The following is a 121896-nucleotide window of genomic DNA, read 5'->3' as shown; positions in this document are numbered from 1 at the left end:
GAGGGCTCCCACGTGCCTTCTCCGACTTTAGGGGTCCGGGTCTTCTCTCTCTCTCTTGATTCCCAAACAAGACACGCCTGGGGAGTGGGATCTGGGGACTTCCTCTCACTCCTAGACCTGCCTGGGTCTCAACTTTCCGGCTCCTACCTGCAGCGGTGGGAAAAGCCCAAACCAACCGCTCCAAGGCTCAATTTCGCTGGGTGGAGAGTGGGTGTGGGTCACGGTCAGTGAGTGTGTGTGTGTGTGTGTGGCTAAGTCTGCTCATTTCCTGAAGTGAGATCTTCGAGGGGGGGGGGGGCAGAGGAAGGATGGAGAGGATGTTGGAGACAGACTTGGGGGCGAGGGGTGGCGGCGTTTCCCGGCGCTTTGACGTAGACCTGGAGAGGCGCGGGGCACTCCCACTGCTTAAGAGGAGGCAGGAGCCGCAGCTGGGGACCTGCACTCGCTCGGGAGCAGCCAGAGCCTCTTCTCTCCACTCGCTTCCGGGAATCCAGACGGGCTGGGCAGGTAAGTGCTGAGGGGCGCCCTTCTGTCCCCTGACAGTAAAGGCGTGGAGTAAGGAGGCTAGTGGGGCGCAAAGGACACACAGAGGTTCCCTGGCAGCTTTGCTCTCGGGAGGGTGAGGCTGTGGGACCAGGTGCGGGGCAAGACGCAGCACCGGGCTCAGCGCGGGACTGTTAGGTGGGCGCACGGAGGACCCCGGGGTTGAGGAACTTCCAAGCTGGAGGAGGGCTCTCCTAAAGGAGCCCAAATGAGAGCTCTGTGGCTCAAGCTGCCAGGGACCAGGGAGACGCGGAGAGCGCCAACTTCAGCACGCTGGACAGCGCCTCGCCCTCTGTCTTAAACTTAGCGTTGGCATTATGGACCAGTCCGCTCAACTTTGGCGCCCCTCCGCTCTGATAGTTTAGTCCAGAGGAGGACAACTGGAATGGAATTTGGTTCAGGTAGAGATCTGGTGTAAATGATCTGAAATGCAGGGTGAACAATTTTTGAATAATCTAACATGCCTCCTCAAACACAGGAACATACTTGTTCAAAGACGGTTGGTGAGATATCGTTGTGAGGGTGTCTCAATACGATCTGCTGCTGTGCAGGAGGAAAAGATCCCATATTATGGTGTTATCATTAAATGTTTCAATATAGATGTATTTCCACGAGCTGTACCCTGCTTGCCTCCATGAAGCCAACATCTAAAATGTTAGGAACTATAAGGTAAAGCTGAAAGTGACCCCCTCCTGTGCAAATTGGGATGCATTTTGTACAGTCTGTGAAGAGTCAGATATCCTTTCTGTCTGGGGGAAAAAAATAGGTTATTATTATTTCAAGGATATCATTTCCCATTGCACGTGTCTGAAGTGTAGCATAATTTCAAATTGGTATATGGATGCCTTGATTTTATTGCAGCAGTTTTTGATAGCTAGAAAAAAATTAATGCGGCAAATTATTTTTGTTAAAATTTTTGAGATTTATAGCAAGAAAAGAGAAATGAGAAAGCATCATTTTATAAAAGTTATATCAGAATTGGAGAATATTTTAGGTGTTGGTAAAATGTCTATTGAGTCTACTCTAATGGGTTAAATATATGTCCCTTGGTTCACATACTTTATGGCACAGCATCTCCTGTTTATTTTTATTTACAACATTTTACAATTCTTATGAATTTTTTAAAAATTAAAATTGCCTGAACAGGAAAGCATCCAAGGGTGAGATATGTTAAAAATCTTTTTTAAAAAATATATTTTTATTGATTTTGTACAGAGAGGAAGGGAGAGAAATAGAGAGTTAGAAACATCAATGAGAGAGAGTCATCGATCAGCTGCCTCTTGCACACCCCCTACTGGGGATATGCCCGCATCCAAGGTACATGCCCTTGACCGGAATCGAACCCGAGACCCTTCAGTCCCCAAGCCGACGCTCTATCCATTGAGCCAAACCGGTCTCGGCTATGTTAAAATTCTTAATTGCACAGGAGTCCTTGATTAGGATAGCTCAGCTGAATTATGATTTTGTAGAAGAATGAAAGCCATGCAACAAGATTTTAAAATTTCACTTAAGATCTTTTAAATTATATTCCTTTACTAGAAAAAAAAATGTGTTCACTCATTCATCTTAAAGAATGAATGTACATCTTAGGAGTACATATTTATTTCTTAGTCTATATATCCTGATTTTACACCACCCGGCTGAACAATGAATCATTTTAGTTAGAATAGTGCCTGTGATATGGTAAAAAATGGTAAGACTTCCTAGGGGCAATTTTGTGTCTCCTTTGCTGTCATCAAGGTTCTTAAAGGCATAATTATTTTTCTTTACTGAGTGGAGCACAAGCAGGGACTCATGTGAGATATTTCCATCATGTGCATTTTCAGGGCCATGGCTGATCCTGGGAACAGAGGAGGGACCTACTGTCCCTTGAGCCTCACCTGCTCCCTGCTCATTGTGGCAGTGTGCTGTCTGTCTCCTTCATCCTGTCAAAGCCAGACAGACCTGCTGGCTCTTCACCATGCTGATCCCCAGTGCTGGGAATCTTCCTCAGTGCTCCTCCTGGAAATGCGGAAACCTCGGATTTCCAACACCGTGTCAGGTTTCTGGGACTTTATGATCTACCTGAGATCATCTGAGAACCTGAAGCATGGGGCACTGTTTTGGGATCTGGCCCAGCTCTTCTGGGACATCTATGTGGACTGTGTCCTCTCCAGGAACCATGGCTTAGGAAGGAGGCAACTGACTGAAGAGGAAGAGGAGATCTCTGCAGCGCATCCACCGCACTCAGGGAGGAAACAAGGTGGTCAACCCCGGGTCCCGGGTCTGGAAAGGGTCAATCCAGGATAGATGTGCTAAACTGTGAGGAAGAGGGAAGTGACTTTAGACTGACCCATTGCCACATATATTCCTCTCAGGGGTGAACTCTACAAGCACACTGGTGATAAGAAGATAGATAGTATTTCCTCCTGTATTTTATAGTATTATAGCTATTTATATTAGAATATTGTCCTCATCCTTATATACCAAGAAAAAGTCAGAAAGATGAGTAAGGGAAAAGGAAGGGTCTCAAAATGTAACATGAAATTATAAAGGATGCCTCCAAATGAACATTTTTCTTTTTTTACCATTAGCCTGAATTTTGGGTCATAACCTGTGTTTACTTACTATAGATTTGGGAAGATTTTAATATAAACCTGGGGAATGTTCACAAACACGTACGTGTTGCCACTTTTAAATAAAACAAACAGCAAACACATTGCTTTCATGTAATTGGAAGGACTCCTTGAGATGTACTTATTGTAGTTGATGAAGTAAAAGCTAGAAAAAATGGCTGGCTTACAAAGTCACTCCTCATGGCTTTTTAAACAAATCTCAAGTAATTAACTTCCAGCAAGCTGAATGATTAATATTTAATAATTTGGAATTTCCTATCAATTTAGAGATTTTCACATCAGTAAATATTATATTAAAATACAGTCTTCTCTGAAGGTACTAGAAGAAATGTCTGTTAGAGAATTAGGATGATGGGGAATCAGTCTGGAGTAAGTTGAGAGATACCTTCTTAGCCTTATACATATTGCTTTTGCTTCTTTCTTGGTGGTGTTTCAACTAATGAGCTTCCAATGCTTGCAGCAAGGGCGGTTTGAGTGGCAGTGAATTAGTAAATTAGAATTATACACTTTAATAATAAAGTTATTTAATTATAAAATTAGAATTATTTATACGCAAGTGGAACACTAAGGCATAACTAAATTTTGCATGCCTACATTTTATTGTGAGAATTCTTATGTAGTACCATAATTTCTTACAATAGCAATCAACCATAAAGAGTTTCAGATGAATACTTTCCCAAGATATTGTAGAGCCTTTCTATATCTAGTTTGTTTTCACTTTAGTAACTAAAAATCCTCATGATTTGCTGATCCATAAAGCCAGATAATTCACTGATATTATTTATAGATCTATTTATTATTTTAGCCAGTGTTATTATAACTTAAACTAATTTTATTTTTAGAGGAAATATTCTTTCGGCAGCTTAGCTTTAAAGTAGAAACACAAAATGAGTGTCTAAATGTTTGTTATAAATATTTAAAAATATTTTGAACAGAGGCTGCCAAGGCATCAGTCTCAGTAGGGACTGTATATTCTCCTCAACTACCTGAATAGTCTAAGACTATTTTTTTTTAGTATACTTCAACATGGCATTTCCAACCTCTATTAACTTCAGCTTTGGAAGCCACTTACTTCTTGATACAGAGTTGCTATTGACCCAGCTGGTCTGCAAACTTTAACTGCAGTTGCTACCTACGCAAGTAACAAGGGTGAACTTTTCACTTCATTGAAGTTGTTTTAACATCTGACATAAGCAATTGTTTGAAGATCAGGAAACAGATCTTCCACTTGGTTTGTACAATTATAATGAAAGAGTGTCTTGGGTCACGAAGACACTATATCTGAAAGTTAAGTCGTGGAAGGAACATTGAGATTTCATCTCAAGAGGCCTGATTAAATCTCTAGTGGCTCAATTGGTCCTGGATGTACCTGTACAAATTCCGCACTAATTTTTTCTTTTGCTGTCAGGTCAGGATGGGGATGAGGGTGAGGAGGTGTTAGTCTCTGTTGTTCTCAGGAAAATCAAAGAATCAGGGAAATCATCAGAACAGAAGTCAAGAACTGCCTGCATAATATGCAAAAAGTTCTTATTACTTTGATATTTTGGAATAAAATAGTTTAAACATATTTTTAAAATATATTTTATTGATTTTTTACAGATAGGAAGGGAGAGAGAGAGCTAGAAACGTCGATGAGAGAGAAACATCAACCAGCTGCCTCTTGCACACCCCCCACCGGGGATGCGCCCGCAACCAATGTACATGCCCTTGACCGGAATCGAACCCAGGACCTTTCAGTCTGCAGACCGACGCTCTACCACTGAGAAAAACCGGCTTCGGCTGGAATAAAATAGTTTAAATAAATTGAGAGATGTTGCTTTAAATCATGCTTTGTTAAAAACAAAAGTCCTATATACTTGTGCTAATGTTATATTTGTTAATATTGGGCCAACAAGTATAAACAATAGATATCAAATAGCTATGTAATTGGCAAGTTAATTTATTTAGACTTCAGATTCTTCATCTGGAAAAGAGAGGTATAGAAAGAATTAGATGACCCATAAAGTCTCTACAGGCCCTCGGTTCTAATGTTCTGTGTGTCTAAAGAATGAAATGTACAAAAGGCATGTATTTCATTCTGAAAGAAATCTAGACGAGCTTTACCCAAGGACAGCTTATCCACCAGGGTGATGGATGACCTGGACACCGTGGTTGTTTGTAACAATGATGAGCAGGAACAGAGAAAGTCCAAAAATGAAATGAGAGTTCCAAAAAAACTGAGGGATAGAAACATCATTTGAGAAAAATCTCAAAAGATCATTGGTATTTTGTCTGGAAAGATAAGAGCTAATAATTGAATGCTGAAATATCTGGAAGGTGTGAGGATGGTGTACCAAGGCTTAACCACTAAATTATAATGAATTATGATATATTGCTGAAACCGGTTTGGCTCAGTGGTAGAGCATCGGCCTGCGGACTGAAAGGTCCCAGGTTTGATTCCGGTTAAGGGCATGTATGTTGGTTGCGGGCACATCCCCAGTGGGGGTGTGCAAGAGGCAGCCGGTCGATGTTTCTCTCTCATCGACATTTCTAGCTCTCTATCCCTCTCCCTTCCTCTCTGTAAAAAATCAATAAAATACATTAAAATAAATAAATAAATAAATTATAATGAATTATATAAAGGCATAGATGGAGAGAAAAGAAGGGGGGAGGAGAGAGATGGATAAAGTTGAAGATATTAATTAATTTAGGAAAAGAGTAGGCTCATGATAACTCTCAGGTAGAAAATAACAGAGTAGTGGTTAACTCATAGATGAGTTTCCTGGGGCATGCACCTTGATGGGGAATCAAATGGACAACTTCCTGGTGCATGGGACAATGTTCAACCAACTGCTCCACACTGGGCGATACTGCTTATTTTTTAAACATAAAACAGAAGAGAAAACAATGCTTCAGATATACAAATAATTAAATTACAAATGCTTCATTTTCTATTTTATTCCAAGAAATTTCCCAAGGAGCATATTCAGAAATTACCCATATAGAAATCTATTCTAAGGAGACATTCAGAGATGTAATGAAGGATGCAGTACAAGGCTCTTCTCTGCAGTGTTATTTATATTAACAGGAAATTTGAAAGTAGTCTAAATGACCCATAATAGGGTAATGGTAAACTAAAGTATGATATAAAGTATGTATGCATAAAACTATGGCTATTTTTGGAAGATTATGCTATGGATGGCTTGAAGGTTTTTCTTCATATTTTTATACCAAAAATTATATAATGCCCATATTTATTTTTTAAATCATAAACATATCTTAATGCATATTAATAAGGAAATGTATTTATTATAATTAAATTTATATAACTGAACTGCATAGGACACAAAACTGCATAAACACATATTTACGTATCCACCTCTGGAGTAAATTTATACAGAATTTTGATAGTGGAGTGGCAGAAACAGCAAACTTTATTTTAAAACAAATTTATTGATATTTAATTAACCTGAAAAATATTTGGTGACTTAATGATTCATTCCTTTTCTCTACTTTCAGGTGCACATTCTCAGCAACCAAGAATTCCTTCCCTGAAGAAGAAAGAGATTGAAGATTTGCTAAGCCTGTACATACGTAGGAGAAGGTCTAAATTAATTAGAAAAGCAAGCAGTGGCCTTGAAATGAAGAGAAAATAAATCTAACTTCAGAGCTAACTCAAGTCTTGGAATTAATATTTATATTTTTTTTTCTTGACTACTGATCATGTATTCACTCGAAATGGTGGGAATGTCCAGAGATAAATATTAAGCCACAGAGTACTTAGTTTCATTCCTTTAGGCTGCTAGCATGTTCCTTCAAACGTTGACCTTTCTGCTAGCATGTTCCTTTCAAATGTGATGATCTGAAAGACTTAAAAGAGCTTTCAAGGATGAGTAGAGGTTCAAGAATAATCAGATTCTTTGTATTCACTTTGAGCATTTGTTTTGGGATGCATGACATTGTTAATGAACTAGAGTGCCATACATTTAACTTGAATATGTTGCATGACTTCCAAGCCATTAACCACTGGATTGCTTATGTTGAGGCATGTTAATTAGCAGTTATTGATGACCTGTGATACCCGAAGCTTCTTTGAAAGAATATTTTTTAATATTTTAACTGAATGATGCAAAAACAAAAAACACCTGGTGAATAAAAAATTCTTCTAATGGAAACAACATTAATAAAAGCTCTGGACCCTCAGTCAATACTATTGAAGTCTCTTTATTTCAATATTTAATGTTATCTAATGATAATCAAATCACAAATAAAATGAGCATTGTTTGTTATTTCTAAATAAGCGTATTTTTTGTCTGATTAACTATGAAAACTTTATAATTGATTAGACTTTGCATTGAAAAGCAAGCTAAAAGTAAAATGAACAGCTTTATAAGAAAATTACCTGTAAGCATTTTTTCCCCTTAAAATAAGCAGGCCTGAATGATGTTCCTAGCAGAGAAGTCCAATTAGCAAGCTTATATGAGTTCCAGACACAGTGCTTTTTTTTTTTTTTTTTTTAAATATATATTTTTTTGAGTTTTTTGAGTTTTTTACAGAAAGGAAGAGAGAGGGATAGAGAGTTAGAAACATCAATCAGTTGCCTCCTGTACACCCCCTACTGGGGATGTGCCTGCAACCAAGGTACATGCCCTTGACCAGAATCGAACCCGGGACCTTTCAGTCCACAGGCTGATGCTCTATCCACTGAGTCAAACCGGTTCCGGCTGCTCTTTTTATATCATATAATTATTCTATTTTTCCAATCATGCTATGATAACCGATGACTGAGAACCAGTTTGAACTTCAGCTACGTTAGCGATTTACTTGCTTTCTCCAGGTCCAAAGGAAACCTCGGTAAATGTTTTAAGGAAGGTTTAGGCTGGGCCCTCCTTAAGCTAAAACTCTAAATGGTTATTATTAGAAGACTCAGCAGCACCTGAGGCTTAGCCAAGCCCTTCAGTTGGGGAAGCAGGTCTCGGGGAGGGAAAGGAGGGGCGCAGCCAGGCTTCTCTCGTTTAGAACAAGCACATCAGAGGCTGCCAGGCTTCGGCTGCCATTTCTACATGGGTGCATGGTTTTGCTTTCATGCCACTTTCTCTAGTGTCTTTAATCACATTCTTTAAAAACATCATACAAACTCATTACCTCTTATAAATTGTTAAAACGATGCCACTCTTGTGATGCTTACAATACCTGCCCCTCACTCCTATTCACTGTGGTCTACACAACACCCGCTGCCCAAGTTTTCTTAGAGGGTCAGACAGTACATATTCTATGCTTCGAGGGCCATCCAGTCTCTGTTGCAACTCATCAGTTCTGCCTTTGTAGAATGAAAGTGCCAGTAAACAAGACCTAAATAAATGAGAATGCCTGTGTTCCAATGAAACTTTTGTTTATGGACCCTGAAATTGGATTATCAAGTGTCACAAAATAATTATTCTTCATGATTTTTCCCCCATTATTTAAAAATAAAATGTCCTAACCACTCTTGGATCATAGCGTGTGCAAAATCAGCAGCGGCTAAGCTGTGCCCTTGGCTGTAGCTTGCTGCCTGGCATGCTTACAAAACATGCAAAGAACAAGCTGGATGAAGGAAGAAGGAGGCGATACATTGAGCAACAAAACTAAAATAAAAAGTTTGTGATGAGCTGAAAAGCAAATATTAGGATGAGATTGAACAGGGATAACTTAGTCCTAATCCTACCCAATTGGACATTGCTTCACTCTGGAAACAGTACTAAAAATTATAGGTCATATAAATAAAAGTTCAAGCCTTTCTAAACGTAACATGGACTATTCATTAAGGTAATTGGTAAAGCAATGAAATCATAACAATACTTATTGAGAGAAAGTACAGAGCAGTGGGTTAGAGGATAAGCTTAGGAACTGGATTTGAATCTCAACTTCTTTATGCACGGACCAATTAACTTTGGACAAGTTCCCGACCCTCTTTGTGCCTCAGTTTTCCTATAAAATATCCACTTGCTAGGTTTGTTGTGGTGGTTACATGAGTTAGTGCATACAAGGTACTTAGAAACAAAGTGCTGTAATAGTAAAAAGTGTTAGCTATTACTTTGGACATCATTAAATTAAGCATCTACATCCTCATTATACATACAGAGAAAGGAGGCACATAGGTACTTTGGCCAACCTCATTGGAATGGGGTCTTACAGAGAAACAGTCATGTTTTAAAAATAAACGTGAGATCATTGTTGATTTATATACAGTTGTCAGAAATAATACAGAGATATCCTATAGACAGTGCATCCAGTTTCCCCTCAGTGACAACATCTTGCATAACGATAGCATAATAATACAGCCAGGAAATTGGTACAAAACAGTTTATTCAGATTTCACCAGTTCTCAGTGCACTCAATTATATGTGAGTGTATTTAGGGTTTTTTTGGTGTGAGCTTATTTTCCAGCAAGAGCAACCAGATAGAAAATTAGCTCATCAATTCAGTAATTTAAATGTTGTTAAAAAAGGTAGTTACACAACTTCATTTAGATCACAGACTTGAATATTACTTCCGACAATTTTAAAGTAAGAATGGCCCTCTACTGGAAACTCAGCACATCCGGATTGGATTTAGCCTCTTCTTTCCATTTCCCTCAACCACCCCTCACTCCCAAAGGCTTTAACCTTAAGAACTGACACACATGAGTAAGAAAAAACAAAACTTTCTTCATGCTTCACACTAGACTATTGAGAGAGAGGGTGGAGGCTTAATTCTTTCCGTACAGATTTTGAAAATACTTTTCTTCATTACCCCAAGGGACCTTCGAGACTGGACTCCTTTTCATTTCCAGTTGGGCAAGGTGATTTGATCAACAAGAGCAGAGAAGGCCCTGCTCACCTGCTCAGCTCCACGATACAGGTCCGTGTTTATGGAAGACTGAGGATCTGAAATCAATAAACAAGAGAGTCCTTCAGAGAAGGTACCTGTAGGTTCTCAAGCTGATATTTATAAAGCTCCAGGACAGGGAAGAATCAGAATCCACCTCTCCTCAGTTCCTGATGACAATGCACTCTCTCTAAAGTAGCTGGCAAATGAGATAACTATTATTTACCAGGATCAATGACCCATCCAACCAGATTGTGGGTTCTCAAAAGGCATTTCCCGTGACTCCAAGGACAGATCTGAGTAGTCAGAAAGCTCACTCATTCGGGTGTACAATCAGAATCACCTGGGAAGTGTCAGAAAAGACTGCTATTGTAGTTCCTACCCAGAATTCTGACTCAGTATATACGATGGTTAATTTTATGTGTCAACTTGATTGCACTAAGAAGCCCAGATGTTTGGTCAAACACCATTCTGGGTGTGTCTGTGAGGGTGTTTCTCAATGAGGTGAACATTGAATAAGTAGACCAGATAAAGCAGACTGCCCTTCCAATGCGGCTGGATGGCATCCAATCAGTTGAAGGCCTGAAGAGAACAAAATCTGAGTAAGGGAATTTCTTCTGCCTGCCTTCCAGCTGGAATGTCAGTTTTCTTCTGCCTTTGGACTCAAAAGGAAACATCAGCTCTTCCTAGGTCTTGAGCCTGCCAGCTTTCGCACTGGAACTACCATTTGGCTCTGCTGGCTTTGAGGTTGCTGACTACAGATGTTGGACTTGTCAACCTTCATAATCCCTTAGCCAATTCTTTAAAGTAAATTTCTCTCTCTCTCTCTCTCTCTCTCTCTCTCCCTCTCTCTCTCTCTCTCTCTCTCTCTCTCTCTCTCTCTCTCTCTCTCTCTCTCCCCTCTCTCTGAAATATTGTGCCACATTTAAAAAAAATGACATTGCTCAATGTCTAAGATATATTGTCAAGTGAAAAAAAGCAAAGATACATATGGGTGTTCCCCCAAAATGTACACACACATTTGGAATAATTATAAAGGCAGTGTTTAAAATTAAAATATATTTCATTTTCAAAATTGAGCCAACAGCTATTAAAACATGTATACATTTTTGGGGGATACCCTGTATAGGAAGAAAAAAAGGATGAAAGAAAAACTCCCTAAACTGTTAGCGCTAGTTACCTCTGCAAAACAGATAGCAAGGAGTGGAGGGTGTGATGATGAATTCATTTCTTTAAAAAAATCTTTGCTCAGGCATTTTAATTTTACGATCAGCGTGTCATATAATATTGTTTGTGTAATTAATTAAAAAAAAGATCACAGGCAATGAGAACATGGAAAGGTTTGTTTTGTTAGTTACACACTTGAGATAATGTTTTCTGTTGAACATAAGAGGAGAGGTTGTATGCCTTATTTATTCTATCATTTCCTAACATGGCTCCAGAATGATAAGGACTTTGAATAAACAGTATTTTATTGCCTGAATAAAAAACCTTGTCCAGAGGCAAACTTATTGTTTGATATATTCTGTTTCTCAGCCCACAGTGATAAATATTTAAGACATAGCAATAAAGAAATAGGGAAGCAATAATCCATTTTATGCATGGAAGTTTTTTCTCATTGTTTGGTTGTTTTCTTTTTAAGTTCCAGTCTCTTGAAATGTTAACAATAGCCAGAGATGTGCACCTAGCATGTGGTTTGGCATACATTTGGAATTCAGTACGTATAGGGACTGAATATCTATAGCATATAGGTGGAAATGTTAGACATATTTGTGAAATCAATAGTCCAGAAGACATTAAAATGAGAAAATAATTTTACTTAAATGTTAGTAAAAATCTATCTGGTTTCTGAATGAATCAAGGGTGAAGGAGAGGGCTATCAGATTGACAGCTATGGAAGTTTAAAAGTATTAGGTTAGTGAGTCTATGATTACCTTTCTGGGCAACTGAAATACTGAGTCCATGTCTTCCTTTCAACAATAATTAATTGAGCAAACCAATAGAAACTAATATCTACTGTACTCAGGCCTCTCCCTTGAGGTCCAGATGGTACATGTTGATGGCCATTCTGATGCATCCATTTTCATGTCTCTCAGGCAATGCACACTTAATGTGCTCAGAACAGAACTCTTGATTTGCCCATCTCCATCTCAATGTGCCCAGCTTCCCTTATGGTAGGGGTGTCGAACTCAATCAGAGAAGGGGCCAAAATCTAAAATCCAGCCTAAATCGCGGGCCGAATGGTTTACTGAACAGTCATAAACTGTCATTGTGATGGAAACGCAGCGGAGTGCAGTGATGACAGCGCGGTGCGGGCCACATTGCAAGGCCTGGCGGGACGGATTTGGCCCGCGGACCTTGTGTTTGACACATGTGCCTTATGGCAATAGGGTATCACCATCCACCCAGGCCAAGCCACCATCACATCTTGCTTAGACTGCAACAGGCTATTACCTGGTCTCTTTGCTCACCCTCTTGCCCTTCTGCCAGCCACATTCCACACAATGCCAGAGTATTTCAAAAACTCTATCTCAAAATATGTAGATACATCAAGCCTCAAGCAAAGCATGTGGCACATAGTAAATGCTGGATGACCATTTGTTAAATGAATGAATGAGTGAATGCATGAATGCATGCATGCATGATTTCCAGGCAACATTTGAGAAGACTGCCTTCTAAATAAGTGAGACAAATACAGAGTCCAATGTCTATTGCTGGGTTGCTAACATTCTGTTCTTTATTTTATTACAATTTGCTAAAGTTCAAGCTTCATTTTATGATTATTTAAAATAAGAATTTAGATGTTGGTTCCAGAGGAGAAGAAAAGAACAGGAATAGACATCCAGCATTTCCACCCTTAATGCCATCCGTCTACTCCTTTGCCTTCTCATCCTTTAAACCTATAGTGGCAAATAGATGGCAAAAAGGGATGGGAGAGGAACTGGGAAAAGGATTTCAGACATACACAGTATATTTTACTCAAACTAGAAAGAAAATAATTTAATGAGAAAGTAAGACTAGAGTATTATGTCCTTTTCTTTTCTTTTTTTCCCTCTCTCTTTTTTTTATTTTTTATTTTTATCACCACTGACGCAAGTCCTGTTAGATGTTCTTTCAAATCTAATCCCTTTAGTGAAAGTCTGAACAAACTGCTACTGGTTTTTCAATTGAACATTTGAAATTTCTAGAGGCTTGAGAATCCCTTTCTATACTTTCTCTTTTCTATTAAACTTCCATAGGCTTTTAAAATCCTGTTATCCTAAGTATTGAGACTGAATGACTATTCAGTTAATGTTAATAATCACCCCCAAACTGACCATCAGGCTTGCTATTTTAATCTTATTAAGCCTTAAGTGATATAAAGGTCATTTTAATTTCCCAAATGTGTTGACTCCTTAGTAAAGCTCCAATCCAAAAGGTTGATCACTAGGATAATCACAACACTGGGTGGATATGTTAATGCTGTGTGAGTAATCTTAGCATATTACAAATAGTAGCTCTTTCTAATCTTTGTAACAATCCTCAATTTAAAACACACACACACACACACACACACACACACACACACAAGTGGGACAGTAAAATTATCAGAAACTTCCTGCTATGGTCTGATTCATTCATGACAGAGACAAAAATAAAACAAAAGTAACCAATACCTTAATTTAATTTCTTTACCTTTTCACACATCTTCATCAGGATGGTTATCATGCTTCTGTCTCTGATTAAGTTTGAGGTAATTCTAGTGAGCATACATTACATTCCACATTAATTATGGAATGCAATTTTTAATTTTATTTATTTGAATCCTCACCTGAAGATATGTTTTTACTGATTTTAGAGAGAGAGGAAGGGAGAGAGAGACACACACACATCAATGTGTGAGAGAGAAACAACAATTGGTTGCCTCCTCTATACACCTAGACCAGAGATCGAACGCACAACCTTTTGGGTATATAGAACAATGCTCCGACCAACTGAGCCACCTGACCTCTAATTACCAATGGCTAAGTAGAACTTACAAACAGGATCATATTCAATACCAGACTAAATAAGAACATAAAATGTAGGAAATATTTAAGTGAGGGATGGCAGTGTTTAATAATTGCAAATAGTAACCATGAAGGTTAATATAGATCTGATGCCTAAAGCCTCAAAGAAATAAGGCTAATATAAAATAAACTAGAGGCCTGGGGCACTGATTCATACACCAGTGGGGTCCCTCAGCCTGGTCTGTACCCTCTCACAATCTTGGACCCCTTGGGGGATGTCAGACCACCAGGCCAAAACTGGTAGTCAGACATCCCCTGAGGGATGTAGTGGTGTGCTAAGCGACAGGCAGGATGAACCTGAGCCAAGGCTGGATGCCTTGCTGCTCCCACTCATCCTGGCCCTGCTGCACCTGCCACTGACTCTGCTTGGTAAGCTCACTGAGTGGCGCTCCCACTGTGGGAGCACAATGACCACCAATGAACAGCTCCTGCGTTAAGTGCCTGCCCCCTGGTGGTCAGTGCGTGTCATAGCAACCAGTTGACTGGTTGTTCAGTCGCTTAGGCTTTTATATATGTATAATATAGGGGTGTCGAACTCAATCAGAGAATGGGCCAAAATCTAAAATCCAGCCTAAATCGCGGGCCAAATGGTTTACTGAATAGTCATAAACTGTCATTGTGATGGAAACGCAGCGGAGTGCAGTGATGACAGCGCGGTGCGGGCCACATTGCAAGGCCTGGCGGGACGGATTTGGCCTGCGGGCCTTGTGTTTGACACATGTGGTATAATATATTACACTATAAGTTAAAATCTGATCATTAGTATTTGCTGAATAATCATGAAGTATGTAGCACCCTAATAAGAAAAAGGGAAAATGTGCATCCCTTTAATATAATAATGCATAATTTCTGCATAAGTATTTCAGTGTTTCTATTTTGGTTGTAAATGCAAGTAGCAGAAATTTTTTCAGACATATATTTTTATATTTTCTACATTATTTAACATTGCTAATTGCATCTTTATTCATTATTACATCATCTGAATTGAGAAGTAAACTTTACTTTTTCATGATTTTCCTCTAATGGTTGATTTTGATAGATCTTAATAAAGTAATTTAAAATATGCATGTCTTGCCTTAGCCTGTTTGGCTCAGTGGATAGAGTGTCAGCCTCAAAACTGAAGGGTCCCAGGTTCGATTTCAGTCAAGATAAGGGCACCATACCCTGGTTGCAGGTTTCCCAGCCCTGGCCAAGATATGTGCAAGAGGCAACCAATCAATAAGTCTTTCTCACATTCGAGTGTCTCTCTGCTCTCCCTCTCTCTTCCACTCTCTAAAAATCAATGGAAAAATATCCTTGGGTTAGGATTAACAACAACAACAAAGGCACCATAATTCTTTTATCTTTATGAACTGTGTTCAATCTGAACACAGTGTGGGATGTTGTCTTCCAAATATGTATAGATCTAGTCTATGAGGAATCTGAACTGTGCAAAATAGCCGGCTTACATTTGTTATGGCTGACCCAACACAACATTTTAGAAATAATAAAAGGTCAAGTGGATGTTGACTTTGCTTTGAATATTTATCGTGACCCCAGTGATGTTTAGATGGAAATACAGTGGGTGGAATCTTGTGTCAGCCTAAGAATCAAGCACAAGGAGTTCCTATGCCATCCTTGTCTCAGACAGTCTGGGCATACTTCTGGCATCTTTGTGATGCTGTTCCTTTGATACAACAATAATAATTCTCATTCCCTTCACAGTAGAGAATTTGGATTCGCCAAATAATTACTTAATGGACTTGGCTCTACCAAGTTCAATATCCAACTGACACTATGTATTCATTTTACAGTCTACTACCTGTAATGGTCTAAGTTGAAATTTAGAAATTCAGAAATTGAAGCCTTAGCCCCCAGTATCTCAGAATGTGACTATATTTGGAGGTAGAGTCTTTAAAGAGTTAATTACATTAAAATGAAGCTTTAAGGGTTGGTCCTAAACCACTATGTAGTGTCCTTATGAGAAGAGGAAATTTGGATAGAGGCATGCGCAGAGGGAAAAATGGTGTGAAAACACAGTGAGAAGACAGCCATCTACAAGCGAAGGAGAGAGGCCTTAGAAAATATTAATGATGTTGACACCTCAATCTCAGACTTGCAGCCTCCAAGGCCCCTAAGAAAAAAAGTGTGTGTGTGTGTGTGTGTGTGTGTGTGTGTGTGTGTGTATAATGTATCTATCTACTTATCATTTTATTATTACCATTTTTTGTGTGTGCTTAAGTCAACCAGTCTGTGGTACTTTGTTATGACAGCTCTAGCAAACTAACATATCAACTCAGAAATATTTTGAGAAGATCTCCTGTGATGCAAAAACACATGAGGAAGTTATCCTTTGTTTTACCATGAGTCTCTAGAACCTAGATGTCTAGATGAATTGTACTCCAACATAAAAGATCTTAGGTTTTCTTAAAAAGAAATGGATATAGATATCAATATCAATATGCTAGGATAACAAAATGCTCTATAAAAAAGACATCATACCAAAACAGAATAAATAACTACAGGAAAAAAGGATGGAAAAAAGAGCCTTTAAAATTTAGTCATAGTTTATGAAGAATATGATGAATATGATGATGATACCACTTATAACATAGAAACTTTAACCAATTATCCTCTAGAAATAGAGCATAATTTTTACCTATTTTTAAATGGTAACATCAGGCTGACCAGTTATATGTGTTAATACTATTGATAATAGTAATTGCAATAAGAAAGTAATGAACATTTGCTGAATTCTTGGTATGTGCCAGGTGTTAGACTAAAATCTCAGATGGTTTATCACATTTCATGCTCACAACAACTAGAATGAATTAGGCAGGACTAGAAATCATGTTGAAAGATGCTACTGATGTGTAAAAGATTCACTACTCTGGTGACGAATTGTACTTTCTAGATGAATTGTAGCTGTTGGACTAATGTTATAAAATCAAGTTTTTTTTAAATTTCTTTATTGATTAAGGTATTACATATGTGTCCTTATTCCCCGATTACCCCCTACCTACCCACCCCCATTCATGCCCTTACCGTCCTATTGTTTGTGTCCATTGATTAGGCTTATATGCATGCATGCAAGTCCTTTGGTTAACCTCTTCCCCTTACCCCCACCGTCCCTTTCCTTCCCTCAGGTTTGACATTCTGACTGATGTTTCTCTGTAAAACAAGTGTTTTTAAAAAGCCATCACTATCTCTATTGGTTGTGAAAATCTTACCTGCTGGCATTTCTAGAGTGAAGGCATCCATAAGTTTTGATAGCAGTTCTTGCAGCTCCTCTTCCTCCAGCTCATCCTTTTCCTCCTGGATGTTAACTGTCTCTTTCCTTTCCATGGGGTCCAGAGCAGGACTGTTGATTTCTGTAGGAGCAATCTGGGGGGTTTCTTGTAGCAGTTCTTCCTGGGGACTGGTTGGGGAGCTAAAGATTTCCTCTGAGGTCTTTTGTGCTTGGCTTTGTGCCCTGGTGCTTTGCGTTGACCTTGGCTGCAAAATGGCCTCTGGTGATTCTGAATTTGGTAGAGCATGCTCTACTTTTGCTTGACTTTGTTGACTTTTGTCCATCACAGTGGGGTTAAGAAGAGGTTCCCATTCCGGACCATCCACACTGGCATCCCTGTTCTGGGAAGAATCTTCTTTCTTCAAAAACTTTTTACCCTTTTCATAGTCACCCTTGGAAATCATATTTTGATAGGAAGATGGATGGAGTGGCTGAAACTTTGCCTGGAGAAAAAAATGGCTTTATTTATTAAGAAATTAACACTCACCTTGCTTTTTTAATACATGCATTTTATTTTAATATTCCAAAAGGAAATTGTAATGTGCCATTTTTTTCTGCTCTCTTACTACATTAATCTTAATGTATGCTGTTAATTCGATATCAACCTAAAATTGCCTACAAAAGTTAAAACAGCTCATATATTAAAATATCACAGGGAATAATCAGAATGAATTTGAAAAATTTTTAGGTTCTAGAGTCTAGAATCTAGACAGTCAGATCCTAAGATTGTAAGGGATTTTTGAAAACATCAGCCTTTATTGAATTGATAGATTTAAAATAGAGTATAAAATAGATATATTTTCATATTCAATATCCTGTAAGAAACAATTTCTATGTTTTAGTGTAGTATCAAAGAAAATCTTCAATTACCTAAAAAATCTATGAAAATATTCTTTTCAACTGCAAATTTGTCTGAGGCCACACTTATTAATATACTAGAGGCCTGGTGCACAGATTTGTGCACAATGAAAAGAAATTAATTAGAAGGTGGTGGTGGGATGGGACTGGGGGAGATGGGCCAGACATGCCCTGGAGCCAATCTCCCATGGTCCCTCCCCAGCATCTGTGGAGCGAGCGGGATCCCTCGGGCAGGTGGGGTCCCTCAGCCTCACCTGAGGGGATCAGGCCAAAACTGGTAGTCTGACATCCCTTGAGGGGTCCCGGGGTGCAAGAGGGCACACTGCAAAGTTGTGTCGCTGAACAGCTCCTCTGTTGAGTGTCTGCCCCTGGTGGTCAGTGTGAGTCATACCTACTGACCAGTTGGCCGGTCACTTAGCCTTTTATATATATAAATTTCAACCAAAACATCTTCCCACAGATTGAATGCTGAAGCAATCATGAAAATCCAGCTATTTTTTATTAAGCCATATATTAAAGAGGTTTCTAGAAATTGCAAAATGATGCCATACTTCTCAGTCTTAAAAATATGGGATTACTGCTTAAAATTGTTACTTATTTTATTTTTTAAATCCTGATCCAAGGATATGTTTATTATTGATGAGAGAGAGAGAGAGAGAGAGAGAGAGAGAGAGAGAGAGAGAGAGAGAGAGAGGGAGAGAGAGAGAGGGAAAGAGAGATTTGTTTTTCCACTTATTTATGCAATCATTGGTTGCCTGTTATATGTACCCTGACCTGAGATTGAACCCTCAACCTTGGCATATCGGGAGGATGCACTAATTAACTGAGCTACCCAGCCAGGTCCTCCATGGCTCAGTTTTAATTTTGATTATGGCAAATAGTGATAGATATAACCCACAGAAGCTCCTTGGGAATCCTAAAGAGAATTTTTAAAGCAGGTAAAAGGATAATGAGACCAACAGGTTTAAGAATGAACACTATAAAGAACCTCGTTGCCCCAGGTCTATTGTTTCTAAATGGTACTAATTCTGTTCTCTCCCAATGGCACTACCTTCACGAAGCAGGAGGACAGTCTGGAAAAGGAAAGCTGGAGTGGGTCCGGTTATGAAGAGGAGAGGGAAAAGGAAGAGGCTGATCAAGGTGAGATGCGAAGTGTCAGGCTGGAGCCCTCCCTTGACCAGAGGATTGGAGGTCAGACTTTCAGGTGGTCTGGGTGGCCACATTTCATACCTGTGACTCCCGTCCCAGTTGCTGTAGCTTGGCCCACAGACTGTCCTGGTTGGCTGTAAGTTCGTGAATCTTTGTCTCAAATCTGCTACATTTTTCTTCTTGGGAGGTGTATAAGGCTTGCAACTTGTCTTTGTATCGGTTTAACTGTTTTTTAAGGAACCTGGAAAAGAACAGGTCTGAATGGATTGAAAGGGCAAGGGGCCAGCAGACCAAGTAGAGACGTGTGTACCAAGATGCACTCCAGGTCTCCTCCGTAAGACAAGATGCCAGAGAAGTCTGTGCCTTGACTATTATCTATCACTAGAAGCCTGATGCATGAAACTCATGCAAGGGGCTCGGCCCTCGCAGCTCCCTGCAGCCCCAGCTGGCTCTTGCAGCTCCGGCTTCATCCAGAAGGTCCTCCGGACAGTTGTTCGGCTGTTGGGTCTAGTTAGCATATTACCTCTTTATTACACAGGACTGTGCACCATGTGCAGCTGTCCTTCTGGTCAGTTGTATACCTAATTCCACTAAGAATTTCACTGCTTTGAGAGGTTTTAGAAAACTCATCATGCAAACCTTCACCAGGTACTCAAATCTGAATACTGACTTTATTCATTTTCATTTTGTCTAGAAATACTCCAAGTAAAGGATAGTAGACATGCCATGGCTAACCTCCTGACACCTGTACTCCGCTAGGTGCTGTGAAGGCTTCATCCTTGTTTCCCCTGGACCCTCTTTCCCTCGGGTTCTTGCTTGGCTCACTCTCTCCTCCTTCAGTCTTTGCTCACCACCATGTTCTTAGAGAGGTCGTCCCTGACTACCCTACTTGAAATTGCAAATCAGAGTCCCCACAATCCGTTCTAGCACCTCCCACCCCCTCCCCTTCTTTAAGTATCTCCATGGCCTGTTTATCAAATTAACCCCAGTGTGAAGAAATCTTAGATTCTGACTTAGTCTCCAGCCTTACATGACATAAAACCTGTGTGTGTGTGTGTGTGTGTGTGTGTGTATGTGTGTGTTTTAATATATGATTTACTCTATTATTTAATAACTACTTACTGTTTCTTTATTCTGGCAACTTTTTTTTTTCTTTCTGTTTTGCTTGTTGCCATGTCCTCAGACGGAGGCCTGCAATAGTCCCTGTTATAGATATGGGCACAGTTCAAAGTGGCTTACTAAAGCACAATCTCATTCTTTGATCAGTGCTGTTGGCATGTTTATTGAATTTGGAGAAATGTACAATCTCATTCTTTGATCAGTGCGTTGACATGTTTATTGAATTTGGAGAAATGGGCTCTCTGGAGGGAAATGCAACATTTTTCACTGTTAGTCTTTGAAATTCCTATTTGCTCCCAACCTTGGAGAGCTCCTGGAATTTAGTTTGGGCTTCCATCAGAAGCAGGCATTTCTAGAGGCTGGCCTTCACACTACCAGACAGTCTCACTCAGGAGAAACAGGTGCCTGACTCTAAATTCCAGAATCATAACTGAAGTTTCAAGTATATCCTTATTAGAAGCCCAGTGCACAAAATTTGTGCACTGGGTGTGGGGTGTCCCTCAGCCCAGCCTGCACCCTCTCCAATCTGGGACATCTCTCACAATCCAAGACTGCTGGCTCCCAACTGCTTGCCTGCCTGCCTTCCTGATTTCCCCTAATCAGTTCTGCCTGCCAGCCTGATCACCCTAACCACTCCCATGCCAGCCTCATTGGTGTCTAACTGCTCCCTGCCAGCCTGTTTGCCCCAAACTTCCCTCCTCTGCCAGCCTGGCCACCCCTAACTGCCCTCCCCTGAAGGGTTGATTGCCTCCAACTGCCCTCCCTTGCAAACCTGGTCTCTCTCAAATGCCCTCCCCTGCTGGCTTCGTGCCTCCCAACTGCCCTCCCCTGTTGGCCATCTTGTGGTGGCCATCTGGTGTCCACATATGGGCAGGATCTTTGACCACATGGGGCCAGCTATTGTGTGTTGGAATGATGGTCAATCTGCATATTATTCTTTTTTTAATTTTTTTAAAATATATTTTATTGATTTTGTACAGAGAGGAAGGGAGAGAGATAGAGAGTTAGAAACATCGATGAGAGAGAGTCATCGATCAGCTGCCTCTTGCACACCCCCTACTGGGGATATGCCCGCAACCAAGGAACATGCCCTTGACCGGAATCGAACCCGGGACCCTTCAGCCCCCAAGCCGACGCTCTATCCATTGAGCCAAACCAGTCTTGGCTGCATATTACTCTTTTATTAGATAGGATAGAGGCCTGGTGCATGGGTGGGGGCCAGCTCGTTTGCCTTGAAGGGTGTCCAGGATCAGGGTGGAGGTTCCCTTGGGGCATGGGGCAGCCTGGGTGAGGGGCCTGTGGTGGTTTGCAGGATGGCCACGTCCCTCTGCGACCCAAGCAGAGGCCCTGGTTTCTGGAATTTATTTACCTTCTACAATTGAAATTTTGTAGCCTGGAGCGAAGACAAGCCTCCTGCTCCCTCTGTGGCTGCCACCATTTCTGTTTGAATTTGTTTACCTTCTATCATTGAAACTTTGTAGCCTTGAGTGGAGGCCTAGGCCAGCCAGAGCAGGTGGAAAGCTTTGCTTCCTCCATTGCCAGGGAAACCCAAACCTCTCAACTGTTCTCTGTGGCTGCAGCCATCTTGGTTGGGGTTAATTTGCATACCCACTCTGATTGGCTGGTGGGTGTGACTGGTGGGCATGGCTTGAGTGGAGTGCTGGCTAATTTGCATATTACTCTATTAGGTAGTATGGTGGGTTTTCAGAAAGAAGTTGGCCCAGGGATTTGATGTTGCAATTAACCATTCTCAGAAGGCCTTCCTAACAGTCTCACCTGGGCCGAATGTGCTTGTTATGACCACTAGTGATGCCAGTTTCTCTTTCTCCCATGCTGCCCCCCAACTCCTGTCCTCTTTCTCCTCTCTCTCTCGGCCATCTTCCATGCACCTCCTTCCTTCCACAATCCAGGTGAAAGTAGCTACAACTCTATTCAAAGTATAGTTATTTTCTTACTCCATATTTTTTAAAGGAGAAATTCTCCTGCAGAGTTTCTGATGAATATAATTTACCCGATACCAAGATTTATAGCAATTGGGAGCTCAGTACTTTCCAGGCAAATATCCATTGTTCACAAGCAATTCAGATTGTTTGAGAAATAATTCCTTTCAAATGATCTAAAATCTTCTTTTCGACAATTTAAAAAATCTTTTATCTTTAACTTGAATCTCCCTTGTAAATGGGCTTTCAAATAGGATGGGAACACTTCCAGCTCCAGTGACTCACACACACAGCAATTTCGTTCCTCGATCAGCACCTAGTGGAGGACAGAGTAATAAACAGGGAACTAGTGATCGAATGATGCTCTTCCTTTTAGTGTAATCTGAGTTGCCTTTTAAGTAGCCAGTGACAAAATGTTGGCTGATATTGAACTTAGCTAACTATATATATCAGGTCTTTTCCAGACTATTTATTCTGAACATGGGCCTGTAATTGTAGAACTTGCCTGTAATTGTAGAATTTAATTCTTTACAATTTGGTCTTTATTAATTGCCCGAGTGTTCTAGGCTATCACATGTTAGTGAGCCCAGATTGTCATTCAGCTTATTGTCTAGGCCATCTGGTATCAAATCACACACATTTGAGAAGCATACCCTCTACTATTTTACCCAATTCATTGATACAAATAATAATTCAGAGAGAAACAAAGACAAAGCCTTCACATAGATCCATTCATTAATCAGCCTCACACTTTGGTGTACTCTATGTTGATAAATACCTTAACAGGAGACCAATGATGTATATATTTAGTGGGTAGGAATCATATAAAAGGAAATAGCTTATTTTAAAATAATTAGCTTAAAATACTTATTCTAAGAATTAAGCTGTAAGAATCAGAATTGCCTTTCTATTGCCACACTACTTTCCTTAATTTTATTTCTAATTTTCCTTACACCATAAATAAGATTAAAATTGCTCTTAACATTTGAATTATTTAACTTCTTTGAAAGTGTTGTTAAGCATATTTTCATGAATTATCACAGATTTTTTAAATGTCCCTTATCTGTCATACATTTATAGTATGGAACACATCTCTCTCTTTTTTTCTTTCCATATATATTGAGCATCTGCTAAAGAAGAAGCATTGTGCCTGAAAATCAAGGTCTTCCCTTAGGGGAAACTTCTCATTGAGGATCATAAATTCCATCTTCTAAAGAAATGACAACAGGAGACAGGAACTCAAGGAATAATTAATCCCTTGAGACACAATAAGGTGGTCGGCAGTTTCCAACAAACCTAATAAACCTGGTAGAAAGTTGAATGCCGTTGGGGGACCTGTACTGATTTCTTTAGAAGAAGGAAAAACACACACACCAGGCACACACAGAATCAAACTTTGCTGAAAATGCTTAACCAATTTTCCAGGACTGAGATAAAAACTCAAAACATGATTCAATTAGCCGGTTGATCTCTGCTATGTTTAACTATTCACATAGAGATAAAGCCTCTTTTCATCTTCATACTGGAATCATAGGATTTCTCTAAGAAATATCTTCTAGGTTTAAAAAATCATGGTAAAATCATGGCAGAAAAATTTTTTTATAAAAGGAAAAAGAAACGCTATTGATTTGTTTCTGCTGTCAGTATTTGTGCATGCTCCTGGTTCTTACCTTCTTTCCCTGTGGAGTGCATTAATATATGCATGAGTCCTCCACAGTTCATTTCTAATGCTGACTGGGGCCTGAAGAAGCAAGAAACAGAGAAAATAAGTTTTCGGTTTAAATTTAATCCTCATTCCTAAAAATTCACCATAACAAAATAATGTTATTTTTAAAAATTTCATTAGTTACTATTTTTAAATGTGACTAACATTTGGGTTTATGTCATCTAAGTGTTCTTATGCTCAAAGTATTTTTATATATAAAAACCCTAATATTCAAAATAGACCGAATGGCAGAACAACTGAACAACCCGGTCGCTATGACATGTGCTGACCACCCGGGAGTGCATGTGAAACATGGCAGACATTGGCTGAAGCAGGATGGTGGAGCAGGTAAGCAGGGGCACCATACCATGGCAGGGCACCAGTCACTGTCATTGGGGCAAGTCTCTGGTAGTTATTGAAAATTCTTTGCTCCTGAACCCCACTGTCCCGCTGGGCACTCTCACCTACTGCTAGTGGCAGCTCCACTGCTCACACCAGAGCCACTGCTCATACCCACTGCTGGAGCCTGGCACCTGGCGCCAACCCCAATCACTTGGCGCCATGAGTGGGTTTAAGTAGTAGCTGCCACCCTGATTGCCCCTGAGGACTTCTCCACTTCCCCGTGCTCCTGAGGGGCAATCGGGACAGCAGCCGCATGCACCCACTGCTAGTGCTGGCCCCAATTGCTCTGCTCCATCAGTGGTGTGAGTGGGGCCAGCACTGTCAGCACATGGTAGCAGGGCTGCCGGCAGACAGAGAACTGAGGGCCACAACAGGAGGGGCCTGGTGGGGGCTCAGAGGATGGGCTGAGACCCGCCCTTGTGCCCACTGCAGCCTCACGGTCCACAAATCTGTGCACTGGGCCCCTAGTAGTCACATAATATTGTTTTTACAGAAAAATTTCCTTTAAAGAAATTTAAACATAAAAAAAGAGTTTTAGAGGGTTTTTGTTTGTTTGTTTTAATATATTTTTATTTATTTCAGAGAGGAAAGGAGGAGGGAGGGAGAGAGAGAGGGAGAGAGAGAGAGAGAGAGAGAGAGAGAGAGAGAGAGAGAGAGAGAGAGAGAGAGAGAGGAACATTAGTGATGAGCACATTGATCTGTTGCCTCCTGAATGCCCCACACTGGAGATCAAGCTAGCAACCCAGGCAGGTGCCCTGACCAGGAATTAAACTGTAACCTCCTGGTTCATAGGTTGATGCTCAACCACTGAGCCACACCAGCTAGGTGAGTTTTAGGTTTTAAAATTAAATTATAATAGTCTTTTGCTCATGTTAAGTTGCTGCCCAGGACATCTCCTTCTCCAAAGGCATATGCCAAAGCAGTCGGGTCACTTGCTTTCTCTTGGCTCAAGAAATCTTTTACTTCTATCTTCCACCTTCTACTTAAACTTTCTTTCCACTGATGCCTAATTGGATATGTACTTTGCATCATCTCTTCTCTTGGAATTCACCACGTCTCTTTGAGTTAATAACGGTCAGCTCCACTCTCATTTAGAATCCTGCCACAAAGCCTTGTCTCTCACGTCACACTCTGAAACCCAAGTGCAAATCCTGACCTGACCCAGGCTGGCTCTGGCTCCTGGGACACCATGCACCAGCCTTTGGCTCCCACACATCTGGATGGGAGATCAGATTTCATTTCTCTACATTTGTAAGCAGCTGTGGCTACGCTCCCTGAGCTTCTCCCAATGAAATTTTTTCAGCTAATGGATTGGAAATGCTTCTTGGTTTTTTCAAAGTGTACATTCTGCAAATACTTAGTCACGTATGCATTTTTGAAAATGCAAAGAATAAAGTCTGCAAAGGTATAACTCAAACAGATTACCTTTGGGGAACGAGGGACCAGATCTGGGTTGAGAATTGTGGTTCAGAAGGACTTTACCTTTACCTGTGATATTTTAACTTTTTTATAAGACAAACTGATTCAGGTGTTATTTATATTGTTAAAGATGTTTGTTTTCTTAATCAAAGAAAGATAGGCTGCGGCAACTTTAACAATGAAAAAGAGATGCAAGGGATTAAAGGGGAGTAAAACAGAGGAAAACTCAAACAGCAAAACCTCTTTAAAATTTCTTTCTCAGAACAAACACATGTTAAAGTGAAAAGGAAAAAAAAACACCATTCTGTATTGTGAAACGGCTTTTCTTCGTCTTTTCTTGGGAGTAGGAAATAGGGCAGCTTTTCCTCTGTCCTCACACGTGTAATTCAGCTCGCTGCCAAGTGACGCCAGGTGTTCTGAGGGGTGTCTGAGGAGCTAGTGACAAACATGCTCACAGACCTGCAGGAACATCCCAGAGGCAGCCGCACAGGCTGTGCATCAGTGGGTGGTCACAAGACCTTCTGTTCTTCCATATCCATAAAGGTATTTTAAATACCCTTTTTTTTTTAATTTAAAAAAAGTATTTAAAATAAACAAATTTGATGACTTCTGGTTGTGTACCAAAACACTTCTACCCAGAAAAATGTCTTGAAATATCATTAAGGTCCAGTGTCCTGGGGTTTTACTCTTGAATTCTGGTAATTGTTAAGTAAATAGTACTTATGTAAGATGAATTGTTTTAAAGACAACAAAAGATGAAAAATGGCTAGCTGCTTAATGTAACCACCAAAACTCAAATTCTCAAAACTGACGAAGATAGTATTGAGAGAGAGAAGGAGAGAGAGAGAGAGGGAATTATACTATTCTAATTTGCATGTTCCAATTCTAAATTTTTAAAACACAAGCAAATCAAATTTAAAGTGGATTTAAAGCATAATCCACTACAAACAAATATAGCTTTTGGTTCTAGCAATGCCAGGAATGTTTGCTATCAAGGATTCTATTTGCTAATGCAATACTTCCAATAAGGGAAACATGGGATAATTTTGATTGATGCTAAAAAGGTATTTAAAATAAATAAATTCGATGACTTCTGATTGTGTACCAAAACACTTAAAAAAACAGGAAAAGAAAATGATTTCCTCCTCATTGAAAAGAATCTCAAATCAACAACAAGCAGCATATTTAATGGAGAAGTACTAGGGAAATGCCCACATTAAATCTAATCCCAGTGAAGATAAAATATCTACCCCATTGTATTATTCAATTGTTCTGAAAGATTTGGAGTCTTTCAGGAATGGAGACCTGAAACAGAACTGAGAGATGTAAGTACTGTACAGAAAGAGACCAAAACATCTTTTTGTCCCAGACCACTTAGAGATTAAAACTAAACAAATATTTGAAATCATTAAGAGAATTCAGAAAGGTTTCTCTTTAAAAGATAACTATTCAAAAATTATAACTTTGTAATATGCCATCACCAATAATTAAGAAAAAGATACAAATGAGAAAGGGCTTTATTCACAATAGCAGCAACAAACATAAATACCCAGGGTGCTCTAGTGAGAACATAAGATGATAGGAAGTAAGCTTATCTTGGAACACTGGCAGAACCCAGCATGCCGTAGGTGCCAGGAGGCCACTGCAAACAAAGATAGCATTTGAACTAGCACAAAGTTTTGAGAGTTCATTGAGGAAAACATGTGTATGTATACCATATATATATATATATATGTATGTATATATATCCCACACATATATCAATATATACATACTAGAGGCCCTATGCATGAAAATCATGCATGGGTAGAGTCTCTAGGCCTGGCCAGTGATCAGGGCCGATTGGGGCCTTCTGGCTGCCAGCTGCTGACCAGGGCCTTCCTTCATTCTGAGCCGCCCCCTGGTGGTCAACACATGTCATAGCAAGAGATCAAACTCACAGTTGGTAGAATTCCTGAAGGAATACTTTGCATATTAGCCTTTCATATATAGATATCCCACATATCCTATATAATAAAAGGCTAATATGCAAATTGTTTTTTTGACTGGGTGACCAGGGGGCAGGACTGGCTGGCCAACTGCCTGCAACCCCTTCCCCCCAGCTGACCCTACACCTGATAAGCTCTCTCCATCCTGATCTGGGGTGGGGTCAGCGGGCCAATTGCCTACAGCCCCTCGCCCCACTGGTCCCTCCCCCAACTGATATCCCCCCCATTGTGGGTAGGGCAGGCCGGCCAACCATTCACAGCTCCTCCACCTGGCCGGCCCAGCTCTGCCCAATCGGCCCCAATTGGGGCAGGTCAGCCGGACCCCACCGGTGCACATATTTGTGCTTTGGGCTTCTAGTATAAAAATGTATACATATATATCCCATACCTCAATGGCAAAAAATAATAATAATAATAATTAATAATCTGACTTAAAAATCAGCAGACAATATGAATAGACATTTTTCCAAAGAAGACATACAAATGTCCAGCAGGTACATAAGAAGATGCTCAACGTCACTTGGGGAAATGCAAATCAAAACCATAAAGAGTGCACCTCACACCTGCTGGAATGGCTATTATAAAAAAGACAGAAAATAACAAATGTGGTGAGGCTGTAGAGAAAAAGGAACTCTTGCACACTGTTGGTGGGAATGTAAATGGGGCAGCCACTATGGAAAACAGTAGGGAAGTTCCTCAAAAAGTTAAAAATCAAACTGTCATGTGATTCAGCATTCCTGCTTCTGGGCACAAAAACAATATTCTAGAACAAGTTTTCTCTATTATATTTTTTTCTATTCGAACTGCATTTCTATATGATCTTACACACCATCAGTTTAGCTCGTATGGAATTATTTACAAAGGAACCCAATGTTAATAGTTTCCTTTTTTGTTTGTTTTATTTCTATTGAGATAGTAAAATTTTAGAATATAATAAAAAATCAGAAATAACCCAAATACCAAATAACAGAGGTATTCAATAATGTTAAGTTCATTTAAATAAAAATTATACAACCATTCAGATTTTTTTTTTAAGAACTGTAATGGCAATCAAAATTCTCACAACATAACTTCCTACATAATAAAGAGCTAATATGCTCATTAGACCAAACAACAGAGACACCATCCAGACGACCTTCTGGACAACCGTCCGGATGACCTTCTGGATGAAGCCGGGGCCGCAAGGGCCAATCCTCTTGCATGAATTTCGTTCATTAGGCCTCTAGTATGTTGATAAGGAACTATATACCCGATGTGATATAAACTATATTAAAAATGTTAGCAGGAAAAATTATATTAGTCAACAATGGTTATATTAGGGATTGATTGTAATTTTGACTTTAGTCTTTGCTCTTTTATAACTTTTCCAAATTTTCCATAATAAATATGTGGTACTTCATGACTGAAGTTAAAAGGTTTATTTTAAAAGTATGCTCCTAGATTTTTCTTTGGAAATACTCCCCAAACCCAGGAATGATTCACGGAATCTGACTGCATCGTTACGGAATGGCCCACACTAATTGTGCCTTACCACGGCTCCTTTCCCTTTTGGACTCACCTGGGGATGTGGGCCGCTGTCATCAGTTTGTTGAGCCTGAGACATCCTTTGACCTATTCGTTTGGAAGCCTTCGTGGCAGCTGTTTCCACTGGACCAATTGGATATTGGATGGGGAGCCTGTTGTAAAGGAGAGTTTTATGAGAGGTTGTAATAATTTTTAATATCAGGCATGACATTAAGGAGAGTCAAAGAAAATGTTAAATTTGATATCCAAACAATAGTAAAATAAAATAGCCCAACATTTTTTCTCTGTGCTCTTTCCAATTACTCAGTTGATAGTCAATTACCTAATAATAGGAACGGAAATTCCTCCTCCCTTCCCTCCCCTCAGTCCTCCCCAACACACACACACACACACACACACACACACTCACACACACTCACACACACACACACACACACTCACACACTCACACACTCACACACACACACTCACACTCACACACACACACACTCATACACACACACACACACTCACACACACACACTCACACACACTCACACACACACACACTCACACACACACACACACTCACACACACTCACACACACTCACACACACACACACACACTCACACACACACACACTCACACACACTCACACACACACACTCACACACACACACACTCACACACACACACACACACTCACACACTCACACACACACACACACACAGACACACAGTCATACACACACACACTCATACACACACACACACTCTCTCTCACACACACACACACACACACACACACACACACACACACACACACACACACACACACACACTCTCGACCTTCCAGAAATAAGAATGCAAAGACATTCAGGGATGACTAAGGAAATCCCTAGGTCATCTCGTCCAGGTCAGATACTCGGAGCTCTAAGTGCAGCTGTGGGTTTATGATGCCGAATCTGAAAGAACATAGAATAGAGCAGACTATTTTAAGGTCAGGAGTGTTCCATTTTATAGAACTTCATTTCCTTTCACTCCTTTATCCAAAAACTATTTAAAACCTCTTACCATCTTGAGTTATTGCAGATTATATATATATATATATATATATATATATATATATATATATTTTTTTTTTTTTATATATAATTTTTTTTTTTTTAAGGAAGCAGAGAACTCCTTGTTCACGGAGACTTCACAACTAATAACAGACAAATAGACAATCATTTCTTTTTTTACATAATGTGATTCTTTCAACAGAATTCAAGGACAATCAGGAAAAGAAGCAATTATTCTTCTATAGCCCATTTAATTATTTGTTTAAAGGGGTAGGCAATTTGGGGTAGAAAAGCAGGATAGCCCATCACTTCTTTGTCATGCATCTTGTGAGTGACAGGCTCTATTCTTACCCCATCTGAGATCATTTTTATTTTATTTTTTAAAATATATTCTTTGATTTTGATTTTTTTTACAGGGAGAAAGGGAGAGGAATAGAAAGTTAGAATCATCGATGAGAAACAAACATCAAACACCTACACACTCCCTACTGGGTATGTACAATACTCACAACCAAGGTACATGCCCTTGACCGAAATCAAACCTGGCACCCTTGAGTCCCCAGGCCGAGGCTCTATCCACTGAGCAAAACAATTAGGGCTAAGATCATTTTTAATACCTTGGGGGTGTCCAACATCATTTCTTTGTACTCTATTAAAGATATACACCCAAATGATATACAAATTTTATAAGAATGTATTGATACCAACCTGCGAGAAAATGTGATACAGAAATAGTGAATGCCCTCTAATTGAGAAGACAATAAATATGTACTTTTTTATTTAAAGAGCTAAAACATATATTTAATTATACCAAATTGTAAAATGACAAAATAACCACAGAAATATGGCCTGGGGTTAAGATAGAATGTTACTGGTGGATGCCTGAGAAAGATTAGAGAATTACAAAAGAAATCAACAAATTAATACCAATTTAAACTGATCTTTTCTTCTTCTCCCAGTAGGTAAAATGGGAGTAAATAATTCTGTTTCTGCCTCCCAAAAGTTTAATGACCATAAGCTCTAGGAAACACCCTCTGTTCTCTTTACCTTCTCAAATTTTAAATTATGAAGAAGGGGTTATTTCAGAAGTTAAGGTCGCAGAGACCTTGTACAGGCCACCTTTGGCGATGATCAGCTGTGTGATGGTGATCTATACCTCGGGGGCTGCGGGAGTGCTTTGGAACGACCCCCGGGAGCATAATTTGGCATCCTGAATTTTGAGAGTTAAAAACATTCACATTTTTGGCCCAAGATTTTACTTGAATAAATTTATCTTTTAAAAAATGTTATGGGAATATACGTGTATAAAAGTATGGGAACATACATGTATAGGGATGTTGATAACAGAATTTAGGGGGATAAAATTTGAGAATAACTAACATTTTCAATGATATAATGAATTGCTTGTGAATTGTGGCACTTCTTTATAAGTATAAGTGTCAGGCCATTAAAGACGACATTTTGGAAATTAATAAGATGGGAAGAGCTCTTCACTTAATGCAGGCGAAGAGAAGAATGAAAAACTGTACCTACAGCACAATTCCCGTTTTGGAACACTAATGTGTGAAAAGCATTCTGCTGTGAGTGATGGAGTACTGGCTTTCCCTTCCTTTCCTTTTATTTATTTATTTATTTTTAAAAATACTAATTCTGAATTAAGCTTTCAAAGGCAAACCAACTAAAAGTAGGTGTATGAAACAAAGCTATTCCAATACTATAATATTAAAATCTTTAGTGGCTGACACCTTCTGTTGAAATAATTCTAAATAATTGGCTTGAAGGTATTTGCCTCTTTCTATTGTACTTTAAAACGAAAGCTCACTCCCCCGTTCCTCCTGCCTTTCTGAGGGTCGTCAGCATCGTGGGAGCTGCTGCTCCAGCCGGGGCTGCCACTCCGCCCAGCTGACGCTCACAGACACTCACCTGGCCTGGGAGCGGTCGGCCAGGGCCTCTGGCTCCCCCAGGCTCAGCAGCCGCTGCCTTCTCGCAGCTCCTTTCCTCTGCCAGCACTCTTGCAGCAGGTTGCTCCTGAGGGTCCCCAGGAGGAGTTTGGTGTACTCCTTTGCGGACATCTCCTGGAATGGCCAACGTCACAAAGGAGCTTCAGATCCGTCCCAACAGAGTCTCCTTCCCTGACCTGGCCAGACGGCTGCAGTGAAGGTCCCTGGAATTACTTCACCTACCTTTATGTCCTCAGAAGAATCATCTTACTTTCTTACTATCCGCACTTCTTTATGTTCTCTGTGTCTATAGGTACACAGAGCATACCCCCCAACTTCCACAGTAACTCTTCTCCCTTTGAGCCACCCAGGATTGTGGGATGTTAAAGCTAGAAGGGGGGAATGTAAGAGGACTAAGTCCATGGTCGTTAACATTTGGGTTATGGATTCTTTTGAGAATTGGGTGATCACCCATGAGCTTATCTCCAGAAATATGCTCAGACCACCCAAAGTCCACCCATCCACCCCACATTAAGAACCTCTGCCAGAAAGAAAGAAAGAAAGAAAGAAAAGAAAGAAAGAAGAGAGAGAGAGAGAGAGAGAGAGAGAGAGAGAGAGAGAGAGAGAAAGAAAGAAGAAAGAAAGAAAGAAAGAAAGAAAGAAAGAAAGAAGAAAGAAAGAAAGAAAGAAAGAAGGAGAGAGAGAGAGAGGAAAAAGAAGGAAAGTCAAAGAAGGAATGCAATGAACTGTTGAAATTTTCAGCACTTAAAATCTTAGGTCTAATAACAAAGTGGCCACACGGTGTCAGTCTAACACCAATGAGACTATTTCTCTCCAGGCTTTTGCAAACAGATCTCAGGCCATTGAGCCTGAGGATTTGGGTTGATAAAGTTTAGCAAAGCAATGCCCACTGGGAGTTATTTGGCAAGATGCAGACACTTGACTTTTGTGGACCATGTGGGCTAAAGGGGAGAAGGAGAAAAAACTGCTCTGAAAAGCTAGCTAATCAAGACACTTCATTCACTATTGTGGCGTTTGAGGGTGATGTCATCTGCGATGAGAAGAAAGTGTTCTTTCTGGAAAAGTTTAGAAGCTCTTTGATGACAATGTACTATCCCATTTCCCTTTCTTCTTAGAAAGATCTGAATTCTCTTGCTGATGATTGAAACTTTCCTTTAAAAGTCTTAGTTTTATCATCTTCCACTAACAACCGAGACAGTTATCTTTCTCTTTCATTGTTCTCTGAGAAAAAGCACTGGACATTTAGGACTCAGGAGAAGGATGTTAAAAAGGAAAACTCCCCAAATGTCCTAGCAGCTAGAACCTTGTTGCATCACCTTTACCAAGCAGAGCCTTTTCTTTTTAACCCGACCCCGTTTCCAACGCCTCGTTCCTCTGATGCAGCAGACATTTTCTGGCCCACAGTCTGGGATCGATGGCTTCAGACGGGACTCAGTTTGGCCTTTTCCTGTCCCCAAAAGGTTTTATTTAAATTTACAATGCAAAGAAAACACATTTATATTGAGAGCTATTTGAGGTTCAACTTGGCCACCTCCTTAGTCATAAATATTTCTGATGAAAGGAGCAGACTCTGGTTTTTCCGGAGGGAAAGTTTCTAAACTGCTGTAGCTGGTACTGACACGATTCAGGAGTAGATTGGGACGATAGGTTAGGTGTTACCTGGACACAGTGCTCAACCACAGGATGAGACGTCTGGTGGGGCTTGCTGTGGAGACCAGACAGGAAACACATCTGGCAGATGTCAAAGTTGAGGCACTTCAGGCAGCGGTACCTACCAATGTAAATGGAAGAGGGCTGGCATCGCTACTAGTAGGCGAACAAGGAAAATAATGTTCAGGCGAACGAGGAAAATGAATAATACTCTGCCCTGGCTGCTTTATCCAGTATTACATAAGGTTGTGGTTGACTCATTTAGGATGGCACGTTGACCCTAGCCTTGCATTAGTTCCTCCAGGTCAGTGATCGGCAAACACATTAGTCAACAGAGCCAAATATCAACAGTACAAAAATTAAAATTTCGTTTAAAAGTCAAATTTTTTAAAAATATATATTTTATTGATTTTTTTCAGAGAGGTGGAGAGAGGGATAGAGAGCTAGAAACGTTGATGAGAGAGAAACATCGACCAGCTGCCTCTTGCACACCCCCTACCGGGGATGTGCCCGCAACCAATGTACATGCCCTTGGCCGGAATCGAACCTGGGACCTTTCAGTCCGCAGACCGACGCTCTACCACTGAGCCAAACCGGTTTCGGCTAAAAGCCAAATTTTTTAAACTTAAACTTCTTCTAACGCCACTTCTTCAAAATAGACTGGCCCAGGCCGTGGTATTTTGTGGAAAAGCCACCCTCAAGGGGCCAAAAAGCCTCATGTGGCTCACGAGCGCAGTTTGCAGACCACAACTCTAGGTTCTGAAACTGCTTGCAGGTTTGTGAGAAAGAGTGTAATGAAGATAATGAGATTGGCCTGTCGTTGATGCCTTTACCTACAGAGAACCAAGTTTCCCCTCAACCCCATCTCCGCCTTCAATGGCTATTACAGAGCATGAATGGGACACATCCTGCTAGCACATAACACTTGGCTCAGGAACAACCTTGAGTCTTTGTACTTCCTCTAACTTTAGAAGGTCAAGTCTTTGCCCTCTTCCTGCTACCTCCAGATCTGAGAACACTACTCTGAAATGACTTTATTAAGCTCACTGAAATGAAAAGCCTTGAGGCTACGGTTGGGAGTTTACGAGAGCCCAAAACACAGGATTAAGGTCAGGATTGTAATGCACTGAAGCCATTTCTAATAGACTCAGAAGGTTACAGCTAAAAGAGGCCAATGACATCATTTGACCCACCCCTCCCTGTTTTCCTGACAAAGAACTGAGGCTCAGAGAGGATACAGGCCTTGCCCAGATCACCCAGCGGGCTCATAATGTGAGAACTGTCATGGCCTCGAATGTCTAGGAGAGATGGTTCACATAGATGCTCTTCTAAGAACAAGCTGAGCCTCCTGAATAGATAGGGACATAATCCAAAACTTAAAGTGTGGTTCTGCTTGCCCTCTGCCACTGCTAGTTGGGTTGTTTTGTGTGTTTTTTTAAAATATATTTTATTGAGTTTTTACAGGGAGGAAGAGAGAGGGATAGAAAGCTAGAAACATCGATGAGAGAGAAACATCAATCAGCTGCCTCTTGTACACCTCCTATTGGGGGTGTGCCCACAACCGGAATCGAACTTGTGACCTTTCAGTCGGCAGGCGGACGCTCTATCCACTGAGGAGCCAAACTGGTTTTGGCTAGTTTTTTTAATTTTTTAATTTTTATTTATTTATTTATTTATTTATTTATTTATTTATTTCAGAGAAGAAGGGAGAGGGAGAGAGAGATAGAAACATCAATGATGAGAAGAATCATTGATCGGCTGCCTCCTGCATGCCCAACACTGGGGATGGAGCCCGAAACCCAGACATGTGCCATGATCAAGAATTGATTGAATCCTGACCTCCTGGTCCGTAGGTCTATGTTCAATCACTGAGCTACCCAGCCGGGCTACCATTGCTTGCTTTTGAGTGTCTTTAGCAAGTCATTCAAAGTCTTTTATAACATAGGAATAATAATATCTGCTATATGTTAGGCATATGATTTTGGGGAGAAAAATTTTTTTGTAGAAAGTTGTGTTTGATATAATTACAGTGAATTTTATACCTGGCCCAGTGCAGGACATATAGTAACTGCTTAATCTATACTTGTTTATTGGTTAATGATTATACTATATACATAACATGGTAAATAATATTCATGCTCCTGCACTATCCTGTATAATTAAAGGCTAATATGCAAATCAACCAAATGGTGGAACAGCTGTTCATTGCGCACTGACCACCAGGGGGCAGACATCCAATGCAGGAGCCACAAGCCGGGCTCACGGTGGGGAGTGGGCCTAAGCCATCGGTTGGACATTCCCCCTAGGGCTCCCGGGCTGCTAGAGGGCACAGGTTGGTCTGAGGGACTCCCTCCCCACGTCCCCTCACCTCTCCAAGTGCACGAATTTCATGCACTGGACCTCCAGTCAAATATGAAAAGAACATCTTTTTCATTGTGGTGTGGAGATTTCGTTGGCTTGGCTCTCCTGGTTTTCAATAGCCTTGTTCATTTATATGTTTTATTCCTTCAAGTTCAGTTATTTGCAGAATTTTTCATTAGCGGAGTTTCACTGTGTCCTCAGCATTCTTCTCAAACCCAATTTATATTTTCAGCAAAATGAAAACCTGATCTGCATTTTTTGTAGTGGGCCCAGCAGACCCACTTCCTACCTGTGGGGAGCAGGTCTAAGGTCTGGGGCTCATTAAACCTGGGAGCACGGAGGAGACGGGAAACGATGAGCAGGAGCCAGGCCCTGCCCCTTTGACCTGCTTTTAGCGATGGACGTAAGAGTCTAGAAACAGCCTCCTTAGAATGTGCCAACTGGGCCTGCACAGTCTCCTGAGCCGAAAACAACCAAAGCTCAAGAAGAGGGTCTTTTGCTTGCTTTCCGTCCCCTTACCTGCCTCAAGGGTTTCAGGCAGGAAACCTGCTCCGGAAAGGGAACCGTAGCATATTTGAATTAAACATGGCAGGCAGGGAGGATTCAAGCAAGACTGTTTGTTCGGTCCCCCTGTGTCCCCCATTGTTCGTGGGTGGCCAAGCATTCGTTTTCCACGTTTGCTCTTTCTCGTCTGCCTTTCTCTCTTTGGTCCAGCAGGGCATATAAGCCTCGGCTGTCCAGTGTGTCTTTGGATCTCCTATTCTTATGGAATCCCTATAAAAACATAAGTATCGATAATAGATTTGGTCCTTTTGTCCTTTTAAACCTGCCTCCTGATGATTAGATTATTAGTCCAGCCGGAAGAACTTGGAAGCATAGAAGAACAAGAATGTTTTTCCTGCTCCTGTAGCTCCCTGGTTGTCCCAGGTCTTCAGTCCTTCCACATCTGCAGCCTCTACACCTGTGTTCGCTCATCATGATAATAGCACCCCCGTGCCTGGCTCACACCTGTTGGTTTCATTCTCTTCCCCCCACGTCTTTAATAATAATTCCAATTTCCCTTCCCTATTGTTTTATTTATGGCAGCCCTATAACATTCTTCCTCTAAGATGGGATTTTGGCTGTCATTCATAAAGATCTGTCTTTCCTACCTGCAAACCTAGCTTTCAAATACGCCCTTTCCTCCAGTGTAGGCAGAGATCTGAGTGAGCCCAAGGCGTGTTCTCCGTTCTTTCCACAGGGGGGCAGCATAGCATCATGATTGAAAACAAGGGTTCCGGATTCAGACTGCCAGGCTCTGCCCCTTGCTAACCCTGTGAACCAGAGCTAGTTTTTTAGCTTCTCTGCCAATCAGAGATAATAACACCACCTTCTACAGAGAGTTATAAATGAAATAATCCACGTAAACCACATTGATTATTTAAATCTAATAGTTTTTTCAACACTTCATAAAGGCAAAAATTATTATTTATATTATGAATGGCTCCGAAGTATTTAAAATGATTTTTTTAAAAACAAAGGACAAAATATGTTTTCCCTCAGAGAAATAAAAATGTGTTTGGTCAGAGTACATATTAATGGAAAAATTCATATTCCATTAATTACAGAAGATAAAATACTTATTATCAGCCAGGATCCCTCTTGCAGGAAATTTTGACTCCCCCAAATCAACCGAGTTTCAAATGTGTCAGGAGGAACTATAGGACTCTCTTTCACGGACCACGTAGAAAGAGTTCCAATTCAGGGTTCAGGTTCTGGAGAAGGGCCGCACCCGAATGAAAAGAGACTTGAAGAAATTCAATTTGGCGATTTGAGGGGCCAGGCGATAGTCCAACTCTAGTGGGAGAACTACTCCTGCTCTGGCCCTGCCAGCCCTCTTATTGAGGCTTTGGGGAAGACATCTTAGGCAACATAAACAGAAATTTACACGTAGCCCTTAGGCAGGAACTAACAGAAACTTGTAGATTCTGTTTTAGCTAACAATATCTCAACTAAAGGTTAGAGCAATTAAGGTTGTTGACCAGCCTTTCTGGCTTCCTGTCAACATCTCTTTTTTAGTGAAACTGATTTGGTTTCCAGCAAGGAACCACAAGAGAATCTGGAGAGACACAGCCCCGGACTCATTTGGGGAATGACTTGGACCTGACGTTACACGGTCGAGCGATTACGGACGAGCGGCCGTACCTCAGCCCCGTGATGGGGAAGTTCCTGCATATGCCACAGCGAGCGGGGTGCGTGGCCATCTCCGTGGCCGACAGCCGGTAGCAGGTGGGGAGCCACAGGAGGATGGGAGGCTCAGACTGTAACCAAGAGAGGAATCTCTCCTCTTTGATCGCTGGGCTCAGCACCTGAAAAACAGCAGCGCACGTGGATGTGTTTCTAGAAGTGACTTTGGTCTCCAGGATAGATGAGCTGTGCACTCCCATGGTTCCTGGCTCTTTCCGTGAGCTGTGCTGTGAACGTTCATTGCGTGAGAAGCCAAAGGCAAGGCCTACCTCCTCCATCAGGTTGGCTGGCGTGCCCTGTGGAGTGATGGTTCTGTAATGTACCTTGGTGCCCCACTCCCAGGGGCATCTGCCTGGCACTCACCCCCTGGAAGCAGCTGCGTGTAGCACTTTCCACCGAGCACAGAGCGCGGCTCTCACCCACGACAGCTGGGATCTGCAAGAGGCAAGGAGCCCCGTGTCAGCCGTTAGAAGTGGAGAAAACTGTGCACACTGACACCAGCATGCCTGCTGGGTGGTGCTCCAGCCATGGAGTCACAAGAATTGGGTGTCGGAGATTGGACGAACTGTCTCAATCCAAGCAAACAAGAAATGTACGGGGTTTGTGCAATGTGTGAATAGAGACAGCAGATGAACAAGTGGAGAGACGTGGAGCAGGGAGGAGGAAGGAGAGGGAGAGAAAAGCCTGGCAATCGGGGCAATACAGGGCCAGCTTCCATTGTTTCTTAGGATCCCCGTCAAATTACTTTAACACCTCCCCTCTCTTTTTTTGCCCTTGTTTACCTATGAATTACGTATTAAAAGTTCAGAGTAGTTTTCTAAAAAAACATTTTCAAACACTTCGATAACATCTCATTTTAACAAATGCCAAGTACTGGGCTAAGGCACGGATAATTGTTCTTGTTTAAAGCAAGGACTGGTTGAGATTTGTTATTTTGCTCAAGGTTAATCAGAGCAAGGTAGAGCTACGGGACTGAGATCTCGCTCCAAGACTCCTCACTCTGTTGAGGGGTTCTCACCAAGCTTTGCCACACTCCAGCCTCATGTGTATTCCAATGGCTCAGTCTGCACGCCCTTTGTGGTCTCCATCTTTCAATCACTTTCACCATTGGGAGTTTAGCGAAGGGACTAAGAATGCCTTGTGGCTGCCAAGATGGCCAGGGACTTGGATCTGACATTCTCAATATGTGCATTTACATTGACTTGTCACCTCTATTTATGCCTATTTGGTGGGGGGTCCTAATTTTGGGTCTGATGTCTTGGGCAGCACAGGCTGTCAGCAGGCACTGCCTGCAAACTCAGAGGTAATTTCAAAGACACCACCCCCCCCCCCCCCTGCTGAGTCCATCAACCCGAATAAACATTCTTCTAATCAGGAAAGGGGCACTTAGAACCACTTTGCTGACAATTAGCCAGGCAGAAGTCAACAAACATTTGTGTAATCTTGACAAGAAGGCTTGTGCTGCACATTGATAATAACCCCATCCCCAGCTGAACATGAGTAACTACTCCCCATGTTCTTTAGCCTTTGTCTGAAAAAAATAACTCATCACCCAGCCTGTGAATGCTGGTGAACTCACCTGACCACTCGTGTGGACATTGTCCTTGAGCCCTGGGAACGGGAGTTAACCTGATTTGTGAAATAAGGAATGTGTCTTGGATGGGACTGGCCTACCAGCTCTGTGATTCTGACACTAGTCAGAAGAAAATTCACTTCGGCAATGGGTTTTAACCAAGTTTTTGCCTTATGAGTGTACACAAAGATTTTGTGGGTGAATTGCCCATGTGACGAGTTTCCTGCAGGTGTTCTGTGGAAGACTTGAACATGACTCGATGACATGCTGGCACAGGCAGAACACCACTCGGAATGATCATTTGAATTCTTGGGGGCGGGATTGGAATCACAGGGTGGGACCTGGAATTTTATGGGACTCCATCCCAGAGTTCTTAATGGAACTCTATGGGCTGGTAATTTGCTATGCAAATTTCCACCTTCCTCACAGCTTTCTCAGGAACATGATAATGTGTTGGGGGGAGGAGGGGGAAGACAGCTCTGTGGGAGCTGCCATTTCAGCAGCTCACTGACCTTAGTTGAGGCTGAAACAAGGGCAGATGTTTACGGCCGGGTGGACAGGGTGTTAGCCAGAGGTCAGCGACAGTAGTCAGGAGGCAAGCACAGGATGTGTACAGGAGAAGGAAAATGGCTCTTAGTCCATCCTCTCCCCTCACACCCACCTCCACATGCCAGGCTTACAAGTCTAACTCTGTAAATGAGCTGACAGACTTTCCCGCTCCCTCTGGCTCCCCACCAGCTTGAGTCCTGGGATGTGAGGCTTGTTGAAGCGATAGCTCCCTGAGGCTTGCCTGGACGTCAGCAGGAAACTGGCAGTGAGATCCCTGTGCTGCCACAACCGCCAAAACAGCCCTGAAAGAACTACGCCTGATGCTTGAACCTAATTCATGTGTTCAAAGTTATTACTCCTTTAAGAAATAGGAACATCTTGAACACTGTTTGGAATTTTCAGAATAACTTAAACATTATTACAATCAGTAAGACCATGAAACATTAATATTAAGAGGTATTTTGGGGTAAGTAATTTGGATAGTTGTTCCTAACCATAGTCTCTTTTCTAGAATTCAATAACCTTCCTACATACCTACTCCCCACCCCCATCATGACTATCCCCAGTTCAGAATCCCTGGTCCTGATGGGCAGCAGAATATATCACTCAAAATATACCTCTTTGGCATATGAGTTATTTGAGCTAAAGGCTATTAAGAACCAATCAATGCAGGAAAGACTAAAAATAGGGCACACATTTTCCTTTTGTAAATAGAACGTGCATTTATAAAGGGAACTTCCATGGGCCAAAGGTATCATGGAAGAGAACTCTTCACAACACTTATTAATGGGGAAGGAGCACACTAAACCTGAATAACAAACCTTGAACCAGACTTTTCATGGTCACCTTCTCATAACCGGCCTCCCTGACTCAGAAGCTCAGAGCCTCTCTTTGCTGTTTAGCTTAAGGCGGTGTGATGCTAAGGGTAGGCTTTTCCCCATAGACAAGGATGGCCAATGGAGAATATTGGGCATGAAGGTGACATACGCATTTTGGAAGAGTCACTGGCTGTCGTATGGAGGTGGAGTTGGCGAGAGGAGAGGCTTGAGTTGTGGAAACCATTAAAAAGTGATTGCAGGAGGTCAGACCTATGCTCAGACAGTAGCAGTGGCTGTGGAGCGGAGGAGTTGCATGGAGACTTCTATTAAGGTGGACTTGACACTAAAAATCAGATTCTTTAATAATGTGGCTGTCACCTGGAACAAATTTAAAAATTCTTAAAGATTAGAGATTTACCTGCTGTAGATCTGTTAGTAGGTTCCTCAAAGTCCTTCGGGTCATACGTGCCCCGGAATCATAACTTCCCCTCTTGTTTTCTGCATAGAGCTGAAAAAGAGCTAGACACATAAGGGATGAAAGATCTCTACATTAAATGCATGCAATGTACCTTTGAAGGGTATGTGCTTTGAATTCTAAACGGTGTATTTGTGGGTATGAAGGGGGAAAAAATGAAAAGTTCTCTTCTTGATTCTTTGCTTTCTATTTTGAAGGCTTCCCAAGCTAGATAATTTGATAACTACTGAAAACCCAATTCACATTTTAACCCCTTGGTAATTCAGCACATCCATGTTGAAGACCAGGTTGGTAAACAGCAATGCGAGGAGAGTCCCAGCCTTTAGGAATAATAACCACTGGTGTCAATTATCCCCACACAAATGAGTACCCAGGGTAACCAAGGAATGAATTAGTAGAAAGCACGGATCAACATCTTGAAAAATTCCAAGTCGGGCTGAGTGTATGCCACACAAGAACCACGTGGCCGGGACATAGTAGCAGGTGAGGAGAATAATGTGGTTGAGATTTGGAGGCCATTGAATTTCAGACTCTCAAAACTCCTGTGGGTCTTACCTCTGTATTTTGTAAGAGGGCTGTCCCCCGAGAGGGCAATCAGGGCAGCAGCTGCAGGTGTAAGCTTGAGAAAGCCAGTTCCTGTGCTGTATGGCAAGAAATCGCAGAGACAAGAATGGGAAAGGCAGGGTGATTCTTGGTGAAGTGGCTTATAAAAATTGAACTGTTAATGGATGTTTCTGGCATGGTGTTACAAGTTCAAGTCTTCCACTGTCTGCTTTCTGATATCTAGAATTTGACAAGATTAATAATTGAATTAAAATATTTAATCATTCATTCATTCATTCATTCATGTACTCAGCTAATATTTGCTGGGTGCCTCCTCCCTGCTAAGCACTGTGCTAGGCACAGGTGGTCTAGGCTCCTTCCTGTCTCCATAGAGCAGATAGTTTCGCTTCCTAAGGCTTCTCAAAAGAAAAGTGTACATTTTTGCATGCATAGCTTCCAATTGCCACAGCAGAGGGTGTCCATGGTCTCTAGAGCGGAAACCAGTTTGTATGAGAGAAAGTAATGTGGATTTTTTTTCCCCCCCCTCTTTGCAATCCATGGGTCACTTGTGTTGGTAAAGCAGATAAATGTGTCTTCTTCATCGCCCTCCAGAATGTGGTAGTACACGTGTGGAAAACAAAGAAGCCAGCTTATACATCCAACCGCAAGCAAACATTAGACAACACCAAATAGTCGATGGCCAGTGGCAACCGAACACTGCCCCTGAGGCCCGGTGCCCCCCGCGCCCTCACCTGTCATACATGGCCATGAGGAGGCTCAGGGTGAGCTCCGCGGCCCCGGGGTGCACGTGGCCCGGCCCCTCCCTGGCTCTCTGGAACAGCTCCTGGAGCGCCTGGAAGAGATGCTGCATGGAGAGCGGGCTCTCTCGTGCTTCCCAGAAACTCGGGCGTAGCAGGATGTGCTGAATCTGGGAACTGTCAATCAGGTCCACTGTAGAAAGCAAATGGAGAGTCGAGTCTGATTTTCTGATGGGAACGAAAGGCAAATGCCACCTGTGTTTAATTAAGCCTTTTTATTTATTTATTTATTTTTAATGGTAGCCATTTCCTTGAAGGAAAATTAGATATGACCATTATTGGGGTTGCCTGTCTCTTGTGCAAATAATTCAGGCATTACTCTCCGGACAGCTGATCGGACTGTGGAAAAGTGTGTCTGCTAGTAAAGCACAGTTATAACATTACGTCCTATATAACCTCTAGGATGGTACTTTATAAAATGACGTTGGGAGGAGAAAAAGTGACAAACTCGAAAAACAGAATTTCCAAGGAATTTAGAACCCCCCAGGGAAAGGTTGGGGAAAACATTACTGTATTTTTTAGGTTGATTGAGCAAATTAGCTTTTTATGTTCAAATATTGTTCTTCCTTTCTATAGCCTAGCTTTAGAAGAATAGGATGTGAGTCAAAATGCAATTGTCTTAGTTAAAAAAAAACCTAGTGATATTTGTATAAGAGCAGTTGCTGAATGTAAATAATTTTATTGATTGATTAATTGACTGAGAGAGAGAGAGAGAGAAATGACAATTTGTTGTACCACTTATTCATGCATTCATTGGGATTGAACCCGAAACCTTGGCATATCTGGTTGATATTCTAACCAACTGAGCCAGGTTATACTGGGCCAGTAGAGGTTATACTGGGCCAGGGCCGAGCAGTTGTTGAATTTGATATCAGACTCTTGGGTTCCACCCTGCCTCAGTAATATTTATTATATTTTTTATCTTGGTTCCATTAGTATTATTATCTGAGGAAGGCACAAAATAAAACCAAAGTTGCTTATAAAAAATAACGGGTTATTTCCTGTATACTTTTATCACCTCTTAAACATTTTACGAGGCAATGAATATAAGGACGAATGAAATAGAACTAACCCTATGGCTTCTTACAGATGGAGGGTGACAGACAAAATTAATAAACACCCAATTGTATCATCGGAGAGATGCGGATGCTGGTGGCATCAAGAGCTGCTGGCACTTAAACTGCCTCAGCCTGTGAAATGATAAAACCCTGTGCTTTTCTCTGCTTCATAAATCAATCTCGCAGATAAGAAATCTAGCAAGTATAATAAAATATTTTTATTTGTTCTCTGGTGCTGCTTTTAAGGGGAAAGTCTAAAGAAGCGAGGAGTAGGTTCCAGAATGTGACTTTAATAAAAACCTGGCTGCAGGCTGCCAAACCTTTTATCGTTACTCAATCGCAAAGCCTATCGCCTGGGCCCTGCGAGCTGCACACGGGATGAGGGCTCTGTATTACAGGAGCGCAGATAACACCGGTGTCCATTAATCTCACTACCAGATTCATGCAGCGATGTGCCCCAGGTCCTGCTGTCTGGAACTCCCAGCATGCTTTATCGCTGTATATGGGCTTTTTTGCTTTCAAATTTTCATTTGGGTATCTTTCCTGGGGTAGAACTTTCCTACTACTAATTTTGTGTCTTATTAATATTTCCCATGAGTATTATTCATATGTACTGTTTCTGATGCCAGGGATAATAAGAAGTACAAAAAAGAATGCCCTCAAATTACATTCTTGGTGCCCAGGCAGGAAGGATGGAGGCTTATAAAAACATTTGCTGCTGACTTTCTTTAATGGGAGAAATTCTCTAAGAAAATAGCATAACTGAGGATGTATTTTTTAGTGTGCCTATTCTGGCTTTTGTTAATCCCTGGAATAACAAATACTAGTTATAAGTGATTTTATTTGTCTAAATCAGGGATTTTTGTTGGTTTCTTTCTTTCTTTCCTTTCCTTTTTTTTTTTTTTTTTTTTTTTTTTTTTTTTTTTTTATCAAGAATCCCTGCTTCAAAAGACCCTTACACAGAAAGGCAGTATGGGAAACAGAGAAATACAGGTGTTCTGGTGGAGGAGATGGTTTCTGAGTTTTCCTGAGTTGCTTATCCTTCCTTTCCCACCTTGCTAACCCTTTCGTGTCCTACATCATACCCATGCACAAACTGTTGTGAAGCACAATTTGAAATTCATTGGTCTATATAACTTATTAGGCAAAAAGGAAAATACAAAAAAGTTCAACCTTTAGGAAAAACTTCATATATATGTGTGTGTGTGTGTGTGTGTGTATATGTATGTGTATATATATATATATATATATATATATATATATATATATATATATATATATATATATTGGAGGCCTGGTGCATGAAATTTGTGCACAGGGTGGGGGATGTCCCTCAGCCCAGCCTGTACTTCTCCAATCTGGGACCCCACCAGGATTGGATCTAAATGGGCAGTCGGACATCCCTCTCACAATCCAGGACTGCTGGCTCCCAACTGCTCCCCTGCCTGCCTTCCTGATTGCCCCTAACCACTTCTGTCTGCCAATCTGATTAACCCCTAACCACTCCCATGCCAGCCTGATTGATGACTAACTGCTCCCCTGACAGCCTGTTTGCCCCCAACTTCCCTCCTCTGCCGACCCCTAACTGCCCTCCCCTACAGGGTTGATTGCCCCAAAATGCCTTCCTTTGCAGGCCTGGTCCCTCCCAACTGCCCTCCCCTGCTGGCCATCTTGTGGTGGCCATCTTATGTCCACATGGGGGTAGCTATCTTTGACCACATAGGGGCAGCCATCTTGTGTGTTGGAGTGATGATCAATCTGCATATTACTCTTTTATTAGATAGGATATTTATATTTATATTTATATTTATATTTATATTTATATTTATAACATAGCTTGTTTTATGTCTGATATAATAATGTCATAAATAAATTTACATAAAGTAATTTTTTAAAATGTAATACACGATTTATTAGAAATCAGTAAGTTTAGGTATGGTGAATGCCTATTGCTTTTCACACCCAATTTACTTCATGTTGGAGAATTTTTTTATTATAGGATAAATATTTTTTTAGAATTTTTTATTGATTTCAGAAAAGAAGAAAGAGGGAGAGCTAGAAACATCAATGATGAGAGAGAATCGTTGATTGGCTGCTTCCTGCATGCCCATACTGGGGATTGAGCACCACAACTTGGCATGTGCCCTGACCAGAATCATACTGTGACCTCCTGTCAATGCTCAACTACTGAGCCATGCTGGCCAGGCCAGGATAAATGTTTTTACAACATTTACTTTATTTTGCTTAGATAACAGTATTGGAAAAGAATACCATAGCATACAATCAGATCTAAGTTTAACACAAAAGAGCAGTTCACAGGGAATTCTCGACATTGTTTTTAAAATTTATGGCACAAGGATTATTCACCTGAACCTACTTTTATATGTTCAGAGAGATAAGTACAATTTGAAAATGAAAATCTTTCAGGGTAGAAGAAATTTAAAAATGTTAAATTTAAATCTACAAGTATAGATTTCTAAACTAACCTATTTTGTAATTTTATTTTGTGTTAATATCATTATCCTGAAAAGAAAACCAACATTTTAAAAATTTTTTTGCAGAAACGAAATAGGGGGAAAAAAATCTTCATCCAAAAATCATTTTCTATTTCAGTCAACAAAGCTACCCTTAGGTTTAACACACATAGTGTCCCCTCCCCCTCCATCTTCTCTGTTACAAGTGGTAGAAATGCACAGATCCAACTTCTGGAGTCTGACCTCACTCACATGAGTTTTGATTTGCTTTATGAATTTGCATAGTGCATAAGGACCCAATTATTTCCAGTATTTCAGAGTGTTCTACTTACATTGACACGTGGTTTGCACAGATCTTAATTTGAAGGCTGTTCTATAAATGGAATTCTCAATACTATTGAGAGCATCTGTAAAGAAAACATGAAATAACATGGATAAATGATCATCTCATTAGATAAATCTCACATCCTGGAAGGCAGTCCTAGGGATCATATAGCCCCACTTTAGTTTGCTCTCTTTCTCATCTAGGAACAAATATTGATGGTCTACACTACAGAATCTTAGGCTGCAGGGGACCCTAGACTCACTGTCAGAGTCCACCAAACTAAGGAATCCACCAAAAGTGAGGATTCCCCCACAAATCTGTTTTTATAGGAGGAAACAATCTTATAAACAAATAGAATAAAGATCTCTTTGTAGCCCAGCTGGTGTGGCTCAGTGGTTGAGAGTTGATCCGTGAACCAGGAGGTCACAGTTTGATTCCGGTTAAGGCTCAATCCCCAATAGGGGGCATATAGGAGGCTGCTGATCAATGTGTCTTTTTCATTGATGTTTTATCTCTCTGCCCCTTCTTACTCTCTAAAATTCAATAAAAATATATTTTAAAAAACTCAATGTAGAATATAAACTCAATTTTCTTAATATATTCTACTCATACACACACACACACACACACACACACACACATATATATATATATACATATATATATATATGCATATATAAAAATCAATTCAAATGCTATCCATCCAATCATTCATTTAACAAATATTTATTGAGCTCTTGTTATATGGCCCTGGCATGATTCCAGACCCTTAAAAAAATAGCAGTTAACAGATAAAAATCCCTGCCGTGTGGAGCTTAAATCTTAGAGGCATTCACCAAATTGGTAGTAGTGGGTATCTCTGGGTGCTTGAATTATTAGTGTTCATAGTTATTTTCTTTCTACTTGTTGCTATTACCTAAATTTTTTAATAAAGGCCTATATTATTTTCATAATTAAGAAAGAAATTTAAGAGAAAGAATGAGAAGTGAAAGCCAATGAAATCAGGAGATAACAATAGTAAAAAGGCCGAGGAAGATGAGTTTCAGAAGGTAGAAACAAGCCAATAGCTCAGTATCTGGAAGCCACAAGGACATCAACTATGGGCTAAATACAGCCTGTTTTTTTATGATTAACCAAGTACAGAGAATGGCTGCGAGGTGTAATTACTGAGATCAGAGCTAGGTTACATAAAGATCTCTGTGTCCAGTCTAGTTATTTATTTATTTATTTATTTAGTTAGTTAGTTAGTTAGTTATTTTTTTTAAATAAATCTTTAGTGTTCAGATTATTACAAATGTTCCTCTCTCCCTCTCCCCCCCCCCCCCCCCTCCATTGCTCCCCTCCACCAGATTCTGTATCCAGTCTTAACAGGGAGTATTGTGTCTTTAAGTGGACCCCAAAGCCAAAGACAAAAATACAGCAAGTGAGGGTCATGATGGCATTTCAGACCAGATGTTCAGGACAAAAACCTTGGAGTCTCTGTCTGTCTCACAGGGATGTCTTCTTCCCAGACTTGGCTCACTGTCCATTTCCTCCCAAGCCACAGTGACTGCATTTTGGTTTGGAAAAGGATGCCTTGCCCTGGAATGTCATGGAGTCAAGTTCTATGTGTTACACGTTTGGCTGTTGAGTACCAGGCACTATGCTCTACCCTGGACTGGGTCAGACCCATCCTGGAGGAGTTGGAGCCCACCAAATGCTCAATGATCAATATATGATTATGAGTCAAAGCACCCACTTCATGTGAATGTGGGCTGTGCCTGAAAATGCCACCAATACCAGCAACCTTGTTAAAAAGCTCCACTTTTTTTTTCTTTTTTGAACAGGTGCCCCAATATATATATATATATTAAAAAACACACCCTACAATTAGTTCTAAATTTCTTGTCATTTAATGTGTCCTTATTTTAAAAACATACTTTCTTTCCAGATAGAAGTCCAAACTTAGAGCATAGGAGAAGTGAGAAACATCTCTGCTCTATGTTGGAAGTAAAACAAATTGGGAATAGAGATAATAATAGCCTGGAAATATTTTACAAAAGCATGATACCCAATATTATTGTTTCCTCCTAGAAATTGGCCCATTTTATGCTCTCAGATGTATCAAATGAATACAGAGAATCAGTAAACTAGGGGTCTTGCAGGTTCCAGGTGCTGCTCTTGGAGGAAGAGTGACTCTAGCTCCTCTACCATCTGGCCCATCCCCCTCGGGTCAGGCTCTGTTCTGCAGTGTCATCTGATGAAGTGACGCAGCATAGTGTGGCCGGCTGCAATACAGCGCCGTGCGGGAAAGTATGCACAGCCCAGGGCCTTCACCACAGCCCAGCTTCCTCAAGGCTCCCGACCCCCTTGCTGGTGGGAGAAATTCAAGAAAGGAAAAAGTTACTAGACATACTGGGCCCAAAGCTATGAACAAAGTACTTTTAGATGCTTATAGAAATAATGCAAGTTACATATAGTCTGGACTGGGAAATGTGTTTTGCTTTAAATGATGCCTAATTTTGTTTAGCCAAATCAATATGTGTCGTTTTCTACAGATACTAAAAATATAATAAAATCACTTTCAGCTGCCATAATCTATTTTGATGATTCAGAAATAGGTATTTTAGGTCAGTGGTTGTCGAAGTGTGATCCCAGATGAGCAACGTCAGTATCATCAGTGTCCTAGATGAGCAATATCAGGAATTTGTGGAAATGAATTCTTGGACCCCACCCTGGACCAACTGGGGCACTAACTCTGTAGGTGAATCCCAGTCTTTTAACCAACCCTGCATGTGATGCTTACACACTAAATTTAAAAAAACACATATTTGGAACAGAGAATTTGGCTTTGAATACATTATCTACTGTTTTGTGTTAAGCTTATTAATATGAGGGTCTAAAATTTGGGAAACCCAAAGATAACTTGAATTACTCAACTTGTTGTTTTAGATAAATAGCTTGAGTTATTATAGAATTTTATATAGAACAAGTAAAATTAACAATCTAGATTTCAAGTAGGGGCTGCAACTAGACCCACCAATAAAAATGTTCTAGACCAGTCCTGGGCCTAAGCTGGCATTCAGATGTGTTAAAAGAAAGGGGGATTGGTTCCCCCACATTTGTTTATCAAATATTCACATAACTATAGCTGTGAGATATTTCTCCCGACTTTGGGCCCACATAGTACTGGGAACTTAACCCCTGAATGAACATTTCTACAGTGATATCATTTTAACAGTAAATTATAAGAATAATTTAAAAATAAGCTACTTGTAATTGAAATGTAATTATATTGAAAACAAGTAATTTGTTAAATTATTTGGGTGCTTTGTTGACAATAGACCAAATATTCTTAAATATGAATTTCTGAATCATCTGGAATGGCTAAGGGCATTCTCCGACACCTAACGATTTGCATAGATGATTGCTTGCTGCCAGACAACTGAGGGCATTTCAATGTACATGTTATTACCTCCTATTGGCCAACTACCTGAACAGCCAAAGGCAGTTCCCCCAATCTGACAATGGATTCTGTATACTAAACCTTGCCTTTAATGTATATCTATTTTGACTTAGGACAATTTTTGTTAATAAAAAGCAAGGGGTCCAGAGTGAGAACTTGGTTTCTTTAGCTCAGTCTTCTCTGGCTCCCCAAAATGCCTTCCAAAATTATGTTTTGTCTCTGGACTCTTGATTAATTTACAGCAGCCCCTTTTCCAGATTCCTGAACCCCTTTCAGATGCTGAGAATCACACACACCGACATTGTTTAGAAGAAAAAGTCTTTTAATTCACCAAATAGTCTCTTTTTTAGCCAAAAATTTGCCAAATGTCTACTCTGCTACAACTCAGAAGTCTGAAAATATAACATCTGTGCCTAATTTTTTTGTTTACAAACTATGCTCAGAAACTTGACAAAAATGCTCACCTTGATTGTCTGTGTCCATTTCAAGAGTTTCTTGGAAGGGTGGATGGCAAGAAGGTCCTCCAAACTGAAAATAAACCAACATTTTAAGCAGAAAAGGTTTTGCAGTGTGAAGAATAGGGTTAGGGGAACAAACAGGCAACTAAAAGTTGTTTCACCTGTGGAACAAGAACTCGAGATGTTTAGGAAGACTCTATAGTTTTTTGGGAGGAAAGAAATAAGGACCAGACTGGTAGAAGCTTCTCATACAGGTCATACTCTGGGACTTAGAGCTATATCTCAGAAACTGAGAACAGCTCCTGAAACCAATACCATGACTACTTAGAACTTTTGATGCATTATCATTTCAAGAGTAAAGTGGATTCTTACCTCAACAAAATGTAGTTTTACTTGAATTTTGAAGGACAAAATTAACAATTCTACATATTAAATTCCTGACAAATATTACATACATTTAAACATGTTGCCACACAATTCTACGTGTAGAATTTAGTCACTATTTCCTTTTAGTAAATTTAATTTTAGTAAATTAGCTAGCTACTGTTACATGTTGTAACTATTGTTCCAACTCAATATATAAACACATATATGTGTATGTGTTTGCTTTGAACAAAAAAATGGACTATGCCATAAGAAAACATTATACAATTCTTTAAAAAGACATTTCTTAACATGAGCCGTGGAAAACTTTTTTAAAAAGTTACATTATAATCATTATAATCAAATTTAAATAGTACTTTCCCCCTTCTAGTGAATGAATTAAGGACAAATTGTTGGACAGATGAATCGTATTTTAAAAAGAGAGAAACTGAAGCAAAAACTGATAACATTTGGTCTTTAAAAATATAACAGTAATAGTGATTACAGATTTGTCAAAACTTGGGGAAAAAATTTCAAATACATTCAAGTAAAATCTGTTTGGAAGGTCATATGAAGTGGAATCAGTAAGAACCCTTCTTGGTGCAAAAATGATCCCCAAGCTCTTCCTGAAGCCCTCAGCAGGTGCAGAAAAACCAGCCTCCTGACCATCAACATGACCGTGGTGATGCAATCCCCCTGCCTCCACTCCAGGTCCTTACCTTTCTTCACGTCCTTGAAGAATCATTTTAGTCAAACATTCTGCATAAATTACTCAGCAGTTTTGGAAGAAGAAAAGCTGAGTGATAACAGATTCCCAGATGTGGCATTCCCGACGGCCCAGCAACTGCATGCAAACCAGTGGCATTGAATCTACACTGTTTTTAAGGGCCCCACAGAAGTGCATTCATTAGTAATAAAGATCTTGAATAATTTAATGCCACTCCAGCATCTCTGTTTCCGTATTAATTTCAGGTGTAGGAGAGGCAAGGAAATCTTCTGGGTGCTCTGAAGGGCAGCAGTTATGATAGCGCTTAGAAACAGTAAGAGGACTCTCCATCCCAGGTAGCAGGCTCCTTCCTGACCATCTAGGTAAGAGTGATCTAGAACTGGAGTCTATTTTTTTTTTTTTTACAATCTATTTTTATTTATTTCAGAGAGGAAGGGAGAGAGGGAGAGATAGAAATGTTGATACTGAGAGAGAATCATTGGTCGGCTGCCTCCTGCACTCCCCACACTAGAGATTTAGCCCGTAACCCTGACTGGGAATCGAACCATGACCTCTGGGTTCATAGGTTGATGCTCAAACATTGAGCCGTGCCGGCTGGGCTGGAATTTAGTTTATTTGATTAATTCTTTTCCAAATACGGAGGTACTGTCACACAATTTATAAAGGCACCAAATGTAAGGCAAGCTTTCAAAAGGATAATAATAATTTGTTACAAAGAGACATTTCCTTATAAGTTTTAACTGTAATCTAAAAATGTATTTTTAAGAGGTTTGGATTATGATTAAAAATAAACATGTTCTAATCCTAAGGGAGTTATAAACCAAACACGTGTCACAAATGTATAGGAACTTTGTCAATAATGTCTTTAGGCTGCCAAGGAGGAAGGAAGTCAATTTTAACATGTGTTTCAAAAAACTTAGAACTAAGCACAGGCATAATACTAATGAGTGGTACCCAGAGAGCCAGAATGTCTGTCTTTGGTCCCAGTGGAGGCACTTAAAACAATAATGATAAGTGGTGCTCGGCAGGTGTGGCTCAGTGCTTGAGCATCCACCTATGAACCAGGGCACATACCCTGGCTGGGGGCTTGGTCCCTAGTGGGGGTTGTGCAGGCAACTGATCAATTATTCTCTTTCATCATCATCATCATCATCATCATCATCATCATCATCATATCTCTCTCTCTCTCTCTCTCTCTCTCTCTCTCTCTTTTCTCTCTCTTTTTCTATCTCTCTCTCTTCCTTCCTCTCTGAAATCAATAAAAATATTTTAAAAAATAATAATGATAAATGGTCACTAATCTATTCTACAATGTCTGATAATAAAAATCTATTTTGAAAAGTGGGTATGATATCCTAGCATAGCCAATTCATTCTTTATTTTTGAAAAGTATTAGAATCACATTATTGGTTTCTTAGTAACTGGAAGTGGGACACTAAAAAGATAAAAATAGTAATGAGGCAAAAGGGGTCAGGAGGAGGGGGCAAAACAATTGATTATCTTTATATATCAATAAATCTATTGATTTTCTGGGAGCAGGTAAGAGAATGTAGGAAGATAGCAAGGCTATCTCACATAAAATTATACCTAAGCTAAGCGCTGCAGACTCCATATTGAAATTATACTTAAAATATTTTGTATTTCGTTATATCTGCATCAAGATATATCAAAGGTACTAGCAACAGAGGGAGGTTGGAATGCTTTTCTGAGTGCTGCCCTATGGAGAGGTGAGCAGATTTCTGGCATTGACCAATTCAGGTGCTCAAGAATCTTCATACTAAAAATGATAAAATAGAGCAATATTAGTAATACTAGAGGCCTGGTGCACAAAATTCGTGCAAGAATATGCCTTCCTTCCCCTGGCTGCTGCACCAGCTTCCCCCCTGGCACTCGGGAACTGGACTTCCCTCAGGCCACACCACGGCAGGCACCTGGGACCTGGGTTTCCTTCAAAGCCCCAGCTTCATCCAGAAAGTCTTCCAGAAGGACATCTGGAAGGATGTCTGATCTAATTAGCATATTATGTTTTTATTATTATAGATGTTATAATAAAAGTTATGTAAATGTCTCTTTCTCTCTCTCCTTCTCTCTCTCTCTCTCTCTCTCTCTCTCTCTCTCTCTCTCTCTCTCAAAATATCTTACTGTACTATACAGCTTCACTTAAAGGAAGGTCCTTCTGGCTTCTCTGTGGCCTGTCCACATTGCCAGCATCACTATCTTGCACTTCGGGCCATTACGAGGTAAGATGAGGGTTCCTTGAATACTAGCTCTGTGACAAGTCAACAGTAGATCTGATAAGTAAGAAGCTACTAAATGACAAAGAGGGATGTGATGATTGTGTATACAGGGTGGAGACCTTGGACAACTAGATGATTCATGTCCCTGAAGAGACGGAGTAGGATGGTTTGAGTTTTCAGAACGGCGTGCAATTTAAAATGCATGAATTGCTTTGTTTCTGGAATTTTTCTTTTACTATTTCCAGACCACTGTTAACCACGGGTAACTGAAACGTCAAAAAATGAAGCCATGAATAAAGAGGTGTGTGGGAGTGGGGGTGGGGGGGAAAGCCTACTGTTCTTTACTCCTGACATGATTCTGTGCTGTATATTACTCTGGGACAAACGTGTGGTAGTGGGTTTGGTGATTAAGATCAGTTTGCTCTGTTCTCCTAGAGCCTCCGGGTCATCCTACAGTGGTTCTGAGACACATGATTCATATTCATCCTGGGAAGTACAGCTGATGGGGATGGGCTCCATGCTTCCCAGCGCCCCCAAAGAGGAGAAACTCCGCCCACATCTCTCTCTTCCTAGAGAAGCAGCTGGTTATCTGATTGGTCGTGGCTCACTCAGCAGCAGAGCCACTGCCTTGAAAGGTGATGTGTGGTCTCTGCTCCAGCTTTTCCACCGGGCTCCTGCTGCTGAGTGACTGGCACTCCTGACTCAAGGGGAGCGGAGCAGGAAGCTCTGCTTGGATTTCTCGGTCTCGGTCACACTTTCCAACCGAACTCCATTTTGGCATGGGGAGATAATGAACAACATACACTGATGAACAAAAACAGTCCCAGAGACAGGGAAGCATCGATTAGACTGTCAAACCTCAGAGGAAAGGTAGGGGAAGGTGGGGGGGAGGGTAAGAGATCAACCAAAGGGCCTGTATGCATGCATATAAGCCTAACCAGTGGTCACGGACAACAGGGGCGGTGGGGGCACACGTGGGGAGGGGTTTGGGATGGGAATGGGGGGGATGAGGACAAATATGTGATACTTTAATCAATCAATCAATAAATAAATAAATAGAGAAGCCCTGAATGTTGAGGAGCAACCGCCGCGTGCACAGCTGTGTGTAGAGCACCTGGTGTCTTCCCACCAGTTCTTACTCCTGTGCTCACAATCCTTTGGTTGAGGTCCCCACAGGGAGAGGCAGGGGCAATAGTAGGATTAGGGTACAAAACCCCAACCAAAGTCTTTACACAGACAGACTGTAGGATTTCCTCACAATAACAGCAAAGGAAGTGCTGACTTTGAAAACAAGCAAATGTTAGTCATGGTTTGGAATCACGATAATCAGAATCAGCAGCTGATATTTCACTGAAGTTTCAGAAAGCAAGGTGTATCTTAAGACCGATTTAAAACGACAGAGAAAGCACAGATATCAGCAGTTTTTACAGGACTCCTGGGCTTTCAAAATGTCCTCCTTGGCATCTGTAAAGGGTTTGATTGGCTTAAAAAAAAAAATCCATGGGCATATTGGTTTGACTGCTACTGCTTTAATAAAAGACTGTAACTTTTACTTAAACCACGCTGTGTAAGTATAATGTAAGAATATTATCCTTTTCTCTCAAAATTGAGGCCACATCTAGTGTCACAAAACAGAAACCTATTCAATCTAAGCTAAAGTCAGACTGTGATTTATTGTAAAGATAATTAAACCAAGGAAACCCAGTAAACACCAGGTTTTATGGGGGTGGTGGCCAGCTCTGCAGGGTCATAGGCAGAACGTAGTGGCCTTCTCTAGTTCACCACCATTACCATCACTCACACACCAACTTACTCATCCATTTTCCTCAGGCCCTTTTTCTTTTCTCTAAGAGTAAGAGGAAATCTGATTGGTTCTCCTTGAAGAAGGTGTGTCTATCCTGGCCCAATCAATTGAGGCCAACATGATAAGAAAATCTGATCAAAAATGGCCCCCCAGGCCCATATTTTAGGTATCATCTGCAGGAGGAAGCAGGTTCTCTCAGAAGGATGTATAGGCAGGGGCACAATGAGTGACATTATTTTATTGTAGTTCAAAAATAACAATTGATACCAACGTATTTATGAGAAATTGATAATAACTATATGAGTGGATACACAGAATAATTGAACTCTGATGTGTGTGTGTGTGTGTGTGTGTGTGTGTGTGTGTGTATGTGTGCTGTCACTTATTTAATTGTCTGGCATAATATTATCTAAGACTGAAGTAAATCTTTCTATTATTCTTCCCTAAATACCGACATCATGTGTCTTCTTATATTTATTACAATACCAGATACTTTTAGAGTTGGTCTAATTTGCTCTGTTACATATCCACAGATGACCCTTCAAATTCTGTAAAAAGAAAAAAAAAAGAAAAAAGAAAAAGATGTAACAACTTAAAAAATACATGAATAACATTTGTTTTTATTAGCTTTTCTCTTGTTTCCCTTCCCTTCTGTTTTCTGGATTTCTGTATTCAGTTTGATTCAACAGCTGAAGGAGGTATGTGTGAGGGGGTTCCTATGAGGGAAATTGAACTGTAGGCCATCATTAGGTATCTATATCTATATCTATATCTATATCTATATCTATATCTATATCTATATATCTATATCTATCTATCTAGCTATCTATATATACATACATACATATATATATATATATATATATATATATATATATATATATATATATATAAAAGACTAAGTGACCATTAGAACATTTGACCATTTGACCAGTAGCTCTGATATGCACTGACTACCAGAGGCAGACACTCAATGCACAGGCATGGAAACATGGAACAGACTGGTGAATCTCAGAGGGAAGGGGAAAGGGGGGAGGGCTGGAAGAGATTAACCAAATATCTTATATGCACAGTACAGGCCCAGTGCATGATATTCATGCACTGGGGCAGGGGGAGGGCCCTCCCATGGTACAGGACACATCGGCAGCTTGTGCCCTCTCACTGTACAGGCCCCCTTGGCAGACATCACCTGAGGGGTCCTTGGTGCTGCTTCGGAGGCAGGAGAGGCTCCTGCCACCACCATTGCACTCACCAGCCATGAGCCTGACTTTTATATAGGACTGGAGGCCTGGTGCACAGATTTGTACACTGGTGGGGTCCCTCGGCCAGGCCTGTGGGGTCAGGCTGAAACCGGCTCGATGCACAGATTTATGCATTGGTGGGGTGGGGTCCCTTGGCCTTGCCTGCACCCTCTCATAATCTAGGACCCTTCGGGGGGTATCAGAGAGCCAGTTTTGGCCCGATTCCTGCAGGCCAGGCTGAGGGACCCCACCAGTGCACAAATCCGTGCACTGGGCCTCTAGTTTTCATATAAGAAAAGTAAATCCTGGCCTCTTTGCTGACTTCAACCTATTTCTATGTAGGGTCTCTCTTGGTTCCTTTGCTTGTCAGTTTGAATTTTGTTTGCAGCTATACTGTCAGTTCCATTTCCTCTCTTGGTCCTGCTTCTCCACTATGCACAAATTCTAATTCCCCACAGTTAGCCCCACTCTTAGCCCAATTACACTCTTCATTCTCAGAATGGAAGGTGCAAAAGATTTGTTCATTTTATTGGATATTCAAGTAAAAATCTGGAAGCATGAGTGAATATCCTGGTTAGTCAATCACAAAGAAATTGACATCAACTTGGTTTTCATAAAGTAGGAGGCCAGTTCAGTTATATACTTTGAAAATCTGGACTCACAGATGCTTCTGGGTCCTTTTCCTTTCCATTCTAAGGGAAGGATTTGGTTGTCATGGTCATGATTCTGGCTGTAGAAGCAGGAAGCCAGGTTCTAGAAGTCAGCAAAGCTGATCCCTGAGACTATGTGATGGGGAGGGTTGGAAAAGAACCATATCACAGGGACATGATCTTTTCTACCCAGTTCCATTTCTAGAATAAGAAGAGACTAGTGAATACTTGGTCTACCACCTACCATTTGTGAGATCCACTTGATTGAATGAGCCTTCCGAGCTGACTTTAGGATTCAGATCTAAATAATCCATTGTGGTACATAGAGAATTGAAATAACAACGTTTTGGTATTTAAAGCACATTGATTTTTTTTTTTTGCAGTTATTCTCATTTTATCCTCTCTTGTTCCTTCTAGCTCAGTTCCTCCAGATGCCTTGATCTCTTTGGAGGGTGTGAGCTGCTAGGTCACTTTAAAAACATATATTTTATTGATTTTTTTACAGAGAGGAAGTGAGAGGGATAGAGAGTTAGAAACATCAATGAGAGAGAAACATCAATCAGCTGCCTCCTGCACGCTCCTCACAAGGGCAACCAACGTATATGCCCTTGACCAGAATCGAACCTGGGACCCTTCAGTCTGCAGGCTGATGCTCTATCCACTGAGCCAAACCAGTTAGGGCACGCTACATCACTTTTTATGTGGAGTTTCAACCCATGACAGTAGCTTCTCTATGGCCTGTGGACAATATGAGCAAGCAGGTGTCCAACACAGCAGCTCAGCACAGCGCCTTTCCGCCAAGCTCCCTCTGTAGCTCTGGTCCTCACAGCATACACCCCTGGGCAATGGCTCAGTGTTCACCAGCTCCCTCTCCTACAGAATTTCAGGTACAGAAGTAGCAAAAACTGAGTCTAGGTTATTATTATATTTTGGAGATATGATTTTTATAGGCAGGTTTAGCAAATATATAATCTTCTACATAATTTTAACTACATAAATTTAACATGTATTTTGTAAATATAAATATTTACATAAAACATAAAGATATTTATATACTGTAAAAATATATATACTTTGCATATGTATATGTGTATACACACACACACTTATACAGAGAGAGAAAGAGAGAGAGAGCCAGAGAGAGAGCCAGAGAGAGAGAGAGAGAGAGAGAGAGAGAGAGAGAGAGAGAGAGAGAAAGAGAGAGGGGGAGATAAAGATTCCTAGATTTTCCTAGATTTTCCTAGATTTTCCTGGATCTGTGGATGAGCATCAACCTATGAACCAGGAGGTCAGGGTTCAATTCCCCATCAGGCATGTGCTGGGGTTGTGGGCTTGAACCCCAGTGTGGGGCCTTCAGGAGGCAGCTGACTGGTGATTCTCTCTCATCATTGATGTTTCAATCTCTCTCTCCCTCTCCCTTCCTCTCTGAAATCAATAAAAATATAATTTTTTTTAAAAAAGAGAGACCTCTCCATCTCTTCCTCTCACACACCTTCTGAGGAGGACCCTGACTTGCCATATCGGCGATTTTGGGGCTTTGTAATGAAGAACAAAGAAGAAAAGGGAAAGATGAGAGGAGTGAACACCAGGAGCTGAAGCTGAGGCAAGAGCATTTGGGGAGAGTTTGAGGTAAGTATGACCTGGAAGCAGCTTCAGTATTTTTTTTTAATAGTTGACATTTTTTATCCCTCCTTCAAAGTGTTTTCTAAATATAAAGAGAGAAATGGCATTATTTACAAATGACTTCGGTTGCTGGACTATGCTCTCTGACTCTCAAAATGAGTCAACAGGAGCCTGGACTCAGCTATAGAGATTGCTTCTAACTAGATTGACTTACCATCTGGCATAACTTGATCTTTCTCTTCCTCATGGGTTAGACCAGGATTGTCAATTTTATGTTCTGAAACCAAAGCTAGATAAAACATGTTGGGTTTAGAACATAACTAACAACTTGTGCAATATTTTAACACAGTGTTTTCAAACGTTGTGCATTTTACATTATAGTCCCGTACATGCACTTATGCACATATAATGAAATGAAAAGTTACAATATTTACCCTTTTCCAAACTTCTTACCTTTTTACCATCTTTTCTACTCATCTTTTTTCTTTTTATTTAATTCTAGTTCATTGGGGAAAAAATTCTGGTCTCCTTATCCTTTATTATCAATTTTATTCTAGTTCAAGAAAAAATGCTGGTTATTAAATTGATTCTCAGGGCCCACTAAATATTTTCACAACCCACCTAACGCACAATATGGGAAGTATAATATTATATTTGATTCTAATGCTCCTTCAACAAATAGCCCCCAAACAAACCTGAAATTAACCCCGCTGTCTCCACTTTATCTCCAAGTCAAGTTCTTCAGTCCGTATAACATTATCATGTATTAGAGGGTCTAAGAACCTAACATCCTCTAGAAAGCCCATGATCAAGCAGGTTCATTCGTATGCTTTGTCCCACCTGTCAATTGTATGCTTTGTCCCACCACCCACAAACCATATTGCTGAGTTCCCAACCAACTATTCAACCAAATAGCAGATGCTTCTTATCTACTTTCCCCAACTCTAATCCCTCTTTCTGGATTCTCTGCTCTTGCTCAGCTACCCTATGCATTGTCTTCTGAATACAGTTTTATACTATCTCAGGTTCATACTTCATGCCTTGATCACTGAAATGTCTCCTTTGTCCATATTTTCTCTTCTGGTGGGAATACTTTTCATATCCTCTTTCCTAGTCAACCCTCCACTTGTACACCTCCTTTGTACTAAATTACATGAGTAATTCCTACTCATTCTTCTAGATTCAGAGCTCCCAATATGTCTCTTCCTATAAGCCTTTCATAACACTCCCAGTCTATGTCAGGAGACCCACTTTGGGGGGCCCATTATACACTGAGCCTCTATCATAACACTTCTCAGTAAGGTAGTTTTGCTATTTCCCATTCTAGTTGGTGACCACTTTAAGGTCAAGAACAATGTCTGATATATGTTTATGAGCCTAGCACCTAGCACAGTTTGTGTGTGTGTGTGTGTGTGTGTGTGTGTGTATGTGAGTGTGTGTTCACATGAAACATTCCTGTTCAACAACATTTTAAGGGTACAGTAAGCTAACTACACACACATTGTTGTATAGTAGATCACTAGAATGTTTTCATCTTGTGTAAATGAACTACACAGTTTCTGAATAAGTGCCTATTTGACTAACTTTAGCTACCTTAGATACAACTAGATTTCAAGATATTATTAAATTTTCTCCATACAGTACAAGAATCTTTCCTCTCCTTGTAAATTTCTAGACTATACATACATACATATATATATATATATATATTTTTTTTCTTTCCTTTTGACCTGTCTTGACCTTAGTTTTATTGAGCTTTTTTAATTCATTGTGTGTCTTAGCATTTACCTTTTCATATTCTCATGGCCCCTTTCCCCCAGATGTGTTTGTGTAGCCATAACTCCCTTATTGTGTTCCTCAGTGTCTTTCACAGTGACTGGCACATAGAAGGTACTCAATGAATATCTGGTAATTTCCTTCAAAGGTTTTAACAGATTTTAAATATGATCTTATACTTGAGTATAGGATGAGGGTGATGTAGGACTCAGCTTCCATGATATAGCTAACAGGAAATCAAATTCCTTTGAAATGTAGTCTTGGATGAAAAGGGCATTTACTTTTTCTAATTGATATACCTACCATCTAGATATTTCTGATTTTCCTTGTTGTCATCTGTGGTAGTTAAGACAGCCCTTTCATGATCTGAAGAGTCAGAAAATTAAGTATTAACTGAAAAGATTAAACAATTCTCATATACAAATCATCTCACTGATATGTTAATAAGCAGAAATGCCCGAACTCACAAAGTTCTGATTATTTTCAATGCCCTGATCTTGGAATCTCTGGAACTGTGTTTTGGGCAAGGTCCAATGGTGACAGACTCAAGATCAATCAACTCTATATACACCTTGGCCTTTGTTAATAAAACATTCAGCATAATATCAGGTCATTTACATTCAGAAAATGTTTTGGGGAATTTAGGACTATCAGTCCATGGAGTCAAATTTAGAATGACTGCTCTCTAGGCATTATAGTGAAAGGAATTTATAGTTTTAGAGGTCTGTCAAATGCAGGGAAACAAACTGCTCCTCAGACTTTTGTGCCTGCACCCTCCACCTCTGTGCTGCCTCTGAGTTTCATTTGGTTTGGCCATTCCTGGAAACTTGAATTCCCAAAACCCACCCTGTGCCATATCCTCTTTTCCTTGCAGGCTCTCTGTCTTTCCTCTCACTTCTGGTACTTTGACCTTTAACCTTACTAAACTCTCTCTCCTCTGGATGATCTGAACCAAAAGCAGTCCTATTCCCAGCCAGGGTTTTTATTTATTTATTTTTATTTTTTTGTTTTTTTGTTTTTACCAATAAATCTATTCTGAGAGACAGCAACTGTTTTAATTGGTTGGAATCTATAACATACTTGTTAAATATTTTCAATACCACCCTTGCCTGCAGCTTTTAATTTTATTTATATTTATTACTCCCTTCTTCATCTAATCTAGACCCCTATAGTTCATCATGTCATCACTTTCTTGCAATTATTCTCAATTTCTTTGATTCACCTCCTTCCTTCCCAAATGGTAAGTAAAATAACAAAAGTACTCATTTTCCATTCTCATGCTCAATGCCAATGACCAAATTACCTTAGCATCCATTTAGGGTGCCAGAAAACAAGAGAAATATGAGGGGGAAAAAACAGAAAAATAAAAACTTTTTGGGGAAAAACTTGCTATTCCAAATAAAGTCATCAGAGAAATATTTAAAATTTTGTTGGAATGCAGTATAGTGTTATTTTTATTCTAATTGCATTATTCTAATTGCAGGTGTGGCAGTACACTATAATATTTCAGGACTTACTATAATTATGCATCTATTATAGGTTCCCACTCCAGCCAGCTGAGCACCTTTTCGAATCACACAACTATACTTTGAGAGAATAAATTTGTGTTTTAAGCCAATAATTTATTGTAATTTGCTATGGTGGCCTGAGGAAACTAATATATAGGGTATAGACAAAAGTTATATGGCCACAGTGTGTTTAAGATGTGATTTCTTTAGCATTCTTATGAGATGTTTTATTTCAAAGAACACAGTAAACATGGCAATTTATTTTGTCAATAATTGCGTTTAAAGGTGATAATATAAGGGTTTTATTTACCTATATTAAATAGCGATTCAGTTTTAACAAATATTTTAACACTCTTTTATTGTCCCAATAGGACATCATGTTTAAAAGGTTACCTGGATGATATGGCTGAAAATGTAACAAATCTCCAAGTGCAACAAGTTTCTCCTGTTGAAAATTTTTACAATGAGAGAATTAAATGACCACAATCATTAATCATTCTTTAATAGAAAAACACTTTGACTCTTGATTTTTAAAATAAGTTACAAATATTTTTAACATACCAGAAATTATGTAACCAAATGAATAGTGGTGGTCTGCTGATTTTTTTTTTTTTTTCAAACTTGTGTTGGTTCCTTATTGATTTCGAAATAAGATTCAAATTGAACCCAAAGAAAACAAATGTTTGCCTTGGCCTCAGAGAATCAGTTTAAGATCATTATCATAGTCAGTTGCCTTGGATCTATTCTGACCTTACCTGAATTAGATCGCTTGCCATTCTGGTCATCATTTGTTCACTTATTTCAGTATCTTTGAGATCTGTGAGAACCACCCAAGTTCTATTCTCAAATTTCACAGGCATAGAAAAGACGATCCCTTCAGGAATGCCAAACTGGCCTGCGGTGGGCAAAGGCAAAGCAAAGCAAAGCAAAAACACTCAGAAAAATAAGTCTTGCCTATGAAGTATTGTGGAGCGGACATAATACGTGGCTTTAATGGTAACAGTGGGACTAAATCTCTGGTAATTCCTCCCCGGGCGGAGGTGAAACACTCTAGAAGTATAGATTGGGCACCTGTCCAGGTTCTGGCCACCCCCCTTCAGGGTCTCTCTTGGAAGGGAACACCACTCTTCCCTCTTCTCTATCCCTTTGTGCAGGCTCAGACCCCCTGCCTCTGCCTGGAGGGCTGATGCAGCCTTTCTTCTCCACCTGGTCTGGGTTCCTTTTGTCTACTTCCCAAGGCTTTACCTTGTGTCCCTGGGTAGCCCAGGAGCCCCAGGCCTTGTCTAGTCTGGCCTTCTGCTCTTCCGGGGGACTATGGCAGGCCTATTGTTCAGGCATGAGGACTAGAAAGGGAACAAGAGGGAGCCGGAATGTTGCTGATTTCCTCTGAGCTGCTAGTTCCCAGTCTGGATGCGCTCCAGACAAAAAGAATGACAATACTTGTTACTAAGTGAGCGACATTCAGATAAAATTGCCCTGCGCCTTACTCAAATCAGAAAATTATGTTTGCCAATCTAGTCATCAAAAATATTGCTACAAAGGCAAAATAAATGCAGATAAGAAACTAGGATAAAAAAAAACAAAAAACAAAAAACTTCCTCAGCGGGTTTCCCAGGTCCTCTGTTCACGGTCTACTTTCTATAATGAGACAGCTTTTGGGGTGGGCAACATATAAGGTTTACCTATATCGTTCCAGGGAGACAATGACTACAAGCTCCTTTTCCCCAATATCACATTGTTTATTGATGAGTTCCTATAGCAATTAATTAAAGTTTCTACAAATAAAGGTAAGATTTAAAATATCTATTTCACTAAAAAGGTAATATGCTGATTTGAATTCACACAAAGGGGATGTTCATACATCGTAACTGAAATTGAACAAGATTCACTGAGTGTCTACCCAGGAAGGAGACCCAGGCAAAGCCCTGTCTGCAGGGGGTACACACTCTAATGGAGGGAACATATGAATCTAACCACACCAGATATAAAGGCAGAAGGTAATATGCTTTCTGATGGAGGAACACAGTGCCAGGTGAACACAAAAGGCAGACAGAGATTAATTTGACTTGGGGGCTTTTGGAAAAATTTCCTTGAACTGCACAGTAGTAACTGGAAGAATGGGGAGGTTGGTGGTTCCAACACTCAAGAAATATAAGGAACACAATTATGAAATTGTGAAAACCCAGACAGCTTATAGATCATGTTAATGGATAGTATGTGGGGACACAGACATAGGAGTATGAGGTATACATGGAGGTTTTTTTCAATATTACAAGATATGGAGGACCCAGGCTTACCTTCACTCAGTACTCCTAAGGACACTATCTCCCCATACGGTGAGTCATGGTACCAGTATTTCAATGTAGTGGCTATACTGTGTGCAGCTAGCATGGCTCCAAATTGTTTTCCTGTGGCGGTCAACTCTTTAAGAGTTGTCACAAATTCTCTGTGTAGCCACTCACTATATGAAAAGAAAGAAACAATTTTTCAATAAAGGGAGAAGTGAAAATTTAAAAAAGATTGCTCCCTGGGTCAATGAACCTATGTACAAATAATCATCATCATCATCATCATCATCATCATCATCTCCACAAAATAGAGATACAACTTCCTTTGTCCTTTCTTTAAGCTTCTTCAATCCCATAAAAAGTTGATTGAAAAATAATGATAGAAAAATAATGAGAATCCCAGAGTTTCAAACTAAAGACATGATAATATAAAAATGGAACACAGAAAAGAGGTCAAAGGCTGCAAGAACAGTTACTTTCATGATGAAGAATTTATCCTATGTAGATACTAACTTGGAACCGGTGGTATTCATTTTAAATAAAATAACATCATAAAATGTTGAATTATTTACACTAAGAACTAGAGAGATAACTTTGTCTTTATAATCTGAGGTTTCAAGATGGGGAATAGTCCAGCTGGAGAGCAAGCACTAAATGGCTGCCCCTGATAAACCATCATGCTGCAGTTCCATTAGACACTGCCCCTACCCAGGCAACAAATGCAGAGGGACCAGCTCTGAGAGGAGAAACTGGAGACATATGATTTCTAGGGTCTGAGGAAGGGAAGGAAGGGGAAGGAGGGCCATTAGAAAGGAAAGTGCTGCAAAGAGGTGAAAAATGCTTCAAAGGTTCTCCTCCCCCTTCTCTCCTGTCCCTGAGCACATGGTAGGGTTGACTGTGGTGGGCACAGTTCTAAGGGCTTTGCCTGTACTATGAACCCTTGTAATCTTCCCAATGACCCTGTAAGTCCCCTACTGTATGACCACTTCCACTTTGTAGATGAAAACTCTGAGGAGCAGAGAGGTGAAGTAACTTCTCTAAAGTCATACAGCTAGCTAATCATCGGCTGCATGAGAATGTCAGCTCAGGTGTGCTGGCTCTCGGGTCTGGGCTCCTCACCACTTCTGCATGCTGTTTCTCCTGGGGCAGCACACCCAGCGGGGCCTGGGTGTGCTCATCTTAATCCCTTGCTCTTGAAACTGGTCGACTAATTTCAACCTGGATACATATCTCTGCCTTTATAGTAAACTAGAGGCCCGGTGCACAAAATTTGTGCATGGGGGTGGGTGGGAAGGTGTTCCTCAGCCCAGCCTGCACCCTCTCCAATATGGAACCCCTCGAGGGATGTCCAATTGCCCGTTTAGGCCCAATCCAAGTACGGGCCTAAATGGGCAGTCGGACATCCCTCTCACAATCCAGGACTGCTGGCTCCCAACTGCTCCCCTGCTTGCTTTCCTGATTTCCCCTAACAGTTCTGCCTGCCAGCCTGATCACCCTAACCACTCCCATGCTAGCCTGATTGATGTCTGACTGCTCCCCTGCCAGCCTGTTTGCCCCCAACTTCCCTCCTCTGCCAGCCTAGTCACCCCTAACTGCCCTCCCCTGAGGGCTTGATTACACTAATTGGCCTCCCTTGCAGACCTGGTCCCTCCCAACTGCCCTCCCCTGCTGGCCATCTTATGGTGGCTATCTTGTGTCCACATGGGGGCAGCCATATTGTGTGTTGGAGTGATGTTCAATCTTCATATTACTCTTTTATTAGATAGGATGAGATTCACATTACCTATACCTGCTTTAGAGATTACTTTAATAGACTTTGTGAGCCACTTTAAGGATAATCTGAAATGTAACAATTTTAAAACCAAATAAAGTGTAGGTGGGAATTGACTAGTTGAAATCTTATTGAACTTTCTATGTTTCTTCAATAGAGAGCATAAACAAAGATGAGTATGAACAATGTCAAGTTATTTTTGTCCTAATATTTCCAAGATGGTTTAAAAGATCACAACAACTATTAAACATTTATTCAACATGGTTAGGATACTTCACTTAAAAAATACAGTACCTATCAAAAACCAAGCTTAAAATAGGGCGAGAAAAGTGAGGAGGTCCCCAAATAGCACTCTCATATTTGTAAATCTTGGCTTTTCTCAGATCAACATAGCAATGTCCACTAATATTACCCCAAATTATCACATCTTTGATGTCTGTGAAGAAAAGAAATAAAAGTTAACCTAATAATGAACAACAGTCTACAAAATTGCGTGATGCCTATTTTTCCTTTGCACTTGTTTGAGGATTAGTCCTTTTGCTATAAAGTAGATCTAAGTTTATGCTGCTTAAAACTGTGCAAATCATGTGGCTCATTCATCTCCTTAATCAGGGTTTGGAGAGCCTTCCTGATGCTCTCTAAATGGTATGGGCATACAAATGAAATCCAGGAATCCTGGCATGCCCCCTGAAGATACTGCTGCTGAAAACTATACCGCTGGCCTTGGTCCTGACTTCGTTAACCTGCTTTCTTACCTTAGAGCAGTGTTTCCCAACCTTCTCTCATGATGAGAATCACCTGGTGGAGTTGTTAAAACAGATTCCTGAATCCCAACTAAGAAGTGCTAAACTAGAATTTTTGAGAGCATATAGGTAAAATTGTATACTTAACTAGTGCTCTAAGACAGATTTTATATACAGAGCACTAAGTTAGGTATGCAATTTTACCTATATGTTCTCAAAAATTCTAGTTTAGCACTTCTTAGTTGGGATTCAGGAATCTGTGTTTTAACAACTCCACCAGGTGATTCTCATCATGAGAGAAGGTTGGGAAACACTGCCTTAGAGTACTGTTTGAAAATTATTATTATTATTTTTTAAAACATTGATGATGTTTTTAACTATGATCACAGGGGGATAAATGGAATATTAGGTTTCAAAGTATTACTTGCAAAGTATACACCTTATCATTTAATGATGGACAAAGTCAGGTGGTCACAAAAGCCAGTTTAAAAAAAAAAAAGTTTGCTGACACCAGTTTGGCTCAGTGGAGAGCGTCGGCCTGGGGACTTAAGAGTCCCAGGTTCGATTCTGGTCAAGGGCATGTACCCGGGTTGCGGGCATATCCCCCAGTGCAGGGTGTGCAGGAGGCAGCTGATCGGTGTTTCTAGCTCTCTATCGCTCTCCCTTCCTCTTGGAATAAAAAAAAAAAAAAAAAAAAAAGCAATAAAATATATTTAAAAGAAAAAAAAGTTTGCACAGTAGTCAAATCACACAAATCACACACTAAGAAATTCTTTGTATGGGGTTCACACTTCCTACCCCAGACTCCAAAAGGCTTCTTAGAAGGGTACAGGGTTCCTCCCAGCTGCTCAGAAACCGTGCTGCTTGGAAACACAAGCACAGTGTCAAGGGTTCACTCACATGAGGGGGATGTTTTCAACTTCCTGGCCAGCGCCGCTTTGGCCTGCCCTTCCACCCCCAGCGCCACGGCCACGATATTGCGCGCGATGCTCGGGGCATATCTCATGAGCAGCAAGGTTTTCAGGTTGACGAAGGTTTTTCCTCCCACGATGACCTGGACCGAGGCGTGGGCGTTCTTCTCCAGTAGGTAGCCGTACTGCCTGCACAGAGGCAACCTGCTCCGGAGGCACTCCTCCATCGTGTACACCTCCTTGGTTGTGGGGTCGTCCAGGACGATGACCACGTGGGCCTGGCGGAAGGCCTCCTCCGCTCTGGTGCAGACGGAGACGCTGTGCAGCACTGGGGACACCAGGTCCTGCGTGTCCATGGCGAGGTGGCGGAGGGTGTCTTCCGCCTGCTCGTTGTCAAACAGAGCTATGCTGATTTTCGTGTGCATGCCGAACACCTCCCCGCTGGTCAGGATGGGGATGAGGCTCTGGCAGGCAGGGGTAGATGCACTAACAAGTGCAAAGCAGGATTAGCAATGGTTAAAGCTTTTGTCCCTTTTAAACTTATATGTGTGTGTGTGTGTGTGTGTGTGTGTGTGTGTGTGTGTGTGTGTAATATATAGAGAGAGGCTGGGGCACAAAATTCATGCACTTGTGATCCCTTAGCACGCCTGTGCCCTCTCACAGCCCACAAGCACTTAGGGGATGTCTGACTGATGGCTTAGGCCGTTCCCTATGAGTGGGCCTAAGCTGTCTGTAGGACATCCTCAGCACTGTGACAGCCCTGAGCCCAGCTTCTGGCCGAGAGGTGCTCCCCCTGTGGAGCACACTGACCACCAGAGGGGAAGCTTTTGTGTTGAGCATCTGCCCCCCCTGGTGGTGAGTGAGCATCATAGTGACGGCCATTTGGTTGCTTTGCCTATTAGCCTTTTATTATATAGGATTTGTATTGATTTCAAAGAGGAAAGGAAGGGAGAGAGAGAGATAGAAGTGCACACACACACACACACACACACACAACCTCAAACTTAACATTCAGATCTTCTATCGTGGAGTAAATCCCACACCCTCCTCCTTTCAAATATCAACAGCCAACCTTGAGAATCCTGGGCTTTGATTATCCCACCTGGTGATCCAGACCTGAAAGGGTTCATCGAGGTCTTTCAGGGATTCTTTCTCCAGCTCTTTTTGTATATGAGCCTCCATGTTCTCCAGAGCAATCGCCTTCATCAGCTCACTTGTCATGCTAGAGGTGACACCGTAGTAAAGCTAACCATGGCAAAAGAAAAAGTCAGCCCCTGAGAGAAGACAATTAGTGGGTAATAGCTGTAATGGAAAGTTCTTGTGTGAAGCCAGAAGGGAGTAAAAAGAGCTGAGAGGAGACTTTAGAAAGCAAGGCATTGGAAAAATGAAACAATGTGAGAGTTTGACAATGTTTTGAACAGATAAATCAACTTAACTTACACACCTGGGCATGCTCTAAGAACTCATTATATCCTCCCAGAAGCAAGCCCTTTCCTCCGCGATCCAGCAGCTCCCTCCAGATGATGGGGGAACTCTTGTGGCTCCATTTATTCTTTTCACACACATCTTTCAGCCACTCCTATTGAATGATATTCCAAGGGCAGTCACACTTTAAATAGACCCCAGAATTCAAACTTTAGAATTCAAATACTAAAATACTGGATTTTTTTTTTTTTTTTTTTTTTTTGCCATTACTTAATATACATAAAATTTAGGTAGCTTAAACTGTCAAATGTAAATATAAAAAAAATAGTAATGAGTTAAATAACAAATTAATCAAATAAGAAAGAATATTCTTCAAATCTACTGATAAAATAAAGGCACAGGAGGTTGCTCTCTTTTGCTGAGGAGACCTGGAGTGTTTATGTTAAAGATAAGCCAAGTGTTCCAACTCAACTGATGTAAAAAAAAAAAAAAAAAAGCTTAACTGATATCCCCCTTATTCTTCTATCTGAGCTATTTCCAGTTGTAGGGAATTTCTAATATCGTATAAATTTGATATTGCTTTCCACATCTCTGGATATAGTGTATATTGCTCAGATTAAATTAATGAGCTAAAAGTTACCCAGGGATTTCTGACAGTACTTATTAGAAAAATCTTAAGTCATTATTTGGTTAGTATAGATCAAGTCTTCCAATGACAAGAGCTGAGTAGAGATAGACAAAACATTCTTATGGGTAAAATGCATAATTGCATTCTTGTCGTTGGAGGCATGTGTAAAGATGCTACCTTAACACATAAAAACCTTAGAAACACATTTCCCTTCTGATGTTGAAATCTGTCTGTATCCCACCTTAAAGCAAACAGTGCTGCTGTGAAGATTCTACCATGGCCTTCTATTTTACAGCACAGTCTGCCCAATGAAGTACCGAATCTATGGGATAAAGGGCCTCTACTCAAAAGGACCTTCAGCATCAAGGGCATGTTGATATCCTGGCAAGACATGAGAGAATATGTATGGGACTGGCCCCCGAGGATGCTGAATCAAGAGTGGGACATAACGTTGGACAAGGGAGAATTTATTAATATTAGTCACTCTTTCTGCAGTTCAAGAGTGTACACCTTGGCAAAGACCTTGGAAGAGAGTGATAACATGTTGCTAGGATGACTTTCCTAAGATTGGGGAAGGTGATGACGCCCATGAAATGCCAGAACTGACTTGGGAAACGATGGAAGGGATTAAAAAGCTTAGGAAAATATTCATGAAAGAGTGGATAAAGAAATGGAGACTAGGGTGCAGGCCCCGTAAGGATACAGGTATTGGTCACCACACCTAACAAGTCATTTAGACTAGCAGAGAGTAAGGGGATTCTAGAAAGGACAGTAGAAAAGAAAGGTGACGAGTACTCGTGGCAGCCCTGAAATGATGTATATTAGAGACTATACTTCACGTGACTAACCTTCTTGTAAAGTTTTCCTAGGGAGAGAGGCCAACCAGAATCTTGGACAAGCTGTTTCCAGATGGTGTGAACCTATTACACAGAGCACGTGGACCCAAAAAGCACAACGGGTGCATTGTGGTGGGTCCTGTCATGGCAGTTCAGATTTCTCCTTCATGACCCAGGCACTCAATCCCTCAGCCACCAGGAGTATTGGCTGCCAATTGCTCAGTGCCCAGTCTCTTTCCAGGAACTGGCTTTAGCAGAAGGAAGTTCCCTTGACTTATGTTAAACACCTTCCCTGGGCAGCAGGCAGCCGTGACTGTTAGCTGGGGGAGTTCAAAAGCCCAGCCTCCTTGCCTATTTGGGGGTATCTATGAAAGGCTAACCCAGCTTCCAAGTTCCCTGTATGACTGGCCGAGCCCTTTGTTGCAGCTGGATGGCAGTTCAACTCCTTCCATTGCCCAGTGCTGCTGCCCTCATTCCTTCCCAGGATGTTGTTCCCAAATCCTCATCTCAGTCTGTTTCTGAGAAAACCCAATCCCAAAGAAGGGTATTTCAGTAAGCAAGCACCTTGTGCCATTAGAAATCAATATGAAGGTGAATGAAGAGTTAAGAAGTGCAATAAAAGTTCCTTGGATTCTTGAGTGTCAGGGATGGGTGGGGAGGCAAATTTATTCTCTTTTGTTAGGGCCTTGTGTATTATAATAGGTTTTAGGAAAAAAATAATAATTTAAAACTGATAAGTGGAGACTTATTTTATTAGTAGTAAAATATCAGTCATACATGAACATTCATTACTGGAAGCCTATCTGATATACTATCTAATGTTAATCAAATTAGAAACATTTGTGAGCATGTGTAAGTTTAATAAATTGTAAAGGCTTCTTACCTCCCAATCATGAGGATGTTGGGTAATTTTATATATATGAAAATCAGGAAGATTCTTCTGTAAATAGTCTGCCAGGAGTTCTGCTTTAGCATAATATGGGTCATCTGCTCTACCTAAAAGAGTTCAAGTTAGCAATGCCTCCTTTTGTCATACAGAAAGTTTCATGCAGTTTTAAGTATATGCTATATAATTAATCATGTAGTTACATTTTGGCAACATAGTTATAGTATAAATTACCACCATATAAAGTTTTTGATTTTTTACTGTATTGGTAAAAAGGTCAGAATCTTAAGTAATAAAATGTGGGAAGGAAAAAAGACTATTGAATATTTACTCTCCTCCAGTACTATGTTAGATCTCACTTCCTCTAAAAGGCTTACATGCTACTAATTAAACATGAACTATTAACAATGAACTATTCATTAGTAGCTATGAAAAGGCAACGTGAAGTGAAGAGTAGTGGTAGAATTACATGTGGATTTGATGTATGTGGTGGGAATACTGTGGTGGGAGGAGAAGCTGAGGGGGAGAGAAGAATCTGGAATAACTTCTACTTTCTGGCTTGAGTTGATGACCCTGAGCTTAGCAGAGAGAAATCACAGGTGATAAGTTCATTGATAAGTGCAGTTGGAGGGATCTGTAGCACATCTAAGTGGATGTGAGCAGCAGGCAGTTGCATGTGTAAGTCTGAAGTGCAAGCCTATGTAAGGGCTTAAGATGTAGCCATCCACACACAGGAAGTTAAAGCCACCAATGTGCATGGGATTGGCTGTCTGACAGGCAGGGGCCACATGCAAAAGTCTCTCTATAGCATTCTTCCCCATTTACCGCAATTACCAATTACCACCATTTACCACAATTACCAGTTCTTTGACCCCATGGAGACTTATAAGTCATCAACCTCCTCCCCATCTACCCAGTGCCTGGCAGTGTTTTGCACAGGGTCCCTGCCCAATCATCATCCTTGAGTGCATGCACTGTGTCAGAAAGCCTGAGGTGGTCCATATAGAGAGAGGCTGGAGTTGCTAAAACAGAAGCCAGCTAAGATCACTGTCAAGCAGCTCTAGGAGGCGAGCGATTGTTGGTGTTTTGAGTGATCTGCGGGCTTACGCAGGGGTCACTCACCCGCAAGCACGAATTTGGCCATGGAGAAGCTTTGATCCCTGGGCAGACACCGGGACTCCGCAGTTTCCTAGCGACCACGTTGCCAAGGACGCGGCGCAGGCGCACTCTGGAGCGGAGCGCGGGATCTGGCGCCCCGCAGGGAAGATTAAGATGTTGGGGTGCACCATCATGCATAGCTTCTAAAAGCTTTGCTATGTCTCCCATTCCTATCCTTGAAGCTAAGAACACTAGTCATTTCCTTCGATAGGCTTTCTTCTCGTGGCGAATCCTTCTCAAATCGCTGCGAGCGAACACTTTTGGACCTCAGAGGGACCCGTCAAATCTCGCGAGACGTGAGTTCGCGGGCCGGCGTGCTGTCGGGCTGTTCCTGAAGGCAGCCACGGCTTCGGGTCTAAGGTGAGTGGAGGACGCGCCCCGGCGGACCGGTTGGTCTGGCCGCTTTTCCGGGACCGGGCGCAGGGGCTTCCCGGGCGCTGGGTCAGGAGGGGTGGACACTGGGGCGGTGGGCGAGCCGCACGGACGGCTCCCGGCTCTGGCTCTGAACCCCGGGAGGCTGGCTGGGGTCTCCCTCCCTCCCGCACTCAGGCCACGTGTGAGCATCAGTTTTTGATCCGGAGCCGTTCTCCTTGGATCACAGCCTTGTCCTTCATAGTCCAGGGTCGGCCGTTTCTAACTCCTCTTGTTGAAAAGTATGGATCGGCGTGAGACCTTAAGTTTCTTTGAAGACATCGCCTAGGCCCTAGGCAATGGGAACAGACCCGTCCCTGCGGAGGGAGCGTGGTGGGGATACTTTCCATCGGAAATCCACTTCACTTAAAAAAGAACTTCCGCTATACAAAGAGTGCTTCTGAAGTAGCCTGGCTCCTCTGAGACTCCACGTTGGGTAGAGATGGAGGAGGCACGTGTTGGTAAAAGAGTTTACCATGTTAGTGTAAACCTTTCATGTCTCCTTTGTAGTCTCCGTTACATGCATTTCCTTGAAGTAAGAGCTGTGCTTTAATTTTTATTCCTTTCATAACCCCTTCCCTATAGGAAAGCAGCGGCATGTGCCCTCTTTCACGGACAGAAGCGATGTTTGTAGCATACTGACAACTTTGGAGCCTTTGGCAAGCGTCAACGGATAGCAAGATGAATAACAGAGCAGGTTCCTTTTTATGGAATCTCGGGCAATTCAGTACTTTATCTCCAACAAGCAGAACTGGGAGGCTGAACCCTTTGGGGTTTTGCCTGCCAAAAATTGCTTATTCAAACTGGAACCGGAAAAACCATCTCTTAAACGACTTTGATAATAAAACGCAATCATCTATTAGGCATCTCTTTCAGGATGCCTCGATTTTTAAAACAGGAGGTGACGTCTTCCAAACAAAGGGCATAAGCCCTGTGACAACCCTCACAATCACCAGATTATTCTGTCCTAGATGGCTGTCCTTTGACTCGGAACAGTCTCCTGTCCCTGCTGATGGATTGAGGAAAATAAACCTTCACCCTGAGGCCTCTGATGAAGACATCCTCACCAAGAGGACAAAACCAACCCCCGTCAACTTTAAAAAACTGGTTCAGGGCAATTCCCTGAGTGACGTGTTAGATTCATTTTCAAACGCACCTACATTTCCATGTAGTAACTATTTCTCAGCCATGTGGACAATTGCCAAAAGGATGTCTGATGACCAGAGACGCTTTGAGAAACAACTGATGTTTAACCACCCTGCATTTACCCAGCTGTGTGAACACATGATGAGGGAAGCCAAGATCATGTTCTATGACCACCTGCTGTTCAGTCTTTACGCTATAGTGAAGCTGGGCATTCCTCAGAACACTCTGTTGGTTCAGACTCTGCTGAGGGTGGTTCAGGTAAAATCAAAAGGAGATTTAAACATCCTTTTACTCGGTTTGTATATCTTGCATGAATGAAGGGAAATAGAGGTGTAGTCTTTGCGCATCTTGAACTAATGGAGGGAAATAGACTATCCAAGGAACGGTAGGTTCCTTTTTTTTTATTTCTGTATGTATGGTTTTGAGTCCTTAAATTAGCTAACGCTGTCTTCCCTTTTGTTATGAAATTTATGAGGGCTTGCCCCTTTTTTCTTCTTCAGAGTTGATTGATAAGATAAAATGAGGAGAGGTAAAAAATATGCAAGGAAGAAGGGTGTACCTACAACTCTTACTTATATAATTGTATTCAATCTCTTAACAGCTTTGTAAAGTTAATGTTACGTTAGTTTTGCAGATGAGGAAACAGACTGAGTGACGTTAAGCAAGTTGGCTAAAGTCACACAGCTAGTGGATTCTTTTAAGCAGTAGATATTGGGTGTCAGCTGTGCTTCAGTTACTGAACTTGTCTCTAGGGATATAAAGATATAGAAGACATGATTCCTACCCTTACACTCTGGAGGGAATATGCATATTTTGTGGGCAATCACAAAAACAACCAACGTTCGAGTCATATATTAATTGTGTTACAGGCGTTGTACTGAGCACAAGGGGATTTAATTGTGAACAAAATTAATGGCTACAAAGAACTTTCAGTGCAATAAAACAAAAGTATAGAGTCTTATGAGAGTATAATGGGCTTCCATTCTAGTCAGGAGAAGGCCTTCATGATGGGGATAGATGAGGGAGAAGGATACAGGATTAGTGTTTGTGGCAGAGACATGTTTGACAACAGAATTGCTGCATGAAATCTTCAGTGTAGCCTTTTAAAATAGGTGTTGTTACTCTCATCTTACCAACGATTAGAAAATTTGGCTTAGAGAGGTTAAAACACTTCCCCAAAGTCACGTATCTGATAATATCACTATTTGTAGGTACTTGATAAATTTGTCCAGAATGAAACAAAACGCTTACCTAGTCCTTTGTCGGACTAGAATTCAAGCTCAGAGATGATGTCTAAGCTGAATCCAAGAAATGCACAGGAGTTTGTAAGAGATTGATAGTGAATGGGATGGTTTTTCAATCAGAGAAGATTGCATGTTCATCCCAGAGCAAAAGTTTGGCAAGTTGAGGAGCTGAAAGTAGTTCAGTATGGCTGAAGCACAGGATTCTGGGGTGTGTGTTTGAGGGAGTGGGGAGGAAATTGTGTATGTGGTGGTCACGGAGGGAGGGCTTAGAAATGGTAAGACGTGAGGCTGGCAAAAAGGGAGAATCGGAGCCTTTTATGCCTAACTAAGAAGTTTGGATTTAAACTGTAGGCAGTGAGGATCCATTGAAGAATTTTAAGCAAAGGGTTGGCATGCTCAAACTTGTATTTTAGATCACAGTGTGAGTGGAGAAGGGGTTGGAAGAAGGATGAAATTAGGTGGGGGTGCCACTTTTTTTTCAATCAAGGGAGTCTATCCTATCTGATGTAACTGAAATGCCAGATGTTATGAAGGAAGGATAGCTTATTAAAGTAATCATTTGTCTTTTGAGAGTGGGCGTCTCAGACTTCTAAACTCAGTGATTTCAATTAAATAATTTTTAAAAAGACAGGAATTTCCTGGGGATGATATGACACACTATAGAATTCAAGAATTGGGTCTATAGGTATATGAGAGTGTTTAATTTTAACTTTTTACATTACTGTGATTTCTATATGTCCTCAACCAGGTACTAATTTTTAGTGTGTGTGTGTGTGTGTGTAAACCACAGACTATCCAGCTTACCTGGTAGGCTGTGTTCCCTATGTAGTTATTTTAAAGTTATTATTGTAAGTCACTTGACCTGGTCAGTGATGCTCTTACTAGATTTCAGACAGCATAGCATCTGCATCAGTAAGCAGTGGATATTTGTACGTACAATTGTGCCTGTTTCCTTGATGTGCTCTTGTAAGGTGTATAGATTAGCTATGATTAAATTGTAGAGTTACTATTCATTTTCCAAATTATGCTCACTGTCATTTCTGGGATCTAAAGTAGTACCAAACCCAAGGGATCTGAGACCTAGATCATGGTGATAAAAGGTAACAGGTGATGTGGATCCGAAGATTACCAGCTGCAGTTCGTTTGATACCCAGAAAAGGATACAGGGAAATTATAAGGACACAGGTTCTTTACAGATGGTCAAAACGCCCTCTTTACCGTAGTAGCTCTCATATTATATTATAGCACTTGTCTTCATGATGACCTTGAATCCTAGAAGGAGGTAAAAATAATATTTGATTAAAGGCATTTCAGAAGCAGAGTAATATAATAAATAATGGATTTTCTGTGATAATAGTACATGTGAAGAAGTTTTAATGAATAAAAGCATGTGAATTGGGTATTTGGAAAACTCACTATGGACGGACGGCATTTTATTTCCTAAAGATGGTGTTTTTTGAGGACTGACTCCATGTGAATTATTGGTTTCATATTTAATCCTTAATTGAAAGCATTAGTTCAGTGGTTTTGCATGGGTGCAATAGTCTACTATGGACTCGACAACTGTAATGCTTTTGTAATTATATTTTAATAGGAACGTATCAATGAGTGTGATGAGAAATGTCTTTCAGTTTTGTCAGTTATTTTAGAAGCATTGGAGCCATGCAAGAATGTGGATGTTCTTCGATCAGGATTGCGGTGAGAACTCTATGCTTTCTTCATGTGGCAATCTTTGTGTTTTTTTAATATCTCAAATCAAAAACCAAGATGAAAGCTGAACTGCTTTTTCTGTTTGTTTGGGGAAAACTTTGATGGTAGTTTTAATACCTTATTAAACTTAAAATTCTCACTATGGATCAGGTATAAAGGTGGAAATAATGCTGTGAGGGTTCACAGTAATAAAGATATGAGCTGCATTGAAATCTGAGTTTAACATTTAGTACTGATGTGGGCTGGGAAAGAACTGACAGGTATTCAGTTCACTATGTGGAGGTTACCTGACACTGGCCTGGCTTGGAAAGGAGCTTGAGTGTTATAATTTATCAAATTGATGCAACTGATACAATGTTATAAGCCAGTGAGAATAATGCTTAAGCCCTTTTTTCATTGCCTGTGCGTTGGGGTATTTTACAATAATCTGATGGATTTGTTCATTCATAAAGATAGCAGAATAATGTGAGAGGACACGGTGCCAGACTGGGCCTGGATCTTTTAGTAACTACTTACACTATCTTAGGTAGGTCATGGCTGTGGGCTTCATATTTCTTGCCTAGAAGTAGGAGCTGGACCAAATGACTTTTAAGATTTCTCTTCTGATTTTAAGATTCTAGGTCTGTGGTATTTATTCTTTTTGGTTACAGGATACTAGTTGACCAACACGTTTGGAAAATAGAACGTGTCTTCACACTACAGGCTGTGATGAAAAGTATTGGAAAAGATGCACCGATTTCTCTTAAAAAGAAACTGGAGGTAAAGACCGTCTGAATTTTTTCTGGTGGATGAGATTTAAAAAGAAAGATTTCTTGTGATCTGCTGTCACTTCCTACAGTCAGTTTTGGGAGGACATTGTTATGCTTTTGTGTTTAATTCTGTTAAAATAAAAGAAATAGGTTTATATTTGTATATTAACTATATGTCTAATGAGTCATTTTGCTCAAACTTTATCCTTTTTATTTAAAAACAAGTTTGTTTTATCACAAGTGATAAATTTAATCTTGTTTTTCTTTAGATGAAAGCTTTGAAGGAATTAGACAGATTTTCTGTTTTGAATAGCCAGCGCATGTTTGAGGTCCTCGCTACCATGGATCACCGTTCTGATGTACTTCTGGATGAATGCAGTAAGATGGTCATAGGTAAGGGACACTTTTCTTTCATGATTTTTAACCTCTGACCTATACTGTTCTGGACTATATTTGTTTTAAAAACTTGGCTATTACAAATAAAACATACCTGGTGATATGGTTACATCTAAATTTTATTTTTTGCCTGCACTTTTGTTTGGTTTTACAAAATACAGTACTATATTTTTAAAACAAACAAAAATATAGAGTGTAGAGTCTCTTAGGTTAATTACAAGCTACCTGGTAATTTTTGTTTGTTTTTGTTTTTTTAACTCATTTTTAAAGGTAATATCAATGGATGTCCTTTGAAAATATTGATCACCATATTGCAGTCTTGCAGAGACCTCCGATACCGTAATTTAGATCTTTTCAAGGGAATAGCAGATTATGTGGTTACAACTTTTGATGTCTGGAAGTTGAAACAAGTAAGTATATTAATAGATTAGAATAAGCCTCAGAAACAAATCAAGAAGCATATTAATTCATTTAGCATTCTAGGTATTTCTCTATCAGCTTTATAGCAGTTAAGATACCAAAATATATTCCAGTGCTAAATTGACTTTTGAAAAATTAGCTTCTTATCATTTCTGTCTGGGAGTTAGTTGTTAATGTATCAATCATTCAACTATTTTTCTATCTGAAATAAAAATTATGTTGTTCAGTGTTTGCTTTGCTATATGCTATTCAAAGGTTGCATGTGCTTTGGATAATTGGGATTAATTCTATCTTTTTCTTATATTTAGAATAATAAATCTGGGCGATGTGACAGGCTTATGTTTTTTGAAGAATAAAATGTCATTACTTAATGATCATGTCTATTTTCTATTTATGGAATGTTTGCTTATTTTCTCCAGAATAAGGGCCTTTAAATTCAGGATTATGTTAGTAATACAAACATGAATGAAGCAGCGGTAAAAACTTTTTTTTGTAAGTAAGCACTGGTAACCATTAGATCAATAGATTCAATTTACTTTGGAGGGTAAGATAAATATTGAGTTTGCCATAGAAATTGATTTTAGGAAGAGAAAGACCAAGAGGTAAAGGATGAGTGAACTGGAAGTGTTAATGTAATAAATTCATCTCTCATTTCTAGAAATTCAGATTGAATACAGAAATTTCTGAGTTATCTCTTATATATTAGAATCTAAAACTGTCTAAGTTTGGAAGGGGAGCAGATCAAAATTGAGTTGGTCACTTGAAAAACTTCAGAAAAGGTATATATTTAAATTAGTTTTCAGGCCTGCTGTATGAAAAGCCTGTAGGATAGGACTTATTTTTAAATGAAATGGAAACCATTGTATACTCTGGTATTCTGCTTTTAAAAGGAGGTTGCTCATTAACTTAATGCCTGACTCAAAATTAACTGGAACAGATTTTGTGAGGAAAAGTTAACTGTTCCTTTTTAAGGAATATTCTCTTGATCAGGACCGTTCTATTACTGTTTAAGTTTTTTGAGATCTAAAGAAATTACTACCAGCAGACTGGAATTATTAAAGTGTTCTTCCTCAATTCACTCTTTTTTAAAGGTTCTTTTTGTCCTCATTTTATTTGAAAACTTTGCCTTTCGACACGCTGAACTGATGGATTTATTTATGAAGAAAGTGGTGGATGAACGTGGCTTCCTGACCATGAAAAGCATTGTGCCTATTCTTCACGTGTACTCCTCTCTGAATCACCCCCACGGGGGCCCGGCCCGAGAGTACGTACTTGTCCTTTTTGACTCTCTTTATTGCCACATAACATGCTTACATCGACTAGAAGAGATGAATTAGGTAGGAAGGTGGTAGATAATTTGGCTTAACACATTGTATGTCTACATGTTGTACAGGAATCATTTTACTTATGTGCTGGCCTCTTAGAAAGAAGGTATGTTACATCCATAGTATCTTCCTGGGTCTGAAAGCTGAGGGAGAAAGCATTTAACATTCAAACTGTGATTTCAGTCTCTTGGTTTCTTCTCCTCTTGGTTGGTCTGGACCGTCACCAGATTTGCATCTCTGATCATTTGTGTGTTCCTGAATCCAGACTCCTGTGGATTATGTATCATTCTATTCTTTTTTTTTCCTGTCAGTTATTTACAATTTACCAACCACCATGCAAAGTGATTTTATAGAATTGGGGGTGAGATCAGGTTGACAGGGGAGGGCACTTGAGGGCTATCAGGCCAGCAGGGGAGCAGTTAGGTGTTAATCAGGCTGGCAGGGGAGCAGTTAGGGGATGATCAGGCTGGCAGGCAGAAGTTGTTAGGGGCAATCAGGCAGGCAGGCAGGATAGTGGTTAGAAGCCAAGAACACACAGCCAGGAAGCAGCAGAGATAGCATTGGAACAGTCCAGGTTTGTAAGAGGGATGTCTGACTGCCAGTGTGGGATCGGGCCCAAACCAGCAGTCATACATCCCCCAAGGGGTCCCAGATTGGAGAGGGGCAGGCTGGGTTGAGGGCTACCTCTGCCCCTTTCCTCCTCCCCCCCCCCCCCCCCCAGTGCATGAATTTCATGCACCAGGCCTCTAGTTGTTTATAAAACAGCAGTGGTGCTCCAGGCCTTATGGACATACTCATGATAAAAATCGAGCATAAAGGTTAAAAGGTTCTGGAGCCTGACAACCTGTCTTCCAATGCTATCTCTGCTGCTTCCTGGCTGTGTGTTCTTGGAGAAGTTACTCAACCTTTCTGAGCTTGAGTATGCTCATCTTTATTGTGAGAATAATAATAATAATATAAACACCTATAGTGTCTTAATAAGAATTAAATGAGTTAAACCTTGTAAACCATTTATATGCCCTATGCAAGATTTAGCGGTAGCTAACATTTATTGAGCATATGTATTTATTATGGATAGCCACGTGAGCTGAAAGATATGTGAATTCTTATTTCAAGCCTGATTTCCTTGTCTTTTTTCTTTGAACTCCTTAAAGCCATTGGTCCTGTGGTGCTCATTAGCTCTATCATGACCTAGTCTTTGTCTTTGAAAGCTAACTTTTCTTTGTTGTCCTGAAGGTTCCTGGATGCGATGGGCGCTGCTCTGACTGGTTATCTCCAGCACATCTCTTCTGAGAACCTGCTGAATGCTGTGTGCTCCTTCTGCTTGATGAACCATTTCCCCTTGGCTCCCATTAACCAGCTTCTCCAGAAGGACATCATCGATGAGCTGCTGATGTCAGGTAAGTGTGTCCGTGCCCAGTGGTGACTGAACTGCGGCAGGTCTACGAGCTGCCTGTGACTCTGAGGGGGGCCTTAGTAGGCTCCGGTTAGAATGTGCAGAGCAGATGCTGCTGAGGAAAGGACCGGCAGTGGTGAAGTCAGAGGTCATGTAGAAGGCAAGAACAAGAAACACATCATCGTGCCTTTATTTGCACTTTACGCAGCTGTACAAAGGCTCACGTTGTTCTTGATGCCTTGAGCAGAGGTGTTTGCACTTCCTCATCCTTGCGCGTCACCTCTGAAGCCAAATTAAGTCAGCTCTGCAGCTCTGGACACCTTGTCTTTCATGGCCGGTGATCAAGGCACATGTTAGATCAAGAAACCAAATAGTTAGCAAAGCAGTGAATTTATTTACTCTAGGAACCAAGTTAATTGTTGACGTTTGGTCTTTAATATGGAACACAGAAAAGCAATATCAGGTCAGGTGTACAAAATTTGATGTGTCTGAGGAGAGAGAAGTGTACATTCTTTTAAAAACAACATTACAAAATTGCAGCGTTGAATTAAGAAGGAACACCGTGTTTAGATTTTTCAAGCAACTTAATATGTGGGGAACAGCTTGGAACCCAGGAGACTGGATCCTAGTGTCAGCTTTGCCTTAGTTAATCATGTGGTGTCTTAGCATTTGCTCATCTCTTTAATGAAGAGTTCAGATTGAATCACCTTGAAAGAGATTTAAACCTTAAAACATTATGAAATACAGGGTATTGATCTGGACACTGTGGAAATAGGGAGCATAGATTCCTCCTGATAGGAAACAGATCAAAGAAATGTGGATGCATTAATACACATTCTTAATTGTGGCATTAATATATTTTTTTTTTTTTTACATATTTTCTCTCTTCTTTTAGATAACAAGGACAGGAATGCTTACAAGCTTCAGATTTTGGCTGCCTGTCTGAAACTTGATGATGTTCCTTGTCACAAGGCCTTAGACTCAGTACTGCCATCGCTGCCACCTGCACCATTGCATCCAAATGCAAAGGTGGCCGAGTTGCTGAGCAGCCTCCTGGGAGAGGGGTACTTCTTGCAAAATGTACAGTTGCCACATAATCATCATATAGGTATGAGACTTGATATGATTTACATCTACTTTATTTTATTTTCCATTCTTTCTCTCTCTCTTTTTAAAAGTATGTTTTTATTGATTTTTTTAGAGAGAGAGGAAGGGAGAGGGATAGATAAAAGGAACATCAATGAAAGAACATTGATAGACTGACTCCTGTAAACCCCCTACCGGGGACAGAGCCTGCAACCCGGGCATGTGCTATGACTTGGGATCGAACCTCTTTTGTTTCATGGGTCTATGCTCAACCACTGAGCCACACCAGCTGGGCTATTTTCCTTCCTTTCTGACTAGGAGTTGACCATGGAAATTTACTGTAGTGTACGCTGGCTCTAGAGCTGGATGCCTGGGTTGGGTTTCTCGCTCTGCTCCTCACTGGTGCTGTGACTTCAGGCACTTAGCAGTCTCCCTTTCCCAGTGTGTAAACTGGCAATAACCTGCTCACCTCTTAGAATTCCAGTGGTGAGTAAATGAGATTGCACTTGTAAAGTCCAGACCAGTGTCTGGCACATGGTAAGCTCATTTATATAGGGTGTCTCCCCAAAATGGATACACACACTTTGAATAATTATAAAGGCAGTTTTATTAAAATACATTTCTTTTTCAAAGTTGAGCTATCAACTGTTAAAGTGTCATCACATTTTTTTTGGAAAACCCTGTATTTTAGCAGCTGCTTTTATCATCGTTGGTAGTAGTAAGGTACGTTTTGAAACAGAAAATCACTTTGAGCAATGTTTGAAAAATTATCAATTCTTTTCTTTCAGATTTTGAAATCAGAATGGATTCTAACAGGAGTGAAGTGCTTCCACTTTCTGATGCGAATGCAGAATCTTCTGCTACAAATATTCAAAGGTTGCTTACATCTGTTCATATGCCCAGCTTTCTGATTTTAAATCTTAAGTCTCAAAGACTTCCTGTTAAATATTAGTAGCAATCCTAAGATAAGGTGACCAGACGTCCCGATTTTCAACAATTCGTCCCACGTCCCACTTTAAAACACCGCGGGATGCGGGACAAATTGTTGAAAATCAGGACTGTCCCACCAAAAGCGGGACGTCTGGTCACTTTATCCTAAGACCTTCTATTTGTAGGGAGCTTGTATGCACCAAGGGACTTCCCAACTGCTAATCTCCTCAAGTCTTAACTGTAGGCACTGTGGCCTTTAATTTTGCACTGGAATTGGGCCATTTAGTGAAATAAGCAATTTTTAAAAATTAAGTTTTTTGGCCGAAACCGGTTTGGCTCAGTGGTCGGTCTGCGGACTGAAAGGTCCCAGGTTCGATTCCGGTCAGGGGCATGTACCTTGGTTGCGGGCACATCCCAGGTAGGGGGTGTGCAAGAGGCAGCTGGTCGGTGTTTCTCCCTCATCGACGTTTCTAGCTCTCTATCTCTCTCCCTTCCTCTCTGTAAAAAATCAATAAAATATATTTAAAAATAAATAAATAAATAAATAAAAATTAAGTTTTGTTTTTTTAAATATATTTTTATTGATTTTTTTACAGAGAGGAAGGGAGAGAGAGAGAGAGCTAGAAACGTCGATGAGGGAGAAACACCGACCAGCTGCCTCTTGCACACCCCCTACCGGGGATGTGCCCGCAACCAACGTACATGACCCTGACCAGAATCGAACCTGGGACCCTTCAGTCCACAGACCGACACTCTACCACTGAGCCAAACCGGTTTCAGCAAGAATTAAGTTTTAAAGCTAAAAAGTTCAAGAAAACAGTGTTAATGAGATTGAAACTATCAGTGCAATGTGAACTTTTGACAAGATAATGCTATAGGGATTAAAAAGAGTTAAGGCCTCTAAAAAAATCAAATATCCAATAAATATTTTGGTCTACCACGAAGACCTTTATAAAGATAGAGAAACTAGCTTCTTTATTAGGCTATATTGTATGTGGGTCAGGCCATATCGGAGTTAATCCTAAGTTGTTTCCTTGACCCACACACTACCAATAGATGTCTCTGGGACAAACGTGATGCTACACCTTCAGAGAATGTCCTGCCTGTTTCCTAGATGATGAGATGGTGCCTTGCTCAGTTAGCCTTTGTGGGAAGGTCTGCTGGCCCTGTGGGGCACACAAACATGAGTCAGACATGGATCCCGACCCCACAGAACTTATATCCCATATTGCTTTGTAGGACATGCTCATAAATATGGTAGGGAGAGGTATAGAAAAACATTTGTAAGGACTCACATATAATTCTTACCCATTTCTGCATCCATGTAGCTTATTCCTTGGGCATCTTTTTCAGCTGCTGTCTTCCCTATGCATGTTGCCCATCTCCTCTCAACCAAAGACTTTTCTTTCTGATCTTGTTAGAAAGTTATTTTTCTTTTTTAGGTATTCTATTGTTCTGGCATAACATTATAACATAGGAGCTCTCAGCCTAAGGTATGAGAAGAATTGAGGAATTTGAGCATTCCTTTAAAAATAAAAATTTTTTTCCTCTGATTTGTTATGTCAGATAACAGCCAGAAGACAGTAGGCATACAAATGTCTCTTCTTTTCGCTAAAGGCCAAGAGCAATGAAAAAATCAAATTCCACGTTCCACATTTTTGTTACACGTATGGATTTTATGTTTTTAACAGTCTTGCATTTGTTTTAGTTTTTTTTCTTCTTTGAATTTGACCTCATTCTGGTTTTTAAATTTCCTTCTCTCCCCCCTCTGCCCCTCGTCTCTTCGGAGGCACTCTATACTAGAAGAACTTTACCATTTGGTAGTATCTACATCAGTACTTCTAGTAGCGTAAATAATTATCTTTAGGTCAGAGATTAGCCTTAAAAGGAGTGCTTTGATATTTGAAATTTTTCCTTATCAGGAATGTAGCCACCCTTAAAGATGATTGAGGAGTAACTTTGTCTAAAGCATTTTTATTGTTTTGATTGTTAATGTAGCCTTCATATACTGGGTTATCTGCGGAGGCCAAGTAACGGACTAAGACAGGGGATGGTGAGGGAGCCCCACTTTGAAGCCTCCAAAGAACATGAATACAGCAGGATTGATTGTACCTGGTAATCTCATGAGCAAGTACTCTCATATTGTGTGTTTTCATTTTCAGAGTGGCTGTACTGTGTGTTCCTAGATCTACTTACTGTTTGGACTTAACACACCCCAGAGGATTCCTTGCAATGAAAATACGTCATTTGAAAGTAATGGGTTTTCATGTGATCTTGGTAAGAAAACAAACGCAGATGATGTGTTCTTTAGTTACTGGTGTCCATTCTGCCAGGGGTATTATAGTTGAAGTTGGTTAGTAGGATTCTAGAGGAATTGTCAGCAGTACAGAAATAAGGGTTTTAATGATTGGTTTGGCTTCTTAGGCGATTACTATCATTTACCAGGGATTTTATAAGTGCTACATTGGGTGAACTTTACTCCTTTTTGTTAAAGTTTTGTTTCCATGGGTCAGTGTGAGGCTGTTGTAGGATGTTTGTCACCATAAAAGCTAGATAGTTATAAGGGGATGATTCTTCTTTCCTTTTGTGCTTCATTTTGGTTCTGAGCACCATGGCTTTTCTTGAATGGCCTCTCCAGATGTATGGAGCAAGAACTTGACAAATGAAGTTATATTTATGTTAATGTTGGGATCTTTCTAAATGCCACTCATTGATCCTGCACACAATATAAAATGCAAACATTCTAATCTTCATTATGATACTTAAATATCCAAAAATGGATACTGAGGTTAGGATGGCCCCTTCTGTTAGTGGGCTACTATTTAAGACTTTTTTTTCATCTTGGCTATTATATATATATATATATATATATATATATTCTAGGGAAGAGTATTCATAGAAGGGAATTTTTGCACCCTTTAGAAGACCTTTAAAGTTTTTATAATTTTCAGCTTAGCCACTTTCTTCAACCCTAGTACAGTCTTACCTTAAAATGTAAGTATAAGATAACATTTGTTTTTAAAAAGCAATTGGCTTGATGTTACTTTACTATGTTTGGATCAAGAAAGTAGCTTTTATTTTATGTGGCATCATTTTCTTGCAAACCGATTATTTTCCTCTTTCTTTGTAAGGTCAACAATTGGGAGATGGAGAAACTAGAGGTGAAGGATGCGATCACATTTTTGAAGTCTCAGATCTATTCTACTGAAAACCCTCCTGCTGCTGATGTTAATTTTCAAAGCACGTGTTAAAGTAAAAAACCTTTTCATATTCGGAGACAGACATAAATTTGTAAAATAGCTTTAATAAAGACTGCAATTCAACTGTCAGTGGCTTTCATTTGACTGCTCACCATAACAAAAAGTTCCTTCAGTTCACTGTTATAATTAATTTTAGAATAGAAGAAATGTTACTGGTATTTTAAAAAATTCCAGAAGGGTAATTTTTCCAACCATAACTATACATATATAGTGCCCAGATATTTGACAAATTCATGAGCTGTATGTTTCACTGTTTCTCGGTAGCTTTGGTTTCTTGGTTGTGATGGGTTGCAGGTAAGTTGGTGTGGGCAGTCCTTGTATTTGGATCTGCTTATTTAGACTTGTTACAGCTGTCTGAGGGCTCAGACATTGACCACATCTCAAGCATTGGCCCCCAGGTTTTTGGTAGATGGTAAGAATGCATGAGGTAACAGGTTACAAATGGGTGGGGACCGGGCAACTGCATTTGTCACTTTGTAGGTACAGGTGGTTTGTGGGCCATACCAAGAAACAGGTGAGATAACAGAGATGTCAAGGAGTCCAAATTTATTAAAATGGAGAGGCTGTAGGTAGTAAGCCCTTAATTCTTGCCATTTTTGAGGCCATTCCTTTCTTCATCTTTCCCCTTCCCACTACTTTGTAAAATCTTCTAAATTACATATATATGAACTCTGCTGTGCGTCAAACTACTTTCCAATTGTGCTTGTTCATTCTTCTGAAATATTTGTTCAGGTTTGCTGACAACTATTTACCTAGCATTTGACTCCCTGAGGATACAGTGAGTCTCACCTGTGAAACCTGAGTGCCATGTAAATTGGTATTTTATCCCCACACGAAAGACTAAATGGTTATATTCCCCCAGAGTTCATATGCTAGGAAGGCAAGGTTAGCCTGGAGTCCAGGTGTCTGCTCGGGTTTAGCCCATTGCTAGGCTCCTCGGGCTTTGTGCCCTGGTGACCCTTCTGAACCTGGCCCCCCAATGTGATGATGTTTGGAGATACAGCTATGGGAGAAGATTAGGTAGAGCCCTCATGAATTGGATTAAAAGAGACCTCAGAGAGCCCCCTCTTTACTTTTGTCATGTGAGGACACTGAGAAATGACCATCTGTGAATTAGGAAGGGGCCCTCACCAGACAACCAAATCTGCCAGAACCTTGCTCTTGGACTTCCTGGTCTCCAGGACTAGAAGTAAATTTGTGCTGTTCATAAGCCACCCAATCTATGGTTTTCTGTTACTATCAGCCTGGATGTGTAAAGATACCCTAAACATACAGACATGCAATTACTGGACACCTTACTCTGCAGCACTGCTAAGTAGTTATGTGTGTTCTATTTTCATGGTCTTAATAATGAATTCTCTTTGAGGTGCAGCTGCTCTGATGATTCTCTTAGGCACCTTGATTTCTCATCTCTAATACGAGGATAGATTATTTGCCAATGATACACAGATAGGACAGGGCTAAAGTTGGGACCTGAGCTGACACAGGCTTCTGAGGAAAATGGTCCAGGAGCCCCAGTAAAAATACTGTAGCTGGGTGACTGCCACTGACAGGTTTTATCAGTGTGTCCAGCTTGCGTTTAGAAAAGGCTAGTGCTGAAAGGGAGTTTAGCCATTGTTGAATCCACCTCCCTCATTTTATGGATGAGGAAGCTAACTCAAAGAATTTGATTTTTCTAGAGTCTCAGCCACATATAACTGATTTCCACGTCATTTCATCCTCTGCTGCCCTTCAGCTGTGTCTCAAGGAATCTGGATTCTGGTTCCAGACTGGGTATCATTTGGTTTTGTGTATGTGGCCAAATGATTTAACCCTTACAAACTTCAGAACAAGAGTTGGAAATACTCTATTAAAAAAAGAAATTGAAGATCCATTCTTTAAACGTTAAGTGTGTATCTGTTTCTTCTAATGCTAATATGAAAAAAGATTGGACCAATTTATGAATACAAAAGTATAAATAATAATACATGTCTCTTCAGGATTATTAATATAAATAGGGATTTACTCCTGACTTCAGTAGAATATGTAAACATTCTCCTGTTCTGGTATTTATTCAATTGACAAAAAATAAAATAAAATCCCAAATCATATAACCCAGTTTGATTTTGATTTTATGGTCCTGTTTCTCACACAATGACACAATAAATAACAAAAAGTGGGAGTTTATAAACCCAAATTCTGACTGCTCTTAATGAAATAAAAATATTTTATAGTACTATGTCCATTTTTATAAGCATGAAGCCGCCTATTTTACTGTTAACCAACCAAAAGGGTGAAGATGAAAGCAATTATGTACATATGTGGCTTGCTTCTGATGTAGTCATGCCAAATCAGCCAACCTGGGAAAGAAATTAGGTGACCAGAAGAGTTTGATTCTTTTGTCTAATTATATCTTTTTGTTGTTAATTCTCATTAGAGGATATATTTTCCATTGCTTTTCAGAAGGAGTGGGAGGGAGGGAGAGAGAACGGAACACTGATGTGAGAGAGACACATTGCCTGGTTGCCTCCCACACGCACACGCGTCCCAACCTGGGGACAGGGAGCGAACCTGCAACACTGGCACACGCCCTTGACTGGCTATTCAACCCGAGACCCTTTGGAGCATGGGGCACCATTCTAACCACTGAGCACACCAGCCAGAGCCTGTAAACTTTAAAGGACTAAGATGTTAGGAAAGGATCTCAATAGAATATTCATCAGCTTTCCAGGTTGGTCCTTTCAGGATTGTGGTCACTGATGGGTGGGTGCCAGGGAAAGGACCAGTCAATGCAGCGGGTCCTGAGGTCAGCCATGCAGTTGCTTGTCTGGTTTGGCTGCCTCTCTGGGCCCAGAGCTGAAATACAACTCCTGGAGGCCAGTGTTCTCTCCAGGGAGGAAAGGTGAGGGGCTCCAAACCGCATGACCAGTGATGCCCTAGGGAGGCAAGGTTAGCCTGGAGTCCAGGTGTCTGCTCGGGTGTAGCCCATTGCTAGGCTTTGTGCCCCGGTGACCCTCCTTGCCCTGCTGATCTCTAACTGCCCACCACAGGTCCATATATGTAAGCCCTATGGCTCTCAGAGGCGACCCTAAGCTATGTGCTCTCTCACATCAGTGTTCCAAATTAGAAAAACGTTGAGGTATTCTAAAAATCTTAATAAATTTGTTTGTTTGTTGACACGTGTTTAGAACAGTATTAAGATTAGGGTTTTTTAATTCTTGAAATTCTTTAAAATGTCAATTTACATTATAATTACAACAAGTACACACAAAGATAAATATCAAGTCAAAGGAAAAATAGATGATATAGCTATGACATCTATAATAATAAAAGGGTAATATGCTAATTAGATCAGACGACGTTCCGGATGGCATTCTGGGTGCCTGCCGGCACCGGAGGAGGGAAGTCCTGGTCCAGGTGCCGGAGATAAGCTGGTGCCGGCAGCCAGGAGAAGGAAGGCCCACTCTTGCAGGAATTTTCATGCATCGGGTCTCTAGTATCTAAATAAAGAGTTCCTGTAGTTTGATAAGAAATACACATTACAAAAGACAAATGAGCAAAGAGCTGAGCAACATGAAAAAATTCAGTCTATTAGTAATCAAAGATGTGCACATTCAAACCTGAGATATTTTTGCCTTTCCAATTAGCAGGGGTTTTTTTCCCTTTAAGAATTGCAGTGCTGACACAGGTGTAATGAGTCAGGCACTTGCATATGCTGCTGGTAATATAAATTAATATGGCCCAAACCGGTTTGGCTCAGTGGATAGAGCTTCGGCCTGCAGATTGAAGGGTCCCGGGTTCGATTCCGGTCAAGGGCATGTACCTTGGTTGCGGGTACGTCCCCAGTAGGGGGCGTGCAAAAGGCAGCTGATTGATGACTCTCATCGATGTTTTTAATTCTATCCCTCTATAAAAAAAATAATAAAAAATATATATATTATGATATATATAAATTAATATGACCCTTCTCAAATGCATTTTTGCCCCCCCCCCTTTAAAATATCTTTATTGAAGTATAACTGACAACTACATAGATTCAAAGAATACAAGTTGATAAGTTTTAACAGGTTTTACACACACACACAAGAAAACTACCACAATCAAGATAATGAACAAATCTACCGTCCCTACAAGCTTCCTCCCTCTTTGTCTTTCCCTTTGTTCCCATGAAACCCCCCCCATCTGCTTTCTGTCACTATGGAATGCTGTTTATCTATATGCATCCAGAGTCTTGAAAATATTGATATCTATTGACAGCCCTCGTCGAGATCATGGGTAAATCTCAAGGTGGGTAAATTTCAGAGCCTTGGTTTCTTCATCTGTAAAATGGGACGCTAATGCCCAGTTTGAAGGACTATTATGTATATTGGAAATAAATACACGCGCCTTGTTATGTAGGAGAAGTTTAACAGTTGGTAGTTCTTATAATAATAAAGCAAATCTCCATGGTGATTGTAAATGTGAGCCACAACCCTTGACAGTCAGTGGTCATGTGTAACAAGCTAATGGACCAGAATTTTCAGCTGCAGATCTGAAGCTGAATCTTGAAAAGTGTGTGCAGAGAAGCTCCTATACCTTTCTCATATAGGGATGGGGGGGAGGGGGTAGTTGTGTATTGTTGTTGTTTTTTGAGGGGGTGTGGGCACTATTCCAATAATTGAAAAGGAATTTTACAGTGGAAATAGCGAGAAGTTAATGCAAATGTCCCCTAGGTGGCGCTACTTCATCGTGAAAATGCCAGCGGGAACCAGTATTTTTAGAGGTGACTTCCCCTGGTTTGAATTTCAAATAAGAGCAGGAGAGCTCCCCAGGATGTCTGGGAAAAGTGATCTGGAAGAAAGAGTCTTTTGAGTATGACCGAGTATACAATACTCTTGCCCGTGTGGCCCCTTCGGGCATTGGGTTTGCTGCGGTTGGAACCAGGAAGTGAGTGCAGGCCAACTCTTACTCATTAGCTGTTGGGGCCATGACTGATTTTGACAGATTGAATACCATTTATAACTGCTATGGGGGATAGGGTAGTCTGAGATGTCCATGCTAGCTCCTCCAGGGACTGAGCATGGGATTTGAGGGATGTAAGACCCTCCCTGGAATATTCAAATGTATATGCTAATGAATTGAACAAGAATAGCCCTTTGTTGTCCTGTGTGTCACTGTGCATTTCTCAGCTACACTCGTCCTTTCCAACCTCGGTTTCTGGGCAACCTATTTTTCTTTCGGCATCAGAAGCGATAGCATCTGGGAAGTGAATCTGATGAATTCTGTCTGGCAACCAGCATCCTTCAGATTGCCAGATCCTCCTGCGGCAGGAAGCTGAGATGCGCAGGAGTTGACTCTGGGCCAGATCCACCTGTCTTTGAGATCCTGGTGATGGGGGACTGAGGCTGGCCAAAAGCAGAACTTCTGAAACTCTGTCCTGAGTTCATTTCCATTTTGGCAAAATGTGACTTTGGTTTCCAAGGGACAGAGTCCACATGTGTTTAAATGTCTCCCTTGCCGAAGTTGCTTTGTGTCCTCCGCTGGAGCCTTCTGCCATCAATCCCCATCTCCCAACATGTTTTCAAATGTGGTGTCTTTGGAAGGTAACCATAGTAACTAAGCTTATTCAGAAATGACTGAATGTATGCAATAAAGGGAGAGGTAACCCTATGGTATTTCCCCCTGGAAACCCACAGGACACTTGACTTTAATAATTGTGTCTAGTCTGAGTGTTATCTATGTACGAGGCAGTGTCCCCCCCTTTAAGACATCTGGTTCTCACAAACACCCCACGAAGTGACCACCATCCTCCTTTCATACGATTGAGAGAACTGTAGCACAGAGGTTTTGGTGTGGACCAGGGTTGTGCAGCTGGTTGGGTTTTTGCTAAGCCTTGAAATCAAAGGCCTTCCTATATACACAGCTTTCTAAGGAAAGCGGGAGAGAAGTCTTTCAATGTCCATTTTGCAGGCAGTAAAAGAAAGATGGAAATTATTCAAGGCAGCAGAGAACAACAAAGCCTCTGCCTCCCTCCCACAGACACCTTCCTGCTACGGGTAGCGTAGTGCTCCAAGATGATCTCCTTTGATGCTCTGAGCTATTTACAGATGAGGAAATAGAGATGCTGAGAGGTTAAATGACATTTCCCAAGGTCACAGCTAGTCTATTGAACAAGAAACAAAATCCATCTCTAATTCCATGCCCCCTTCCTGGAGTTGGTACTTTAAAAAGATTTCATCCCTCCATCTATCCATCCATCCACCTGCTCATCCATTTCCTAAGGATTTATGAATGTATTGGGTACCATATATTACGTGTGGTTGACAGGGTTTTCAGGATTGACTTTAGTTCATCAGAGATGGATTTGACTATATATACAAGGACCATCTTTGACTTGAGTACTGTGGAAATACTGTTTATGAGTAAAAACTTCTATATGTGAGAATTGTGCATTCAAATTAGCCTTAAAATTCCATGCTAAATGTACTATAGATATAATACCATAAATGTATCTCCATACGTTGCCTACAATGATGACAGAGAAGGATGTTATGCTTGAAATTTTTAGTTAAGCAAAAGGCTGATAGAGTCTCAAGGAAAAGATGATCTGGAATCCAAGCTAGAGCCGCTTGCCATGCAGGGAGCTCAGTGTATGGAGAGGAAGCGTAGAGGATGGGCCACATCCCTGGAGAGAGGGTGTCTGCTGACTTGGCCTCAATGTTCACTCAGTGAGGTGGAACCAGGATTCATTGTGTGACACTCAGAAACCTCAACTCACAAGTCTTTTGAGAGCTTGGTGTGGGCCCTTTGGTCCCTGGGGGCCTGGAGACAGGATCCTGACTCTTGCCTGGAAGAGCCCAAAGGCAGGAGGCTGCCTGGAGCTGCTTCTATGGCAGAGCGAGAGCAGAGGGCACGGGGAAAAGGCCCCACTAAGGAGAGGGAGGCATGGGTGCACAAGTGTCCGCAGTGGTGAAAGGATGCCAAGGAGAAGTTGGCAGGTTGAGCTGTCCTGAACGGCATCTCCCCAGAGGTTGTCCTGCTGCCAAAACCCCAGAAGGAGGCTGTGTGGGGTCTTCTCAGGCAGCCTGCAAGTGTATTGTGTGTGTGTGTGTGTGTGTGTGTGCGCGCGGGGGCTTAAGGAGGGGGGTCAGGGCAGAGACACTGTGGTGTCAGAGGTGCAGTCAGTAGGAAGGGGTGGTGGTGGGTGGTTGGGTGTCTCTAAAGAACCCTCTAAGGTCCTTCACGTGAGGAGGAGTCAGCGTTTGAGCATCGGATACCTAAAAGGTGTCTTCACAGAATGCAAGACTTCGCCCCTGTTTCCTTGCACCTCCCCTCCATCCTGACCTTGCGGGCCAGAGGCAGCACAGGAAGGGGCCTGGAGAAGTGACAGGAAGAACAAGGTGGACAGACAGCGAAAGAAGAGACTGCTGCTCCAGGCTGAGCTGGAGAAGAGGGCCTCACCCTGGGTGAGGGATGAACGCTTTGAGGTCAGCAGATGGACTTTTGAAGCCTGGAAGTGGGGCTGTTCCAATAGCCGTGGGACCCGCGACGCTCCTGCAGGTGCCTGAGAGGTCTCCGAGGGGTGAGGAGGGGGGCGCACTGCTGGGAAAGGTTTTCACGTGCACCATATGTTTTCAGAGGGACCCTGGGTTTCCTGACCTGGCTCCTTCACTCCCAGCAACGAGGCTCCCTCTAGAATCATATCCTCTGTGTGCATTTTCCTCTTCACACTCCGGTTAGAGAAATGGCCCACCTCTTCTGCTTGGCTTCTTTTCACTTTAGGGTATTTCCAAGGAGAAGGGACTCCTTTCCCCATACACTCAGCCAAGTGCTGCAGACTCCCTGCGGTGACTTTGTGGGACCTTCAGGATGAGGGTGGAATCCGAAGGGAGTAGGCGTCACCATTAGAAAAGTTATCTCTTGCAATAAAACACCCTCTAATACTGCTTATGTTCGCTTATAGAGTTACTTGGTGAGGGGCCTACTCAGGTGTATTCATCTGCCATTATTTATGCTCACCAGGAAAAGGAGGTTTTTCTTTGTTTATGGTTTTATTCATGATTAACCAGCATGGTAATGGTAGGGTTATAATGATAACAACAAGAGGAATGGAAATGTTTGAGGTGTACATTGCATGCAAGATGCTAATCCTAGATTGACAATTTCAGAGGCAGGGAGTCTGTTCTCTCTCTCTCTCTCTCTCTCTCTCTCTCTCTCTCTCTCTCTCTCTCTCTCTCTCTCTCTCTCTCTCTCTCTCTTTCTCTCTCTCTGTGTGTGTGTGTGTGTGTGTGTGTGTGTGTGTGTGTGGCTTAAGGGCAAAGGGAGGGAAGAGAGGATAAATGGACCCTGAGCAAGGATGGGCTGGGTGGGAGGGGAGGGGGGGTCCAGGTGCTCTTCTTATGTTTTCCACAAGCTGTTTTGCATTCGAGGTCACGGATGCTTAGGGCTCTCACAAGCCTTCTCCTCCCATCCCTCCCACAGAATGAGAATTAATCATTACCAGAACTACCGTGATCTTTCCTGCTTATGAAAATCCACATGTACTAGTAATTGTTCCCGAGGGGCAGTCTTTCTCTCGCAAAAGTTCCAGAAAATTCTAGCATCCCCAGGGCTGACTTTGCGTCATTAACGCCCCTGTTTTCTGTCTTCTCAACTCGGGAACAGGGTTTGGTTCTGTGACCTACGACTTTCCCAGGGTTTCTGGGCCTGACACAACGAGTAGAAAATGTGTCCCCTCCACTTGAGCCAGCGAATTCTTTTAAATATCCTCAGTCCTGGCAAAACTTTATCTTTTGTCTCTGGTTCTCACACACAAAGTGCTGCATAGCTAACCTTGGTGACATTGATAAAACAGAGTTACACCCTTTTTGGCCAAAAATATAGGCATAAAGGAATAATTTTCTCCTAAAATGTAAAAACTAGTTCTGAAGGTAGTGCCAAAAGAAAAAAGAAAAAAAAGAAGCATGAAATATTTTGAACAATGACATCATTAGAGGAACAAATATAAGGTGAGTCTCCCAGGGAAATTATTTTAAGCCCAAACCCGAATATGTAAAATACTAGAGGTCTGGTGCACGAATTCCCGCATGGGTGGAGTCCCTAGACCTGGCTGGTGATCAGGGTGGTCAGGGCTGGGCCGATTGGGGCCTGCCAGCCGGGGAGAAAGGAATGGGGGAAGGTTGGCCACTGGCCTGAGGAGGGAGCTGGCCCATGGCCTCCTAGGAAAGAGGCCACTCCCGCCACCCACCTCCGGTTCCCTGTCCAGAGGCCCCAGTGGGTTCAGGAGAGGAGGCGACGGTTGCCAGATGCTGAAGGAACAGCCACTGCCACCACCAGCCGGCCACGGGAGGTTGGCTGTAGGAATGCACTGACCACCAGGGGGCAGCTCAGCCCCCTGGTGGTCAGTGTGCGTCATAGCGACTGGTCGATAGGTCATTCCATTCATTTGGTCGAAATGGTTATATACACACACACACACACACACACACACACACACACACCGTGTTTCTCCGAAAATAAGACATCCTCCGAAAATAAGACCTACTTACAGGTTTCCTTCTGAGTGAAATATAAGGCATCCCCCGAAAATAAGGCCCTCCCTAGGCTAAACATGAGAGATTTGGTCCACTGATTCTGAAAGAAATGGAGTCACAAGAAATTCACCAGGAAATTCAGGAATTGGATTGTTCTGATGATGTTCCAGAAGATGATGACATGATTGTCATTGAATAAATGAGCAAATTCTTGATACTATAGGATTCACAGTTTGTCTGGTTTGTGTTGACAACTACCATACTACCGTACCATATACAGGTAATAAATTTCCTTTATTTTCATTTAACAATAACTGTGTACCGTATTCTTCTTCATGGAAAAATAAGACATCCTCTGAAAATAAGACCTAGCGCATCTTTGGGAGCAAAAATTCATATAAGAGGAAACAGGGTAATATATATATATATATATATATATATATATATATATATATATATATATTATAATAGCCACTGTATTTTAAGCATTTTTCTCAATGGTTAAAGAAAAAACTCCAACTCGGAGGTGTATATTATTATTATTACCATTTTACAGATCAAACAACCCAGACAGATAAAACATCCCCAGCCATGGAACTTTGAGCAAGTTATTGAATCTTTCACATCTGATTCCAGAGCCATATATGGTCACATAACTTTATCCTAATCAAACAGAAGGCAAGTGATATTCAAACACATGTCATCCATTTTGCTCTCATTTTTATGTGAGGAAATAAAGGTGCTAACACATTATACATGGGCAAATTTCCCCCCACTTTTGAATGAATTTCATCATGTAGGAGAAAGGCCTTTCCTCTTTTTTTCCTATTTTGAACTTGAGGGGGAAAGGGAAAGAGAGAAAAGGTAACCGGACTGAGCATCAGGAGACCCAGGTTCAAGCCTCTCACTTCACTTCTCTGAATCTTGATTTCCTCATCTGTATTACTCAGTGGTCAGACAGACCTTCTCTACCATGCGAGGCCCGGATCGTCAGTGCCAGCTTCTGGTCAAAGGTCCTCCTTCTTGCCCCAAACTATGTGTTAAGCTCATGGAGGAGCAGTCTGTCATCCCAGGACTAGAAATACTCAGTGCTTTGTGAATCAAATTGAACCTTAAATTGCATTGAAAACATAAAGTTTTACACAAACTGTTGGTGCACGGGACTTAATGAGCTCCATATGCCCGGCCTCTGGAAAGAAACAGCTTTGGGAACCGTCGCTGTGGAAGAGGCTGGGGCATCAGCATCTGGTGTGAGTTACACGGAGGGAAGGGAGCCGACATTTTTGTACCATCGCCAAGCTGGGGAAGGTAGAAATACTGTGCAATGTGCGCACACCTTCTGAGGGAATGCTGACCGCGTTCCAAACGTTTCCTCACGCTTCAGGAAGCTGTGGAGCTGAATGGGTCCTGACTTCCTCTCCCTGCGTCTCGTGCCTGTGAGGCCACACGGTTTCAGGTCTGCTCCTGGAAACGAGGCTCTCTTGTTAGATGGGTCAGTGACTTGGACCACTTGTGCTTGTTTTAGTAGACTCCGCTACTCCTAAAAGGATCTGCCTGAAACCCCTTTGTGAGCCCCTTCCACGTCGCTAGTGGTTCAGGATTTCGGTTAAGGTTCAGTTTCTGGAGAAGGCTGCACACAAAATGAAGAGACTAGAAAAGAATTAATTTGGGAAAATGGGGGGCCAGGTGGGAGTCAACCTCTTGGGGGAGGACAACCACTGCTCTGGCCTTTGCTACCCCTTTTATTGAGGCTATGAGATACGCCTATATCCTTTAGGCAGGAAATTCGAATAATAGATAATCAGCAAGAATTTACACATGACTAATAGGTGGAGGTTGCTTTAACTACAAATGTCTCAACTAAACAATGAGTGATTAGCTCCAACTATTCAGAGCAATTAAGGTTGGCCAGCCTTCCAGATTCCCTTATCACATTTCTCTATTAGTGACAATGATTGGTTTCCAGCACCCCTTAGTTAAAATAGTCAGGCCTCCCCATTGCTAAAGCACTTACTGCATGAGATTCCTGGGTCATTAGTCCTCTGTAAGCCATTCAGAGCTCATCATCAACATCCTAATCTCATCTTTCTGAGCCATCCACGAGCTTTCTACTCTGAATTCCCATCATCTCATCTTCATCTGGGAATCTCCTAATCCATGCAGCTCAAACAACACACCCCCTGGGATGTTGCTCTTCGCCATTTCTATGTTTCCACAGCCCTTGGATGCAGATAGGAATAGAGAGGAGGGGTATTAACACCCCCCCCCCACCTGCCCGCCCAGTAAATCAGAGAGCTCTTCATGAGTGAACAAATGTCTGATTCTTCCCTTTATTTTCCTGAGCAGAGTACAGTTGGCTTTCATGATTATATTTATTGAGTGAGTAAATAAAGGAACTAATGAAAAAAAAAAAAAATACAGACCCAGAAAGTTCTTGGAAACCAAGCAGGGTTTTAGTCTTTTGAAGCTTTGCCACCACACTTCTCTAACTATCCTGCATATGATAATTTTGTCTATCAGGGTTCATGCCATACTTACTTCCTTGTTGAAGGCTACTGTTCAAGGATAGAAAAACACCTAAAGTTCCTCTGACCACAGGAATTTGCAATGAAAAAGCACAGAAAGGAACAAACCAGGAGACTGTCTTGTTTACACAAAATGCTGTTGCTCCCTGAGCTCGTTAAGCATATGGATGGACACTGGCTTTGGAGATGTGCTTTGAATGCAATCATTTCCTGTGTACAGTTTTGCAAATAAATAGGACTCCCAAATGGAAACTGAACAGAGGAAGTAATTTAGGTCTTCTATTATAAAATAGAATTTAATACTAATCTTTTTGTTCCTATCTTCATTTCAATTTATTTTCTAAATCCTGAGACACACAAACCATGAATTGTCACCTATCTTTTTTATGCCAATTTTTGATTATCAGATTTTGGAGATTCTTAGTATTGATAATCAGAAATAAATATTTAGAAGAATTGATAGACATATTTTAATGGGGCATAGCAACTTTCTAATTCATTGTTTCATGATCCTTGCAACAGTCTTGTGAAATGGAAGGGCAAAAATGCTTTATAGATGAGAAAGTTGAACATCATAGAGCATAAGTGAATCCTCCAAAGTCACATGGCTAAGAAAGGGCCCTGCTAATACCTGAATCAGTTCTGATTATGAGGGTAACTACATCTCTCATTCCAAGCATTTGTAAATGAAAAGGCACACACATTTTCCCATGATGATTTGGGTCACTTTTGCAAGTTTCTGTCTTCCCAAGGCATGCAATCCATGTTGAAGAAACCGATTACTCAGGACCTTCTCTGGCTCATCATCATGCTCTAATGAGATCCTGAAAGAAGTGTCTCTGAGAGAAGATGGTATTGACAAAGGAAAATATTGAAAACTGACCTTTAAGGCTTGATGCAAATGCAACTGAAGTTACTTGGAGAAAGATGCAGGCTGTGGGGTTGAGAGGTTTTGTTTGGTATTGTTTTTAAACTGGAGCTATTCCATTTCTCCATTTTCAGAGAGTTTCATACAATGATGAAGAAAATAGTGATCTCATTTACTCACTAGCTGGCTCCTCTTCAGTGAAGGTGCAGGTGGTAAACGTGTTAAGAACTCAGTTAAAAACAATGGACGACTTAAAATTCAGGAAATTGGGTGTTCCCCGTTTAGCCTGATCTTGTTAGAATAATGGAATTTGAGGGTTTAAAACATAACTTGTTTCAGAATGATGCATGAGTTCTCAAAAACCTTGTTTAACATATTGCTGGAATAATGCATATGAGATGGTTAAAAATGGAAGAAGAAATAAAAATCCCCAACACCCTTAAAGGAATTTGCAATTCATAAAGTTACTGACAATTTTGCATTATAGTTGCCATGGTAACCGTGCTAGGCTTCTGCTAAAATGTTTCTTAAAAGGAGAAGGAATAGTATATAATAAGCTCTTCAAGTGTAATTTTTTTTGTTGTAGTTGAATTAATGTGTAATTCTTATGTGAGTATTTTAGTAATGCATGAACGTGCACTCTAGTTATGGTTCGGATTTCTTATCTCTCTGTGTTTAAGCAATGTATGAGAAGTTGCTGGCTACTAGCAATGCTTAGTGATTAATTATAAAAAATATCAACAAAAAGCATTATCCACAGTAATTAATTATAAAAGTGAAAACAGAAAGCATTTCAAACCCGAAGGTAGTAAATTTCCCAAACCAAAGCACTGCCTTGCTTATTGATTCAGAGTGCTTTTAGCCAGGCTTTTAGGCTATAGTCACAAGCCACCCTTTGCCCTCTCGCTCCTTTTTGTTAGAAGAGTCCTGTGTACTGAATAGATGAGGACCAATTAGACCAAAATAATACTTTAATTTGGCCATTTGAATAGAGAGCTATTTTTAAATGGTAATTGACTCTGTGTGAGCGTGTGTGTGTGTGTGTGTGTGTGTGTGTATGTGTGTGTGTTGTTCAGCTTCTATGGAGCTAGTCTAACAGCTGAGTCAGAACAGTACATATCAGGACAAGGAGTTGAGGTTGTTTAGGGTTTTATTTCACATGGTCTGTCTTGAAGAGAGAAGAGATAGGGGCTTTGGAGTGAAACAGACCTGGATTGAATTTCAGCCCCTCATTTTGCTAGCTGAGGGCTTAGCAAGTCACATATTATCTGGAGCCTCAGTTTCTTTGCTTGAATGAATGGGATGATTATACCTTTCTTGCAGTGTTTGTCAGGATGAGAGATTATATTGGACATAAATTACTTTACCCAAAGTTTGGCAGTGTAGTAATGGCCTATTGTTGCCATAACAAATCACCACAAATTTAGTGTCTTAAAACAGCACATATTTATTATCTTAGGGCACTGGAAGTCAGAACTCCAAAATGGGTCTTGGGATAAAACCAAGGTGTCAGCAGGACTTCCTTCCTCTCTGCCTCTTCCAGCTCCCAGAGGCCGCCTGCATTCCGTGGTTCCTGTCCCCATCCCTCCATCTTCAAAGCCTGCAATGGCTGGTTGAGTCTTTTTCACATCTCCTCACTCTGATGATGACTTTTCTATCTCCTTCTATTGCCTTCGAGGATCTTTGTGATTTTGTTATGCTCCTTCAGAAAGTCGGGATTATCTCCACATTTTAAAGTCAGTTGATTATAAACCTTAATTCCATCTGTAGCCTTAATTCTACCTTGTCATGTTAAAGTAGCAAATTCATGGTTTCTGAGGATTAGGACACCTTTGGAAATGGGGATGGGGGTTATTATCCCACCTACCATGCACAGAAAGTACAAATAAATGGTAACTACTACATATTTTTCTATCATTCTTATTATTTGTAGTATTAGTAACAATAATAATACTTACTCCATCTAAAAGAGGGCCCAACGAGGAGTCTCTAGAAAAGAGAGAACTGTCAAAATCCAGAGCATCTGAATCAAATGTTGGCCTGCCTGAAGTTCTTTGTTGACCTTTTGTTTTCTGACTATCACGCTTTAGTAGATTTGGGTGGGTCCCTATAGTTGGAACCCATACCTGGAGAGCTGCCATAGGGACTGAGTTTCATTTCTCAAGGGCTTTGCTTTAATGTGTTCTCAATTATGAAAAGCTTTATTTCATTAGCATTGTGTTTTTCCAAAACTGTTTTCTCAAAATGCAATAATTTCTAAAGTCTAGGGATCACCTCTTAGGAGTCAAGGCTTCAAGGATTTGGAGATGACAATAGGAGTTCTTGGTAATATTCTTCCAAAAGACGGCATTTCCACACTCTCAAGTAATGCCAGTGCCTATCAGCCCTATAAGAAAGCAAGGTGGTGTGGGGCTCATCATAAAACTTGCTGTGGCCAATGAAGTTATTGGTAAGCATGAGATAACCAAAGCCTTGAAAGCATCAGGCTTACTGTATTCTCATTCTTAACTTCTTCATGACCATAAAGAATCTCTGTGCTGGCCTGTTGGGTGGGGACAGAAACATTTGGGACAGAGATGAATTAGCTCAGTAATTGCAGCTAAAGACATCCTATAGCAGCTGAAAGCCAGCTGACCTCCATCCATCAATTCATCTCCTTGTACATGTCTAATTGTCCTAGTCTATGGGAGCTAGTCTAAAGCCAGGTGACCCCATCCAGCCTCACCAATTCACTTCTCCAGTTTGGTTTTCTCATCTCCAAAATGAGCAAAGCGACTCTCGATAATCTATACAGACCCCCTTCTAGCTCAAAGATCCTGAGTAACCTAGTTAATTACTCATCGTGTGCTAAAACACTTATACACATAAAATGCCCAATAGTTTCCATTAAGGATAAATTAGCATAGACTCAGCTACTGGCTGTCATGTGTAAATGGATACAATTTGAAGACTTCATACATTTCAATTACTCAATCTTAATGTAACGAACACAATGTGGTGGAAATTCTGTTCTTGGAGTGACAGACTCATTAGTCCGAGCGAAGGGGAGGCTAGTGAAGTTGTATCACAGAGTAGAGAGAGCAGCAGGCAGATTGGGTGCCAGTGCTGGTGCTGTCACCAGGAAAGCGATAGTTGCAGAAGTCATTTAACCACTGTATGCCTCAGTGTTTCCATCTCCAAAGTGAGGCTAATAAGCCTGCTTCGTAAAGTGAGGTGCACATAAGGTAACCTATTTAATGTCACTCATCAATGGTTCATTATGGATAACACGTGAGTCACTAAGTGAGTTCTCTGCAGGAGGGCGTCCTTCTCTCTGCACCGGAGATGTGTTCCTGAAAGGTTCCTTGTGTTGTGAGATTCTTTTTATGCCTCCTTCATCTTTGAAGTGCGCTGTTTTAAAGGTTCCTGCTGTGACTCTTTTGACTAAACAATTACTTGACATTTAGATTACATGAAATTTGAATGTATGAAGCAGGACAATTATTTTCTTAGAGAATGGGTTATAAAGCTACGCCGAATAAGGAATAAATGACTAGTTTATTTAAACCCACTGTCCACTTCGCCTTTCTTTCTATTGATATTTAAGATGTTCTTTGCGGCACCAATGTCCTCGACTAGAAGACTACATTTTACACGCTTTTTGTGCCAAGGAGTGGCCAATGGGATATTAGCTGAAAGCAATAGGTAAGGCTTCAGGAAGAGGCCTTAGCCCTTTACTTTACCCCTTTTTCTCATTTGGAATGAAGGTTGGATGTCCAGAGACCCAGAGATACTTTGCAGCTTTGAGAACAGAAGTCACACACTGAAGACAACCGAGGAGCTAAACAGAATTTTGCTGCAGTGCCAGCCCCAGATGTCTGTCTTTTGACTTTTCTTTCAGTGAGAAAGCAATAGCCCTCTATTTTCATTTAAGCGTCTATTATTTCTGTTCTCTGATAGGAACAGTTTATTGCAGATCCTAACAAATGCACCTAGCAATATTGGTGGCATTGTCAAGTTCAATGGGCTTGGGGGGCGGGGCAGAATCAGAAACCAGAGTAATAATTATGCCTGATACCATATCCCCCCTCCCCCCAGATAATAATCTGTGCAGGATTCCATAAGACTAACCAGTTAGCAAGGACAAAGTTACTGATTGTAACATCAAAGTTTATTAAAATTCACTTAGATGCTGGGGACGCATATAGGAAGGGTGTCTAGGTTAGTCTTGAAGGATCAGGAAAACCTTCCTTAGGAAGGGAATGTGAGTGTTAACACTGAAAGACAGCAGTAGCTAGCTACTAAAATAAAGCAAAGGTAAGAGGGCAGAGGGAAAGGCGTCTGGCAGATGAGCAGTGTTAGCCACGACACAGAGGTAGAAGTGGACTGGGTCTATTTGAGTGAGTTTAAGTAGCTAGCATGTAAAAGGAGCCTTGTGGCCGAGGTCAGGGAATGGACTGTGGAGGACCATAGCAAGTGAGGCAGGACACCAGGCAGGGGAGCAGGCCACGCAGAATTTAAGCATTTTATTCGATCCTAAATGGAATGAGCTTCCATTTTGAACGACCATTGTGATGGCGAGGAGGAAGAAGGATGGGCCGGGCATGATTTGGTTGCTTCTGCAAACCAGGTACGAGACGATAGGACTAAACCATGGTGTGGTACTGGGAATAGGAAGCGTAGACAAATTCAGGTAATAATATGGGTTAGAACCAATAGGACCTAATGAATGATTGGCTCAATGCCAAGAAAGATGCCTGGGTTTCTGGCTTGGGATCTCCATTAGTGCCAATTTGAGAATCTCATGGATGGCATATCTGCTGCTGCTTATATGAATCTTAAATGTCTGCTTCCTATTTAGAAATAAGCTGGGTCAGAATTGGCTTAGGGAAAATTAAATTTTATTGATAAGAAGAGTAAGCCATCTGGCTCTTCTCTGACTAGTTGATATCTATTTCCCTGGGTATAATAAAGATGTAACCCCCGCTACAGGAAGCTATTACCTGATATTATTTATTTCCTGATAAAAAGGAGCAAATCATGGCTGGACATTTGCAGAAAATGAGTTTCTAATAAAGCTATGGTAGTTAATGTCTAAGCAGGAGTTTCTTTTGTGATGATAAATGTCTACTCTGTTGAAATAGTTTCCATAAAAGTCAGTAGGTAAGAGAGTAGAGGTACTGTGTAATTGCCAATGAGGCAATAAAGGGATGCCTGTTTATTGGATTTATAACCAACAACGAACCCCCAACTCTTACAAAAAATAAAAATGCTTGGGTGTACCAGTTTAGCAACAGGAGATTTTTTTTTTAAATGATATCTCAATGTGTGTTTAGTGCAACATTCAGTGGATAATAGCAAAGACCATGGTGGATGCCATTGGGAAAAATAACGAACTGTGGCCATGTGGGGGAGTACAGTGCTAATAGCTCCTAGAACAAGTAATAGCATATTGCTGACCGTGCTGTGTACTCGAAGGGCTCTTTTCCCTAATTGCTCTCTGTAATTTCTGCTTATATTCACTGCTCCATTTCAGCCTGTACTGGTGGGTTGCTGGGATGGGGCAGCTGGAGGCAAAACGCATCTTTACCTTGACTATCTGTTTTTTTTTTCTCCTTTACACATCTTGTTGAAAAACAATCACTTGCTTCTCTGGCATTGACTGTAACAGAAAGTCACAAGATCAGCATGCCATGGGTGAACATGTCACACACGATTGCTGTTTTTGTCTCAGGTGCTTCCCTGAGACTCGGGTTGGGTGTTGGTGTTCCTGAAGAAGTTTCCATAGTCACTGGGTTCTTCTGCCTATAGCTTTGCCTCCTGGGGACTGTTGCCCTGAGCTGCCTTGTCAAAGCCAGATCATAAGCATAATATCCTCTTTCCAGCACAAGGAACAGGAAAAGAGGGCAATCAGCTTCCCTTTCAGAAACTTCCCAGAAGTTTCTCATCTCGTTGGCCGGAAAGTCATCACATAAATCCACCTACTTCCAAGGGAATCTGGAACATTCAGTCTCTGGTTGGATGGATAGCTGAGTGCCCAGATAACACTCACCGTTTTCTAGTACTAAAAGGGAGATGAAGACAACAGAGATCCTGGAGGGCCTGTGATAATCTCTCCACACCGTCCTTTTGATCTGTTTTAGTGACAGCTCTCTTTCTCTAGAGTGAGTTTCATTTTATGGGGTGTTTGGTGAAGGGTCCCTGTATCATATAGATCAGCGTTTTTCAACCTTTTTAATCTCATGGCACACATAAAGTGATTACTAAAATTCTGTGGCACCCCAATATATATATATATATATATATATATATATATATATATATATATATATATATATATATAGATATATAATTATTATTATTTTTTTTTTTTGCTGATGTGACGATATATATATATATAATTTTGATTCATTCACTTTGGATGAATTGTGTAGGCTATTGTCATTTTTTATTTGTCTATCTAAGGGAAAAGAGGCCAGTGCCCCTGTCTAAATAGTCAGGTACTGCATGCTTTAAACATTCTTGCGGCACACTGGTTGAAAATTGCTGTTATAGATGATGCCCAAATGGTGCCTGTTCATTGCTGAGAGAGAAGCCATTGGAAACTACCTATCTCTAACGTCATGTTTTAACTGATACTATTTGAATACTTCATACATTTCAGTTTTTCATATGTGAATACACTTCAGTCTCAATATAGCAAAGTCAACGTGCTGGTAGTTATATTATCTATCATATTTACCAAGGGAAGCCTGAATATACCGTATTTTTCGGACCATAAGATGCTCCGGACCATAAGACGCACCAGTTTTTAGAGAAGGGAAATGAAGAAAAAAAGATTCTGAAACAAATAGTGTCCTAAAATATTTTATGTGCATTAAAACCCAACATCACAGTCATAAACACATGTAATCAACCCTGTAAAGTAAACAGCAGCATTTAGAACCATTTTAGAGCCGGGCAAGCACACAGAGACCACACAGAGCCGGGCAAGTAAAAAAAGTTTTTTTTTAAAGTATATGTGTAGGCTATATTTGGACCATAAGACGCAGGGACTTTTCCCCCCCCACTTCTGGGGGGAAAAAGGGCGTCTTATGGTCCGAAAAATACGGTACATTGAGGATTTTCCTGTATTGTTCCACAACCTTGTTGCTGGAACATGGCAATTAAGGTTAGCTACCAAGAAATAAATAGCAACACTTGAAATCGAATGGGGGTGCTTTGTTTATCTAAGACTTAAAGAAAATATCTTGAGTGCATTTGTATTTCAAAATAGGAAGTTTTGTCTCCATTAAGTCAGATGCCCTGGGAGAATTTGGGGTTTTGTTTTCCTCTAAAATGTTAAACGGTGTTTTTCTGTAGTGCTACCCATGGTATTACTTGATGGGTTGGGGCTGGTGAACTGAGAGGTCCTAGTTTTGGGACATTCAGGAAACATCAGGATTTCCTAGCTGAGAGCCCAGAAGAACCATTTGGAGGCATTCAGGACTTTTTCCACACTTCTACCGCAGCACTAACAATATTATTAATTTTATAGTATGGCTGCCTTTCTTTCTCAACAAGAGACTCTGAACTTCTTGGGGGGAAGGACTATATCTTTTCATGTGCACAAAAGGGGGGCTATTTGAAATGTTGAGTGAACGGATGAAGGAGAAGGCGAGTGGGGTGATAGCCCTACCTAGGAGCAAAAATCCCTTTCAATCTATCAGGATGAGAGGATGAAAAGATGGGCATGAACACAAAAAATCCAGGGAACTCCTGCCGGGTCACTCTGCCATCTCAATAATGTTGATAATAAGTTGGGGCAGGGAGGTCAAGAATTTGGGGAGAGCAGAAAACTTTGAAATGGTTACTTGGAATACATGAGAGACAGGCTTATAATCGTCCATGATCTCACAATTTTAACTCTATCTTTAGGCATTCCCTCTCTGGCGCTCCAGGACACATGCACACTGACATACATTATTTATTTATTTATTTATTTATTTATTTATTTATTTATTTATCTATCTATCTATTTTTATTTCTTTAACTTACCATGTTGCTTTTTATGTCTGGAACTCTCTTCCTCCTTTCCTCCTTTGCCTGGCTAACATTCATTCACCTAACAAAAGTTGCGCTAATGTACTGTATCGGTGAAGCATTGTGTTAGCATTCAGGATATGGCGATGCAAAAAACAGAAAAGTCTCTGTTCGCTAACATCTGGACTGGTGATGTTCCGATCAAGTTTTGTGTTGCTTGTCATGGCAACCATCCAACTAGAGCTCATTCATGGATTTTTCAGGGGCTCCCAAGGGAGACTTTTCACTGCACTTTTCCCTAGGGAAGTATACTGTTTCTAGCAACCAGAGGAACTGTAATTTCTGTTATAGTATTCCACAGAGGAGATTATGGTAATTTGGATTTCTGCAATTCACTCCATGAGCTTTAAGAAAGGTTTGAAGGATGCTAAGCAATCCTATAATGCCAACCCCTCATTCTTAAGATGAGAAAGCTGAGGCCTAGAAGTGATCATCCTGTCCAAAAGGATGTGATGATGATATTTTCACATCTCTACTAGGTTGACCAAGGAGCTAGTTAATTCTTTTGCATATCCTAAATATAAATCCATAAATATCGGAGACCAGAAGGCATAACTGTCTGGGAGTGAGGCAAGGAAAGGTGTTGGTTTAATGAAAATGCTAACACTAGTTCTGCCCCTTTAACGGTTTTATCATTAGACTTCATGAATAATATTGTAAAAGTGCCATACAAATGTGAGGTTATACTTCTTTCTCCAGACAAGCCAGGATGGATGACGAGATTAGTCCAGGGGCAAGCTCTGGAATGTAGCAGGGCCATTGTAAGCCCTCTAGGAGGCACAAGAATAGGAGACAACCCCAGTGAATGACTGATAGAACACACCATTAAATAAATAGAGGCAAATAACACAGACTCTTGAAATGAAGACAAATGCATTTTAGCTTGATTTTATTTTCTCATTTTTCCTTAGGGGGCCACATGGCCCAGAAGTCTCACAAGTAGAATTGCTATTAATCATGATCATTTACTTTAGAGAGAGGGGGAAAAAAAAAGTTCAACATATGCAAGCTATATTTATAAAATTCTGATACATAAAAAATGAAGCTCTATTCTTCCAAGTAATTATTAACTACAGAAGGAGAGTAAAAGCTTATAATCAGGGACATAATGTCAGACTTTTTGGCACTTTCATTTAGGACATTTATCTAGCCTGGGGGAAAAAAAAAACAAAAAAACAAAAAACATTATTAGGTTTCCATTTCAGATTTGTTCCAGAGAAAGCTTTTCACTTTCCCTTCCATGACACAGAATCTTAATATAGAACACAGAGGGGCTACTGGGTAGAAAGAGAACAGAATCAGATGGGAACTTAAGGATCTACAATTATAATAAACTAGAGGCCTGGCACACAAAATCTGTGCACTGGGGGTGGTCCCTCAGTGCACCTTCTCGTAGTCCGGGAACTCTCGGGGGATGTCCACATGCCGGCTTAGACCCCCTCCCCGTGGGAATCGGACCTAAGCCAGCAGCTGGACATCCCTCTCACTGTCCAGGACCTCTTGTTCCATACTGCCTGCCTTTTTTGCTGCTTCTTACCGCTCGGCTCACGGCTCCTTAGCTGCTACACTCCCCAGACATGAGCCCAGCTTCTGGCTGAGTGGACCTCCCTCTGTGGGAGTGCACTGACCACCAGGAGGCAGCTCCTGTGCTGAACATCTGCCCCCTAGTGGTCAGTGCACATTATAGGGACTGACTGGTCGACTGGTTGTTTTGGTTGTTCCACTGTTCGGTCACTGAGCTTTTATTATACAGGATATCACTCTGTGGACAAGGTAAGAATAATTTCTAAACATATCCCTCAGCCTTGCCCCATACCTTCTTTACCTGACTGGCTGCCTGTGTGCAGGTGCTGTGAATGCTCTGGGTCTGAAGGAGCAATGCCATCAGGGATACCAGGTCACACCTAGGGCAATCACTGAAACTTGAATCTGCAGATAGGGGTAATGGGGCCCAGACCCACCGTAGCCATATTCATCCTCCCCTCTTCTTACCCTTTCACCTTGGTATACAGATTGCAAACGCAACTGTCTAATTTTTGGGGAAAAAAATGCTCAGTGGTAATTTCTCATTCTAAAAATAATGGTCTGACAAAAACAGTCATGGTAACCTATATCCTGAGGAATTCTAGCCTGCATATCCACCACTGCCTGTACTTCTAGGAGTAACAAGATGCCTCTTCTTTCCCTTTAGTTTCCCACCCTCTCTCTCCTTCTTTATTTAATTGATTCTCCACTTGTTCCCCACAACCACCAAAACATGGGTGTGAAGTGCCTACAGTAATATGTGAAGTACAATATATACCAAGAAATAGATTAAGAAATAGGGGTGAAAGGGAAATTGGATTGAAAAAAAATGAGAGACAGCCAGGGATGAGGTTAACAATTGCAACTAAAAAATGATAAGGTTCTCTGGAAAGCCAGAGGTTGGCTACAAACCCTGATCTGAGTTTCTTGAGTGAAGGAGGACATGGGAGGGATTGCAATAGTCATATAGTATCCAAGGGCCGGCTCCCCTTGGCTGCCCCTCTGTCCTTGCTGCTCATTGTGATGATTGCACCCACTTTGCCTCAGGTAACTAACTGCTACTCCCTCCGCCTCCTTCATCTTTCTGGGACCCAGTGACCTCCTTTGCTTTCAGGGAGCTCACCACTATACTGACATCTCACACTGTCAGGTGTGACCTACAGAAGTTGGCTACCCATGAGCTTCCCATCAAGCCAGCTGCCTCTTGCACCAGTGTGTTGCTTATTCTTTGGTTAAATATTATTATAGTATGCGTCTGGACCATCTTGTGGACCAATTGCCTGGTGGATTTTCCAACTTTGTCTGGTATATCCGTTATTGCCTACTTTTCTGATACTTTTAAACTTTCCTTCAACCAGATAGCACAGTTTTTCTACATTACTTAGTGTGGGCCATTGCTTTTTCTAAGTTCCTAAAAACCCTTATAGAAACATGTAATACTGTCTAACTGAGTCCTAGCCAAGTGTTAAATTCTATATTGATCTCATACGTAGGAATTCTTCTTTATCTGCCTTTATGCTCCACCCACCTCCTTAATCCTTAAAAATCAGTTCTGTACATACTACAATCTCCTGGCCCCTGTCAGTACATGCCATCTAGAGTGACAGCTCCTCTGCTCTTTCCTCCCTTAGCACGCTCAGCATTTCCCAGGCCAAATTTTGTTGTGACTCAAATCTAGTTACTTGAGTGATGAGAAGGGAAGGGCAGGGCAGATCCTGCCGGGAGTTCCTGTTGTTTTACAAAGGCAGAGTCCCTTCTATCAAGAGGGAGACATTAGTCTTCAGTGGAAGTGGGTCTTTCCACAGAGGGTTCAGGGAAATCTGCAGACTCAAGATTGTTGAGCATATCAACCCAGATAACCCCATCTTGTGTCTCAAGGTCCCATTTCTTCCTAATCAGAGCCTTGACTTTGGCATATCAGACCTGACAGGGATTTAAATTATTGGGAATTATCTTCTGTTGTTCTTATAAGTCTTAAATTATTGGGAATTATGCTTCTGTTGTTCTTATAAGTCGTATATTATTGGGAATTATGCTTCTGTTGTTCTTATAAGTCTTGGGCTTGGTTCTAAATGTTGTCTGTCCTCAGTGGCAGGAGATAAGGGTTACAGGATATGCCACAAAACAGGCTTATGCTTTCATTTAGTTTTTAATTGGTGATGAATTACCCTGTTACCATATCCTCCATATTTCTCAAACACCTCACACATCATACCTGTAGGACATCCCATTTCACTGGTGTACCATCCCAGATCACCATCAAGGACAGTTTTGCCGACCTTGTTAACATTGGCCAGTTGAGTGCTGTAATCTCCTAGTCCACCATCAGTGAGAAGGGTTAATACAATATTATTATTATTATTAACTGGCTTGTGGATAATCCAGCTCCACAATCTTATATTTAAGTCATGTTTTGGACCCTTCCTTATACACCAACTGTCATAGATCAGGCTCCCTGGGAGGAAGTCATCTCTGATAGACTCTCCTGGGAAGGAGAAAAAAGCTGGGCCATCAGAGGAAGACATTGGGCTGTGATGCTTTCATGACCAAGACCCCCGCCAGCCCATGGTTTGCTCTGGAGCTGGAGTTGGGCAGCATTGTGGTCCCAAATCAGGGCAAGGGGCCTGGCCTTTAGATGTCTGACGAGCCACTGGATGTAGTGCTCCCAGGAAGGGCAGGTGAGCTCAGGATAGGCCAGAAGAGCCGTCTCTGGGGCAGGACTCAATGATGGCTGCCAGCTGCCAACACTCCCAGCAGCCTGGGAAGTGCAGGCCTCTGTATGGCTCAGCACAGTCCATTAGGAGAGAAAAGCAAGTTAGGGCTTTGAACTTTAAGTCTCGTACATAAGATAGGTAAAGCCTGATTTGCTTGCTGCTATGTAGAAAAATACAATATCACAGAATCAGCTGAGACTGAGACTTAGAACACTGATGTAAATTTGGAGAGATGAGGAAAAGCCGCTGGATGGCATTCCAATTATATCGGTCCAAAAATCCTTCCTGATGGTGGACTCCTTTTGAAATTCTTCTTTTCTCTCAGTCTAAGAGATCCTGAGGTTATTATTTCCAGTTCCTTCAGGCTTCTGTCCTGTAAGGACTATCTATATTTTTAGAGGATGTGAGAGTAAATAGATGTGCTGCTTGTCCTCCAGGTAGGTGGATGGCAAGGCTGTTCCCAGGCTTAATCCATTGATTTACTGAAAGCTGACTGGGGTGGGTGGTGCAGAAGGAAAATAAGAATGGAAAACAGCACCACATTAAATATGCATATACATTATATCAATTTCCAAATTGTTAAAATGTTCATAATTGTGTGTCTCAGTGAGGAGACGATACAGTGTGAGGCAGTGCCGAGTGTTATACTAAAAGACACAAATGATGGAAAACTCCAGCAAGGAGAGAATATTCTAGAAATAATAGGAACAACCTCAGGGGAGAGGAAAAATTTGAATAACACCTTGGAGAAAAAAATGTGACATACTTATAAGAATAAGTGTGCATTTATGATTATCGACCTTTAAAACCTGTAGATTTATGTATTCAGCCTGGTCTAATCTGGTAGATAAAATCACATTTTACTGTTCCATTCTTTATTTTAGCTGTCTCATAGTGTATTAAATTTGTGGAGATCTAATTATCGGTCCACTTACATTATATCGTATTTAACTACTTCAGTGCTATTTGCATATATATCTTGTTATGGTGTCAAGAGGCCTCAGAGCAAAGGAAACCTAGGAAAATATCAGTAGAGCAAATGGTGTTTACATTTGCTTTGCAGCTTGTTAACATTGGCCAGTTGAGTGTTGTAATCTCCTAGTAACAACAGGGACAGAGTAATAAATTGGTAGCTAGCATGACATAGTTACATCAAATTTGCTGCAAAGCAATCCCCAGTTACTATCATATTTCACATCCGTGAGTGGTAGAACCCAATGAGAAAGATTTAAAATGATTTGATGGAATCATAATACTTTGGCAAACCCTAAAACATTTATTAATTCAAGTGCCTCTTTCTTCTGCTTATAGAATTAATATGTGCTCACTGTAAAGAAGTCAGAAAAACACAGACACTTGAAAATTGGGACAAATTAGTCACTCATAATTCTTGGTAAGCAATATGGCAATTGAAAATAAGAATAATGCCACCATGAAGTGCTTTCCAATGCTACAATGGAAAACCAAGTCTCAGAAGAAAATACAAACACAGCCACACACACACACACACACACACACACACACACACACACACACTCATTCACTGTATTCTCCAGCCCAGATCTCTCTCTCTCTCTCTCTCTCTCTCTCTCTCTCTCTCTCTCTCTCTCTCTCTCTCTCTCTCTCTCTCTCTTCTTTCTCTCTCTCTCTCTCTCTCTCACACACACACATACACACACACACACTGCATTCTCTAGTTCAAATCTTCTGGAAAATAATACGGCTCTCTTTTCCTCCCTCACTTCCCACTTCCCCCTTTCTTACTTGGTCTTTTTCAATAAACTAACCCCTTTCGAATACCATGAAAATCCTTTTTACCTAGGCTTATAGAATGAGGAGGCAGAAAGGCTGCTATACCAGCACATGCAAGGCAACTTTGAACATAACAAGAAATTCAAGATGATTTCAAAGCTGGTATCTCTATGCCGAAAACTATTGTTCTTCCCCAAAAGAAATGCGAGACATTGATGGTGACATTTCAGATTTGTTTTAGACCTGTATTCTTCGTTATCATTGTTAAGGTGACGAATAACGTGTAATAAAATTTATTGATTTTAGGAAAACCACATCACATATAAAAACATCCATATGTAACCTTCTGACCAGCCTATCTTTAAAGGGATTTGATTGCATCCACTAAATCTCTCTAAAATGAAATCTCCCTTGTGTTAGTTGTGGGTCTGGTCTGTAAATCTTATTGGAAAGAGTTAAGACACAAATGATCAGAGAGTAGAGGTAAAACTCTGGGTGACACCTCTGCTGTGAAAACGGACGGTATGACACAGAACAAGAGCCATGCCCTGAACGTGAGCTATGTTATGGAGGCAGATGGTCAACTATATGTCATTCACCACAAGATGGCCTAAACTAATTATCTAATGCAAGAAACAGATGTCTGGGAGCCTCATAAATGATACATGGATGACTTTACAGTGTAGCCAAAATTATGGCAGCTATTAAAATGCCACTGATATCCAAAAATAGAAAGAACAGTATATTAAATAATATTTTACCATCATTTTCCCCCTCAGGAATTCAAAGCATCCTATCAGCAGTAATGTGACACATGCATATTAGTAACCATAAAATAGGGCTATTTGTGAGATTGTTCACACTGCCTAGGTCGCTGGGTGCTTTTATTTAAATTATTGCTTCTGTATATTCTTGCAACCTGCAAGCATAAATGCATTACTGAAGGTTTTCCAGGACCTGTTCTTACAAAAACTGTAAGAACTGTGTCCATAAAAGGAAGCCAGTGGGAAAATGAAAACTTAGTCTATGAGAGATGAACTCAAGCTTCTTACTCCCAATTTAGTTGGATCTCCGATAGTGAAGGTAATGTCTGGGAATATGTGTGGATAGAGTGTCTGCACATTCATCCCGACTAATTAGGACTCTGTTTTGATCAAATAGAATATATTTGGACAAATCATGTCTTCTGAGTGCTTTCTGATTTTATGCCCCTTATTATTGAGAAATGTATCTAACATACAGAAAAGCATAGAGAGCAAAGTAACAGTTACCAACTTCCAAGGTTTAATAAATGCTTTAATATTTATTAAATTTAATATTTTGCCATGTTTGCTTCAAATCTTTTATGGGAAGTGATGGGGGGGGGGGAGTCCTCAAGGGAAACCCCTATCTTGCAGCTAATGTGTACCCTTTCTTTCCACGATTAGATATTCACAATATATAGAATAGATATACCTATTCAGATAAAACAGAATAAATTATGTCATTATTATACATAGTCTAGAACTTGCTTTTTTATTCAACATCATGTTTTCTAACTCCTTTCCTAACTCATATCAATACGAGTGAATCTAGACCTTCGTATTTTAACTGGTTTAGAATTTCATTCTCTGAGCTACACCATAGTCTATTCCTCCATTTCTCTAACCTGGAACATGCTGGTTGTTTTTAATTTTTTCCCAGATACCAACAATACTCTGATAAACATCTTTGTACACAGAAGTAGAATTGCTCATTCATATAATTCACTTTTTTGTGTGCTTTGTTTTATTTTTCTTATTCATTTGAGGGAATTATTTAATGCAATCTATTGTTATATAATGCAAATTTCTTCTTCCAGTCTATGGTTTATTTTTAAACATCACTGTGTTCTCTGTTGTTCCAAGTCAAATTTATCAACCCTTGCCTTTATAATAGGTGCTTATTGTTTTGATAAAAAAAAAAAACACCCATTCTTATTAGATTTAATAAAGCAGTGACTTCTGAGTTACACTAAAAACAGAGTTTTGTTTTCATATGTAAATCTTTAATAGATTTGGAATGCGTGGGCATAGTGTGAGATAAGAATCTAATTAAACATATATTTTTCTACATGGAAACCAAGCATCCAGTTTTTGCATTTTATTTATTTGCCCATCTGCAATGTCAACCTCCTTCATATGTCAGGTTCTGGGTAAAGTAGACATTACAATATTTGGTTATCCGTCCTTCCAGGACTGATAACACAGGACTTTATCTCCCTGCTCTTCTCCAGCTCAGCAGGCCTCATAGCTAGTAAAGGGCAATGACCCGTGAGTAGAAGCCATGCGTGTCAGTTCTGGGACAAGACCGTGGAAAATCCCTGATCAGTCTTTCCGCTTTCCTGAAGAATGTATGCTGAGATGGCAGAACAAGTTAGAGCTGTCTGGGTTGTTCAATCACCAGCTGCCTGGGTTGGAATGAAACTGCTGGACCGCAGGGTATCTGCATTTTTCTCTGTGTTGGAAACTTGGATGCTCCAATGACATTCCCATCAGCTGTGTGCAAGTGTTGCTGATGTCCCACGTTCTTGCCATATGACTTTACATTGTCCGGTAATCTGATAAGTATAAATGGCTTATTTTTGTGGTTCCAATCTGCATTTCCTGGATTTCTAAGGAGGAAGCCACATTTCATATGTTTATGACTGTGTTTCCTCTTCAGTGAAATGCTTTTTTGTGCCTTTGCTCATGAGCTTGTCTGCCTTCTTTACTTTTAGGAGTTCTGAATATTTTGCATGCTAATCCTCTGTTTACTGTATAAATTGTAAATATTTTCTACCAATGAGTGGATTATTTTCACATGTTAAATAATGACCTTTAATGCCAGAAGTTTTTTACTTTGGTGTAGTAAAAAATAATATTTTCATTTATTGTGTCTTTGTTTATTTGGTCATTTTTGAAGTAAAATTTTTTCTAAGTCTAGAAATAAAAGTTTACTTAAAAATTTTAACCTGTGTTAAATAGATTTTGGGGTTATATTGTGAGAGAACTAGTTCCATATTTTCAATATATTTAGCTAATTGTTCAAGCACCAGTTCCTCAGAAACCCATCTTTTCCTCACTGCTGTGATACTTTTATGATGTGTCAATTTTGTATGTATGTTTGGGTCAGTTTATGGACTCTGTTTTTTGTTTGTTTGTTTAATTTATTTATCCTACACCAATACCATGTTATCATGTGATTTTTATAACCAGAGCTTAGTACCTGTTAGGGCAAGTCATCAACCTTTTCTTTCTTCTCTTTTTTTATTTAGGAGTTTGTTTGTTTATTTTTTTCTATTATTGGAAACCTTGGTCTTCAATACATATTTTGGAATCAGCTTTTCAATATACATGAAAAATCTGATTGATATTTTTATTGGAATTACATTAAATATATATATATATATATATATATATATATATATATATATTTGAGAAGAATTGATATCTTTGCAATAGTTTTCTCATGCAGAAATGTAATATATTTCTTCATTTGTCCAGTTTTTTTAATATATTCTATCAGTGCATTAAAATTCCTTTTATCCACTGAGTCTAATATCAGCTTTTATTTTTGATATCTATGTAAACCCAACTGTACTCCCCTAGACTTTAAAATGATATTAATGCTTTCTTTTCCAACCACCAAATGCTCAAAAGCAAGACTGTTTTCCTCCAAATTTTTATTTTTAAATTCTTATTTTTTAATATTTTTTTTATTGACTTTGAAGAGGAAGGGAAAGGGATAAAGAGATAGAAGAATCAATGATGAGAGAGAATCTTTGATTGGCTGCCTCCTGCATGCTCCCCACTGGGGATGGGACCCACAACCCAGGTATGTGCTCTGACTGAGAATTGAACCATGACCTCCTGGTTCATAGGTGAATGCTCAATGCCAGCCAGGCTTAATAAAAATTTTAAACAGTCACTGAATATGGTAAAATAGAAACCATATATCTACCATCTGGTTTCTACCATTGTTGATATTTCCGATATTTAATCTATCTACTCTTTCTATCTACCTGACTCTCATCTTAGTCTGCTAAAACTGCCATAACAAAATGCCATGGTGTGGGTCAGTAAACAACAGAAATTTATGTTCTCACATTTCTGGAAATCCATGGTCAAAGTGGTCAGGTTTGGTTTCTCCTAAGGCCTCTCTCCTTGCTTGCAGGGTGCTGCCATCTCACTGTGTCCTCACATGGTCTTTAATTCATGCTCACATACTTCTCTTATCTCTTCCTATGAATACACCGGTCCGATTTGATTAAGGCCCATTCTTATGACATCATTTAATCTCAACTTCTTATTTAAAAGTCATCTCTCAATATAGTGACATTGGTGATTAAAGTTCCAACATATGGATTTGAGGGAGGAAACAATTCAGTCCAAAATGTAAGTATGCATGCATGTGTATGTATGTATGTATATATCATAGGTCTATCTTATAAAACCTCTTCAATGTAAATCCTAGATATCATGACCCTTTTTCCTTAAATACTATAGCACCCCCACCCCCCCAGGCCCAAAATAAGCACCTTCTCCTGCATAATAAATGTTACTATGTCACCTAAAAAAGGAAATAATATCCTAAAACTAAATAATATCAACTCCATATTCATATATTTCCAGTAGTGGATTTTCAATTTCTATTCTCCCTTCTAAACTTATTAGTCAGCATTCTTTTTCAAAGAAGGGCTTATATCATCAACTAGGAATACACTTTAATTGCTTCTAAACAGTCAAGTTAAAGTAAAGCACAAATTCTTATCCTAGTGAGCTAAGGATATTCTTCAAGAGTTTTGTGTACATCTTGCCATCGTGTGTGTGTGTGTGTGTGTATATATGTGTGTGTGTGTGTGTGTGTGTGTGTACATTTTTCTTGGGAGGAGATCCATAGTATGCTCAGATTCTCCAGGTTTCTGTCACCTCAAAAGATTGAGAATGACTTTCCTAAGTTTTCCTGGTCATCCAGTGTCATATGGTATCCCTGTGTTGACTTAGATTATACCATTTTAGAAACAATAATATTCTCTGGTTAGGAAAAGCATATTGTTATTTAAAGGCCAAATAAGAGATAAAATATTTGGAAAAGTGAACGAAAATAAAAGCAACTACTAATTAAGATCCCGTGTATGCTGCCATTGTGAAGGACAATGATTGAATTAAAAATAGTAATCAATATCTTGATCGTAGGTACTATCAAGGGAAAATCATCACTAAGCTGGGTTCCGTGCTTGTCTGTAAAATTAAAAATACCCTAAAAATTAAAGCATCATCATTTGCAGACAGGCACTAATGACTCTGGGGCTGACAGGTTAGTTTAGTTCAAGCATTTCATAGATGATTAAAGTTAATGAGTCAAATGTAAGCAGGACTCTCCTTAATGAATGTGCTAATTGTTTTTCTTGCTGCAAATATTAGTGCTGCTTTTAACTACAATATACAGAAGATTAGGAGCCAATTCATTATGCTTTGTTTAATGAGCTATATTTATAAAATGTAATGGCACTGTTAAATTCGCATAGTACCCTTCTTAATATTCAAAGACTCTACTAGAGCATACATACTATTTTAAGCTCAAAGCCGCCCTTTGTCAGGAGAACAGGCAGGAAGAATATGCCTACTTTTACATGGTGGTTATGAGTCCAGATTCCGAACCCAGGCTGTCTGGGTTTGAGTACTGGCTCTGCCACTGACCAGCTGTTCGATTTCAAGAAAGTGACTAACCTCTCTGTCTCAGTGGTCTCATTCAAAAAGTAGGGCGACACTATTTACCTCACAGGGTACTACAGAATTTGGTGAGTAACTGCTTACAAAAGGTTTAAAGTTGTGCTGACTACACCACACACCTCATACGCGTGTTCTTAATATTATCAATTACACCTGTACCCTCGTGGTCCATTCTCCACACAGCATCCACAGTGGTCTTCCAAACCTGAGAGAGAGAAAGAGAGAGAAATGTTGATTGTTGGCCTGGGCTAGACACCTGACCGAGAATCGAACTCACAACGTAGATCTGTGCCCTGACCTGGAATCAAGCCTACAACCTTTCAGGGTATGAGATGTTGCTCCAACCAACGAGCCACACCAGCCAGGGCACCAAAACCGAGAATCCTTTCATGTCACCCGACTGCTTCAAGGACTCTGGGTACCACATTGCAAGGGGAGTGCCATCCAAACTGTTCACCATGGCCGTGTGTGGTCTGGCTCAGACCTCATTCTCCGCACTCATCTTTCTCCCTCACCCCTGGGCCTGTGCTGTAGACACGCCGGTCCCCTTTCCATTCCTCAGACACGCCAAGGTCTTTTCTGCTCCAGGGCCTTTTCTTGGATCACTCTTCCCCCAGGTCCTCACACACTTCCTGATTTCACATCTCAACTCAAGGCAGATTCTGAGCATCTTATCTCAATCACACTCTGCCACTGTCGCTGCTCTGTTTAATAAAGAAAGAAAAAGAATGTTTGTGAACCTTGGGGTTTATTGCATCCCATCTCCTTTATAGCGCTTATTACATAAACAATGCGTTAGTATACACATAGGATCCTTTTTTATCTGAATAAATGTGTAGTGGTATAAAAGTCCTTTGGAACCCTGACTCTCCCTGGCATGTTCTATAATTTTTTCCATATGTTCTTTAATTCTCAAAGTTCAGTGAGTGATGTGCCCATCCCAAGGTTTATTTATTTTTTATTTTTATTGATTTCAGAGAGGAAGGAAGAGGGAAAGAGAGTTAGAAACATCAATGATGAGAGAGAATCATTGATTGGCTGCCTCCTGCACGCTCCCCAGTGGGGACAGAGCTGTAATTCAGGCATGTGCCCTTGACTGGAATCAAACCCAGGGCCTTTCAGTCTTCAGGACAACGCTCTACCCTCTGAGCCGAGCCAGTTAGGACCATCCCCAGAGTATCTGATTCAGTAGATCGGGGAAGATCTCTTTGGGTGGTGGTGGTGGGGTGACATTTAAGTTGAGACTTAAAGAATGAGGAGTTTGATTCCATGGGAGCTGAAGGAAGAAAGTTCTAGGTAGAGGGAACAGTAGGTACAAATACTCTGAACTGTGGAAATGGGATTCCGTTTGAGTAGCAGAAGTAAGGCCGGTATGGCGAAGGCTTGATGAATGAGCAG

General features: G+C 40.7%; 4 protein-coding genes across 5 annotated transcripts; 2 read left to right on the top strand and 2 right to left on the bottom strand.

The window, feature by feature from the left end:
* Positions 1–2373: 2373 nt before the first annotated feature.
* FAM237A (family with sequence similarity 237 member A) lies at positions 2374–7337 on the top strand. The gene is made up of 2 exons (XM_036422371.2): positions 2374–2785; positions 6657–7337. The coding sequence occupies exons 1-2, from the start codon at positions 2374–2376 to the stop codon at positions 6791–6793; spliced, it is 549 nt and encodes a 182-aa protein (XP_036278264.1). The 3' UTR covers positions 6794–7337.
* A 2601-nt stretch (positions 7338–9938) lies between these two features.
* DYTN (dystrotelin) lies at positions 9939–58519 on the bottom strand. Its single transcript, XM_036421128.1, has 12 exons — positions 58450–58519; positions 47288–47362; positions 43358–43556; positions 42618–42703; positions 42006–42106; positions 39011–39082; positions 38606–38769; positions 34070–34181; positions 32373–32521; positions 19389–19548; positions 17242–17743; positions 9939–10042 (listed from the first exon to the last, which is right to left on the bottom strand). The coding sequence occupies exons 1-12, from the start codon at positions 58517–58519 to the stop codon at positions 9939–9941; spliced, it is 1794 nt and encodes a 597-aa protein (XP_036277021.1).
* A 3322-nt stretch (positions 58520–61841) lies between these two features.
* Positions 61842–73838, bottom strand: MDH1B (malate dehydrogenase 1B). Of its 2 annotated transcripts, XM_036421718.2 has the most exons (10): positions 73723–73838; positions 72598–72710; positions 70270–70404; positions 69928–70070; positions 68815–69311; positions 67466–67607; positions 65410–65573; positions 63868–64007; positions 63506–63557; positions 61842–61970 (listed from the first exon to the last, which is right to left on the bottom strand). In XM_036421718.2, exons 1-10 carry the CDS (start codon positions 73742–73744, stop codon positions 61891–61893), a joined length of 1488 nt encoding a protein of 495 aa, XP_036277611.1. In that variant the 5' UTR covers positions 73745–73838; the 3' UTR covers positions 61842–61890. The 2 variants fall into 2 exon arrangements, with proteins under 2 accessions (XP_036277611.1, XP_036277610.1); XM_036421717.2 differs by lacking the exon at positions 61842–61970 and having other exon boundaries at positions 63266–63557.
* A 144-nt stretch (positions 73839–73982) lies between these two features.
* FASTKD2 (FAST kinase domains 2) lies at positions 73983–87900 on the top strand. Its single transcript, XM_036421716.2, has 12 exons — positions 73983–74118; positions 74755–75573; positions 78154–78257; positions 78920–79028; positions 79288–79411; positions 79685–79824; positions 80926–81098; positions 82396–82559; positions 83451–83663; positions 84430–84517; positions 86734–86848; positions 87703–87900. The coding sequence occupies exons 2-12, from the start codon at positions 74851–74853 to the stop codon at positions 87820–87822; spliced, it is 2073 nt and encodes a 690-aa protein (XP_036277609.1). The 5' UTR covers positions 73983–74118; positions 74755–74850; the 3' UTR covers positions 87823–87900.
* The last annotated feature ends 33996 nt before the right edge of the window (positions 87901–121896 follow it).

This window comes from Pipistrellus kuhlii, unplaced genomic scaffold (genome assembly GCF_014108245.1).
Source record: "Pipistrellus kuhlii isolate mPipKuh1 unplaced genomic scaffold, mPipKuh1.p scaffold_m20_p_7, whole genome shotgun sequence".
Classification (NCBI taxonomy): domain Eukaryota; kingdom Metazoa; phylum Chordata; class Mammalia; order Chiroptera; family Vespertilionidae; genus Pipistrellus; species Pipistrellus kuhlii.
Note: the sequence above shows the minus strand (reverse complement) of the source record. Positions and strands in the feature narration are given on the sequence as shown.

Coding starts and splice junctions, on each gene's coding strand:
- DYTN (XM_036421128.1), bottom strand. CDS start 58,519: ATGGATTATTTAGATCTGAATCCTAAAGTCAGCTCGGAAGGCTCATTC. Junction 43,557..47,287: donor TGTGCAAACCACGTGTCAAT/GTAAGTAGAACA, acceptor TGCTTTCTACAG/TGGACCTGATTGACAGTTCC. Junction 38,770..39,010: donor CACGCAGCTGCTTCCAGGGG/GTGAGTGCCAGG, acceptor GCTGTTTTTCAG/GTGCTGAGCCCAGCGATCAA.
- FASTKD2 (XM_036421716.2), top strand. CDS start 74,851: ATGAATAACAGAGCAGGTTCCTTTTTATGGAATCTCGGGCAATTCAGT. Junction 78,258..78,919: donor GTTCTTCGATCAGGATTGCG/GTGAGAACTCTA, acceptor TTTTGGTTACAG/GATACTAGTTGACCAACACG. Junction 83,664..84,429: donor GCCACATAATCATCATATAG/GTATGAGACTTG, acceptor CTTTTCTTTCAG/ATTTTGAAATCAGAATGGAT.
- FAM237A (XM_036422371.2), top strand. CDS start 2,374: ATGGCTGATCCTGGGAACAGAGGAGGGACCTACTGTCCCTTGAGCCTC. Junction 2,786..6,656: donor GCACTCAGGGAGGAAACAAG/GTGGTCAACCCC, acceptor CTCTACTTTCAG/GTGCACATTCTCAGCAACCA.
- MDH1B (XM_036421717.2), bottom strand. CDS start 73,744: ATGGCCAAATTCGTGCTTGCGG. Junction 65,574..67,465: donor TTAAGCTTGGTTTTTGATAG/GTACTGTATTTT, acceptor CTTTTCATATAG/TGAGTGGCTACACAGAGAAT. Junction 63,558..63,867: donor TGGCAAGCGATCTAATTCAG/GTAAGGTCAGAA, acceptor AATTTTCAACAG/GAGAAACTTGTTGCACTTGG.